The sequence below is a fragment of the Equus asinus genome, chromosome 11, assembly GCF_041296235.1.
Source record: "Equus asinus isolate D_3611 breed Donkey chromosome 11, EquAss-T2T_v2, whole genome shotgun sequence".
Classification (NCBI taxonomy): Eukaryota; Metazoa; Chordata; class Mammalia; order Perissodactyla; family Equidae; genus Equus; species Equus asinus.
The window spans coordinates 23,991,973-24,136,151 of NC_091800.1; the positions used below are offsets into that span (position 1 = coordinate 23,991,973).

Below are 144,179 nucleotides of genomic sequence, written 5' to 3' on the forward strand. Positions count from 1 at the left end.
GCAGGATAACTTGCCCAGGTTTCACACAGCAAGTGGGGGAGTGTGGTCAGAATTGGAACCAGGTCCATTGATGCCAAAGTCTGAGGCTCCACAGGTAACTGGGGCAGAGGTTAATTCCATTAGGAGGATTATAAAATCTACAGGTAAACGGTAACTAGTACTGATGGCAGTAGGAGGTTAGTTCCGTGATGGAGCGATGATGTCTGTCCCATTCAATCCTGGGTGCCCAGGACCTAGCCCCCTGCCTGACACATAGTGGGCCTCAGTAAATGCTTGTTGAATGAATAAGCAAGTCCACTCAGAGTAATGAAGAAAGAGGTGCAGGGATCCAAATTCCTACCAATTTCCAGGAGTCTCAGGGAGGGGATTTATAACTCATCTGGAAGGGCTTTAAGGTGCCAGATGCCTCTTTTAACCAGGGAGGTCAGAGAATTGGAGTTGACTGAAACCACAGAGCATGGATGAGGGTGGGAAGGGGGCTCCAGTAGAGATGGACTCTATCCACACAGGCTAGAACCATGGGTAGGAGCCTCCAGTTTCCCAGGGGGATGTCAGCCTCACTACCTGCCCTCCACTTGCCCAACTACAGATTTGGCCTCAGGAGACTGGAGGAAGCCAGGCTCCAGACTTTCTGCCGAGGGCCAAATTTCTCTCTCCCCATGGTGCCGCTGGAGATGTCTGGGGAGGCTCGTCCAAAGCTTAGGCTGTGCTTCCTCCTCCAGGTCTTGTAAATTCCATCCTCCAATCAAGAAAGCTATCAATTTGGACCAAATTAGTAACACTACAGAGAAAATCCCTGATGAAAATTCCCTTCTGAGAAAGTAATTTTAGAAATCTGTGCTGAGAAAAACTTGGTTTCTGTTGAAGAATGACATTTGAGGCAACGTAAATCACAATGATATGAGACAGTGTTGCCAGATTCTCTGACCATAAACGAGAACTCCTAAGCTACTCATGTTTTCCTTTTTGCTTTGGCTTCTAGGAAATTCACCCCCAGCAGTTATATTTTTCTTTAGGTTGGCATATTCATAGACTCTTTTTTTCTTAGCCCTGATTTTCTATTTGCATCGTCTTATGTGGTTTTAATTTCAGTTGCTTCAATATCTTGTAGAAGTAAAATAAATAAATGCAGAAGAATAAAAGTTAAGTGAGTGGCTTCCTCCTGTTCATCCCTGTGGAGTCTTCTTCAATGAAAAGGGCAGTCGCTGACCCTCCTGGGCAAGGCAGCCACCTGGTGGCACCAAAGCTTTCCCACAGTTGTCTTTAGAGAGGTGATTTGGCCTGAAAGTTTCTGTCCTGCTGGCCATTTCTTGGACTGTGCCACACACATTGCTCCTGTCCAAAATGCTATGGGTTTAGTTCTAGCGACTGGGCAGAGCTGACCTAAGGGAGCCTGGCTGGCTTCTTTCAGATGCTCAACTTAAAAGATCAATGTTTCAAAAGGGGTGGAGCAACTCCCAACCAGACCAGGCCAGTTGGGGCCTGTGCCTCGTCTATGGAGGCAGCTGCATTTTCCTACTCCATCCAAGGCAACTGGAGGCGGGACCCTCATCACAAATGCAGAGTTTAGGGAGCATGTCGTAGGGCCACGGGGAAGAGGCCTCTTCAGCTTCATCAAATGTTCTGGTGACTTCCATGTGAAATGAATATATTGCTCCTGATATTGGGCACATCACTGGACAATGGTCATCATACCTCTAAAATAGAAACCGAGTATTAAAAAGACCCAAGAATGCCAATGTTATCATTCACCTTTGCCTCCATTATGCATTTAGAGAAATTATGTCATTTAAAGCCATTTTGCATCTAGACCTCTATGTCTGAGATTAGGAAAAAGCCATCAGTAGAAGTTGGAAGAATGTAATTATATAAAATCTTTAAATTCACGCTCTTGACCCCTCATGGATCCATTTGTTATAATAATTAAGCGTGACAGATGTTTCCTTTGAGAATCCATTTTTAGTCACGTCAATTTCTCATGCTATTTTCTCAAGCCTCTGCAGCATCCGATCACCCGTATTTCCAGAGAAGAAAAGAGAAGTGGAATCCTACAAATCATAAGGGGTATTTATGTCCAGACCAGGTGACTATTCAGCTATTCGGACTTGGGATCACTGGCCAGAACTGGTCATTGACATCGTTCTGAGGGTATGAGGACAGAGATGCTCGCCACAGTTAGCTTCATTTGCCCTTAAACATCTCTTCCAGGAATTCTATGTGTCTCCTCAGGTGCCTCTTACCTGTGGATTGGAGACTTCGCTCATCTGTAGAAACCCAAGGAGGGGGATGAGAAGATCCCTGCATTTCTCCTGACTTCCTTGGGGCTGAAGACATCAGCCACGGGCTCAAGGGTCTTCCTGATAAAGGTAAACATTTGGTCTCCTTGGGACGCACTAAACAGTGCAGTCTGACAGACTTCCATGTGACAGTTCCTCCTGCCTCCAGGCTTCAGGGCTCAAGAAGCACCCTGCACTACAGTCCATTTTGTCCAACAACACAGTAGCCTTCCCACCATCACAAAAGTCTCTTCAGTGGCTCACCACCCCACATCCACAGGTGACCCAACTGAGGTGACCCAAAATGATTTCTGTAGGGCTCAGCAAGTCAGTTAGGGATGGACTGAGAAACATTTGATCTTTAAAGCAGATACTAGGTGGTATTTAGGGTAGGCCACAGTGGGACTATGAATGGTAATCTGGGGAGTCTTATTTGGAAAAGAGGCAAAGAAGGGATGGGCTGTGAACTAGACCAGGCCACTTACCAACAGGTCAGTGCCAGGGGGAAGTGCAAGGTCAAGGAGACAAGAGGCTGGGTTTCATTAAATGACAAAAAACTAGGGCTAAAATCTAGATTTCCTACATCACAGAGCTGAATCCAGGAGGGAAATAATTTATGAGACAACCTCAGTGTTTTTTAGTTGGACAAATTTATTGAGCACCTGTAGTATGTCAGCATCTATCACAACAATAATAATCCAAAAGAGTTGAGATTCACCAGTGGGTATCAGGAGCCCTCTTGGATGAGGAAAATGCTAGGGTATGGCCAGAAACGGAAGCTAGTGCTTTATCAGTAGTGTCTCTGTGACTCCTTCTCCACAGAGTGACTGCCATTTCTGACCATAGCTTGAGAGCGGAGGGGAGGATCTGAATGTGGTCTGTAGTGGGCTTCCCTTCCCTTCTCCTCTTGTGTTATGGGAGCTTCTTGCATTTTCTGCTCTTGAATGGTGTTGCTGACATCCTTGGGTTCAATCAGTTTGGTAGACTGGACTGTGCCAAGGTGGGCTGCTGAGAAAGAGTGGGACCAGAGAGCATTAGAGTTGAGCTCTAAAGCAATCCTGGGGGTGCATGCAAGTACACTAAACTAAGGGTACTGATTAAGGGTGAAGGCAGGAGGAGCCATCACTTGGCAGTTGGTCCACTTGTTTGTGCCTCATTGGCTTTCGCTGCTCATGAGCTTGCCCATTCCTTGGAGGCTGCATCATCACCTCTGAATTTTCTCCTTTTCCCTAATGTTAGCACGCTGCTTTTCATCATCAGCTGTTGACTGCGTGTCACATTTCCAGACAGGAGGTGGACACCTAGTGGCTTTCTAGGAGTCATCCCTGCAGAAAGAAGCCTCTCACTGTTCTAAGCCCTGTAGTTCTGGAGTCATTGGTGTGACCTCAGCAGCCCACTTTTTGGTCTCTTGCACCACAGCAATCGAGAGCTGCAGACTTAGATTCTCTATTGTTGACTGTGACTGAGATCTTGAATCCACCTCAGTCTAGCAGAAGGACTGGCAAACTATGACCTTGGGCCAAATCTGGCCCTCCACCTGTTCTTGAAAATAAAGTTTTATTGGAATTCAGCCACTCCCATTCATTCACATATTGCCCATGCTGCTCTCATGCTATAACAGCAGAGCTGAGTAGTTGCAACAGAAACCAAATGGCTGGCAAAGCCTAAAATATTTATTATCTAGCCTTTTTCAGAAAAAGTTTGCTCAATCCTGGTCTAGAATTATAAGAGACCATATTTTTATTTACTTAATTTAGAGCAGAAGATTATAATTCAGAGTCCTGGAATATCCAGGATACTTGGGGCAGGATCTAAGGCTTTCATTACAGGGATGGGAAAGACTTGAGGCTTCAGCTCAAGTCTGATGATTGGTAACGGCTGCCTAGCGGGCTGTTGAAAAGGATTCTGAGGCTGTGTCTGGGCTGGTGTGGGCTCTTCTAGCGAGGGGAAAACAGAGCCATGAGAAATTCAGGCAAGGAGCACCAGACTGGGAAATGAGCAAGACAAATCCACTCTCTTCTTTCCCAAACATAAATAACATCCAGGGACAGCTCGGCACTGCCCCCGATGCCAGCACTTGGCATTGCTGAGGTTGGCATTGTAAACATACACTTACTGGAGTGCGAGAGAGGTGAGACTCAAATACTGTTCACACTGTGACAGAGGCAGACAAGAGGCAGGAAAAGCCACGGTGGGGGCTAGAGCTCCAGCTTTAATTAAGGCTCTTGTGCACTCACAGAAGGCTGGCAATGCAACAGTGTTCAGGACAGCATCCCGTGTAAAGCTTTCCATTTGGAGAAGAGGTGGCATTTATTAATCTGTGCAATGGAAATGCCAGTTAAAATGTTACAAATTATTTAAAAATGAAAAAGACAGAGTGTACATGATGCACATTTACTAGAGAAAACAGTAAAAAATGTGACACACACACACAGTCCTTAGGTTGTGGTTTTTAAAATGGAAGGATCTTAAGACTACCCACTATGTCTACTATTCTGTCACTCTGTAACTCCAACGAATGATTCCACCTCAGTAATCCAAATAAATCCAGGTAGTGGCGTGGTCTCCTGCAGACCCTCACTTGTTACAGTAGGTGGGTTGTTGAAAGGTGTATGCAAATCTAGTTTTTGGAACTCAAATCACATTTTAAATGCACCAACAGTCTGTTACTCATACTAAATCCCTATAAAGCATATCAGCCACTTTTGTGAAAATCCAGATTTTCAGAGGTTGCATGGCTTCCAAGGGTGGTATTACTGTAGTCTGATATATGTTTACTGTCTTATCACGCTGATTTTTACTGTAAGCAGTACTTGGAAATTCTTAGGGCCACTGTTCCCTGGAAATGTAAATAGATAGGGAGAATCCGTAAGGGGCACATTATGCTATTGTGCACTAGTCTCTGGCTCAGGTCATTTAGTATCTTTCCGACATTCAACATTTTGGCCTTAATTGTTTCTCCTTCACAGCATGAAAAATTGCCAAATCAGCTCCAGCTGACTAGGTTTTCTTTTCACTTCAAATAATCATATGAAGCATTTAAATTGTATAAGCACAGTAAACCATATCTCAAATGGAATCGAGTATTCAAAAAAAATATATTTTACAACTTAAGTTTGCTGAAAATTTATTTGCATAAAAACGCCAGTATTTTCCCACCAAGTCCCTAGAAAATACCACCTCTCAGTAAGAATCGGAGGAATGGCAACTGTGCTAACGATCCCCGTGAAACGGGTAATTAGATCCCAGACAGACCTGGGGGAGCAGGGCTGAGAACCTGGGTGGCATTCAGACTCCAGAAGGACAGTGGGGCCTGAGCCTGTGTGTCTGAGCTTACTTGAAAAACAAGAGTAGAGGGTGCTCAGATGTAGAATTCCTCCGTGTCATTGTCCCCGGGTCCAGGCAATGCTGGAGGTGGTGGGTCGTCTCTGCCAGTCTGCTTGGCGTTGGGAGCCTCACAAGGGAGCTCTGGGGATGACTCTGTGAGTGAGGAGGTGCCGGAAGCTGGGGGAGCAGCAACAGCTGTTGCCGAGGAGCTGGGAGGCCCTTTGGTGAAGAAAGGGAGGGAAGCCCAGGAGGTCTCTGTGGCCACCCCACTCCCAGTGGGCAGTGGTCCTTCTCTGGAACCTTTGTGCTTTGACCAGCGGCTGCTGCATCTTTCGGAGGTGAGGGATGTTTCCACAGTGTCGCAGAACCTGCTAGGTGCAGAATACGCAGAGACCACAGAAAGGTCTGAGGAGGACAGCCGTAGGCCCGTGTCCACGTCTGTCTCCTGGGCCCCCTCTAAGTCATCGATGGAGAAGAGCTGGCCGTGCCTCCACTCCGATGCCCTGTGCCCTGGGGCACCTGTGTTTGAAAACCACTGTGGTACAGCTGAGGAGGCTGGGGAGGGGTCTCCTGTAGGCAAACAAAACAAGGACTTGCTTCTCTGAAAAGACCATGGGAGGCTGGGAGGGACGCTGGCTCGTCTGGCAAATTCCTGCTGGTGCCTAGTAGGCAGGCCCGTCTGGCTGAGCCCTGGGTGTGAACTGTCCAGGAGCGGCTGCTGGCTGCTGCCAGGTGTACAGCTTAGTGCAGTGGCGCTCGGGGAAGGCATGGAATCAGGTTTCTGCTCTGAGTGGTGAGCTCTGCTGGGTTTGGGAAACTTCTTGTGTACCTTTTGTGCCTGTAGGGGAAAGAGGACATATCACGTTAGTGCAGGACTGGGGGGGTCACCCGGGGCACAGGGATTCATTGTTAAACACATCATGAAACAAACTTTAATAACTGGAAACTTCCAGCAACGTTGTGGCAATAAAGCATTAGCAGAACTTTCATTCTCCAAACTATAAAGCAGGCACAGAGTTAGCAGAGCTTGGGGGAACATGGACCAGACTTCTCAGTCTGAGACATCTCTGAACCTAGGAGGGGAAGCAGCCCCTTGTCACAAAAGGAATGACACTTCAGGTGCACACGCAAGGGTGCTCAACAGATTAGCCGCAAGAATGAGGGCTGGCTGAGCATGACAGAGGAGATAGGAATTACCATGAAAGGTAAGAAGAATGCTTGAAGGGTTTGTTCCCCTCCAAGCAAAGCACCACTGTTTGGAAACGTTATTGACAAGAGGATGGAAGTGATCAGGCTGGGGCATGCAGACTATCTCAGATCAAATCAACAAGGGACTTGATTCCAGGACACGTGTGATGGCCAGGACATCCTAGGGGTGACCCATGGTTTAGGGAAGTAAATCTTCAATGAGTGAGGGGCTATCAGGAGATTAGCACTTATTTATTTGCTATTAGGAACCGGACTCCTCTCTACATTGTGCCCTTCAGAAACTGTGCAGGAAAGGGAGCTGGTGACTACTGACTAAGCCCTTGGATGCTCCAGGGGCAGGGACAAGGAGTTTCCCCTTTCACATTTCACCCCTGTCTTCCTGTTCTCCCCCATCCTTACTACAGCTCCCCAGGAACCTGATTCTGTTGCACAAAACTGGGGGCCTCTCTTCCAATGCACATTTCCCACCTGGGTCTGCTTCTCTCAGATTGTCCCTCTGGTCTGGCTCCGTGCCCAAGCCTGCAGGCCAACCTTTCTAGACAAAGTTTCAATTAAATAATGGACTTGGGGACAGTGGGTCTGGCTCTATTTAGTATAGGATCACCTGATTTATGAATCCCTGAAATAAGAAAAGGATTCTGAGTGTGGTTTGCTATAAGGGCTATTTCCTGGCACCCAGCCGGCTATGAGAGACACTTGCCCTTCCTAGATAACAAACACCCCTGCCTCCCTGTTAAACAGGAAGCTGGTTTCCGACAGCCACTTGGAAAGCTTGGTTCAATGTACTACACATTTATTGTGTACCTATTACAGGTAAAGGAGGGGAAACCACAATGCGAAGGACTCAGAGGGACATGAAACTTACATTTCATCCAAAGGATAGAAAACAAAAAGAAAAAACCCCAACAAGAGAATGTGATGACAGGCACAATAATAGAGCTAGGAGGGAGAGACCGCGCCTGTCCTGTGGGAGCAGAGGAGAAGTCAATGGAGGTGGCTCCATTGGGTGAGCCTTTGAGAAGGGCAGCTGTCCTCCTAGTGGATGGCACGGCTGGAGAGGAGGCTGTGTAGGAGAGAGAGGCCAACACAAACACAGGCTGACTGTTGGCAGGTAAGCAAGGGACTTACGGGGGTCAGTGGGCAGTTTGGCTTGATTAGAGTCCACGTACATGAAAAGCAGTGATGGAAGGTCAAGTTAGGAATGGAGTCTAATGCCATCTTGGTCAAGGAGGCCTTGACCACGTGGGTAAGAAATCCCCACACTTATCCTTCTGCTGGGGTCATAGATAATCTTAATTATGTTTTTCCTATATGACCATTCCTTTCATTGACTTCTAAGATCTTTGTTTGCCTAATTCCAGATATCTCTTAATCTTATAAACAGACTGACTCATTCTTTCAACCAACATTAACTGAGGGTCTTTTATGCAGAACTTCCCAACTGGTGTATTTCAGCCTTGAATGGATTATTAAAGGTGTGGGTCAATTCTGGTGGTAGGAAGACCATTTAGAAGATACTGCAGTAGTCTTTCACTTTTTAAAATTTGGGACAAATGGGTCACATTTTCAGTTGCACGCATGAGTTTCTTCTCAATCACTGATTCAGATATTCAGCATTCTCTGTCCAAGCTTCCTGATCTTCTCCTTAATCCTCAGTCTTTACATTCTGTCGGTGGGAGGTGTGTGTGCGTTTGTCCCCATGATGTACTGATCCTATTCCTGCCCTTCAGGCTCTGTACAGCACATTGAAACTCCCAAGTCGTTCTGCCAAGGGTGGCTTAAGGAGCTAAAAGCGAAGAGCAGCAATTAAAGAGATTTATGATGGTCTGAATTATACGTCCTTAAAGAATATGATGCAAAATGTTCGTACAGGTTGTAACTGGGTAAGATATGATTCTTCTAAAGACCATGCTCCACAAGGCCATTCTCATCAAGACACATCTGTCCAGAGCAGCCTCAGATTTGATGTGCATGGGGGACCTAGCGGAATATGCTGAGGAAGGTTCTGAGGTGAGCTGGTTCCTCCTGGCGAAGGATCCACTCACCAGGGCCTTCTGCTCTGTGCTCCACCATCCCCCAGACCCCCAACCCTACCCTTCTGACTCCCAGTACTGCTCTGGCAAATGATCTATGATCTCTGCAAGGCTCTGTGCTCCACGAGGGAGATCCTGCTCAGCACATGTCCTGCCCAGTGCCTGACATAGTAGAGGAGCTTAAGCATGAATGAAGAGTCACCCCTTCGGGACGGGGTAAGGAGCAGCCTCAGAAGGCCCAGGTATGCCTGAGAGGTGTCACAGCCGGATGGCTGTTGAAGAGACAAACTAACTTTCTCAATTGTTTGAGTTTGGCTAAGTAAGAGAAAATAACTTCTGAAGCTCTTTAAAGAAGGAAATCCTTGGGTATGGAGGCTGCTTCCAGGAGGAGACAATGTTGATTAATTAAAATGTCTATCTTATTGTTCCCAAGGGCCAATTCCCCTGGGGACCCCAATGTCATTTTCTTCCTTGATAAGTATGCACCACCCTGTACCTGCCATCTTTGACGTCTTACTCGAGGAGCATGCTCTTGGTGAGCATGACTGCAGTCTGCATCTGCCTGAAGCCTCTGTGAGCACTGCTTCATGAGAAGCAGAAGGCCAAGCTTCCCATGCAAGGAACCGCTAGGGGACAAGTGGATCTTTCCACTGTCAGGGACAGAGCAGTGTTAAATTTGACTTAAAATCAAGAACTGGTCAAGGACGAATACTTGGTTGTTTTGCAGAGATTTTCATCACTGTGCTTGTTTAACGGAAACACACCCGTGCTCCATCTTATTTTTACTGCATCATGAAGGCAGGAGTCTAGATACATCCTAAACTCTGCTGCTTTGAAGAGAGATGACACCCAGTGTTTCTCACCAGAGGGGTGTCCATGTGCACCATGGAGGTGCCTGCTGGGCAGGTGGGATTCCAGCTGGCACAGCGCTGGCTGGCAACAGTGCAGGACTCTGGGTGGGGAGTTGGAGGAGGGTGGCTGCAGAGCCTCCGCATCCCCAGCTCTCGAGTTGGGCCCTGGGCTGATGTGCATGGGCATGTGCCCGCAGTAGATTTGCTGGTATTCTCCAGCTCTGTCCAGAGGCAGAAAAGGCAGCTTCCAAAAGCGGGGTCTTGTCTGTCCTAGAGACAACTTGCACATGCAAAGGATGGAGATTCTTTCTGCCCCCTTGCCCTGGCGGGGGCTGTTTCTGGCCTCTCTTGTCTGCTTGTCTGACTTTCCTGGGAAGACTAGAGGCTGAGAATGAATCACTGTCGGAGTTTCAGGACACTCTTGCCCCGTGGACTCTTCCAGAGTGAAACAACACCGCATGCCCTCCTCCCACGGAAGCCTCCTCCCACCCTGGCTTTCAGCTCTCAGGCTGCCCTCTGGAGCCTCTCCCAGTGACAGCAGCAGTGTGCTTCAGCGTCGGCTTCCCTTCTCTTTGAAGCAGTGCAGGGTAGCTGACTCACTGGAATCCAGTAGTTCCCCTCTTGGCTATTTATGGCACTTTCTCTAAGGAACAGAATAGCGTTACATAAGTGAATCTGTTTAAGGCAACAGCCAGGGAGATCTGGTTACGTCTCTGAAATCACCAAAAAATAGAAACGCAGTAATTGACTCATGAGCTTCTCGTGCAGCTTCACGCGCAGGCAGTCTGCAGTTGGGGACGTAAAGAGGTCTGAGCCGCAGCGTCTTTCTCCAGGATCTGGGCGTCAGTAGGATCACTCCCTGGCACATGGATAGACTCCCGAGGAAAGGTGATTCAGCCCCTGGCCCGGTAACCCTGGGCGCCGTCTCATGGGCGATTCATGGCCCTCACCCTCACACCTCCTCTTTCCTACAAAGGTCATTTCCTCTTGTTCTGTCCTTGGCAGAATCACAACTAGTGTGGCCTTGTCTGCTGTGTAATGAGCCAGCAATGGACCTTTTAACCCAGGGACTACTAAAAATTAGGGGCAGTCTCAAGGAAATTGGGCAGTGGGTTCATATGAGAAATCAGATTTTTGTTCTAAAGAAAAACATCACATTTTTCTTCTCCTGTCACTGTCCTTTGGGTAGTTTTCATATACCCACTAAGAATACTGCCCACAGGCAAAGCCAATGTTGTCTTTTAAAAAAATTAAAAAATTTTTTTCATTAAAAAAATTAAGGAATTATATTGAGATATAATTGACATATTAGTTTCAAGTACAACAATGATTTACTATTTGTATATATTTTGAAATGATCATCACAATAAGTCTAGTTAATCCATCATGATAATTTTTTTCTTATAATGAGAACTTTTAATCTATTCTCTTAGCAACTTTCAATATACAAAACAGTATTATTAACGCTAGTCACCATGTTGTACATTACGTCCCCAGGACTTATTCATTTTATAATTGGAAGTTTGTACCTTTTGATTGCCTTCACCCTTTCACCCTCCACCCCCACCTTGGGCAACCACCAATCTGTTCTCTGTATCTGTGAGTTGGCTCTTTTTTTTTAATGTCACATATAAGTGAGATCATACCATATTTGCTTTTCTCTGTCTGACTTATTTCACTTAGCATAAAGCCCTCAAGGTCCATTCATGTGGTCGCAGACGGCAGGATTTCCTTCTTTTTCATGGCTGAATAATATTCTGTTTTATATATACCACATCTTCTTTATTCATCCACTGATGGACACTCAGGTTGCTTCTGTGTATTGGCTATTGTAAATAATGCTGCAGTGAACATGGGGTGTGGTGCAAATATCTTTTCAAGTTAGGCTTTTTGTTTCTTTCAGATAAATCGGAATTGCTGGATCATATGTAGTTCTAATTTTATTTTTAAAGGAACCTCCATACTGTTGTCTATTGGCTACTCCAATTTACATTCTCACCAACAGTGTAAAAGGGTTCCCTTTTCTCCACATCCTCGCCAACACGTTATTTCTTGTCTGTTTGATAATAACCATTCTAACAGGGATGAGGAGGTATCACTTTGTGATTTAGATTTGCATTTCGCTGATGATTAGTGATGTCGAGCATCATTTCATGTATCTGTTGGCCATCTGAATGTCTTCTGTGGAAAAACGTCTATTCCAATTCTCTGCCTGCTTTTTTTTTCTTTTTAAATTTTAGTTTACTTTTTACTTTTCATCTTGAAATAATTTCAGACTTAGAAAACAGGTGCAAAAATAATACAAATGTTTATATCTTACATAACCACAGTACAATGATCAAAACAAGAAAACTAACACTGATAGAATATTATTAACTAGTCCAAGAGCCTTAGTAAGATTTCAGCATTTGTCCCACTGATGTTCTTCTATTTCAGGGTCCAACCCAGGGTGCCACGTTGCTTTCAGTTGTCATGTCTCTTTACTGTCCTTTAAACTGGAACAGTTCCTCAGTCTTGTCTTTCATGGCCGTGACATTTTTGAAGAGTTATTCTGCAGATCAGTGCTGTTCAATATAACTTTTTTTTTAAACTATCCAGTAGAACTTTCTGGGAAGATAGAAAATTATGAAATCTATATCTGTGCTGTGCAATATGATAGCCACATGAAAATCACATTTGGAATGTGGCTAGTATGGCTGAGGAACTGAATTTTACATTTTATTTCATTTTAATTAAAATAGCTACATGTGGCAAGTGGCTACTGTATTGGACAGGACAGCTGTTGAATGTCCCTCATTGGGGGTTTGTTTGATGTTTCTTCATGATTCACTTCAGATTATGAGTTTTACCAAGAATGGCATAGACGTGATGCTGTATCCTCCTTTGGTTCCCTGAAAAAGGTGGCAGGAAACCACCGAGGCTAGGATTTTTTATTGTGTCTGCCCACTTTTTAACTGGGTTGTTTGGTTTTTTGCTATGGAGTTGTATGAGTTCTTTATATATTTTGGATATTAGCCCTTAGCAGATATATGATTTGCAAATATTTTCTCCCATTTGGTACGTTGTCTTTTCATTTTGCTGATTATTTCCTTTGCTGTGCAGAAGCTGTTTAGTTTGATGTAGCCCCGTTTGTTTATTTTTGCTTTTGTTGCCTTTGCTTTTGGTGTCAAATCCAAAAAATCATCCCCAAAACCAACCTTAAAGAGCTTACTGCCTGTTTTCTTCCAGGAGTTTTATGGTTTCAGGTCTTATGTTCAAGTCTTTAATCCACTTTAACTTTTGTGAATGGTGTTAGATAGTGGTCCAGTTTCATTCGTTTGGATGTGGCTGTCCAATTCTCCCAACATAATTTATTGAACAGACTATCCTTTCCTTATTGTATAACTTTGTCTCATCTGTCATTAATTGACCGTATATGCACAGGTTTATTTTTGGTCTCTCTATTCTCTTCCATTGATCTATGTGTTTGTTTTTATGTCAATACCATAAAAACAAGCTGTTCTGATTACTATAAAATTTATAATATAGTTTGAAATCAGGAAGCATGATGCCTTCAGCTTTGTTCTTCTTTCTTAAGATTGCTTTGGCTATCTGGGGTATTTTGTGGTTCCATACAAATTTGAGGATTGTTCCATTTTTGTGAAAAATACCGTTGGGATTTTGAAAGGGATTGCATTGAATCTGTAGAGTGCTTTGGGTTGTATGGACATTTTTATAATATTGACTCTTTCAATCCACGTGTATGGAATGTCTTTCCATTTATTTCTTTCATCAGTGTCTTACAGTTTTCAATGTGCAGGTCTTTCATCTTGGTGAAATTTATTCCCAGGTATTTTATTCTTTTGCTGCAATTGCAAATGGAGACTGTTTTCTCAAGTTCCCTTTCTGACAGTTCATTATTAGTGTATACAAATGCAACAGATTTTTATGTATTTATTTGGTATCCTACAACTTTACCGAATTCATTTATTAGTTCTAACAGTTTTTTGGCATAGGCTTCAGTGTTTTCATTATATAATATCACGTCGTCTTCAAGTAGTGACAGTTTCACTTCTTCCTTTCCAATTTGGATGACTTTTCTTTTTCTTGCCTATTGCTCTGACAAGGACTTGCAATACTATGTTAAATAAAAGTGGTGAGAGTGGGAATCCTTGTCTTGTTTCTGATCTTAGAAACAAGACAGCTCTGAAAGCTTTCATCATTGAGTATGATGTTAGCTGTGGGCTTGTCATATATGGTCTTTATTATGTTGAGATATATTTCCTCTATACTCAGTTTGAGTTTTTATCATAAATGAATGTTGAATTTTGTCAAATGCTTTTTCTGAATCTATTGAGATGATAGTATGATTTTTATCCTTCATTTTGATTTTCTGGTGTATAACATTGATTGATGCACAGATGTTGAACCATCCTTGAAGCCCAGGGATAAATCCCACTTGATCATGGTGTATGATCCTTTTAATGAATTGCTGAAATTCACTTTGCTAATACTTTATTGAGGATTTTTGCATCTATGTTCATTAGGGATATTGACCTGTAATTTTCTTGTAGCATCTTTGTATGGTTTTGGTATCAGGATAATGCTGGCCTCATAAAATGAGTTTGGAAGTTTTCTCTCCTCTTCTATTTTTAAATTTTATTTTATTGAGGTCATAATGGTATATAACATTATGAAATTTCAGTTGTACATTATTATATATGTGCCCCTTTACCCTTTATGCTCACCCCACAACTCCCTTCCCCTCTGGTAACCACTACTCTGTTCTCTTTGTCCACATGTTTATCTTCCATGTATGAGTGAAACCATACAGTGTTTGTCTTTCTCTGTCTGGCTTATTTCACTTAACAATAATACCCTCAAGGTCCATCTATCTTGTTGCAAATGGGACGATTTTGTGTTTTTTTTATGGCTGGGTAGTATTCCATTGTGTATGTATATATATATATATCCACCATGTAGATATATATATACCATGTAGATATATATACACCATGTTCTTTATCCATTCATCAATCAATGGGCACTTGGGTTGCTTCCTTGTCTTGGCTGTTGTGAATAACGTTGCAATGAACATAGGGGTGCATAAGTTGCTTTGAATTGTTTATTTCAAGTTTTTTGGATAGATACCCAGTAGTGTGATACCTGGGTCATATGGTATTTCTATTTTTAATTTTTTGAGAAATCTCCATACTGTTTTCCATAGTGGCTGCGCCAGTTTGCATTCCCACCAGCAGTGTATGGGGGTTCCCTTTTTTCCAGATCCTCTCCAACATTTGTTGTTTTTTGTCTTGGTAATTATAGCCATTCTAACAGGTGTAAGGTGATATCTCATTGTAGTTTTGATTTGCATTTCCCTAATGATTAGTGATGTTGAACATCTTTTCATGTGCCTATTGGCTATTTATATATCTTCTTTGTATCTGTAGATTGCTTTAGGTATTATGGACATTTTAACTATGTTTATTTTTCCAGTCCATGTGCATGGAATATCTTTCCATTTCTTTATGTCATCATTGATTTCTTTCAATAGCATCTTACAGTTTTCATTGTGTAGGTCTTTCACCTCCTTGGTTAAATTTATTCCTAGATATTTTATTCTTTTTGTTGCGATTCTAAGTGGGATCCTATTCTTGAGTTCTCTGTTAGTTCATTATTAGAGTATATAAACGCAACTGATTTTTATAAGTTGATTTTGTACCCTGCAACTTTGCTTTAGGTGTTATTTCTAATAGTTTTCCGATGGGTTATTTAGGGTTTTCTACATATAAAATGATGTCATTTGCAAACAGCAAGAGTTTCATTTCTTCCTTGCCAATTTGGATATCTTTTATTTCTTTTTCTTGCCTAATTTCTCTGGCTAAAACCTCCAGTACTATGTTGAATAAGAATGGTGAGAGTGGGCACCCTTGTCTTGTTCCTGTTCTCAGAGGGATCGCTTTCAGTTTTTCCCTGTTGAGTATGATGTTGGCTGTACGTTTGTCATATATGGCCCTTTTTATGTTGAGGTACTTTCCTTCTATACCCATTTTATTGAGAGTTTTTAACATAAATAGATGTTAGATCTTGTCAAATGCTTTCTATGCATCTATTGAGATGATCGTTTGATTTTTATTCCTCATTTTGTTCATGTGGTATATCACCTTGCTGGATTTGTGGATGTTGAGCCATCCCTGTGTCCCTGGTATAAATCCCACTTGATCACAGTGTATGCTCCTTTTGATGTATTGCTGTATTTGGTTTACCAATATTTTGATGAGGATTTTTGCATCTATGTTCCTCAGCAATATTGGCGTGTAATTTTCCTTCTTTGTGTTGTCCTTGACTGCCTTGTCTTTGTGTTGTGATCAAGGTGATGTTGGCCTTGTGAAATGTGTTAGGAAATGTTCCACCTTCTTCTTCATCATCTTCTGCAATCTTTTGGAATAGTTTGGGAAGAATAGGTATTAAATCTTTGAATGTTTAGTAGAATTTCCAGAGAAGCCATCTGGTCCTGGACTTTCATTTTGGGGGAGGTTTTTGATTACTGTTTCAATCTCTTTACTTGTGATTGGTCTATTCAGATTCTCTATTTCTTCTTGATTCAGTTTTGGGAGGTTGTATGAGTCTAAGAATTTATCCATTTCTTCTAGATTGTCCAATTTTTTGGCATATAGTTTTTCATAGTATTCTGTTATAATCCTTTGTATTTCTGTGGCATCCATTGTAATTGCTCCTCTTTCATTTCTAGTTTTATTTATTTGAGCCTTCTCTCTTTTTTTCTTAGTGAATCTGCCTAAGGACCTGTCAGTTTTGTTCATCTTCTCAAAGAACCAGCTCTTAGTTTCATTGATCCTTTCTATTGTTTTTTTTTTTTTGGTTTCGATTTCATTTATTTCTACTCTAATTTTTATTATTTCCTGGCTTCTACTGACTTTGGGCTTTGTTTGTTCTTCTTTTTCTAGTTCTTTTAGGTGTAACTTAAGATTGCTCATTTGAGATTTTTCTTGTTTGTTAAGGTGGGCCTGTATTGCTATGAATTTCCCTCTTAGGACTGCTTTTGCTGTAGCCCATATGAGTTGGTATGGTGTATTTTCATTTGCATTTGTCTCTAGATATTTTTTGATTTTTCCTTTAATTTCTTCAATTGGTTGTTCAGTAGTATGTTGTTTAGTCTCCACTTATTTGTCACTTCCCAGGTTTCTATCTTCACTTTTTTTTATTCTTTTCTCTTTTTGCTGCTCTGATTGGATGAACACCAGTGCCTTGCCTCTGAGTTCACTGTTCCTTTCTTCTGCTTCATCTACTCTGTTGTTGAATCCCTCTAGTATATTTTTCAGTTTGGTTATTGAATTCTTCAGCTCTATGACTTCTCTTCAGTACTTTCTATCTTTTTGTTGAAGCTCTCACTTTGTTCATGCATTGTTCCGCCGAGCTCAGTGAGCATTTTTATGGTTGTTATTTTGAATTCTTTATCAGGTAAATCACTTATCTCTGTTTCATTAAGGTCTTTTTCTGAGATTTTATCTTGTTCTTTCATTTGCAAAATATTCCTGCGTTTCTTCATTTTCTTTGACTATCTGTGATGGTTTCTATGCACTAAAGAAAATAGCCACCTCTCTAAATCTGAAGAAGTGGCCTTACATAGGAGATGAAATTAGCGTTCAACCCTGCCCTACCTCTTAGTTGGCTCTTAGACCTTTGTGTTTATCTAAGTAGCCTACTTTATTCTTAGTGGCTCCAGGAAGTTGAGAGTGTGCCAAGACCTGTCAGTGTCCCAAAGGGGAGGATCTCAGTCAGCACCTAGATTCAGGCTGATTGGAAGCCAGACCCTCAGGCAGCAGCTTTTAAAGTGTGTAAATAGACCTTTTCCAGGTAAAGACTGGGAGATGGGTGTTTCTGTTTGCTCCCTCTGCACTGAATCCTGGGATGATAGCCAGTTAAGAACTATCTGTTTGCTATCATCCTGCTGAACCTGTGAACACAAGCTCTGCTGGCCACCAGAGCCAGGCTATCAAGGGATCAGTATGTCCTCAGGGAAGTAGCTACAAAAGCTGGGACGCCATATGTGTACACAAGCTTCTTTCTCAGAATACTGGTGGCCTAGAGCTGGGAAGAGGGAAAGCATGGAGAGAGAGAGAGAGTATTAACATGGCACCTGTCAGCTTCCCTGGTCTCTGGAGAGGATTTTAGTCAGCCCCTATATGTGTGTTTAATTAGAAGCCTGTCCTGCAGGCCACAGCTATGAAGATAAGCTAATAGGCTTCTTTTACAGAAAAACTGGGCTTTTCAGTCTGTTGCCTCTCTGCTGTGCCCTGGGGTGTAGCCAGTTAAGAGCTCTTTCTCCATTTGTTATAGTCCTGTGGGACCTGCAAGTGTAAGTTCCACTGCCCACCAGAGCCAGGCGATCAAGGGCTGTCCCTTGGGTGGCAGCTGCAAAAGTCAGGGCACAAGTGCACAAGCTCCTTTCCAGGAGATACTGGCAACCTGCAAGGAGGCAGAGAGAGAGTGCAAATATGGTACTCACCCACCTCTGTTTTGAAGAGAATTTTAGTGGGTCCTCGGAGGTATGTTAAATTTGATGCCTGTCCTTTAGGCTGAAGCTTTAGGATAACCAAATAGGCCTCGTTCACAGAAAGACTGGATGCTTTTCAGTGGCTGCCTCTGTACTGGGCTCTGGGGTGGGTGATTCTACGCAAGCCCTTTAAGACAATTTCTCAGATGACTATAGCCTCGTGGGTCTCATGGGCATAAGCCCCACTGGCTTTCAAGGTGAGATCTTTTGGTAACTTTTCTCTCAAGTGCAGGTCTTAGCAGTTGGGTGCCAGATGTGGGGTTCAAACACTTTGCTCCTCAAGGAGAGGCTTGGAGTTGTGAGATCTCTCCCAATCGTGGGTTGCTGTGCTGGGGCTGGGGTTCATGGCAAGACTGGGTCTCAGCCTTTCACATCTGCTTCAATGTGGGTTTTTTTTTTCTTGTTTACTCAACTTCTAGAAATTGCTCAGCTAGTTTTTGGGTTTTCTTCAGAAGAAATTGTTCCATATGTAGCTGCAGATTTGGTATCCATGGGAGGAGGTGAGTTCAGTATCCTCCTATGTCGTCATCCTGAACTAGAACCCTATGTTGTCTTTTTTGAATGGTCAGTAAAAAGAGAGGAGGAGGAGTTAGAGAAAAAGGCAAGATGCACTCTAAAAGTAAACATAACCTGTGCACATTTTGTCAAATCAGTGACATTTCTAGGTAGGAAGTTTGAAAACCATCAAAGATTCTAGGACATACAGGATGGTGGTTTAGGCAAATCTTTGCTAGATGATCATTTGTCAATTCCTTTCCCCTTTGTCATTATGGAATTGTAAGACTTTCTGAAGAATCATTAGATAGAGGAACATACTAATTCCATTCCTTATAGAATGACAGGTAGGATAATGCAGAATATAAGAAAAGTACTTATTCTCCAGAATTGGCAAAATGGCAGCAAAGTGATAACCATCTACCCTGACTGGCTCCCTGTCAAAAGTTACATAGCCTTCCTGGCTTCACCCTCTTACATATCTGAGTGATCTTTTTAAATACAAACCTGGTCAAATCCCTTGGCAGAACACCCCCCTTCAGCTTTGCATCTTTCTGGAATTGTAACCTGTGTGCTCAGCCATTTGGAACTACCATTGTTCCCAAACACACGAGGTTGGCTTATATCTCCACGACTTAATGCTGTCCCAATGCTTGTCTGTCTGCTTAGGGAACACCTGCCAATCTTAAGAGACCAAGCTCAAGGTGATGCTGTGAAGCCTTATCTAGACACTTCCCCTCTTTTGTGAACAATATGCACTCATTTCACTTGAGCATATAACTAGAAGCGTGATTGCTGGGGTAAAAGGTGAGCATATTTTTAGCTTCAGTAGTTGCTGCCAAATGAATTTCCAAACTAGTTGCATCAATGTGTAATTCTACCAGGAATTGATAAGTATTCCAGTTCTTTCACATCCTCACCATCATTTGGTGTTATCTTTCTTTTTAATTTTAGCCATTCTGGGAGGTAATGTTATTTCATCATGGTATTAACTGGCATTTTCCAGATGACTGATGATATCAGTCTGAGGAGCATCTTTTTACAGGTTTCTTGGCCAGTTGGACATCCTTGGTAGTGATGGGCCTGCTCTTTTTATATATTCTGGATTCACTTCTCTTCAAAGATGCATGCATTGTAAATATCATCATCTAGTCAGTGGCTTGCAATTTTACTCTCTTATTAGTGTCTTTTGATGAACTGAAGTTCTTATTTTTAATAAAGTCATTTATTGTTTTTCCTTTAAGGCTGGTACTTATTGTATAGCACAACATTCAGTTATTCTGAACCAGAGTGTGTAGGACAGAACAGAAAGGAGCTTGGATCCCTGAGGACCGTGGGCTGCCATGTATTGGAGAAAGAAATAAGCAACTATTTTTATTAAGCCATAATTTTTTTAAGCCACTATTTTTTAAGTCTCTGTCCTTTTCAGTTGAACCTGAGCTTACAAATCACTACAGCAAACAAACAACTGATATTTTGCAGAAATGTATATTTATGTATTTAGAGGAACTGGGTTAACTGTAAAATGTTTACTTGGAATTGTAAGGTTTTTAGGAGCTGAGTTAATTGACCTCTAACACCTGCACTTATGTGTTTAAATAAATATTCATATTTGCCCATAATAGGCACTCAATAAATTCCTAATGAATGAGTAAAGGAATACATGAATACATGTGAGATAAAAATACATATCTTCTAAAATTGCTTATTATCAAGGGGGTTTTAAGATGCTCATATATATGTATAAGTATACATATATATCAAACCTCATAAATACCAACAGTTATTATTTGGTTTAGATAGGAAAAAGATCATGAGGACTTTGGTATTATGAGAAAGTGGTAGCAACATCTAATGATAGAGAGAAATTTTTCAAATCAAAAAATATCTGAGGGGGTGCCTCACGGACTAGTTTTGTTCAATATCAGTAGCAGCTCTTGGAAAAATGTGGCAAGTATCACAGAAGATACGAATTAGAAAGGGACTGTGAGCACCTGGAGCTGCTAGAGAACAAGCAGGCTATTGATCTGATATACATTAAAAAGTAGCCATTTAAGGAGGAACAACAGAGAAAATCAAGGTGATATATCTGAGGACTGGGAGCTGAGGGTGACAGATCTAATGATAGAATCTGTAAAACTGAAAAAGAAGACTCATGAAAGGAGCATATCATGCTCAGATGCAAAGCTTTCTCTCTGTATAAGTTCTGCATTTTTCCCTGAATATTTATTTTTCAGTATGATTCATGAATTACTATGCTATTGGCTGTAAAACACAGGGGTAGACTAAATTGATTTTTATATTAACAAAGGATCACCAGGATTTAAGTATTACTAATTTAAGGAGTTTCAAAAGAGAAATATTCTTTGCTATAGTTCAATGAACAGATCTTAGAAGTAGCTGACTGAAATGATTATCAACAACTTAGGAAAGAAACTAATTTTTGAAATTAGAATGAAAAAGAGTGAAGAAAGCCTACTTGAACTGTGGGACATGATAAAAAGAAAAAATATCTTCATTTTGGAAGTCTCAGAAGGAGAAGAGAAGGTGAAAGAGACAGAAATTTTATTTAAAGAAATAATGGCTGAAAACTTTCTAAATCTGGGAAGACATATGGCCATCCAGATACAGAAAGCTCAAAGATCCCTGAACAGATTTAAACCAAAGAGATCTTAACCAAGACATTATAATCAACCTCTCCAAAATCAAAGACAAAGAGAGGATCTTGAAAGCAGCAAAAGTAAAAAGAATCATCATATACAAAGGAATCCTGAAAAGGCTTTCAGCAGATTTCTCAGCAGAAAACTTGCAGGCTAGGAGAGAGTGGGATGATAGACTCAAAGTGCTCAAAGGAAAAAACTCATCCAAGAACTTTACCCAGCAAAGCTGTCATTCAGAAATGAAGGAGAGAGAAAGACTTTCCCAGACAAACAAAAGCTGGGGGAATTTACCACCACTAGACTTGCCCTACAAGAAATGCTAAAAGGAATTCTTCAACCTGATATAAAAGGATGCTAATTAGTAACATGAAAACATATAAAGTTCACTGGTAAAGGTGAATATATAGTCAAATTAAAAATACTGTAATACTGCAATGTGATGTGTAAATCACTTTGAAATCTAACATACTGGTTAAAGTGTTGAAAATAACTATAGCTACAATATTATGTTAATAGACTCAATACAGAAATATGTAAATTGGGACATCGATATAAATTGTGGGGGGGCAGGTAAATGGGTAGAATTTTCTTGTACAGTTGAAGTTGTCATCAGCTTAAAATAGATGGCTATAACTATAAGATGTATTATGAAAGCCTCGTGGTAACTACAGAGCAAAAACCTATAATAGATACACAAACGATAAAGGAAAAGAATCAAAGTACCACAACAAAAAATCATCAAATCACAAAGAAAGACAGCAAGAGAGAAAGAAAGGAATTACAAAACAATCAGAAAGCAATTAATAAAATGGCAATAGTAAGTCCTTAGCTATAAATAATTACTTTAAAAGTAAATAGGCTAAATTATCCAATTAAAAGACACAGACTGGCTAAATGAATAAAAAAGCAACACCTATATGCTGCCTGTGAGAAACTCAAGTGTTATGAACACTCACAGGCTGGATGTGAAGGGGTGGAAAAAGATATTTCAAAAATATTAAACAATTATTAACAGATCTGAAGGGAGAAATAGACAGCAATGCACTACTAGTAGGGAACTTCAATACACCACTTTCAACAATGAATAGATGATCCAGACAGAAAATCAATAGGAAAATAATGGATTTGAATGACACTTTAGACCAAAGGGACCTAACAGACATATATAGAACATTCTATCCAACAGCAGCAGAAAACATATTCTTCTCAAGCCCACATGAAACATTCTTTAGGATTGATCAGATGATAGGTCACAAAACATGACTTAGCAAATTTAAGGAAACTGAAATTATACCAAGTATCTTTTCCAAATGCAATGGTATAGAGCTAGAAATCAGTAACAGGAGGAAAGCTGGAAAATACACAAATATGTGGAGATTAAATAGCACACTCGTGAAAAACCAATGGGTCAAAGAAGAAATCAAAAGGGAAATAAAAAATATCTTAAAACAAATGAAAATGGAAACACAACATATGAAAACCCAAGGGATGCTTGAAAAGCAGCTCTAGACGGAAGTTTATATAGTGATAAGCATCTCAAATAAACGACCCCACTTTATATCTCAAGGAACTAGAAAAAGAAGAACAAACTAAGCCCAAATTTAGTGGAAGGAAGGAAATAACAAAGATTAGAGTGAAATAAATGAAAGAGAGCCCAGAAAAACAACAGAAAAGATCAATGAAACTAAGAGCTGGTTCTTTGAAAAGCTAAACAAAATTGACAAATCTTTAGCCAGATGAACTAAGAGGACAGAGGACTCAAATAAATAAAATCAGAAATGAGGAGGAGACATTACAATTTATACCACAGAAATCTAAAGGATTATGAGCAACTACATGCCAACAAATTGGATAACGTAGAAGAAATGGATAAATTCCTAGAAACATGACCTACCAAGAGGAAATCATGAAGAAACAGAAAATTAAGTAAGGAGATTGAATCAGTAATCAAAAACTACCTAACGCAAAAAAGCCTAGGACCAATTGGTTTTACTGGTAAATTCTACCAAACATTTAAAAACGAATTAATGCCAATCCTTCTCAAACTCTTCCAAAAAATTAAAGAGGAGGGAACACTCCTAAGCTCATTTTACAAGGCCAGCATTTCCCTGATACCAAAGCCATTTAAAGATACTACAAGAAAATTACAGACCAACATCCCTGATGAATATAGATGCCAAAATTCTCAACAAAATATTAGCAAACCAAATTCAACAGGCCACTAAAAAATCATTCACTATGATCCAGTGGGATTTATCCTTGGGATGCAAGGATGATTCAACATACACAAATCAATAAATCTATACTATTTTAATAGAATGAGAGATAAAAATCATATGATCATCTCAATAAATGTAGAAAAAGCATTTGACAAAAAACATTCTTTCGTGATAAAGATGCTCAACAAATTGAGTATACAAGTAATGTTCTTCAGTATAATAAAGGCCACATATGACAAGTCCATAGCTGACATCATACTCAATGATGAAAAGTTAAAATCCTTTCCTCTAGGATCAGGAAAAAGACACATTTCCTGTTCCTTTCACTATTTCCATTCAACATAGTACTGGAAGTCCTAGCCAAAGCAGTTAGGCAATAAAAAGAAATAAAAGGCATCCATATCAGAAAGGAAGAAGTAAGTTATCTGTTTGAAGATGACATGATCTTATATAGAAAACCCTATCTCAAATGAACATGGAACATTCTCCAGGATTGATCATATGTTAGGTAACAAAGTCAATAAATTTAATGAGGTTGACATCATATCAACCATCTTTTCTGACCACAATGGTATGAAACTAGGTATCAAATACAAGAAGAAAACTGGAAAAATCACAAATAGGTGGAGATTAAACAACATGCTACTGAACAACTGTTAATGATTCAAAAGGAAATGAAAAGAGAAATTAAAAAAAACCTTGAGACAAATGAAAATTGAAACACAGCGTAAAAAAACCTACAGGATGCTGCAAAAGCAGTTCCAAGAGGGAAGTTTATAGCAATAAATATCTACATTGAGAGACAAGAAAGATCTCAAATAACCTAACTTAGACTTCAAGGAACTGCAAAAACAAGAACAAACTAACACCAAAGTTAGCAGAAAGAAAAAAATAACAAAGATCAGAGCAGAAATAAACAAAATAAAGACCGAAAAGATAATAGAGAAGATAAATAAGACTAAGAGCTGGTTTTTTGAAAGATAAACAAAACCGACAAAGCTTTAGCTAGACTCACCAAGAAAAAAGGATAAAAGGCTCAGATAAAGTCAGAAATGAGAGGAGATGTTAAAATGAATACCACAGAAATACAAAGGATCATAAGAAACAACTATGGACAATTATACGCCAACAAATTGGACAACCTAGAAGAAATGGATAAATTCGTAGAAACATAAAACCTACCAAGACCGAATCATGAAGAAATAGAAAATCTGAACAGAATGATTACTGATAAGCAGAGTGAATCGGTAATCAAAACACATCCAAACAAACAAAAGTCCAGGACCAGATGGTTTCATTGGTGAATTCCATCAAACATTTTTTCTTAAACTCTTCCAAAAAATAGAAGAGGAGGGAACAATTCCAAACTCTTTTATAAGGTCAGCATTAACCTGATACCAAAATGCGACAAGAGCTCCAGTAGAAAAGAAAATTACAGGCCAATATCCCTGATGAATTTAGCTGGAAAATTCCTCAACAAAATATTAGAAACCGAATACAAGAAAACATTAAAAGGATCATATACCATGATCAAATGGAATTTATTCCGGGCATGCAAGGAGGGTTCAATATTTGCAAATCTATCAATGTGATATGTCACATTAACAAAATGAGGCTAAAAATCATATGATCATCTCAATAGATGCAGAAAAAGCAGTTGACAAACTGCAACATCCATCCGTGATGATAACTCTCAACAAGGTGGGTATAGAGGGAACATAATATAATAAAGGACATATATGACAAGACTACAGCTAATCATCTTACTCAATGATGAAAAGCTGAAAGCTTTTCCTCTAAGACCAGAAACAAGACAAGGATGTCTACTCCCACCACTTTTATTCAACATAGTATTGGAAGTTCTAGCCAGAGCAATTAGGCAAGAAAAAGAAAAAAACGCATACAAATCAAAAAAGAAGAAGTAAAACTGTCACTATTTGCAGATGGCACATCATATAATGAAAACCCCAAAGCCTATGATAAAAAACTGTTAGACCTAATAAATGAATTCAGTAAAGTTGCAGGATACAAAATTAATATATAAAACTCTGTTGTATTTCTATACACTAATAATAAACTATCAGAAAGAGAAATTAAGAGAACAATCCCATTTACGATTACATCAAAAAGAATAAAATACCTAGGAATAAATTTAACTAAGGAGGTGAAAGACCTGTACACTGAAAACTCTAAGACATTGATGAAAGAAATTGAAGACAAAAATAAATGGAAAGATATTCTATGCTCATGGATTAGAAGAATTAATACGGTTAAAATGTCCATACCATCCAAAGCAACTTACAGATTCAATGCAATCCCTATCAAAACTCCAATGGCATTTTTCACAGAAATAAAACAATCCTAAAATTTGCATGAAACCACCAAAGACCCCAGTTAGCCAAAGCAATCTTGAGAAAAAAAAATAAAGTTGGAAGCATCACGCCTCCTGATTTCAAACTATATTACAAAGCTATAGTAGTCGAAACAGTACAGTACTGGCATAAAAACAGACAAACAGATCAATGGAATGGAATAGAGAGCTCAGAAATAAACCCACACATTTATGGTCCATTAATTTAAAATAAAGGAGCCAAGAATATACAATGGGGAAAGGACAGTCTCTTCAATAAATGGTGTTGGGAGGCTAGACAGCCACATACAAAAGAATGAAGGTGGGCCATAACCTTACACCATACACAAAAATGAACTCAAAATGCATTAAAGACTTGAATGTAAAATTTGAAATCATAAAATTCCTAGAAGAAAACACAGGTGGTAAGCTCCTTGAGATCAGTCTTAGTGATGATATTTTGGATTTGACACCAAAAGCAAAGGCAAACAAAGCGAAAATAAACAAGACAGACTATATCAAACTAAAAATCTTCTACACAGCAAAGGAAATTATCAATAAAATGAAAAGGCAACCTACCAAATGAGAGAAAATATTTGCAAATCATATATCTGATAAGGGGTTAATATCCAAAATATATAAAGAACACATACAAGTCAATAAGTAAAAACCAAACAATCCAATTAAAACATGGGCAGAGGATCTGAATAGACATTTTTCTAAAGAAGCCATACAGATGGCCGACAGGTACATGAAAAGGTGCTCAATATCACTAATCTCAGGGAAATGCAAATCAAAACCATGGGCTATCACTTCATACCTTTTAGAATGGCTATTATCAAACAGACAAAAAATAACAAGTGTTGATGAGGACACGGAAAAAAGGGAACCCTTATGCACTGTTGGTGGGAATGTAAATTGGTACAGCTACTATGGAAATATGGAGGTTCTTCAAAAAATTAAAAATAGAACTACCATATGGCCCAGCAATTCCTTCTGGGTGTTTATCCAAAGGAAATGAAACCTCTAATTTGAAAAGATATCTTCACACACATGTTCACTGCAGCATTATTTACAATAGCCAAGACATGGAAGCAACCTAAATGTCCATCAAAGGATAAATGGATAAAGAAAAGCGGGTATATGTACATGATGGAATATCACTCACTCATAAAAAAGAAGGAGATCTTGCCATTTGTGACAACATGGATGGACCTTGAGGGCATTATGCTAAGTGAAACAAGTCAGACAGAGAGAGACAAATACCAAATGATCTCACTTAAATGTAGAACAAACAAACAAAAAAACAAAATGAAAAAAACCAAAACTGAGCTCATGGATACACAGAACAGACTGGTAGTTTCCAGGGGTGGGTGTGAGGGTTTGGTGAAATGGGTATAGGGGCCCAGAGGTACAAAATTCTAGTTATAAAATAAATAAGTCATGGAGATATAATGTACAGCATGGTGACTATAGTTAATAATACTGTATTCCATATTTGAAAGTTGCTAAGAGAGTAGATCTTAAAAGTTCTCATCAGAAGAAAAACATTGTAACCATGTTTGGTGATGGATATTAACCAGACTCATTTGTGATCATTTTGCAATATACACAAATATCAAATCATCATATTGTATACCTGAAACTAATATAATGTAACATGTCAATTATATTTTAATTTTTTTTGTTTGTTTTTTGAGGAAGATTAGCCCTGAGCTAACATCTGCTGCCAATCCTCCTCTTTTTGCTGAGGAAGACTGGCCCTCAGCTCACATCCATGCCCATCTTCCTTTACTTTATACGTGGGATGCCTACCACAGTATGGCTTGCCAAGCAGTGCCACGTCCACACCTGGGATCCGAACCAGTGAACCCCAGGCCGCCAAAGCAGAACATGTGCACTTAACTGCTGCGCTACCGGGCTGGCCCCCTATATCTTAATTTTTAAAAAAAAGTAACCCTGAGCACTCGACTGAAAAATTGTTAGAATAAATGAATACAGTAAAGTTTCAGGATACAAAATCAACCTACAGAAATCCCTTGCATTTTGAATTATCTGAAAGAGATTATCTGAAAAACATTGATGGACCCTGAGGGTATTATGCTAAGCAAGATAAGTCAGATAGAGAAAGATAAATATCTCCTATATGTGAAATCTAAAAATACTTACTTGTAAAAACAGGGAGTAGAATGGTGGTTACCAGAGGGTGGGGGAAGTGAGGAGATGTTATTTACTGGTACAAACTTGTAACTAGGGGATAACTTCTGAAGATCTAAGGTATAACATAGTGATTACAGTCAACGATACTGTATTATAAACTTCAAGGTTGCTAATAGACTAGATCTTAACTGTTCTCAACACAAAAAAGAAATGATGATTTTGTGATATGATAAAGGCGTTAGTCAACATTACTGTAGTAATCATATTCACTACATAAATGTTATCAAAGCAACATGTTGTGTGCCTGAAACTTACACTGTTATATATCAATTATATCTCAATAAAAAATAATTTTTAAAAATCCCATTTTTACTTATTTGAGTAACAGTCAAGACAAAAGATATTCTTGATTTGAATTCTCCACATAATTGCTTCAATTCTTCCTTTTGGTTTTCTAGCACACTGAGGGTGTAACGCTAGCCTGTGGAACTGAACTTTAGCCAATTACTACATTTCAGGCCACAGGATTATTCATTTAAGTAAAAAAAAAAAAAAAATACACACACACATATATTTGAGAGCCTCACTAGAATCTTAGAGATTTAGTATAAGTCAAGGTTTCTCTATCTCAGCACAATTGACATTTTGGGCCAGATAGTTCTTTGCTGTGGGGGCTGTCCTATGCATTGCAGGATGCTGTTTAGCAGCATCCCTACCCTCTGCCCACCAGATGCCAGAAGAACCCCTCTCCTCCCACCGACATTGTGACAACCAAAAATGTCTACAGACTTTGCCGAAAGTTCCCAGGCACGGGAAGGGCACGAAAACTAACCCACTACTAACCTCTTGTATTATGGAAACATAATGCCCTTACATAAACTCAGGGGTCAAAATTCTATGGGAATGCCTCCCCATGATTTTTTTAATTAAATTTTTATTTTTATAAAGTGATAAGTGGATAGAGCTTTGTAGTTCTACAAAGCTTATAATGGAAAAAAAAGGTTCTAATCTTACCCCTGAGTCTTATTTCTTAGAGCAGGGCCGTTCAATAGAACTTTCTGCAATGATGGAAATGTTCTATACTTGCACTGTCTGGTACAGTACCCACCAGCCTGCCAGTCCTCCCCAGTCTCCCTCAGTCTCCTGCCTGGCCAGGTGTAGAACCGTGGCAGCCTGTGTTCTTGAAGCCAGTGGGCGAGAGTGTTGGGCTGGTGGATTGCTGTCAAGGATACAGAACTACACTTCTTTCTCCTGGGTTCAGTATAGCAACCCCAACCCTCAACTGTGCTTGGTATCCTCAGGTCTAGGTCTGCTGGTAACCTTTTCAGAGAAGAAACTTCAGTCTTCTGATGTAACGAGGAAGAGGTGTTTGATTTGGGATTCAACTGCTGTGTGTGTATTCCAATAAAACTTTATTTACAAATGTAGGTGGCAGGCCAGATTTGGCTTATGGTCTTTGGTTTGTTGACTCCTGTCAACTGCTTTTTTTGGGGGTAGGGGGAGATTAGCCCTGAGCTAACATTTGTCATCAATCCTTCTCTTTTTGCTGAGGAAGATTGGCCCTGAGCTAACATCTGTGCCCATTTTCCTCTATTTTATATGTGGGATACCTGCCACAGTATGGCTTGATAAGCAGTGGGTAGGTCCGTGCCTGGGATCCGAACTGGTAAGCCCCGGGCCGCCAAAGCAGAGCCCGCGAACTTAACCACTATGCCACTGGGCTGGCCCCATCAACTGCTTTTTATACAAAGTTTTAAGCCAGTTTTCCAATATTACCACCTCTTCATCTAGGCACAAACAATGCGGATGCACTCTGCCCCATCTCCCTTTTAGCTTGGCCGTCTCTTTTGCACCCCCTCCTCAGGACCCTGGCAACACCTGGCCTGGGGAATCAAGTGTTGGTGATTCAGTGGCTAGAATGATAAAGACAAGAGACAATCACTAGTCCCCTAGTTCATGAGGCCAGGAAGGGAGCATAGTTTGGGGACCTTCGATCTTGTAGGGACCAGAGGTGATGTGTTCTCCCAAAGATAAACTATTAATCTGACATGCCCCCAGCCCTCTTATCTGGAGGTAGGGGTGGAAGGAGTTCCAGTTTTGCTATATTGGGCCACCCAGCATGCCTTGAAGAGGGAAATGGCTGGTCTCACAGTTGGAGCTTCTCTGAACTTCAAGTGTAGGCTACTTACTCCTTCTTTGTCTTTTGGCCTCGACGCCAACCATTAATTCAGGGATAACTGGCACCCATGACTGTGGTCTGACATAAATAAATAAAAATGGATTATCAAAACTCAAAGGCAGAGCTATTGCAAGGCTAAGGTAGCTGCCCATATACCAGAAATGGAACCACACCTAAAATGGGGCATCGACAATGAGTCAGGTCTACCATACATCTTCAAAACCTTTCAGTGGACTTGGCCAAGGTTACATTTACCACCAGACTACTGCCAGTCATCCTGGCCCCCTCCTGTCCGCCCTCAACTTCAGCCCCCAACACCATCATCAGGATCAGTGAATACACATATTTGCCAGAACAGACTCTGGTAAAGAGTCCTCAAAACCAAGGCTGCCATGAAATCATGCCAGGAGGAGCAGAAATGAGAACAGAATTTATTGTATTAGGTAGGCCAGTTATTTGCAATCCTGACTGCACATAGGAATCACCTGGGAAGTTTTAAAAACTATCCGACTCCAGAGCAATGGAAACAGAATCTCTGGGGTGGGACCCAGGCATCAGCTGAAAAGCTTCCCAGGTGATTTTAATGTGCAGCCAGAACAGGGACAACTGTTTTAGGCCAACTTTCTGATTTTCCCTTACACCTGTCTTTCTTTCTCTTGTGTCTGGGGCCAGTACCTATTTTTATGGCTACTGAAAGTGATATTCTGAATGACTAGATAGTATATATTTTCAAGACTTCAAAAAAACCCTGCTTCTTATTCTGTGAAGTAAACTCTTGCAAACTTCCAGCTCCAAAACTCTGTGTTTATGAAAAAGCTGTGAAAACAGAGACCTAGAAAATTGTGCCTTGTACAATTTTCCCTGGGAAAGCTGGTGGGAGAGGCAGAGCCAGCACACAGGAATGTTCTTTTCTCTTTGTCTTACCCCCTACTATGTTAATTAGATTAGAGTTCACTTTTTCCTCATTTTATATAATTATTTTGGCTAAAGTACACTGAACTTGTCCTCTCCATTAACCTTTGCCTGGAAAATGATATGGATAATGGGAATTCCGAAGAATGAGTTTCCACTGCCATGTTCCCCTCTCAATAATTTTTTACTTTGTTCTTATCTGCAAATCTGTTTTAATAACAAAACTTGCTTTTCAGCCTTGAATTCTCATCAGTTCCAGCCATTGCTATGGCTTACGTAAGTTTCCTCTTGCAGTATTATCTGTTAACTCACTTAAAACAGAGAAAAAAACTGTTGAATATATTTGTAGTCCAGAAATACAGGGCTGCCTACATCAGAAGAGATCGACTAACCGCCCCACAGAACAAAGACCCAGGCTAAACAAACGCGCCGTCCAGCCTTTCTCAGAACACACGGACGTCATTGTCATTGTAGTGTCTAAAGAGCAAAGATGAATCTAATCTTCTCCATAAATCTGCCTCACTGGGGAAAAATGTTGAATGCTGAGATTAGTCTTGTAATAACAATGCCTCTACTCAGCAAACAGAATTTAGGACAGCACCTCAAAGCTTCGTGGGTTAATGAGAAGTATGCCAGGAATACGTCAAGAACTCGTTGTCACTGTTATTCTCAAAGCTGCAGTACTCAGTGTGTCCTCAGGTGCTCTCCTGGCCAGAACTGAGTGTGGGCTTTCTTGGGCAGTGAAAAGCAAGTAAAAATACTAAATTAAAAAAAAATGCTGTCTTTGAGGTACTTGCTATTCAAGACACAGAGGCAGAAACAGAAGGACCTAGAGATGGGACAAGTTGATAGATGTGCAATGAATAGGTCAGTTAAACAAGCATTTTCCCTGAAGATGAGACGGAATGCAAGTATCTTCATATGTTGTAAAGGATGAGTCATTTCAGGATTGCATTTTCAGATATGGTGACAACCTGACATGTAGTCAGTTGGCCATTTGCCTGAAGAAGTACCAGCCACTTTAACCTGCTGGGATATCAGGGCTGGAGGATGAATATGGGTCTGGGGTCACTGCTTCAGGTTGGGTCCACCCTGAAGTTGCAGAGGATGGTTGAGGGGATTGCCCAGATCACCATTTCCACAGGATCCGGGTGGGCCCTGTGTAAACAGGACCTCTCCTGGAACACCATGAGTGAGAGTGGGTCCCCAGAACTGTCTCACTGGTCCGAACTCGCCCTGTTCACTAGCTGGGTCCTTGGATTTTCTCCATTCTTGGGGACTAGGCTTGGCTGTACTTGGACTAGTTCTGGCTAGGATTAAACTAACCTTCTATTAGTTACTCAGTTAAAATTCTGGAGTATCAATGTAGGTTTTCTGATCTGCTTTTGTGCATAGAAAAATATCCGGAATCCATTTTTGAAAAATTAATATCCAAGCAATTATCCAATTTCAAGCTCTTTTTTCTTAAACTTACTGATTTGAGTTCAACTCCCAAATCTTATTACTCTACTAATAAATCTAGCAAAAAACAATTAACACACTTTCAAAAGGGCTCTTGCAGCTTAATTAACTAATTTCCTTTAACATCTTAAACTGCATTTATACATTTAATGTATTGATTTTCTTTTGAAGTAGTTCAGTGGTCTCATTGTTAAACAAAACCTTTTAAGTACTTAAATAACTCTTGTAAATGTAATCAATTAAGCATATAAATATGGCAAATATTAAATCCTCTTAAATATTTCAATGTTACAAATTTACTGAAACTTTACCCTTATATTTCTCAACATAAAGCTGCAAATATAAATCAATTCTAAATTACATTTCAAATTGGAATCACAAGTTTGATCTCTTGTTCTAATAGACCAAATTCTCTAAAATACAACAAATTCTTAAAATACCAAACATGAACAAATTATTTCTGACCCTAACATAAAAATGTTAATATTATAGGCTTTGTTTACTTATTTCTATATTTAATGATAAATTTTTCTGGGATTAAAACATAAATATCCACTAAGGCGATAACCATGTCATTCCAAACAATTTGGGGTTGCTTTCCCAGCTGACTGAGGTTGCACATGGACAGCTATTTTGGCCAGGAGGTGTCCCAACAAAGGGACAAGTAGGCCCCTCTTTTATGGCTGCTTTAACAGGAATTCCAGAACTTAAAGGGGTTGTTCACCTGGCCCATCTCCCTGGACGTAAGTCAAATCATTACCTAATTGCTTTCTACTAACAGATGCTGCAATCTCCTCTCCGATTGTGGTTCTAACTTCCATCACTGCTTCACCAGCTCTGCACGTCGTTGTTTCTCTTCATGTTACTCATCAGATTCTCCATCTCTCAGGGCTTTGCTGCTTTTGCAGTCCTCTGATCACCAGGTGTTCCTGAGTTCATGGAAGGGAGGAGCCAGTTGAGCCTGGAAGGCCCAGCTAAATTCACATGGGACATGTCAAATAATGTTACAGGAGTGACCCCAAAGCAGCTAGGCAACTGAAGAGAGAGGTAGGTTTAGGAGAAAAAGGTGCTAAACTGCTCATAACTCAACTATCAACATCATTAGACTTAAGGGAATCTTGGAAAGCAATTTCATGTCCTGGCTTCCAACATGGCATGCTCTTGTGGCCATTCATGGGCCCACAGGCCTCTAGAGTCTCTGCCTTCTGCCGAGGTCGCAGTTGGGCCTGTTAATGCCACATGATCCTGCTCCCGCCAGCTAAGTGACTGAACCAAGAGTGGATACCTCATCTAAGAGAAAGCAAGAAAAACACTGGGCTGAGCAACTGGATTCTCTCCTGAACAAAGACACACAGCCAAGGGTGGTCAAACCAGTGGCACAGCACAAGTTTGGAGTTATGTCTAACAGGAAAAGCATTAGTTCTGACCTAACTCCATTACCTCTGATGAAAAGAAGATTAAAGACCTTCTTTGAATAGCATTAGGACATGCATATAAAATTGTTTCTTTATTCAATAATGCCAAAGCCCAGGATTGGCCCAGTGGTATAGTGGTTAAGTTTGGGCACTCCGCTTTAGTGGCCCAGGGTTCGTGGGTTCAGATTCTGGGCCTGGACCTATCACTGCTCATCAAGCCACGTTGTGGTAGCATCCCACATGAAACAGAGGAAGACTGGCACAGATGTTAGCTCAGCAACAATCTTCCTCAAGCAAAAAGAGGAAGATTGGCAACAGATGTTAGCTCAGGGCCAAGCTTCCTCACACACACACACAAAAAAGCCAAAGCCCTGGAAGTTTCCTCCTTGATCCTGTTTACTATTTCCTCAACTGTTTACACTGATCCTTTATAGAGTCCTTTAAAAGATGATGATCAAAATTGAATTTTGTCTTTTAAGATTGAATGTATTACTCTTTTGGTTGTCAAGGACAGAAACTCATCTCACACTATTAAAAAGGGAGATTTAATGTAAGAATACTAGGGAGACACCCACGAATGCAGAAGTGCAGCGTGCCACAGGAATAGGTGGAGCTAAGATTTCATACACAATAAGGCCCATTCTTTCTCTTCTCTGGCCTTTTTTGATAGGTCAGAACCATTCTCCTCTCTCAGGGCAGGGTGGCTTTGTCTGTGTGGTGGTAACACAGCTGCTGACCACTCCAAAGCTTTACATATTAAAGCTTCAGCCATCTGGAGAGAGACTAACTTTTCTTTCCCAATCAATACCATTTCCCTAACGCCAAAATGACATCAGTGTACAGATACAGTCATGCGTAGCTTAACGATGGGGATACATTCTGAGAAATGTGTAGTTAGGTGATTTGGTTGTTGTGTGAACATTATGGAGTGTACTTACACAGACCTAGATGATACAGCCTACTACACACCTAGGCTATATAGTACTAATCTTATGGGACCACCATCATATACATGGTCCATCACTGACCGAAATGTCTTTATGTGGTACATGACTGTAGTCTAGATACATCAACTACAGCTGGGAGGCAGGAGTGGGTTATTCTAGCCTGGCATTTCAGCTGTATCTATGTGAATGGTGGGGGAGGCTCTCAACAAAGGAGTACTGGGAAGGGAACATCTTATTTGGCCACAATAGGAAGATGACAAGTGCTGAACATTAACAGAAGGCCTCTTAGCCCTTACACTTCAGATCATTACTTGGATGATTCAACAGCAGGCTTTCTCTTAACTAAATTACATTTCTCATTTATATCATTTGAATATCTTTTGGATCAGAAAAAGAGGACATTTTAAAAAATTTTATTTATATGAAAGCTAGGTGAAGAAACTTAGGTGAAGAAAGCTACGATAGTGAAACCTAATTTCCTGAAAATTGGTAGGAAATGAACAGGTGGCCTATAATAACTTAATGATTTAGGTGTGATTTCAGCCTTGCAGTTTTAGGTATTTTATTTGCTTCTCAGTTTTGGAAAGATATCTTTCTCTTTCGAGGTCCCAGGGAGGAAAATCTAGTTGAAATTTCTGACAACAAGTAGTTCAGATAATACATTGGGATAGACTAAAATAACACACATTTTGGAATTTTCAACATCATGTACATAAATTGTTAAGTGCACAAGAAACATTCTCTGGGATAGATCATATAGGATATATAGGGATAGATCTGGGACAGATCCGGGATAGGCCATAAAAAAGCCTTAATAAATTTAAGAAGATTGAAATCATATCAACTATCTTTTTTAACCACAATGATAAGAAACTAGAAATTAATTACCAGAAGAAAACTGGAAAGTTCATAAATATGTGGAGATTAAACAACATGGTACTGAACAACCAATGGGTCAAAAAAGGAGTCAGAAGAGAAATAAAAATTACCTTGAAACAATTGAAACTGGAAATGCAACAAAGCAAAACTTATGAGATGCAGCAAAAGCAGTTTTAAGAAGGAAGTTTATAGAGATAAATGCCTATATCAAGAAACAAGAAAGATCTCAAATAAAAAACTTCACTTTACACCTCAAGGAAGTAGAAAAAGAAGAACAAATGAAGCCTAAAGTTAGTAGAAGGAAGAAAATAACAAAGACTAGAGCAGAAATAAAGATAAAAAGACAATAGAAAAGATCAATGAAACTAAAAGGTGGTATTCTGAAAGATAAACAAAATTGACAACCTTTAGCTAGACCCATCAAGAAAAAAACAGAGGCTCAACCAAGTAAAATCAGAAATGAAAGAGGAGCTGTTACAACTGATATTACAGAAATACAAAGGATCATAATAGGCTACTACGAACAATTATATGCAAACAAATGGGACAACCTAGAAGAAATGTAATGAATTCCTAGAAACATACACCCTACCAAGGCTGAATCATGAGGAATAGACCAACTATAAGGAGATTGAAACAGTAACCAAAAATTCCCAACAAACAAAAGCCCAGGACCAAATGGCTTCACTGGTGAATTCTACCTAACATTTAAAGAAGAATTCATGCCAATTCTTCTCAAACTTTTCCAAAAACAGAAGAGGAAGGAATATTTCCAAACTCATTTTATAAGGCCAGGATTACCCTGATACCAAAACCAGATAACAATGACACAGGAAAAGAAAATTACAGGCCAACATCCCTGATGAACATAGATGCAAAAATCCTCAACAAAATATTAGTGAACTGAACTCAATGATACATTAAGAGGATCATACACCATGTTCAGGTGGGATTTATTCCAAGAGTGCAAGGATGGTTCAACATCAATCAATGTCATACACACATTAAAAAAATGAAAGATAAAAAGCATATGATCATCTCAATAGATGCATAAAAAGCATTTAACAAAATACAACATCCATTTATGATCAAAACTCTCAGCATACTGGGCATAGAGGGAACATACCTAAGCAAAATAAAGGCTGTATATGAGAAGCCAACCACTAACACCATATACAGTAGTGAAAAGCTGAAAGCTCTTCCTCTAAAATCAGGAACAAGACAAGGATGCCTACTCCTTTTTTTTTTTTTTTTTTTTGAGGAAGATGAGCCCTGAGCTAACACCTGCTGCTAATCCTCCTCTCTTTGCTGAGGAAGACTGGCCCTGAGCTAACATCTGTGCCCATCTTCCTCTACTTTATATGTGGGACACCTGCCACAGCATGCTTGACAAGCAGTACGTAGGTCCACACCCAGGATCCGAACCGGCGAACCCTGGGGCGCTGAAGCAGAACATGTGAACTTAATCGCTGTGCCACTGAGTCAGCCCCCTACTCTCCTTACTTTTATTTAACACAGTATTGGAAGTCCCAGGTAGAGTAATTAGGCAAGAAAAACAAATAAAAGGCATCCAAATCAGAAAAGAAGTAAAACTGTCAATACTTGTCAATAATATCAATGATATGATATCATATATAGAAAACCATAAAGACGCCACCAGAAAATGGTTAGAATAAACAAATTCAATAAAGTTGCAGGATACAAAATAAATATGCAAAAATCTGTTGTGTTTATACACACTAATAACAAACTATCACAAAGAGAAATAAAAAAATGATCCTATTTACAATTGCATCAAAAAGAATAAAATACCTAGGAATAAATTTAACCAAGGAGGTGAAGGACCTGTACACTGACATCTGGAAAACACTGATGAAGGAAATAGAAGACACAAGTAAAGGGAAAAGCATTCCTGCTCATGGACTGGAAGAATTCATATTATAAAATGTCCAAAGAAATATACAGATTCAATGAGATCTCTATCAAAATTTCAATGGGAGTTTTCATAGAAATAGAACAAACAATCCTAAAATTTGTATGGAACCACAAAAGACCCCAAATAGTCAAAGCAATCTTGAGAAAAAACAACAAAGCAATCTTGAGAAAAAACATCACACTTCCTGATTTCAAACTATATTACAAAGCTGTAGTAATCAAAACAGTATGGTATTGGGATAAAAACAAGTTCATAGATCAATGGAAGAAAATACAGAGCCCAGAAATAAATTCATGCATATATGCTCAATTAATTTATGATAAGGAGCCAAGAATATACAACGGGGAAAGGACAGTTTCTTCAATAAATGGTGCTGGGAAAACTGGACAGACACATGTGAAAGAATGAGACTGCCACTGTTTTACATTATACACAAAAATGAACTCAAAATGGATTAAAGACTTGAACGTAAGACCTGAAGCCATAAAACTTCTAGAAGAAAACATATCGATAAGCTCTTGACATTGGCCCTGGTGGTGATTTTTTTCATCTGATACCAAAAACAAAGGGAACTAAAGCAAAAATAAACAAGCAGGACTGCATCAAACTAAAAAGCTTCTGCACAGCAAAGGAAACCATCAACAAAATGAAAAGGCAACATACTGAATGGGAGAAAATATTTGCAAATTATATATCTGATAAGGGGCTAATATCCAAAATACATAAAGAACTTACACAACTCAGTGAAAAAAACCCAATCTGATTAAAAAATGGGCAGAGGATCTGAATAGACATTTCTCCACAGAAGACATACAGATGGCCAACAGGTACATGAAAAGGTGCACAGCATCACTAATAATTTTGATTGCAAATCAAAACCACAACGACATACCACCTTACACTTGTTAGAATGGCTATTATCAAACAGACAAGAAATAGCAAGTGTTGGTGAGGATGTGAAGAAAACCCTTGTGCATTGTTTGTGGGAATGTAAATTGGTGCAGCCACTATGGAAAACAGGATGGAGGTTCCTCAAAAAATTAAAAGTAGAACTACCATATGATCCAGCAATTCCACTTCTGGGTATGTATCCAAGGGAAATGAAAACACTAACTCGAAAAGATATATACACCCCTATGTTCACTGCAGCATTATTTACAATAGCCAAGACATGGAAGCAACCTAAGTGCCCATCGATGGATGAATGGATAAAGAAAAGTGGTATATAAATAAAAGTGGAATATTATTTAGCCATAAAAAAGAAGGAAATCTTGCCATTTGCAAAAATTGGATGGATCTCGGGGGCATTACGCTAAGTGAAGTAAGTCAGACAGAGAAAGATAAATACTGTATGATCTCACTTATATGTGGAACTTAAAATAACAAAAAACTGAACTCATAGATGCAGACAACAAATTGGTGGCTGCCAGAGGTGAAGGCTTGGGGGTGGGCAAAATGGGTGAAGGTGGTAAAAAAGTACAAACTTCCAGTTATAAAATAAATAAGTCATGGGGATGTCATGTACAGCATGGTGACTATAGTTAATACTTTACGGCACATTACAAAGTTAAGAGAGTAGATCTTAAAAGTTCTTATCACAGCCAAAAAATTTATAACTGTGTAGTGATGGATGTTAACTAGACTTATTGTGGTGATCATTTTGCAATATACACAAATATTGAATTATTATACTGTACACCTGAAATTAATATAATGTTTTTCTTGTCAAAAATATCTCAATTAAAAAAAAAAACAACAAGGAAACAAACCAACATCCAATCTCCTAAAGTACAGAATAGAATAAAACCCCTTGGTGCAGATTCACTGGCCTCATCCAAAAGAATATGAGTCAGTATGTCTGGGGGCACCTGCATTTTTATCAAACACTCTAGGTGACTTTGAAGGAGGTGGTTCAGAAAAAAATATCCTCTACATATTTTGTATAATATGTATTACACAAAAGCAGAAAAGTGCATTTGAAAAGTATTCGATCATTTCTTCCAAAGAAGGTTTCTCTACACGTTTCTACAAGTTTTTGGCCTGTATTACAGTGAATCTTAGCATGTATGAGGACAAGTAATGCTTGACTAAAGTAACTAAAAATTCTCAGGCTTTGAAAGTTTGATACACAGTGTTTTGATAAACACAATAAGCCTTGTATTATAAGTTTTACAAAGCAGGTTGAATCCATTTCCCGCCATGGCACCTCCTAACAAACTATATAATTCTTGGTACATTTATTTATCTGTCTCCTCCTGCTAGAATATAAATTTCATGAGGCCAGGGATTCCTGTCTCTATTGTTTACTGCTGTATTCTGAGCTGACAGTGCCTGTGCAGAGCAGACACTCTATAAACTGGCTGAATGAACAACTTGTTTAAATTTAGGCATGATATAAATTCCCCAGGACCTAAAGATTACAGGTCTGTGTTGATGTCAACAACTGCCATAAAGATTCATTACGGTAGCAGATGCCGTTGCAGTGCCAGTCTGAGGGCAGGAGCACACGATGGAAGCCAGAGGGCCCTGTGTGAGCAGAGGCCATGGCACTGACTGCACAGGAGGCAGACCACACTTTTCCAAATAGGTGGCCTTGTCTTTTAGTGGGATAATGCTCGTTTCTGCCCTTGCTACTTCCATTCCTACTGACAGACATTTTTACAATGGCTATAAACTTACAGGATTGTAAATCATTAATCCATGTCACCCATAATGGGCCTCCTCGCGTTCTTCAAAGTTTAGTTGCCAAGTTCTGCCATAAAGAAACAATTGCATATGCATCCTGAGAGTGACACTGGGCCCCACTAGCTCAACTGGCTTTGGGGTCAGACAGGAGGATTCCTGGCACATTAAAATGCAGCTTTAGATACCAATTTAGGAGTAGAGAAGCTTATATTTGTTTTATATTTTGTCTAGTATATTTATTTATATACTCTACATAAAAAGCTGGCAATGTCTATGCAGTGGGCTTCATGGAGGAAGGGCCCCAAAAATATCCCCTAAAAATAGCTGAAAATACATGTCCTTTTCTCCAATGTTAATTATGAAACTTTTCAAATATACAAAAAATGTTGAAAGAATAGTACAAGGAATGTTATAGATACAATTGTTATTTTGTCTTATCTCCTTTATCTATATATGTATAGATATATTTTATATGTGTATTATATTTTATCATTTATCTGTATGCATATATATATGGATGAGAATATATATATGTAGTACAACCTATATACAGCTTTTTGCTGAACCACTTGAAAGCAATTTGTGGCTTTCATAACATTTTACTCCTAAATATTTCAGCCTGCATCTCTGAAAAATAATTTAAGTAAATCCCATGTAAGTGGCTGAGATGGGCACATGTTCACATGTGCCAATCAAGCATCTTGAATTTTTGTCTCAGGCAGGAACGTGCTTTGTTGTGGTCTGGAGAGAGGCCTCTAAAGTTGGAAGGACCTGGGCAGCCACCAAATTCAGCTAATGGCAGTGCCACTTCTGTGCATCTAAATCCTGACTGCACCACTTACCAGCTCTGTGGCCTGGGGCAAGTGGCTTACCAGTTCTGATGATGATGGCAGTGATGATAATGATAATAACAATAATAACAACAGCAGCAAATACTTAATAGAACTTGCGTACCAGGATTTATTATTCAAGATCCTATCCCTATGAGTTACGTCCCCAAAATGGCGACTTAGGTCATTCCTATCTTCACTCTCCCTCACAAGAAGGACAACTAACAATTATTCATAGACAAGATACCACTGAGAAAATCCTGAAACACAGGGATGAGGCTGACATACTCCTCGGCACCACAGAGACCAAGACACACTGCATTAGAAGGGCAAGAGAAGCGGCTATATGCTGACAGCATTGCCTCTCCTCCGGGCCAGCACACCACCACAAGGAGAGGTCTCCCCTGAGCCTCTGGTTCCTCCAGCAGGAAAAGAGAGCCCAGGGTGAACATCCAGCTCCCCTAGCATTGTGGATCACTTCTTGGGAGCCCCTATTCCAGTCTTGCCTCATGAGGATCACAGGAGAATCTGTGGGGCCTGACCACTGGGTATCTGTGACAGAGAAGGTGGGAGGGGCTTGCAACAACAAGTCCTTGGATCTTGGCGGACATAGTTCCTACCTACAGCACCCAAGTAGTAGTTCCAACCAGCAGCTCTGCTCATCTGCAGAGCCAAGATGGTGGTGCAGTCTGACCAGAGAACTTGGCAAGGTACAGGTCTGCCTGATTCAGGACCTCAAACGAAGAGCCTTCACAGCTCTGGAGCCTGGTCTGTCCTCTGGTTCAGGAAGGGAAATTGAGTCATAGCCCCATCCACTGCTGAGTATAGCTCCTAGCCCTGCGCAACCATAAAGACAGGCCAGAACACCTGGAAGCTGCATAGCCCAGCAATGCTTGAGAATAGTCTCCAGTAGGCAGAGCTGATTATCTGCAGGGCAAAATCAGTGTCACCGTTTGGCCAGGGAATTTGGGTTGTGGGTCAGCTTGAGTCAAGATCACAAACAAAGAGCCTTGCTGAGCTTGGAGCCAGTTCTTTGCTCTACCCAGGCAGCGGAGTTAATTCATAGCCCTGCTCACTGCTGAGTGGAGCTCCGGGCCCCACCCTACCAAAAAGTCTTCCAGAACACCTGGGAAGTTGTTTGGAGTCAGCTCTCCAATTCTGTCCAGGAAGGGGAGCAAATTCCTAGCTCTGCCCACTGCTGAGGGTAGCTTCGGGCCCTGCTCAACCCTGAAGCCTGAGCTGAGCTCCTGGGAAATGGCTCGGTCCAGCAGCACTTGAGCAGAAAGCCCAGCTAGCAGCTCTGCCTGTCTGCAGAGACAAGTTGGGAACCCCATTTGGCAGAAAGTTTGGTGCACGGGTCTGCCTGATTAGCTCCCAAAGAAGAGTTGTGTCAGCCTTGGGGCATGCTCTGCATGCCCATCACTCCATCCCCCACCCCGTGGGCAGGGAAGCTAACCTGTAGCCCTGCCCCGTGCTGAAACAGCCTCCAACTCTGCTAACCAGGAAACCCAACCAGAGCTCCTGGGAATCTCAGAAGCCCACCCTGCAGCCCTGATCACAGTGGCACTTGAGAGGAGAACCTGATCAGTGGCCCTGCATCTGCTGAGCCAAGACGGTGGCCTCATCTGTCCAGGATGCTTTGTGTGTAGGTCTGTCTAATTTGATTCCCAAACAACGAGCCTTGCCAGCCCTGGGGCCTGTTTTGCAGTGCCAACCATGCAGGGAAAGTAATAGCCCACCTAAAGCTGAAGACAGCCACTAGTCCGACCCAACCTGGAAACCTAACCAGAGCTCCTAGAAATTTGTGTAGCCCATCTTGCAACCCTGATATAGCAGCACTGAGTGGATAACTGGCCAGCATCCACCCATCTGCAGAGCTAGGGTGGTGGCCCATCAGGCCAGGAAATGTGATGGATAGTTCTGCCTAATTTGACCCCCAAACAAGAGCCTTGGGGTGCCCTGCTTGGGCAGGAAAACTAATTTGTTGCCCTACCTACTGCTGAATACAGTATTCAGTCTGTCTGACCAGGGGACCTAAATAGAGGATATGAAAAGCTGTGTAGCCCATCCTACAGTCCTGCTTACAGAGGCATGGCACAGCGCTTTCCTGTCTGCAGAGCAAAACTGGTAACCCCATCTGACCAGGATATTTAGTGCACAGTCTAGCTTGATTTGGGTCCCCAAACAATGAGCAATGTAGGCCTTGGGGCCTGTTCTGCTGCCCTGCCAGAGCAAGGAAGCTAATTCATAGCCCTGCCTACTGCAGAGTATAATACCCAGTCCTGACCATTTAGAAAGCCTGACAAGAGAACCCAGACAACTGTGGAGCCCATCCTCTGGCCTTGCTTGGTCAGGGAACCAAGCCAACAGTCCTAACCAATGTTCTCAGCCAGTGGCAGCCCTCCTGTGACCTCAGAGGCTGGGCAGTGGCCTTGTCCAAAGATAGACCCTGATAGCAAGCCCCACTGGCACAAGTAGGTTACCAGCTGACATGTCCAACAAGGTGAGCAGACTGATGAAGAGTTGTCTCTGCCAAAATGAACCTGCAAAGTCTGGAAAAGAGACTGCTTACTTGAATGCACAGATACCAATGTAAGGAATCAAGGATCACAAAAAATCAGGTAAACGTGACATTACCAAAGGAAACTAATACAGTCATATGCTGCATAATGACATTTCAGTCAACAACAAACTGCATATATGATGGTGGTCCCATAAGATTAGTAACATACAGTTTAAGTGTGTAGTAGGCTATACCATCTAGGTTTGTGTAAGTACATCTATGATGTTCTCACAACAATGAAATTCCTAATGATGCATTTCTCAGAATGTATCCCCATCGTTAAGGAACACATGACTGTAAAGCTCCAATAACTGACCCTAAAGAAATGGAGATCTATGAACTGTCAAAGTATTCAGAATAATCCTCTTTAAAAAGTTTAATGAACTACAAGAATACATAGACAGACAACTAAAAAAAATTAGAAAAATAATGCATAAACAAAATAAGAAGTTCCACAAAGAAATAGAAATCATCAGAAACAAAAACAGCCCAGAAACCTTGAGCTGAGAAACACGAGTGAACTGAAGAATTCAATAGACAGCTTCAAAAGCAGACTTGACCATGCAGAAAAAAGAATCAATGATCTAGCAGACAGAACATTTGAAATTACTCAGTCAGGGAAGCAAAAAAAAGAATGAAAAATAGTGAAGAAAGTCTAAGAGACTTACAGAACACAATCAAAAGAAACAATATCCACATTATGGGAATTCCAGAAAGAGATGAGAAAGAGAAAGGGACAGAAAATATATTTAAAGCAATAATGGTTGAAAACTTCCCAAACCTGTGGAGAGAAATGGACACCCAGATCCATGAAGCCCAAAAGACCTGAGATAGGTTGAACCTGAGCAGGGCTACACCAAGACACATTATAATGAAAATGTCAAAAGTCAAAGATAAAGAATTCTGAAAATAGCAAGAAAGAAGAGACAAGTTACATACAAGGTAACTGCCATAAGATTACCAGCAGGTTTCTCAACAGAAACTTTTCAGGCTAGGAGAGAATAGGATGATATATACAAAATACTGAAAGAAAGAAACTGTCAACCAAGAATTCTATATCCAGCAAAGCTGTCCTTCAGAAATGAAGAAGAGATAAAGACTTTCCCAAAGAAACAAAAACTGAGGGGATTTATTAGCACTAGACTTGCCTTACAAGAAATGCTAAAGAGAGTTATTTGAGTGGAAGTAAAAGGAAGATATTTAATATCATAAAAACATAAGAGAGTGTGAAATTTAGTAGTAATGGTAAATACATAGTCCGTTAGATTTTGTAATATGGCAATGGTGCATAATTCACTTATGACTCTAGTTTAAAAGTTAAAAAGCAAATGTAGTAAAAATAACCACAGGGCTGGCCTGGCAGCATAGTCATTCAGTTCATGCACTCTGCTTTGGCAGCCCAGGGTTTGTGGGTTTGGATGCCTGGTGTGGACCTACACACTGTTCATTAGGCCAGGCTGTGGCAGCATCCCACATATAAAAAAAAGAGGAAGAATGGCACAGATGTTAGCTCAGAGACAATCTTCCTCAAGCAAAAAGAGGAAGATTGGCAGCAGATGTTAGCTTAGGGCCAATCCTCCTCACCAAAAACACCCCCAAAATACCCCATAACTACAGTAATATGTTAATGTGGTACACAATATAAAAAATATGCAAAGTGTAACATCAAAAATCGAAAGTGTGAGGGGGAGAAGTAAAAGTATAAAGCTTAGGAATGCTATTGAAGTGAAGCTGTTATCAGTTTAAAATAGAGTGTGTCATAATTTTAAGATATTTTACGTGAGCCTCATGGTAACCACAAGGAAAAACCTTGTGGTAATTACACAAAAAGAAGACAATAAAGAAGTCAAGGCATTCTGATACCAAAAGACATCAAAACACAAAAAACGACAGCAGGAAAAGAAGTAAGGAACAATGGGATCTACAAAACAGCCAGAAAAGATTAACAAAAATGGCAAGATTAAGTCCTTACCTCTCAGTAATGACTTTAAATGTAAATGAGTTATATTCTCCCATCAAAAGACATAGAATGGCTGAAAGGAAAAAAAAAAAAACAAACAAAAAAACAAGACCCAATGTTTTGGATCTACAAGAAACCAACTTTAGCCTTACAAGAAACTGACTTTAGCTTTAAAGATACACATAGACTGAGAGTAAAATGATGGAAAGAAAATATTTCAAACAAATGGTAACCAAAAAGAGCAGAGATTGCTATACTTGGATCAGACAAAATAGACTTTAAATTAAAAATGGTAGGATGATACAAAGAAGGTGATTATATAATGATAAAGGAGTCAATCATTCAATAAGATATAACAACTTTAAATATTTATGTTCTCAACATTGGAGCATCTAAATATATAAAGCAAAAGCTAACAGAGCTAAAAGGAGAAATAAATACCAATAAATAATAGTTGGGGTCTTTAGTAAAACACTCTCAGCAATGGATTGATCATCCAGAGAATCAGTCAGGAAACAGTGGATTTGAACAATACTATAGGCCAAATGGACCCAACAGACATACACAGAACATTTTATCTGACAACAGCAGAACACATGTTCTTCTCAAGCACACATGGAGCATATCCTAGGATAGACCATATGTTAGGCCACAAAACAAGTCTCAGCAAATTCAAGACTGAAATCATACCACATATCTTCTATGACCACACAGTATGAAACTAGAAATCAAAACAGGAGGGAAACTGGAAAACACACAAATACATGAAAATTAAACAACAGTTTCCTGAACAACCAAAGGATCAAAGAAGAAATTAAAGGAGAAATCAAAAAGTACCTTTGACAAAAGAAAATGGAAACACAGCATCCCAAAACTGATGGAATTCAGCAAAAACATTTCTAAGACAGAAGTTCATAACAATAAGCACCTACATAAACAACAAGAAAGAGATCAAAAAAAAAAAAAAAAAGATCAAATAAATGACCTAAATCTTTGCCTCAAGGAACCAGAAAAAGAACAAACTAAGCCCAAATTTAGCTAAGGGAAAGAAAGAATAAAGATTAGAGCAGAAATAAATGAAATACAAAACAGGCAAACATTAGAAAAGATTAACAAAACTAAGAGTTGATTCCTTAAAAATATAAACAAAATTGAAAAATCTTTAGCTAAACAAACCAAGGATAAAAGAGAGAGGACTCAGATAAACAAAATTATTAATGAAAGAGGAGACATTACATCTGATGTTACAGAAATACAAAGGATAAACAGCTACTACAACTATACACCAACAAACTGGACAATGTAGAAGAAATGGAAAAATTCTTAGAAACATACAACTTACCAAGCCCGAATCACAAAGAAATAGAAAATCTGAGCAGACTAATTACTAGAAAGGAGATCACACCAGTAATCCAAAATCTCCCAACAAAGAAAACCCCAGGAGCAGGTGGCTTCATTGGTAAATTTTACCAAAGTTTTCAAGAAGAATTAATGCCAATCCTTCTCAAACTCTTCCAAAAAATTAAAGAGGAGGGAACACTTCCAAACTCATTTTACAAGCCCAGGATTACCCTGATACCAAAGCCAGAAAAGGACACTACAAGAAAAGAAAACCACAGGCCAATATCCCTGATGAATAGAGATGCAAAAATTCTGAATAAAATAGTAGCAAAATGAATTCAGCAGCACATTAAAAGGATCATTCACCATGATCAAGTGAGATTTACTCCTGGGATGCAAGGATGGTTCAACATAGGCAAATTAATAAATGTGATATATCACATTAATAGAATGAAAGAAAAAATCATACGATCATCTCAAAAGATGCAGAAAATCATTTGACAAAATGATACAAATTCTCAACAAATTAGGTTAGAGGGAAAGTACCTCAACATAATAAAGGCTATAAATGACAAGTCCACAGCTAACATCACACTCAATGGTGAAAGGTTGAAAGCTTTTCTTCTAAGATCAAGAACAAGTCCGTGGTGCCCACTCTCACCACTCCTATTCAACAGAGTACTGGAAGTTCTAGCCAGAGCAATCAGGCAGTAAAAAGATAAAGTAATCAGCATTGGAAAGGAAGAAGCAAAATGGTCTGTATTTGCAGATGACATGATTTTATATATAGAAAATCCTAAAAATGCCACCAAAAAACTGTTAGATCTAATCAATAAATTCAGTAAAGTTGCAGGATACAAAATTAACATACAAAAATCAATAGCATTTCTATATACTAAAAACAAATTATCTGAAAAAGAAATAAAGAAAACAATCCCACTTACAATAGCACGAAAAACAATAAAAACACTTAGGAATAAATTTAACCAAGGAGGTGAATGTTCTCTACACTAAAAACTACAAGACATTGATGAAAGCAATTGAAGACACAAATAGATGGAAAGGCACCCCAGGTTAACAAATTGGAAGAATATTGTTAAAATGTCCATACTATCCAAAGATATCTATAGATTCAATGTAATCCCTATTAAGATTGCAATGGCATTTTTCACAGAAGTAGAAAGAACAGTCCTAAAATCTATATGGAACCACAAAAGACCTCGAATATCCAAAGCAATCTTGAGAAAGAAGAACAAAGCTGGAGGCATCACATTTCTTGATTTCAAGCTATATCATAAAGCTATAGTAATCAAAACCATATGGTACTGGCATAAAAACACACACATAGATCAATGGGACACACTTGAGAGTCCAGAAATAAACTCATGCATATACAGTCAACTAATATTTGACAAGGGAGTCAAGAATACTCACTGGAGAAAGTCTCTTCAATAAATGGTGCTTAGAAAATTGGATAGTCACAAGTAAAAGAATGAAACTAGACCCCTATCTTATACCACTCAGAGAAGTACCTTGAAATGGATTAAAGACTTAAATGTAAGAGTGGAAACCATAAAACTTCTAGAAGAAAACATAGGAAAAAAGCTCCTTGACATGGATCTTGGTAATGATTTTTTGGATAAGACACCTAAAGCACAAGCCACAAAATAAAAAATCAACAAGTGGAACTACATCAAGCTGAAGAGTTTCTCCACAGCTAAATAAGTGTTCAAGAAAATGCGATGACAACCTAAGAAATGGGAGAAAATATTTGTAAACCATATGTCTGATAAGAGGTTCATATCCAAAATATATAAATAACTCATACAACTCAATAGCAAAGTAGCAAATAACCCAACTTAAAAATGGGCAAAGGAACTGAATAGACATTTTTCCGAAGAAGATATATGAATGGCCAACAGATATATGTAAAGGTGCTCCACATCACTAGTCATTGGGAAATGCAAATCAAAACCACAGTGAGATATGACCTCACGCCTGTTAAAATGGCTATCAGCAAAAAGACAAGAGGATGTGGATGAAAAAGAGGTGAGGATGTGGACAAAAGGGAACCTTCATGCACTGTTGGTGGGAATGTAAATTGATGCAGCCACCATGGAAAACAGTGTGGAAATTCCTAAAAAAATTAAAAATAGCACTACCCTATGATCCAGCAATTTCACTTCTGGTACTTATCTGAAGGAAACAAAATCACTGTGTTGATGAGATGTCTGCATGATCACAGCTACATTGTTTACAACAGCCAAGACATGGAAACAACCTAAGTGTCCATCAATGGATAAAGAAGTTGTGGTATACACACACACACACACACACACACACACAAAGAGGAATACTATTTAGCCACTAAAAGGAAAGAAATTCTGCCATTTGCAACAACATGTATGGACCTCAAGGGCATTATGCTAAATGAAATGTTAGACAGAGAAAGATAAATAATGTATCATCTCACTTATACGTGGAATCCAAAAACCAAACAAAATAAACTCATAGATACAGAGAACAGATTGATGGTTACCAGAGGTGGGGGCTGGGGGTGTGTGTGGGAATTGGATGAAATTGGTCAAAAGGTACAAACTTCCGGTTATAAGATAAATACATACTAAGGACGTAATGTACCACATGATGACTATAGTTGACACTGCTATATGGTATATTTGAATGTTGTTAAGAAAGCAAATCCAAAGAGTTCTCTTCATAAGGAAAAAAAATTCCTTTTTTTTTTGGTAAATACATGAGATGACGGATGTTAACTAAACTTATTATAGTAATCATTTCACAATTTATGTAAGTCAAGTCATTATGCTGTACAACTTATACAGTGTTGTATGTCAATTATATCTCAATAAAACTGGAAAAAATAAAAAATAAATAAATCTTTTCCCTATATTTTAATCACTTCATCCCATAACCAACTTGGCTTTACATTGCGTCAACTTAGCTACACGGGAACTATGTTTCCCGGATTCCCTTCCCCATATGATTCTGTTAAAGGTTAGTCACAAGAGAAATGAGCTTGGGATGTGAGGTGGAAATGAAGCAGCAGCCATTTTTCATGCTCTGAAGTTTGGAGCAGGGTGCCAGGCACTGTGGCGGCTTGCACACGCTGTCCCACCTTGTGGGCACGATGCTGCCTCAGGCCTGCAGCTCCTCCAGCTCCCACTAGAGTTCAATTTTCAGCTTCTCCTGGCCCTGAGCATGTGCATTCTAGGTCCATGACAAAGGGTGACAGCTTCTCTTCAGGTCACCACACCTCATGAAGTTGCAGTGGTGACAGACCTGGGTTCCAGTTTGTCCTCATGGGTTCCAGAATGTCCTTGATCTCCTTGACTTCCCATCAGCTTTTTCTCCAGACTGTTGGTCTAGCTGACCTGGGAGATCTTAGGTCCAACACCAGGGCCACAACCTTCTCTGCGAGCTCCCAATTCTGTGTGTGGTCCTTATGCTAGATCACTCATAGGCCTCTCTGAGGGATCCCTGGCTGATACAGCAGTCCTCCAAGGTACTTTTATTATCCTCATTTGACAGATAAAGAAACTGAGGCACAGAGATGGAAAGTAACTTGCCCAGGGTCATAGAGCTAGTATCTGGAAGAGACGGCATACAAACGCAAACCTTGGCTCAGAGGCCAAACTTGTGATCATCATTTTTCTAACATGCAAATAGTAAAAATGATTCTTACCTTTTGAGGTTTAAAGATAATATATATATAACTTGTCTGGACTACGAGAGATGTAGATATATATATGCTTAATAAGTGGAAGCCATTGCTATGGAAGATAATACAGTGTATACAATTTTAAAGCTCTATCCAGTATCAGTTAAGAGACATCTTAAAGCACGGGCCACTGAACCCATTGACACAGGCAGACTGACATGCTGGGGGAGGGAGTTCAGGTCGTGAGGATTGAGCCCCTGAGGATGCAGGAAAAGGAGTTGGCTTGGGTTCTGAGGGACCCTATGAGAACAGGAAGATGCACAATTGGCAGGGAAAGAGGGCACCTCATGGGTCCCAGAGTGGTTGCTCCCATCCTGTCACTATAAGGTTTTATTTATGCCATTTCTAATTTATTTCCTCTTCCGAACTCTTTGATAAATAGCAATCATAGGCATTACAACATTGTTTCAGAGCAAAGAGGACAGCAGCTCTGGCCTAAAGACATCAATAGTTATGTAATGGTTACATCAATGGTTAAAGTCATCAGTCACCCTTGACCTTATCCATGGATACACGAAAAACATTTCTGCATCTTCCAAAAGTCATGGTGGAAAACCATCCATGTTATCTTGAATGATTCTTGTAAAAGGAACCTACTGAGATTTAGCACCCAGAAAAGTTTGTGTTTTCAGAGCTGGATTTTTTTTTTTGATCAAACAATCAAAACTGTGATTCTCTTTCTGTTTTGGCTTCCAGGAAATTCACACTTAATCCCCAATTCCTTTCTCTCTGCCCTTTTCTCTATGCTTTCTGATCTCTTAATCAGGACAACTATCCTGCAACATATATGTTGACTTAAAATATTTTTAGAAGGTAATATATAATTTATAAATGTCAAATACAGACATTAAAAAGTATTGAAGAAGTAAAATAATAAAACTAAACAGCATTATACAATATTCTCAGTAAGTAGAAGTGAAATGAGGGATATGAGGGATACTGCTGACTTGCTTCCTTCCCAAAGAGGATTGGAGATACCTGCATGCCCAGGTGGAATACTATGCTTTTCTAACCAGGTTCCCCCCTACTTATAAGTCACTGAGTCTGAAACCCATTTAGAAAAGGGTCACTTGGCTAAGTGAGAGTCCCACCATAAGACATCATGGAGATGTTGCTTCATCGCTTGTTAATCATGGTCACTCGTCAGCCAGGGGATACACGATGCCCTTGTATTTGGCAGGGCAAGAACTAGTGAAGAGGCATCTAGGGGGCAGGGAGGTGGGCAAAGATGCAGTGAGGTCTAGGAGGCAGGGAGGTGGGCAAAGAGGCTGAGAGCATTTAGGTCTTCTTGGGGCAGAGCAGGACTGTCAAACCCGGCTGCTTCCTCCTGTGCTGCAAAATGCACACAGAGAAAGTGCTCTCTGCCTGATCTGGAGTCACATTTGGTCTCCTGGGAGCAGGGTTGGCATTGTGGACACAGGCCAACTTCAGCTTTCAGCAGCAAATGGACGGAGCACCCTGCGGTCCAAGCCTGGAGGTTGTCCAGGCTCTGCCTCCTGCTGCTTCTTGCCCTCTCCATGACCAAGGCCCTTCACTCCCTCCTGCCTCCCTTGACGGCCCACCGTTTACCCTCCCCACCCTTGGTCCACACAGCAAAGGGAGAGGTCACAGCCAGAGGCCACTCAGTGGGAAACGTTAGGGCTCGTGCCTGAGGGCCTGCAGACTTCCTGGCTCCCGCCCCCTACAGCAGGGGCTAGAGTGGGTCCAGGAGCCTTCGCCCTTCCCCGTGGCCTGGGTGGATGGTTCTAAACTTCTGAGGCTGGTTGGTGTGTGCAGTGTGGGGCTATTTTTTTTAAAGCAGGCGTTTACTGAGAGCCTGCTGTCAGCAGGCACTGTGACAGTGACATTGGTACATATTAAGTGGATCCTCACACATGTCCCCTTCTAAACCACCTCAGGAAGAAAGCGGCTCTTTTGAGGTGACAAAAATCCAAACTAGTGAGACCCAGACTTTGGATGGCAAAGCTGTATCTGAGTACGGAGAGGGAGACACAGACTCCCTTTGCACAAAGTTCCAGAGGCCCAGGGGCTTGTTCTCTCAGCATGAAGCCAAGAATCGGGGGAAGTTCCTTTAAGTCAAAGTGCTGTCCAATCTTCCATTTGGGTGGCTGTGGGGTGGTAGCGGGAAAGAGAAAACTAACCAAAAGGTCTGAAGCCCTTTAGCAAAAGGCACTTCTCTTACATTGTTTGGAACAAGTGAGAAAGAAAAAGTGAAAAAAAAATTTTTTTAAAAAAAGCTGATACATATAGCTTATATGCCAAAAAAACCCCAAAAAACAAAACAAAACAAAAAACCCAGAAGAAAATGTCCCAAAATGCTCTGTTACAGTAGTAGTAATAGAGTGATAATTTTAAAAAGTCTCTAATTTCCAAAACATTTTGGGCAATTTGGTTTTATTACTTTCTAATAAAAATATAATAAAAATAAAAATATGAAAACATCATAGGATGGCTAATTGGAAGGTAACAAAAAATATATTAACATGGGAAGAAAATTCCCTGGAAATTAAAGTACGTTTTTTGGCCTGGTGTTTTAAGGTTGGGCCAACCTGACAGCTGTCAGGCCCCCAGTAGAATAGGATTCAGTCTAGATCTGTGGGATGAAGAGCCCAAACTTCCAACTGCTGGCTCCCAGAAGACACCTGCTATGCTCTTCTTGTTTTCCCCGGCCCTGGAGGGAGGCGCCCCTCCGGAGCACCCAGTGCACCCCATTTTGCTGTACCACGGGTGGCACAGGTCATACTCCATGGAATGGTCTGGAACCGCTGTGAACTTGGAGCTTAGGGACGTTCTTGTTTATCTTTGTCCATCTCCAGTACCATGTCTGGCTGAGAGGAGATATTCAAAGCGTTTGCTGACTCGAACAGCTCCCCAAAGCGCTGGACTGTCCATTTCTGCTGCCACTGACTCACAGGCCTGCAAGGGACCGGCCCTGCCTGCTGGGAGCCGCCTGCCACACGCAGAAACTGCAGAACTTTCTTCCAGATCAACCACCAAACCTGACTCCTTCAGAAGCAGAGCCATGGACAGACCAAACTAAATAAGCTACGTGAGACAGGCTGGCCAAGGGGGAAAGAAAACATGCTTAAAATTCCTCCTTTCCTTCCTCTGCCTCGAAGCTCTCCCTCCAAGTCCTGCCAAGGCCTATAATCATAGTTCACTTCTTCTTCTTTTTTTCCTCCAAAAGAAAATCACTGTTCCCTCCAGGCCTGAAGAGCTATGATGTCACTTATACATCTGTAGGAATATCAAACCCAGACGATGCTCTGGGAAATTATTTTCTAGGGGTGACTTTCAACCACCCTAAATAATCTTCACAGGTAAAATAGCCCAGTGCAGGCAATGTGGTTGACTGGAAACAGCGATTTTCCTCAGAGTCTGGACAAGGAGCCACAATCCCTGGGCAAGTGTAGCCAGCTGGTATGCCCAGTGGCCTCCTGTTCATGTGGTGTCTTCCTGCCTCCACATGTGGATGCCCTGCCCCGTGGGTCACTGCACCGCTGCCCCGAGAATATCAGAGACCAGGGGAGGAGGGACGAGCTCACGTCTGCTGAGCAGCTGCTGTGCATCGGACATCAGGCTTAGGGCTGGGAACAGGATAAAAACAGTTTTAGGAAGCTCTGCTCACCCTCCAGACTCCTCTTGCACCTTGTATTCTTTTTTTCTTTTAATTGAGATATAATTGACATATAACATTATATTAGTTTCAGGTATTCCACATGATTCAATGTATGTACCTGTTGCAAAATGATCACCACAATACAGCGACTTGTACTCTTGATGTTGCATCCCGAGCCTGCTACTACTAAGTACAATTATAATATACTTTAAAAAGTGACTGTGCCCCAGGCGGTGGTAACCAGATATGGGGAGACCTGCCTTAGAACATCCTATGCCTGGGAAGCGGGCACAGAGGGTGCTACCGGCAGCAGCACCTGGGAGCCGGTTAGAAATGCAGCATCTCAGGCCCCACCCCGGACCTCCTGGATCAGAGGGTCTGGCGCAGGCCCCAGGAATCTGTGATCTTCATGCCTGCTGAAGTCCGAGAAGCACTAGTACAGAGAACGCGCAGGCCCCTACTGGGATGCTTGGGAAAGGATGGGGAGCGGCACAGGCACCGTGGGTTCATGCGTCAAATGCACCTAAGTCCGCTCCCAGTCCCATCTGCTGTTGGTAGACAAGGAGTGGCAGCTGCCTGGCCTCAGTCTCAGGGTGTGTATCTGCAGGGAGGTTATGAAGGGTCCCCAGCTGGCAGAAGTGCTCAGACGGCTAAGTAAGGTATTAGAGGACGCTTAGCCCAGACTGCGGCACCTACTAAGCAAGCTATGAAGATGCATTGTCACATCATTATTATTTCTTGGGTCAATTCTTCCCCGCAGAAGCTTATACCAAGGCAAGAAGCTGACAACTAGAGACGGTCTGTCCCTGTTTCTGAAGGAGAGACGCCAAGCCTGGAGGGTGGACCATTGTCGTGTGTGTCTTCTGGCCTCCTCAGAGACACTGGCTGAGCCTCCCCTTACTCTTGGAGCCTCCCCTGGGAGAAGGAGGGCCTCTCCCATGGCCAGATGGAGGGGAGAAGGGCTCCCATCAGCATGGCCACTGTTCCCTGCATGGAAGAGAAGCTGGCCCACGGGGCCTCCAGCCTGGTTCAGGCAGGGAGAGGCCATGGGAGGCCACTAACACCTCCTTTTTGCCCTATTCCCTGAAGTCCTGCTTAGTCAGTAAGAAGACACCATGGCCCAAGGAGTCCTCCCTCCAGGTACCTCCTGTCCCCGTCTCCTCCTCTGGGCTCTTGTCACTCTATGTCCCCTGTCACCAACCACCCCCTAACCACCATGCCGAGCCTTTCCACTGCTCACTCTGCCTCTAGTGGGCATGCTCACAATAGTCCAAAGTCTCCCACCTCTCTCCCCTCCTGCCTACCTTTCCTTCTTTCCTTCCTTTATTCATTCAAACACTGAGTCTAACATGCTGACACTCTCAGAGGCACTAGGGACACAGCAGTGGGCAAAACAGATGAAGTCCCCGCCTTGAGGTGCCTGTGTTCCAGTGGGGGAGACAGACGAACCTATGATTCAGTTCACACACAGCACATTCAAAAGTGACGGTGCTCCGGAGAAAGAGAAAGCTGGGCAGAGAGGACAGCTGCTAGCGTGTCCATGTGAGAGAACCGGAGAGGGAGAGTGTTTCTCCCAGGGTGGCCAGGGCAGTCCCTGCTAATGAGGGGACCCTAGCAGACACCTGAGGGAGGCGAGGGAGCGAGCCATGTGGCCAGCTGCGGGGTGTCCCAGGCAGAGGGGCGCTCCAGGCAGAGGGGCAGAGCGGGCCCAGGGATCTGATTCTGAAGGATCAACAACGAGGCCAGGGTGGCTGGGGCCGCTTGAGGGGAGCAGAGGCGAGCAGAAGAACAGAACAGCGAGTCACACGGGGCCCTGCTGGCCACTGTGGGGTGGGATGGACAGCCCTGGGGGTTCTGAGCAGAGGAGTCACATAGTGTGACATGTTTTAAATGTTAGGGGGAACTAACTGTAAAGAGGTGAGGGCAGAAATAAGGTGACTGGTTGGGAGGCTGGTCAAGAGGAAACGCCAGTGGCTCCAAGCCCATGGTGGCAGCGGCAGTGATGAGAAGGAGTTCGATTCTGCCTGTATTTTGGAGGTGGAGTACACAGGGTCTCCTGAAAGAGGAGGCCTCAGAATGATGCTGGCATTTTTGGCCTAAGCAACTGAAGAACTGCTTGCCCTTTCCTGAGTTGGTTTCTCACCAAACACCTCTCTACCCTCAGGATGGCAGCTCGGAGCCCTGGCCACTGGCTGGCCTGGCAGCCCTGCCCACGTCTTTGTGCCTGTTGCTGCCCTGGGCCTCCCCAGGACCCCCTGGACCCACACTCACCCTCAGCTCAGCTCAGCTCTGCTCAGGCATCTGTTTTTCCAAGAAGCCTTTCATGACCATCTGCCCCCTGCCGGCCAGCATCAACCAATCCACTCTGTGTAATAGCAGCTACTGTTTACTGAGTCCTGTCCGGGGGCACTTCAAAGACATTCTTTCTAAATGTCTGAGTAACTCTGCAGGTAAGAATTAGTCTCCTAAATTTTCAGATTGGGAAATGAAGTTTCAGCAAGTCAAATACTGTATGATTCCACTTATATGAGGTCCCTAAAGGAGTCAAACTCATAGAGACAGAAAGCAGGATGGTGGCTGCCAGGGGCTGGGGGAGGGGAGAACGAGGAGTCAGTGTTTAATGGGGACCGAGTTTCAGTTTTGCAAGATGAAAAGAGTTCCAGAGATGGATGGTGGCGATGGTTGCACAACAATATGAATGTACTTAATGCCACTGAACTGCATACTTAAAAATGGTTAAGATGGTAAATTTTATTAGGTGCATTTTATCACAATTAAATCACACTTAAATCACAATTTTTTTAAAGTCTCTGGAGCCCACTCAGTCTCACAATTACATCCTTATCAGCATCCGTCTTCCTGTGCCCACAGCGCCAACGTCTCCGGTATTGTACGATTGATTGTCTAGTCAATCTCCTTGCTGTATGAAGACAAATAAACTAGCTGATCTGAATGAAATCTTAAAAGCTCTCCAGTGAAGACAATCCCAGAGACTGAGCCTGGCAACTCTTACAATCGGTCACAATTCTTCGTGTCAGGAGTTCTTGTCTTTTATCTCTTACTTAAAACCTTTTGTTTAAGCTAATTTCCTCTTCGGCCCTATGAGGACGCAAAGAACAGCTGGTGACCATCCTCCATGGAAGAGGTCTTCCAAAGGCTTAGACACCACTGCTAAAGTGCCTCACTACTTTGAAGACATGGAGCAACCTGCTTTCAAAATTTTCCAGCCTAAAATTGCAGCCACATTCTGTTTGTGGAATTGAGCTTTGGGTCCTCAACTATGCCTTTGTCTGTGTGTTTGGCTGGATCCCAAATCACTTTTTTTTTTTTGAGGAAGATTTGCCCTGAGCTAACATCTACCGCCAATCCTCTTCTTTTTTCTGAGGAAGACTGTCCCTGAGCTAACATCTGTGCTCATCTTCCCCCACTTTCTATGTGGGACTCCTGCCACAGCATGGCTTGACAAGCGGTGCGTAGGTCCACAACTGGGATCCGAACCGGCGAACCCCAGGCAGCTGAAGCGGAATCTGTAAACTTAATTGCTGCACCACCGGCCCGGCCCCCAAATCACTTCTTAAAGAGAGTTTTGGCTCTGCCCATGGCACTGCCATGGCAGGCCTCCAAAGGAGGCAGGTGACCTTCCGCCAGGCCTGTGCCCTTGTCAGCTCCCTAAGAAGACGCCAACACATAACCCAGCTGAGTCACAGTGTTTCTGACTCTGTCCTTTACCAGCTACATGCAATAGGTGTACTCCAGGCACTTGGCTTAAATAAAAAAGCCAAGCTCGGGGCCAGCCCAGTGGTGTAGCAGTTAAGTTCATGCGTTCTGCTTCAGCGGCCTGGGGTTCGCAGGTTCAGGTCCGAGGCATGGACCTACACACGGCTTATCAAGCCATGCTATGGCAGGCATCCCACATACAAAAAGTAGAGGAATATGGGCACAGATGTTAGCTCAGGGCCAATCTTCCTCAGCAGAAAGAGGAGGATTGGCAGTGGATGTTAGCTCAGGGCTAATCTTTCTCAAAAAAAAAAAAAAAGAAAAAAATCAAGCTCACTGTCACTCACTATCAAAAGCTTGGCTGAGAGAAACAAATTTTGGGAGCTATCTAAAAGTGTATCCCTCCCTCTGGGATTAAGCCAAGGCCCCAGGAGCTGCAGGTGGGGACTACCCTGTTTTGCCCAGCCTCCCTCCGGTCTAATATAGCCATATTCCGAACTTGCTTGACTAGGTACTTCTTCCCCTCTTTTGTGCAATACAGAGGAATTGATATGTCCATTTAAGGGAAGGGGTCCCAGGAGCTGAGGAGGAGAGGTCTTCTCTTCTGCTTCTGTCTCTGTTCTGTTTCTTCATCTGTGTGCAGCTTACACAAATGCTCAATCTGTGAAAATGCATTCAGCTGTATATTTATGACCTGTGCACTTTTCTGTATGTATACTATTCTTCAATAAAAAGTAAAGACAAACACACAGAGAGAACCTTTCATCTTCAAAGTACAATGTTATGTTAGTTCTAGGGGATGTGGAAAGATTCATAAACACAGGCCTTGACTCCAGAAAGCTATAGGTTAGTACCATCAAGCATTAATGCCAATTTCTAGGGTGCATTTTCCAGAGGCATCTTGGGCAACTTCTGATGCTAGCAACTCCCCATCCACGTGCCTTCCTGCCTTTCCCCTTGAAGCAGGCAATGCCAAGAAAGAAGAGGGATGAGTTTCACGAGGAGGAGGTCTTTCTTTCCATCTTATCAGATCTTAGGAAAAACCATTTCCAAATTCTTATTAAGAGGCTCGGTAGCTCCCAGAAAAAACCCCTCAGTGTTTTTCCTCCAGAGGAATTAAATGGGAGGAGGAAGTTTCTGAAATACGGAATGTTAAGTCAATGGGGCAGGATGAGAAAATAAAATGCAATCTATATGTTAAGAAAGCAACTGAAAACTACCCAACCAAGATATCCTTCAGTGTATAATGCCACTCACCTGAACAAAACCACTTATATGAAAAATTACAGTTGGAAATGGAACTTGGGAAACACATTGCTAAATAAAAAGGTGCAGATAAAAAGGCGTTCTCTCAATCACGCCCCTCCCCCCATGACCTACCTATCCTAATTGTGCTAAAGACTGAAACTGAAAAGTGACTTAAAGAGATGGGCAGGTCCATCTCACACTAGAGTGCAAGGCGGCTTTCTGCAGTGATGCAGCAACAGCAGCCTGTTCAGATAGCCATAATCAAGGACTACGAGGGGGCCGTTAGTCATTTCTACCCATATTCACTTAACTCCTCAGCATATTACTATTTGGAACAAAGGCTTCATTCCTGAGACGCAAGACACAAATCTTTCTTCTTACTCTTTTCACACTTTGATGCTCTAACTTCAAAAGCCTGCACCTGTACAGATTTTATAACCATTTAAACATGTGGATCTTCTTTGAAATATTCTTTCAATGGTTCCTTTGAGCAGAGCCCAGGCCGAGCTTTCATACTTTATTCTTTCATTTACGTTATTATAGTGATCAAGCGAAAAAAATATTCTAATTACTGCAAAAAGGAAGCAGTCCTTTTGGAAACAATCACATTCATTTTAGTCTTTTAGGATAAACAAAATCCTTTCATTAACTTTTACTTATGCAACTGCATCACGTTTTGCATAAAGAATTGGCAGTCTTCAAACAGAAAAAATTTTTCTCACATTTCAAAAGGGATTAAAGAGAAAATGCTAGCTAGCATTCAGTTCACTGAATAATAAAGCAATATTATTTAGTTTCTAATCTGCACAGTTCTAAGGGAAATCTGAAAATTATCTATGTCCTATAAATAGTAAGTATCTTAAGGTGACCTTTCTGACTTGAGCGATGTGGCTTGGCTGTAGTTTTAACCAGTTATCTGACATGTGCCAAATCCTCACTTCATTTTGTGGTATGTGGATTACAGTTCTGATGTTTAATGCCCAAACCAACAAAACTATGAAACTTTACCTGCGATTCAAGTAGCTACAATCACCACCTTTCAAGATAATGTCCCCTAATTTGCTATCAACTTTCTCCTTTCAGGTAGCCATACATGAAATGCCAGAGATGCCAGAGATGCCAGAGGCAGAGGCTTTTCAGAAAAACAAGGTCCTGTATGGTTGGAACTGGATTACCTGTCAATCCCAGAAAGCCAGGGGTGGAAAGCAGTCATCAGGTAGGGCCAGGTGTAGGATGTTTTAAACCTAGGTGCTCAATTTTGAATTCTAGAGTCTAATTAATAATCTCTAAAGAGTTTTGGACAATCACTGGAAGGAATGGAGGAGAAAGGGCTCTGGTAATTGAGGGAAGGCATTAACCAAGGGAAAGGACAGGGCAGTTCGCTGCATCCATTTCCTCAAATGAATTCACTCACACCTTCCCACACTTAATGAGACCAGAGCTCCAAAGGCATTGCTTACTCCTTAAAATGTTTAGGACAGTCATTTTTCAAGTGACTACTGAATTTTAACAACTTACTGCCCAGCAGTAGAAGAGGGGATGGGTAGAAGATGAGGTGGCATCCGAGGGAAGAAGAGAACAGATACCTTCTCTACTGAATGTCAACATATTTCACAATTTTCATAGATGGGTTTTCCTGCAGTTCCTCTGCGGGAGTCAAGAATACATTGGTAAAACCTCCCTAAGCGTGAGGGAGCAGATTCAGGAATCTTTAATATCAAGTTCCCCGGGATATAAGCTCATCTGAAATCCCCAGGAGCCCTGAGCATTTAGTGGATGCTCACCCACAGGTGGGTGAAGAGACACCCAGGGGAACCGGCAGTTGCTTGCCTGAGCTCAGCACATGGCCGTAACAGTAGAGTGAAAAGAACCAACGGAAAGAGCCTGTCATGCTTCTCTTGCGTTTAGTAGAGTATGGATGCCCTGACTTAGTCTAAGAGCCAGAGGGTCACTGATCTCTCCTTTGTCTTAATTTATTGCTCTGTCACAGGTATTAATTTAGGGTTTCTGGCAGAGCCAACTAACTTGTTTCTCTGTTGCCCCAAACAGATAGACACACACAGACTTCCCCCAAGGTACCTGCAGAAGGATCTTGTTCCCGTCGTGGTCCTCTGTCTGCCAGCGCCCCTCACTGATGGGGCTGCAGGGGTTGGGCAGGAGAGGCACCAGCTGACCGATGTCCTTGACTCGGAACTCCAGCACGGAGGAGTCGGTGGGGACTGGGGTCTGGTCACTGGGCAGTCTTTTCAGAGAGAACTGGATGTCCACATCCAGATTGGAGAAAATGGGGAAGATGCAGAAGTCCGTTTTCCTCTGACTGGGGCTCCGCCTGAGGATCAGCTCGTAGAACTTGAGGATGTCGGCGTAGTTGTCGTGGCGACAGTAGATGGTGAAGCGCACGATTTCCCTGCCGTAGTGCACGGGCCGGATGGCCCACAGCGGGGTCCCGGGGGCCAGCGTGAAGAAGTCCTGGCTGCAGGGCAGGTAGGGCAGGAACCTGCCGGGCACGCGCTCCGTGTGGTGGTGGCGCCAGGGCGGCCGCTGCAGCGTGCGGTGCAGCTGCAGGATCTGCTCCTCGCCGTACTCCTCCTGCAGGAAGAGAACCACCGCCAGCGCCGGCTGTGCCACCTTGGGGAGCTTCCTGCGCCGCCGGGATGCCCTCCTTTCAGAGACCCTGAACAGCTGCAGATCTGGGTGGATCCAAGCCAAGACCTTGTCGATGGCTTCCTGCAGGGGCTGGGACTCCCCTGGGTCTGCGATTATGTGGATGCTAACCAGGAAAGGGTCCTGTGCCTCCTCCACAGAAAGCTCACCTGGGAACACACACACAGACAGAAACCGTGGCTATTTCATTAAGGTGTCCTGTGATGACATGCAAGGCCTGGGCAGGAAGACATGCTAAATTCTAACTGAACTGACTTCATGATCGTTATGATTTTATGATCTCAAGTTCACATGCAGAAACTACCATTGCAGCACCACAGCAACAAAAAACTAAAGAACTATTGCTACGAATGGTTCCCAAGGTGGGCAGCGTTAGGAAAACCATGGTGCTGTACTTTATCAGGTTGAGTGTACTTTCTATTAGACTCCAGAAAGCCAAGCCTCCATTGATCTGGAAGGGATAACAGGCCCATCAGAGAAGATGCTGTAGCATCAAGTGTACACTATTTATAATTTCCTGAAGCCTCACACCATGAATGTGCCCTGTCCCACTGCACTCCCCTGGTTTGCTTATTTCATTGGTTTTTTCTGTTCATTCATTTAACAAACATTTATGAAATCCTTTCTTCATGCCCTGTGCTAGGCACGTCCTGTAACTGACAGCTCAAGCTCTGGCTGGAGGCCAACAGTGTCCTTATGGTGGGACGCCTGGTCCTGATCATCTCGTTGCTGGAAACAAAGGGAAGAACAACGCTGGGCACAGTGTTCTTGCTGTCAGGGCTTACTGGTTAGGGCTTAACTGTGGTTAGGGGTGGGGGACGTATGGGGGGACCATTACTACCCATGTAATGCTGCCTTTTGGGCCTCTCCCCAGGCCAGGTCCACTCAGAAGCCTATGCATCCTAAATGGGTCAGTTACCCTCCTTATGTCTTCTGCCAGACCATCTGGAAGCATAGAATTCCAAGTGTGAAGTTGACTGTTTAAGTTGGCAACACTTTCCCATGGGGTGAACAGTTTGCTGGCCACCCTGGCATATTTCTAATTCAGAAATATTCAGCATATTTCATCAGATAACTTCATGAAGGCTTGTTCTTTTTAAAAGATGGCTCTATTTGCATTTAGATAAGTTTTACGACTCATCCAAGGGAAATCAAGAAATCTTTAAGTCTATTGTGGCTTGGGGGACTAGATCCATCTGGAATCTAGACCTGTCTTCACACATGTACCTCACCATGACCACTAGGGTGTTAGGCATAGAGTGATCCTGAGCTCAATAACATTTGAGAAGTGTGATATGCTTTTAAGAACCATAACCTCGATCAGCTCACAGGATGAAAGGTAATTTTTTTATTGTAGGTGAACAAGACATTCCAAGTGGGCTTACAGGTACATTTCATCATATGCATCTTTAATAACATGATTTTAATTTTGTTGGATCAAAAGCTCTCTGAATTTTCACCCTCTGTTAGATATCTCACTTGGGAATAGTTAGTTCAGTTTATTGTTGTCTTCTTTCTCATTTACTCATTCATTCATATATTTTTTGGAGCAATCAGTGGATACCAGGACTGGGACAAGGAAGCGGGTACTACTGAATACTATGGGAGTCTGTTTACATAGCGTCTGGCATGAATGTTGCTCCCTTCGAGTTGTACAGTGCATGACCTGCCCAACCACAGGCAGTAGCCCTCTACAGAAACCATAAGCCACAAATGAGAACTTCATGATTTAGTTGGGAAACACAGACATGAAAAATTGAAATTCAATCTGATATATGCCTATAGGAAATACAGTAGAGTAGCATCTCAGGAAGGAGTTGGATTGTAAAGTCACCATGAGGTAAAAATTACCTGTAGATAATATTACCACTGAAAGCCCCTTAAATTTCCAGTGTAGTACTGAAGGTACTGACCTGCAACAAGACAACGTGGCCAGACAGACGTCCCTTTGGTTGAGCACCAGATGAAATAACAGGCTTGTTGCATGACTTGTGTTATGAAAGAATAGTCTTGTATCATTAAGCATGAGACCCACCCCCCACCCCCCACCAAGCAGGCTGTACCTTTTACTCTACAAGAGGTTTCTGGGAGCTCGAGAGTCTTCTGGAACCTAAGGATGACTACAGTAACAGCAAAGTCAAGTCTCAGTACCCCCATGATCATACAGCAGAGTGGTGGGTGGAATTATTTAAACTCCCTCTCTCCCTCCCTCCTTCTGGCTGAGGATGTATTCCCGAATTTGTATGAGCTAAATATGAGCATTATGCAATTCCAATTTACTACCACACGACAAAGGAAGGAGCAACTTTTTCTCTAAAGGGCTTCCGAGAAGGCTTTCCGGAGGAGGTTCCATGTGAACTGGGCCTTGAAGGTAAATGACATCTCACTTAAAATAACCTCAGATGTGGGCGAGATCACTGTAGGAAGAGGGAGCACTGTTTATGAAGGCTCAGAACTGTGCAAAAAAACAAGCACATTTGGAAGGGGGTGGTGAGTAATTCTGAAACATGGCAACAGATGCCACAGGAAAAATGGATTGGAGCCAAGTTGTACAGGGCCTCAGCTCAATTTGGTAGTGATAAGGGGCAAGGGAAAGGGTGTTTTTCTTGCTAGATTACCAATTTATTATAAAAGGGTATAACTCAGGAACATCCAGATGGAAGAGATACATAGGGCAAGGTATAGGGAAAGGGTGCAGAGCTTCCATGTTCCCTCAGAGCACAGCACTCTCCCCAAAGCTCTCCGAACCCCATCCTTTTGGGTTTTAAAAGAGGCTTCGTTACAAAAGCACAATTTTTTAAATTGAGATATAATTGACATATAACATTATATTAGTTTCAGATGTACAACATAATAATTTGATATTTGTATATATTGTGGAATGATCATCACAGCATAAGTCTAGTTAACATCTGTCACCATATATAGTCACAAAAATGTTTTTCTTGTGATGAGGACTTTTAAGATCTACTCTCTTAGCAAGTTTTAAATATGCAATACAGTATTATTAATTATAGTCATCATGCGGTACATTACATCCCCTTGACAATTATTTTATAACTGGAAGTTTGTACCTTTTGGAAAGTTTTAATAAAGGGATGTTGGGACCAAGTTAGGGGGAGGTTGATTATAGGCAAAGTAAGAAGTTGGAAGATGAGTGCAGAGTCTAGACAAGAGATAACAAGGACCTGGCAGTGTAGGAAACTCATTAGGCCCTAGGTCTTTATCCTACCCTGTCTCCTTGCTCTCTGCCATGTGACTTTGTAGTTCCTCCCACAAAATGGGTGAAGTGCCTTTCCTCACCCTTTGACTTTGGATTAGACCAGATGCCTGGCTTTGCCAATTGAAAGACACATCACTGACGTGTGTTTTTGGCTTGTCTTCTTGTTTCTCTAACATTTCCACAAGAAGAATTTGATTGGGCCAGCCCACTGGCGCCAGAAAGGAGGATGAGAGATATGTGGAGCAGAACCACCCTAGATGAGCCCCACCTACACCAGCCAACCTCAGATACCAAAAGACATGTGGCAAGAGCCACCCAGGTGAGCCTGGTCTAGGTCAGCTGACCCAAGACACATGGGAAATAATAAATGACTGTTGTTTTAAGTCATGGTTTGGGGGTGGTTGTTACACAGCAATGCTTACAGATGCAGGCAGAGTCAGTAGGTATACAGAAGAGCCATAGATTCACAGCCTATTCAGGAGGCACATGTGACAGACTTGGAGTGCGTAGGCCTTGGTGTAGGGAGCAGGAAAGGAGTGTACCTTGATGTTTCTAGCTTGAACAACTGGCCTGATGCTGATGCTTAACTGAGACAGGAAATACAGGAAGAAGGGTAGGTTTGTGGGGAAAGACAAGGAGTTCCACTTTGGCCATGTTGCCTTGAGATGACCAAATGACTTCAGGAGGGGTGTCCTGTTGGCAATTGGACCTGTGCGTTGCTAAGGTGATGGGCTGAATTTAAGAATGGGCCAGTTACCTTTAGACCATATTCTTGCTTTTATGCAGTTACTCATAAGTGTGTGCCCCATATTGATTTGAATCTGTGAAAATTCATGATGATGGCTTAAAAAACAATCAGAATTCATGGATTATTCTGTCCTTTGCTTGCTCTTTCTGCTCACCTGGCTACTTTCTGATTCATTGAACATTAGCACCACTATCAGCAGAAGTGCAGTTGAAACAAAAGTAGTGAAAATGCAAACCAACGAAATTTTCTGCCAGTCAGGAACTCCAGTAAAGGGAGGAGAAGATGCCACAATCACCTAAAACGAATATTTCACTTTTCCATGGTGCCTGGACCTCCCAACAGTAGAGACATGTGACTTTGCTAAATGTTAATGAGTGCTTAATACAAACGGAAAGGGGCAGAAAGGCTTTGAACAATTTGGGGATAAAGAAACTTACTTGAGAAAATTACAGATGATTTCTATGAGGGAAAAAAGGACACATGGAGCAGAAAGAGTATTTGGGAAAAGGAGTTGTCAGAGCAGTCAGGCAGTCCCATTAAGATGCTGACCCCACTCTCAGGGTATACATGTGGCCATGTACGTGGGGTGACAATGTTAGCTAACACATGTCTGCCTTACATTCACTGTGGGCTGGCACTTTCTTGGCATTCTTCATGTATGAATTCTTTAATCTTCATTAAGAAGGATGGAAGGGTTGTTATTATTGTCCCCATTATAGAGAGCAGAAAATCAAGGCATAAAGAGGTAAAGTATCCTGCCATGGCCACATCAGAGCATCTGAGCTCTCCGTGTACAGTCACCCCGCGGCTCTGAGGAGAAGTGTGCTCACCCTCTCTGTATGTGCTTCACAGCAGAATGAGCAGCTGTCACTCTCCAGCCATTTTTGGTCACGCTGCTACTACCTCACCTCCCCTGACTGCTCTCTCTCCTCCCTCCTTCTGATGGGCTGGCTTCTCAGCCACCAGCCAATAGCTTCCTATTGCGGACACACATTTACATCTCTTTCTTCTGGCCCTGGGTCTCTGAGGAAGAATAATCCAGAAACTACCTCCCTGAAGGCACATGCCCAGGTCTTTACATCTGAGCACTGCCCTAAAGGGCAACTGAAACAGGCCAGCACTACAGGTGGGTGCAGCAGGGAGAGAAAAGCAGAAAAGTGACACAGAGAAAGCCTGTGGACAGGCATGAGAGGCCAGGGCGGGGACAGGCCTGGGGTAAGGTAGCTTCTGAGTCTCCCAGACAGAGTTGTCAGGGTGCTCAGCATCAAGCTACCTCAATCTGCCACACAAAGGTTTCCCAGAGAGCAGTAACAAAGGCCAAGCTGAAGCCTGCATGGATGAATGAATGTTTACAGCTTTGCAAAAGGGCAAGATGCCCAGCCTTGGAGCAGGGGGTGGGTCTGAAAGGCACTTGACCAAGCACCAGCTCACCTGGGGAGCTCAGGATGCAGCCAAGAGCAAGCAAGACAGGAAGATGCAGACCTGACCCCAGAGCTCCCATGCACTGCCTGAGCCAGAGAGACGTAAGTGGCTATACTCCTGGCCCAAGACAAGTAAGGAGAACAAGTGGTGGCATTAGCATGCTCTGGCCATTGCCAGCCTGTGCCCACTGCACGTGACCCTGGAATAAACAGGCTCAAAGAGCCACAGAATACAGCTGCAAACTGTCATCGGGTGCTAGGGTTACACACGCCCAGAGAAAATCTGCTTCTGTGGAGCCAGGGAGGAAACCAAGTGTTTGAGGGGAAGGACAGAAAAGGTGAATAATTGATTGTCATGAAAAGCATCTCTGGCTCCCTGGAGAAGCAGACACCGCGACTGTGGGAAATGCTCTGCCTTTATCATATCTATTACATGTCTTCTCAAAGGAGTTCAGAGAGCACCTGCTCAGGGAAGGCACAAACCAAAACGAACTGGGCAACAGACAGCCTTCCCCAGGGCTGGCTGGAGGATGGGAACTGTTCACACAACATTAACAAAGCCTCCAAATTAGTCTGTGCTTCCCAAGAGGAGAAGCAAGATTCTTTTTCCTCTGATTATATACAATTAGAGTTTCCTCTGATAACATAAAATAAAAACAACTTTAAGAACAGCACTGCACGAGTTCAGTCTTTCTATGAAGCAGAAAGTATACTACTAACCTGAGTGTGTGTTACATTTTTTTCCCAGTCGTATCCCTCTTTTTGGTCTCTTAAGCTTAACAGAAAACAATGTAGATGATAACAACCATGCGTTAAGCTCTTATTATTTGCCAGACACTGTCCTAAAAGCTTTATATATATTATCTCACTTAATCTTTAAAACAACACCATCATAAAAGTGTATTCTCCCCCATTTTGCAGGTGAAATGTTAACTGACTTGCCAAAGGCCCTTCATGTAGAGAAGACAGAGGTTGCTCTGCTCCTCACCAGCACGCTTTCTCGCTTCTCAAGTCTGCCATCCTTATAATCATCCTGTTGGTTTCCTGCCCCAAACCTCAGCCTGCTTGGGCTGGGCTCTCAAACTGTGCCTTAGCTCCTTTGGGCAACGTGGGTGGGAGATTCTGCTGTGAATGGACTGACCATCACACCTGGGCAGTTTCTGGCCATCCCTGACCTACACGGACAGCCTAAGTTTGAGCCTGGTGGAGGAGAGGGAGGGAAGTGAGGTCCTCCTGCCTGCTGACAGACATCCTGATGCTGGGTCTCTCCTTGGGCTCCCGCAGGGCTGCCTGCACCGGGACCCCTCACTGCCATTCTCTGTACTCTGGGGCCTCCCACCAGCTTTGCCTGCACTGTCTGGTACCTCTAGACTGGCCCTCCTTCCACAGCTGGCAAACTGGGGTGTCCCCAAAGCACCTCCTTCCCAGCAGCGGGTCTGTCCAGTTGAAGGTCCAGATCTCTCATTCCAAAGGGAATGCTTGGCTCAGTCTCAGGACATAACAAGCTCAGATACCTCTTTCTAGAATTTTTGGGAATGATTGGTGTCTCTGTCATTTTATCCACAATTTACCAACAACCACTGGCAATTCAGTTGCAATCATGTATTTAATCACAGATTGTTTATTGAGTACCTACTCTGTGCTGGGCACTGTAGGAAACAGTGGGAAATAAAAGAATCTCTGCCTTCCTGGAACTTATAATCTAGTGGGGTAGACAGACAAGAAACACACATATATAAGATGCAGTCAGGTAGCTAAGCGCAAAGCCACTTCAGTGAACTAACCCACGTTCAATGTGGGTATAGCAACAGGTTTCCAAGGCAGCAGCTGTAACCATTTACCATCAACTGAATAAATTGCTACGCACCATCCCAGTGCCAATAGTACTGCCAGCACCTCAGTGCCCCAGAGCCCCCAGGAGGCTAACAGAGTCTGAACAAGGGCACCTCCAGCTGTGGCAGGCTGCTTGGTTTAGGCAACTTGGCCCCGGAGCTTGGCTTGAGACCCTCTAATCTCCTATGCATGAGGTTGAATAAACTCCTTCTTTGCATTTCTAAAGCCCCTCTCTGGGGCACTGATCAGTGCAGGGGCTGAGATACCTGCTCTGTCAACCAGCCCCACATGATCAAGTGGCAGCAAACCCAGGTGAGGTGGTGGCTCAGGTAGGCAACAAAGACAAGCCCAGGGCACAGGGTGACTCTGTGAAGAAGGATTAGGTCAGAAAGAGAGACGGAAGGAGGCTCCAGAAGGACAATGAACACAAAACCCACCGTGTTGTGAAGTGCCACAAGAGGGCCAGCCTCCCCTCATTAAGCTGCACGGTCTCCCCGGAATGCCTGAAATAAATGCTCTCAGAAAGGGGCTTCCAAATTCCTTACCGGGAGGGTCTATTCATCCTGAATGTAATGAATAACCTGCCTTCATCTCTTTTTTTCTTTTTTTTTTTTTTTTTAAGTAAAGCCAGTTCCTTATACCTCTGAACTAGAGAAAAAAATTGAAGCAATCCCCTTTGGCCCTGCCAACACTTAAGATAAAATCACAGACTTTCTTAATCCTTAGTAATTTTATGATTTTGACAAGGCCTTTGGTTGACTTGCAAGTTTGGACTGTGAAAATTGCAAGGCTGGCCCCGGTGCCAGTCCCAAATTGAAGTCAAAATTAGATGCAGAGCTGGAAATAGTGGGAATCTGGTGGCAATGAGGTGACACGCAGAGTTTTAACATAGGGGATCCAATTTGCATTCATAAGCTTAGATAATAAGGTTCTATCTCAGCCCGAATTGATAGAATTTTCCTGTAACCGAAGAATTGAATATAGGCTGAACGGTTAAGCCAAAACCTATATTTTCATTTGACTGAGGAGAACAATAAGGAATCTTTCTGGTCCTTAGGCCCTCACAAGCTTTTGCAAGAAGTATGGCTTTGCTGTAAGTGTAGTATTTGACTGCTCTCTCCATTTTCATCCTCTGTTGCAGATACAATGTCAGGCATGTGGATGTGTGCTTTGTATTCCTGAGCTTATTCTGAAACCAGGACATGATTAAGAAAGAAATAATATGGAAAGTGAAGCAGATACTGTAGATATCCTGAATTTTCTCCACTTGGAAGTGGGACATCTATTTTACTTTAAATGTATTTCTTTTTTTTTTTTTTGAGGAAGATTAACCCTGAGCTAACATCTGCTGCCAATCCTCCCCTTTTTGCTGAGGAAGACTGGCCCTGAGCTAACATCCCTGCCCATCTTTACTTTATATGTGGGATGCCTACCACAGCATGGCTTGCCAAAAAGTGCCATGTCCGCACCCGGGATCCGAACTGGTAAACCCCGGGCCACCAAAGTGAAACATGCACACTTAACCGCTGTGCCACCAGGCTGGCCCCCTTTAAATGTATTTCTAAGCATTCTGAAACAAATTTCCGGATGAGAAGAGGAGGGAGAGGCAAAGGCCAGACACTACCCAGAGAGGAACGACAAAGACACTTTAAACTCCAACGCTGCTTGACATAAATGCTGGAAGAGGATCAGAAGGTTGATAAGAAACTAGTCTTAGAAGGTACAAAGGCAGCTAGAAACACGTGTACCATAGTTATCTAAGTCCTTAGGACTATAATGATTTTGAATGGTTATGAGAAGTAAGATAGGTCTGATGCACACCAGCGTCCAATGCTTCCTACTGTATTAAGACCCCTTGTGTAGAACAGTTAAAGAGTTCAGAAGGACTGAAGAGACTCTAGTATTTTACACAGAACCCTTTTTTCTACACAGTAATTTCAGTTCTTTCTAAACCACATTATGTCTTGTCATTTTCATCCGTAGCAAAGTCATCCTGAGAGAGCTAGGACTTCAATAAAACTCTGTAGATTTGGAGACGAGGCAGCAGGGCTTGCAAACAACAAGATTACAATGTTCATCTTGTTTTAAGAAGTAAAATACATCTATCAAAACAAAACAGACAAAAGAGGAGGATGTTAACCAAAACCTATCCCAAGAATTTGCTCATCAAGGAACTCCAGACCTCCCCATCTTACACTAGAGCTGGCAGCAGGAATCCTCACAATTACACTAATGAAGATTTATTTTACAAAGGGATTTATTCTGGCAGGATGTTGAGAAATCAGATGAGCAATGAATAGCTATTACAACACTTCTAGGAAAAAATACTACATATGTGCTTATAAAATATATCCTGAGCTGTAGTAGAAAAATTGCTGACTAAATCTGGCTCTGGCTCTGCTCATCATCAAACTAGCAGCATAGGGAATGGCCTAAAATTCAATGAAATATTCAAATGTTTTGCTAATGTGAATATGACACTGACATGTCCCTGGTCCTTGTTTCCTTAGATAACATGTACCATGAAGCCTGTTTGAAGAACAAGCTTACTGAACGTGACAAGAAAATTAAAGGTGGATGAGCCATGTAGTCCAGCCCCTCATTTTACAGATGACATCAGGCGACTTGCCCTAGTCGACCAGTCAGGCAGCGGCAGGTCTAGAAAGAGGACAAACATCTCCCAACTCCCAATTTGGGGTTATCCCCTTTGTATTGCAGCTTTCCCCGGCTCTGAAGTGTCTACTCCTGCTAATAGCAGCCAGGACTGCAAAGCAGGAGACACGGTCCCTTCAGGAGCTCACAACCTAACTGGGGAGGCAAGATGTTCACACAGGAGAAATACAAGAAAAACATAAAATGGGAAATAAGTTCTAAAGGATGCAGTGAATGAATTTCAGAGATCATAACCAAGGTTTTCCTTTCCCACAATTTTCTTATTGCCTTGTAGCCTCTACCTACAGAGTCTGGGCTATTCATTGCTTCAGGGAGGGTGAGGCCAGATAGACCCATTAATTAAGTTTTTGAATGTATATATTTTTTCAGATCACAGCAGAGGAAATGGTCTTGAAGGGCAAGGCTCTCTTTTGCAAGGGCAGGGGTTTTGGAGACAGAAAAGCTTTTCTGAGTCAAGAAAGGGTAAAAGCCTAGAGCAGCATTCACACCATGAATTGGAGTGCAGAAGAATGTGTGATGTTGCAAGGGTGGCTTTTACACCTCAGAGGATGTCAAGTTTGGGCTTCTGGTGGGAAGAAGACTGCAAGGGACCCGACCAATGTCTGAATGCCAGAAGGTTTCCGAGAAAGGATCATGTACTGAACTGGGCTGAGCCCTGGAGGGGTGGGGATCTCAGAACAGAACTGTGCCAGAGGGCGAGGGCAGCAGCTCATGAGTGAAGTTCAGCTGGATTAGAGAGAAATACAGCAGTTCTCTTTTTATACCTGAGCTTGTGACTGTGAAAATTCATACACACTATAACAGAAGGTTCTTAAAGAGTTCTTGACAGATAGTGGAAGTGTTATAACCCAACTGATGGGGACCCCTTAAGCACGCCATCTCATAGAAGGACCTCCAACTTGAGTCTAGGTTATCTGTGACCCCCGCACATTTTAGACTCGCTATGCTCATCTTAGCCTGAGGCAATGAAATAGTAAGCACAGATTCACAGAGGAAGCCTAATTCTCCCTATAATAGACAAAGGAAAGACTTCCCACCACTATTCTTGTTACAAAGAAGGAAAAATAGGTCTTTCAAGCACAGATTGAATAGCTCAGCTTCACTACCTTTTTGAACCAATAATAATGTCAGAAGATGTCAGGCTAAGATAAAAATAAAAGGGGGAGTGAGACTAGATGGAATACTCCTCCCCTTACATAACCAGAGTGCTGTACAATATAGAAGTTTAATAAATGTGGAGGAAGGAGAGAAGGTTACAAAGAAGGGAGCCTCTTTGCTTTCCTGGCCAATTCTGAATATCGTAAACTTTAGTGGATACGACTCAGCTTTTTGCACAATGTTCCCCAAATATTTCTAACATGCTATCCCCTCAGAGGTTAACGGCAACAACACTGATGACGAATAAAGATAGAAATTGTCGCCTGGAGTGGGAAACACTTTCCATAAAGCCTGTGCAGAGCACTAATGGCTTTGCTGTGGCTGTTATCGCTGCCCGAGGTCAGAGCAGGAGTGTAATCAGTACCATACTCTCAATGAGAGCCACAGAAAAGACTTCAACTTGCACGTCTCCAAAACTTGAGAATCTCTCTTTTTATAATTTACATGTTTTCTGTGTGTGTGTGAGGAAGATTTGCCCTGAGCTAACATCCATTGCCAGTCTTCCTCTTTTTGCTTGAGGAAGATTGTCCCTGAGCTAACATCTGTGCCAATCTTCCTCCATCTCGTATGTGGGACGCTGCCACAGCATGGCTTGATGAGTGGTGTGTAAGTCTGTGCCCGGGATCCCAACCTGTGAATGCTGGGTCACTGAAGCGGAGCGCACAAACTTAACCACTACACCACTGGGCTAGCCCCTCTTCAGAGCACTTTTGTTCATTGTTATTCTCTGTGTGTGTGTGTCCATCCCTATCCTTTTTTGTTCATAAAAAAATCACAGTTTTTATGAGACCCTGGCACTCTCATCCATGCCAGTGGGAGAGTGAAATGGTGCCCTTGGAGAATGATTCAGCAATAGGGATCAGAAGCTTTAAAAAGTAAATACGCTTTTTAAGTTAGCAATTCCACTGCAGGAATTTATTTTACGGAAATAATGAAGACTATGCACAAAGTCTTAGCACAAAAATATTCCTGGCAATGCTGCTTTACAATAGTGAAAAAGTGAGTATAACCTCTAGGACCAAGAGAGCACTGGTGAATCAAGCACAGTGCAGAAATACAATGGACAACCGTATAGCTAAGCAAACTATTGTAGAAGTAAGTTTACTAATATATAAAGATGTTCACAATATACTTAGTGAGAACATTAGACTATAAAACTATACAATACATTTTTTGGTAATAATACATATCTATAGGAATATAATGATGCTCAGAAAAAAAAATCTATAAAGGCAGACACCAAATTATAACTCCTAGTCGTTTCTAGATGGTAGGATTCTAAGTTTTCCTCTTTTTGCTAATCTGTATTTTTTTGTTTTTCTACAATGAATATGAATTATTTGGGTAATAATTATTTTAAAATTGAGAAAAGCACCAGGCACGTCAGGGGAATGTACAGTAGCAGCTACTCGCTTTTGTTCCCTCCCTTGGGGTGGGGTGTCCTGACAACCCTGGTAGACCAGATGTCCCTGAAGTGTCACTTCAGCATCTCAGGGAAAATCTGGTCATGAGGAGTCTGCCTCCATTTTTCTGTCATATCCTGGGTAGAAGTCGGCACTCTCTATGTGGTTGAAGTCACACAATTAAAACTTATCTTTGAAGCTAGAGAGACTACATCATATTTTTTTGGAAACGAATGGCAGTAGAGCAGAGCATCAAAGTTGTTGTCTCTGTGGTACATTGTCCTCATCCTTTGATTTCCTGATGCGTATCTTTGGTTATTGCTTTTTTCTTATCAAGTGTCAAATGGTAATATTGCCTAGCCTTTCAGGTCCCCGTTCAGAGGATTTTGAATATATAGAGTGCACACCATCAAACAACAGTCTAAGTGCACCACGCTTCCAGCATCAGGGGTTTCATTCATCTCAGAGGTGTCACTTGCTACTTCCATGATCCTACAGATCAGGCTGCCACCTGCTTTTCAAAAAACACCCACACAAACAAACGAATACCTCTAGCTTGCCTGAAAAAGGACACATCCGATGTTTTAAAATAAACCACTCAGTGGAGGAATACAACATTCTTCTTTTAAATATCAATAAAATCATTCAAATATTAATCAAGTGAAAATTTCTCTCATCTAGACATAACACAAATCCTAAAGCCTATATACCATTAAAAATGAGAATCTAAAGGTAAAAAATTTGGAAAAAACACATCTATCAGGGACGATTTAATAGTGATCTTGCTTAATGGGGAGATGGGCCAGATCAGGGCTCCTCAAAATTTCAGTACAAACACTCACCTGACCCAGGAGCTCTGAGGGGACCTGGGTTCTGCATTTCTAACAAGCCTCAGGTTGACGCTGATGCTGTGGTCCAGAGACCACACTCTGAGAAGCAAGCTTTCAGGTTTGGTGATTTTCTGTGCTCTGCCAGGCTGAGAATATCTTCCCTGGGCAGCTGACAAACTGGGAGTGAGTAGATACCCCAACCTGCACCAGCTGGCATTCTGTGCTCTCAGGCTGCGGCTAAGCCCCTGCTTGAGTGGCTGCGAGACCAGGACCTGCCAAAAATGACACACCCAGGACTGTGGTCTTTTTATTAGTGTTAGCTACAAGCTACACACTAAATGGCTCCAGCCTTAAGAGGAAGGTCCAGGAACATAATGAGCATCTCAAATCTGAAGCCATACTTGCCACAGAAAGCCTCAATGCTTGGGGGCACGGGAAGAGCCACCAGCAGTGGGGCCCTCTCTCCACAGTTAGTGCAAGCTGGAGTGAGGCCAATGCATCCCAAGGAGGAGGGAAGAAGCCTTAGGGGCTCTTTCTTACACAGTTACAGGAGCAGTAGCTGCAGGGGTACCAGAGGCCCCATACCAGGGAATGCAAAAGGTACTTCCGAGTAAAAGCTTTCATCTTACAGTCACTTTGGAAGGCAGGGCCACAAAGGAGGATAGACTGCACAAGGAAATCATACTGATCTGTCCACGTGCACAACATCTTAATGGCTGCTGATTGATCTCTAGCAGCCATTTCAGACATTGAGAAGGACTGTGCCATCAGTGACGCCATTGTCCAGCACAGGGCCACTCACAGAGAGCCCTTCTAGGAGGCTGCAGAGTCATTCCAGCCGTGCAGCAGCTCACCCTGAATCTCCCGTGAGAACAGTTCTACAAGTGAACATGACTGTTGTGCAAGATTAGGGTCTGAAACACAATAAAAATGGAAATAGGTCTTATGCAGTTTCATTTGTTGGAAGCTGCACACTCAAGTGCTCCTGGCTGTATGGCGTGGAGAGTAGAAATCCAAACCCCTGATTTTCCTCCGTTTGGAAATACGTATACCATTTCCCCGAGGCTCTGATTTGTTTTATGTCAACTATGAGGTTTACAACAGTATGTTAAACAACATCATTAGTTATTACTAATGAGCCCTTTGGAAACTGCGGAAATAGAAAATGAACGAAAGTGATGATGGACCCGAACTGAGATACTTCAGGTACTTGTCAGGTTGGTCCCTAAAGACCATGTTACCGTCCATAACTACCTTTGTCTAAAAGGCTGTATTCTGATTTAGAGGAAATCAGGGACTTTTTTTGTTTTGATGCTTTTACTGCAATAGGAGTGTGAAGCTGGGGATGGACTAGGAGGATTTTTTTTAGTTTTTTTGCAAACTTATGTACCTTGCCAGTTCCAGGCTGATCACAAAATTAAGCAAGTTCAGTGGCTAAAAGTGTTCTTCTTAAGGATTAATGAATAGATTTGAGTTTTACCTAGATCTTATGGAATAAGATGCTGAAAGAACATTTGTTCTGAAAATTACAATGAGGAAAGTATTGCACACAGAAGAAAAGATGAAAATGATGAAATTTACAAATGGATCAAAGTTAAATTGGCTATTACCACCTCTTCCAAAATGATGATCCTCCCTTTTTGGAGACGTGATAAAAACTGGCTCTAAAATGAACAAAGTCTGTCCATGAGTTATCATCTCCTCTAACAAAAACAGAAAGAAAATAATGATTATTTTATTATCCCAAGTCTGAATTTAGCTCTTGGATATGGAGACACAGATCACATATATTTAAATATTCCCCACGAGTGATGAGTTCTATAGTACGCAATCATATCTTTTCAACGTGTTGCCTTTAATGCTCCTTATATTTGTTTATTAATTAAATCACAATGAGTTTATCTTTCCCTCCATGCTGAAGGGAGGCACAGATGTGGCCAAAGACCAAGTCAAAACGTATTATGTTTCAGTATCCTGAAACTGCAAGGAAATGATGCAACTGCTGAGAAATGAAAGGGAGAAGACAGCATTTATGTGGAAAGAAGTGTCTGTGAGAAAAGGCAGCCTCAGGAAGGATGAAATGTCCTCCTCGACAGAGCAGTGAGGCAGAATTGACAAGCCCCGTTGGTGGCTCGAGACCAGCTACAGTGTCTTGCAATTAACCAAGACACCCCAACTCTCCTATTTGAAAAACACCTGCCATCCACCTGATTCTTTCTTCTCAAGATAAGGGTGTGTCCAGGGTCCCGCAGTACCAGTGGCCCTAATCAGGGCTGCCTTCAAGAGCAGGTCACCAACATTGCAGCCCCAGGAAAGCTGAGGGGACAGAACTCCATCCAACCTACAGCCTGTGGACGCTCGGGGCCAGCAGGGAGAATGTAGGCAGGAAGCGGGGAAGCTACCTGAGTCACTGGAAGGACAGAACAGGAAGCTAGGAAAAGAAAGCTAGGGGAAACAACAGGAGGGCAGGAACCTGAGGCCTGGGTGGGCTGTGAAACAGAGTCAGGGACTCCCGCGCACCCATGTCGTGTGCCTTTTTGCATAGCTTTGTTTGTGCTCCTGGGCTCATATCAGGAGAACACACTGTTGATGGCCATTTCTCCACAATTTCAAACACAGAGAATTCCTCAGGGCTTTGCCAAGGGTCATCTGCATCATTAAACTGATCTTTTACCATTTGTGCTTTGAAAAGTACGATGGCGTTCCTGCTGTCACTGGCAGGTCATAAGGGCCAGGGAAAGAGTTAATGACTATACCTGAGTTTTGAGAAGGAACAGTTTTAGGGCCCAAATTAAGAAAGCAAATAGAGGAGAGGCTCTTGGAGAACAGCCTCAAATAGAGAGAACTAGTTAATTCTTTGACCAGCCCCTCCTGGCATGTCCTGGGGCTGCAGCTCCTCCAGAAATGTTATACTGTCCTAAGAATATCATTTGTAAGCCCCAGCATCTTCTAAGAGCAACTCTCAAGTATGATTATAATCTATATTTGAATGGATATATTCAATCACACCTGATGGGAGTTTCATTAGCATTACATGGCACAGTTGATTTTTTTTCACCTGGTATAATTATTGTTTTTCTTTTATCCTGTTTATAACATTTCCCCTTTTTATTTAAAGCACTTAAGAATGCAAATTATACATAGTGGCTTGATGATCTCCTAACCAGGTTTCTGGAAACACAACCTGAAATTCTGAGAGTATAAATTACATTCATCTTCCTTAGGAAGCATTATGATTTACTGAGATCTCCTGAGCGCTAACAGTGTGTTTAGCTTTGTGGAAAGCAGCAAGGAAAAGCCAGTCTGCCCTGTCAATCTGAAAAAGGCAAATGGACCAGTCACAACTAGAAAAAAATTCACCCACTCAAAACCAAACCATCCGTTAAAGAAGCACCCTCAGCCACTCCCCCCAGAGTTGAAAGTGACCTTGGACACAGTCAGCAGAAATGCAATTTCATGACGCATGAGGTTGAGGAAAAACAGGATGCCCAGCAATCCATATGCCATCTCCTGCCCCATATCTTGTCCCTTTCTTGGAGGGGAAGGGGATAAAAAGCAGCCGCTGCCCCTCACCACAATGTCTCCGCCGCCACCAACTTATTTATAGGCAGCTCACAGTACCAAAGCTCAGATCGATTCTGAACAGCCCTCCCTTCAGGTTTAATGCTACAGGGCACCAGAGAGGATGCCCTTTCTCCAGACTCTCATTCTGGGACAAAGAAAAAAGGTACAGAATCCTCGATTCTTCACTCCTTCCTTTCTCTCTTCCTTCTTTCTTCCCTCCCTTCTTCTCTCTTTTTAGAGGAATTTCTAAGACATTCACCTCTTAACACCCCAGAGCTTCTGGAAAGGTGCTCAGAGACCATCCAGCCCAACCACCTCATTCTACAGAGGAGGAAACTGAGGCCCAGAGAAGGTAAGTGACTTGCCTGAGAGCACACACTGATAATTCATGCTGGAAGCAGGACTAGGCCCTATGACACCCAAATTCCACACCACTGCTCTTGTGCTTTCTCTTGGTGACGACCTTTCTGCCATCAGGGGCATGCGGCAGGAGGAGGCAGCCCCTGCATTCAAAGGGAAGAGATGATGACTAAATAGGGTGACTAGTGTTCTTGGAGGAAGTTTCCCTAACAATTCCAGCCACGATGAAAACAACTTGCACAAACAGATGAAACCCTAGCTCGCCCCAAGGAAGCCTTTATGGCCCTGTGAACTCAGGAACGAACACGTAAAGGAGCGTTATGTGACCGTTGGGTAAGAAGCACTTGCAGACATAGAAACATCCATTTCCTAACAGTGAATGGTCAGAACTCATCCTCAAATCCCAATCAGGAATCAGGAATCATTCAGAAACAAGCCATTCTGTGTAGAGAGGCTGAGAAAGGCAGTGGAAGGACAATGAGAGGCAGGAGCTGCTCCCAGGACCGACAAGTGGAAACCAGGACTTGTCAGTCCTCTGGGTCCTGCTGGTCACACAGGAGGTGCTGGCACCAAGTTGGCTGTGACAGGGAGAGTGACCCTGAAACTGAAGCATTCAGGATTGATAGTAAACTTATTAACTTCTCTAAACTCAGTCCTTGGAATGTGGTTATCTAATTTGCGGGGAAGCTCCATTTTTAATAATGACTTGGAAAGTACTTTTTATTATTGCAGCACTGTCAAAACTATGTTTTAAAGGATAGATTTAAGGCTCTAGACTTAAAAAATTTTGTTTCTTTTCAGAAAGGGTCCACCCTGTTACCTTTCACTGTCTGCTTAAGGGGCCTTCTCCTGAGTATGGGTGTGGCCAGGATTTATGCTCCTGGCTGGGAGGAAAGGCAGGCCAGGCAATATACTAGGCAAAGACAGCCAGGGGCCCATTAGTATCCACTCACTGCTTCTTCCTGCCGAGAACAAGGATGTGATGGCTATGGCAGAGGTAGCTACTTTGTAACCCTGAGGCAACCCTGAGGATGGAAGCCAAAAGCTGAGGATGGTGTAACAGAATGATTGAAGGAGCTTCCTCACCAGACCTGCACTGCCCCCTCTGAACTTTTTATTTTTTTTTAATGTTAGAGGAAAAAGAAGAAACCCTACTTCTTTAAGTCATTATTTTTTCTTTATTATTTGTAGCCAAATGCATTTCCTAACCGAAATATGAGACACATACACATCCTCACTCTCCAAGAGGCCCCAACAATTAAGAGTGAGGCAGGAATCACAAAATATTTAAAGAGAAAAGGAAGAGCAATAAAAGGCCATTGATCCCAGTTGCACTGAGAGAAATTCCAACTCAGATAGTGCAATTAAAATAATGGAGAGGAAAACATCCCAAAACAAATTATCAGTCTCTCTGACAAGAGAGGTGCTTTGTTGTGACCCAGAGGACTGATCTGAGGGCTACAAATTGAGCAAAGGCTTCGGGCAAGTATTTTATAAAAATCATTCTTAAACAAATGCAGCCTCTGGGCAAAACTGAGTGGAATGAAAACGGCGGCACTGAGAGAGAGTTCAAGAGAGCAGCCTCTGATTTTAGGAATGCAAAAGCTTCAGGGAGTGCACGCAGACCACTGGAGCATTCTTCTCATTATTACTAATGGTTCTTAATAACTAAGGGGCAATATTGGGTCTCCAGTTGGCTGAAATGATCAGAAATAGCCCAGTGCAGTTATACTAATCACTAAATATAATTTGACACTAAATTACAATTCCAGATATACAGCTTTCTGCACAGTCTCTTATTGCAGAGGAAAACTAAGCCGGAACATCAATAAATAGAATAATCTAATTAACTGTCTTTCCGTTTGGGAACTATTTAGAATTGAGAGTTTAACAGGATAGAGAGGACAAAGCAATTTAGTACTTACTGATTCAAAAAATCTGGGCGTTTACTGTAAGACCATTTTTTGTTATTTTACAGTGTTTAATCAATCTGGATGGCTTTAGTCATTTATGTAGTGATCTCAATGACTATAAATTGTTCCTAGATATAAGGCCTAATTTCCCATGAATAGATTTACTTGTGATTTAATATTTAATACAGGTACCTTTTTCTATGCTTAGAGTATGCTTATAAACATATTCCCAATCATTTTTTTAGCATATGTAATAATCGTCTATGACAGCTGCCTGCAGATACAGAAATACAAGGGAGGAAATTTGCCCAACAGATTGGGGCCACCATGGATACGATGAATGTGCTCTGAGCTGTTAGCCTGTGGGCGCAGCTATTTAATAAATGTTTGTTGAATGAATGAGCTATATCAGATTCTTCAGAGGAGGTGTTTTAGGAGCATGCGTGCTAATAAAGCACGGGCTAGTTCCTTCAAGCTGAGTTTCCATAGGGAAAGTAATGGCATATCTAGTCCTGAGATCAACGTACAATCAAATTCTCAAGGAAAAGCTTCTACTTCCAGAGTTAGAGGATCCTGTATCCCTTTCTTTGGCAAGGATACCTTTGTTGATTCGTACTATTAGAGCAGGGGTTACGTAGATGGCTTTCTCTATGTACATACATGGGGCTGACCCCTAGGGGACTGCGAAGACAGTGCTGAAGGACATTTAAACCATACTTACTGCTGGTGGAGGACATGTGGCTGTAGTCAGACCTGAAACATAAAACCTTAGTATTAGTAGGATTAGACATTATTTTTTTTTTATCCAAATGATTTTTTTCAAGCTAGCGTTTTAAACGGCCAGTGGTAAGTAGCTTTTAACTGGTAAAGAAATGCCACAAATTAAAAACTGTAGCGCTCAGGATTGTTTCGTGCAAAATAAAGTTGCGCCTGAATTTGAAAGCAAAACTTCAAAGGCCCTTTAGAAATCAAGGGTCCTTCACAAGGGTTCTGTGAATCTCCGAGATGGGAGACCAGGTGGAGACCAGCTGGATCCTGAACCACCTAAATTTGCTGGCAAACTTTTGAATGAAGCTTTTTTTCCTGGGGAGAAGGCTCAAAGTTTTCAACAGATCCTCAGAGGGGTTCATGATGCTCCAAAAGGTGAAAGCACTGCAAATGAGTACCTTCAAAGGTTAGCACCATGCCATGGGGAAATGTTTCTCTGCTGACACAAGCAGAGGACTGGTGGACCCTGGCAAGAGTGAGCAGGAACCCTGGCTGTGAGGGTTTCCGTGGTCAAGGTCTGGCTGACCATCAGGAAACACAAAGGCACAATGATGTCTGACGGATTTCAGTTCCCTCGGAGAAGAAATCTTGCTGGGTATTAGAGTAACAGGATGTGGGCTGTGATGGGGAAAGGGAAGAGGCAAGGTTAGGGGCAGGGTGAAATTACCCATTAGTTTCTATGCTGAAAAATCAGCTGCTGGCACTGGGCCTCTGTGAGGATGGGAATCCGGCCAAGGCTCTGCCTGCTGAATCTCTGCGAAGTTTCTGCTCTACTTGTGTGGCTGGTAAGCCTCCCCTCTCTGGCAATGTATTCGGCATAGAAGCTACTGGTTTTCTCCTCACCAGTGTCCCAAAGTCATTCTCTGTAGGAAATTACTCTCTCAGGCATGTAGGGATCTATTCTGCCAAGGTGGTAGTTAGGGGACATAGTTATGCAAATGAAGTGGTTAATCACGTTTAATTTTACAGATATACACTCCTTTTATTTACTTAGTCTCATGTTGCCTTTCTTGAATCATCCAATTTTCACTCTATTGAGTTTCTTACCACATTAAAAAAGTGTATACAAAACCTTAAAAGAAAATCCTAAAGAGCACACCTCTTATCAGCTAAAATAACCTACATTTCTCACACAAAGTGATGCACTGATTTACTGGTAGAGGAGCAAAATGGAAGAAAAACAGCATGTGGTTTTCTCTCTTCAAATGAAATACTTTAGTAGTCATAGAATCAATGAATTTTAAAACTGGAAAAAATAACAACTACTCACATTTGCATATCCCTTTATATATGACAAACTGCATCCGCTTAGATCTAATCCAATTTTTTTTATATTATTGATTAGGAAGCTAAAGTGATACGATTTGTAAGGAGACCAGGAGGTGAGGAATGACAAGGGCTTGACCTAGGTGTGCAGGGCAGTGGCAAGGACGGAGCTGGGAGGTAGAATGGACTGTTTACGGCATGGTGACATGCTGGCTAAGGGAAATGGAAGAGAGGAGAGTGAAGGGTCAGTAACACTCTGAAACTCAGGATTTTTAGCCCCATCATCGGTGCATTAAATTTTTTCTGGAACCAGGCAGGATTTAAATAAAGTTTAGGACAATACTTAGAAATATAACTATATATAAATGCAATGAATGCTCAACAAACATCCACTGTGGTAAATGCAGTGGCAAAACAATTCCATTACAATATGACCACCTTAAGATGGCCAGACTCTAAAGAAATTTCACAACAATTCAGATAAAACATTCAATAAGAATGTGCAACAGTACTGTTTATTTTATTATTAAAAATTTGTCAGTATTTTCAACTATGATTTTCCAAATACTCCCAAGGCAGATGGGTTTCACATATGCATACATTTTAAAGATCTGCATACAGATGGATATGTATGTAGAATGAAATTTACATTTGAAACATATTGCAAGAATCTTAAAATGCAACAGTAGTATTTAAGGACAGGTGCTAGCATAACTAATGGCCCTGCCATGAATCCCTCTATATTTATCACGACTAAAGGCACTGCCCAGGTCAGGTCACTCTCCTGATTGTCACCCTTGCCCTGATCCAATTCCTTCCCCTTACAGCAGCCAATCTTTGCAAAGCACAAATCTGATCAGGTCGCTCTCTGGATGAAGTGCAAGCTTGACAGCGTACAACATAAACCCCTCTCTCCATGACTGATGGCCTCTGCCCAGCTCTGCAGTCTCATCCATCACCCCAACTTCCATCCCTGTCTACCATCAAAACAGAAAGAAAACAGAAAGAAAAGTCACCTAAAACCTCACATTGCTCTCCAGCCCCTGATCGTGTTTATGTAATTTGTATACAGTTGCCATAATGACAGAGATACAATTTTAAACTGCTCTTTTCACTAAACACCATCCATAAAATGTTACTACATAGTTCCTGTAATTATAATTTCAGATGAAGTAATATACTATAATTTATTCAACCACGTCCCTTTTGTTGGCTACATTATTGTTCCTAATTGTTCACTTTTGCAAAGCACATGGCAATGAGATATTTACAAATACAGCTTAATATTTACTCCTCCTCAGAAAAATTATCATGGGGGGACTAGGGACTGAGTTGACGTATGAACACTTTTATAGCTCTTAAAATACATTCCAAATAACCTCAAAAGATTATTTACTGGAAATACTGCCAGTGAAAGCCAAATTGTAAAGCTTAAGACAATTTTGTGCATAAATAGGTTCAAACAACTTCAGATATTGAACTACAATTCTCTGGAGGGGTACATAGTCCCCAGCTTTTTTATGGTAGGAGGGAACCACAGTGTGGTATCTGTCTTGGGAATCCTGTTTATTGGTCTCACACCCTAAGAATTTACCCAGCTGGCTCTGCATAAGACATTCATCTCTGCCAGAATGAACCGTGAAAGGTGAATCCATGAATTTTAGGATGAAAAACTTATGGACACACGATACGGATGAGAATAATGCAAGGATTATATATTTTCACACACCTGACACATATCATAGACACATTTTCAAATAGTACGTTGATTTAGTATCTGTGCCAATAAGAAACATAAAGTTAGATGCAGTCCCTTGATTGTATTTTAATTACAACTATACATATAGGGATTATATATAAAGGGGTCTGCACATAAAATAGTTTAGACTGTCAGCAGCCTACTTGTCAATTTATATATATATAACAGATACCTTCCTAAATTCTCTTTTCCAGGAAAATCTTGGCATAAGAATTGATCCTGGCATTTCAGTAATATTGATCTTGACAATTCTGTACAACATCAGCTCAATGCATCATGGACCCCATCTGTTAACTCTCAGTCCATTGAATTATATGCCATGGTAATTTAGAGCTAACTAGCTCCACCTGAACACAAAGATAATAAAGTACCTGATAGATCATCTTGTCTTCTATGCAAGATTTCCCGTTAACTCTTCTTTAAACTTGTCCCATTTTAAAATTTATTCTACCTGTTCTTTCGCATCCACCTGTTTATAAATGCTAGATACATGAATTTTTTTTTGTTTTCTCTTACATCACAGTAAAGTATCAGTTGGAGGTCACCCAAAGATAAAGGATATGGTACGACCTTATGTTTTCAAAAGATCAGTGACAGCTGACATAGAAGTGGAGGTCCATTAATGCCAGTCAAACCTTTTTTTTTTTTTGAGGAAGATTAGCCCTGAGCTAACATCTGCAGCTAATCCTCCTCTTTTTTCTGAGGCAGACTGGCCCTGAGCTAACATCCATGCCCATCTTCCTCTACTTTATATGTGGGACTCCTGCCGCAGCATGGCTTGACGAGCGTTGTGTAGGTCCACACCCAGGATCCGAACCTGTGAACCCCAGGCCACTGAAGTGGAACATGCGAACTTAACCACTGCGCCACCGGGCTGGGCCCAATGCCAGTCAAACTTTTTAATGAAAATAATCCATCAAGTATGGTTGTATTTGAAAGAGTGGCTTAGAAGTCAATCTGGGAGACATCCCTAATGAAAACCCCTTAAAGAGCGTTTGTCTTACTTATTCTTTTATTTGGGTATTTGTAAACAATACTGCCCTTCTCTCTGTTAAGCGATTCTGTTTCTTAAGATAATTTACTATGGTCAATAGCTGACTTGCCAGTTTTTTCTAAAACTACACAGAAGCACAAGTTTGCTTTCAAGTGGATTTGGAGAATGGGAGTTTCAAAGTGACATCAGTCGTCACAGAAGAATACTAATTTGCTTTTAGTCTTGGCTTGTATTAGGTGGGTCAGACAGCAAAGGTAGCATTTCAAGCAAAAGAAAATATCTGAGCAGAAAACAAGAATTATAGATCAAACGGCTCCTTAAGAGGCAACTTCACTATGTGAGAAGTGTGCTGGAGACCCAGGCTTCAATTTAGGCCACTAACTAGTGTCCTCTGACTCTACGTTTCCTCATCTGTAAAATTATAATACTGAAGCATGGCCTATCGTCTCTCAGATGTTCTGAATGATGATCAAATTGCTTAAGGCATTTAAAAGCATCAGAGCATCTAGTGTGACAAGTATGAAGAACACATGGTTTTGAGTGCACCTGACAATATACATTTTTATTATATAAAACTCTAAGTTTATCATTTGGAGTGTTCTTCATAACAATATTAATAGTATGTTGAGAAATAATCATGTACTGAGGGGTTACTTATGCCAGCCACCGTTCTAGGGGCTTTAAAAGTGTAGACTAATTTAAATCTCACAACTACCCTATGAGGTGGGTAATATTATCGTCATCCCCGTTTTACAGAGGAGAAAACTGTGGGCACAGAGTTGAGCCCCAGCCACTTGGCTCTTTTGATTGTAACTTTCAAAGCGATCAGCACAGTCTGCCCACTGGCAGTGGGATCCACAAGGTTCTTGGAACCATCTCTTTGATGATGTTGCTGAAAGGATGGATAATCAGCTCAAACAGTACCTCCAAATCTGTTCCTCCTATGTCTTGTTCACACCAGCTTAGCAACCATCCCTCTCCCCCAAACCTTGATGATCCCAACCACTATGTCTCTTTGCCCGCCCCTGGGTAGTTGAGCACTGCTGCAGGAAAACAAATAGCAAGGTCGACGGGTACCTTCAGGTACACGTCATCACTAAACTCAATGGGGTTCTCACTCAACGTCCCAAAAAACTATTCCAAATCTCCATTCTCCTCAGGGAGAGGGGCTTCATTTGCATGGAAGGGGAACCCAATTCCCTTCTCTGCTTTTAGTTGTAAAAAGAGAGATGTCATTCCTCTTATCCAAAGCCAGTCTATCCACATGTGGTCTGATGTCCCTCTACCTCCACCTTTTCAGAAAGCTGACATTATAGATCATCAGTTTTTCTCCTATATCTTTATCCTTTCCCTTTTTATAGAATCCTTCCTATGAGCATTTATTGCCCAATTCTTGTCTATGTTTAGGAAACTCTTCCCTCACTCACTCTCCCCTCCAGCTACTGCCTCTCCTCACCCCTCCCTTTTCCAGACAAAGGGCTCTAGCTATCTCCTCTTCCTCACCTTCCACTCCCTCCTGGAGCCACGCTGATCTGGCTTCTGCCTCTACCGCTCCACTGTCAAATATTACTTTATCTTCGCTTCATCATCTCCATTTAAAAAGAAGACACATCACATTCCTCATCTCAGTTTCTCAGTAGCACAGTTGAATTCTTTTTCCTTTCTTCCCTTGGCTTCCAGGATATCACATTCTTCCTTTTTTAATTCCATGCCTACTTTTTATGAGGCTTCTTTATCTGCTCATCTTCCTTTACCTGACTTTTAAATGTTGTAGTTTCTCAAGGCTGGTCTTAAGTAGTACCTGCTTCACAGAGTTGTTGAAGGATTAAATGAGTTAATGAAACACGTGAAGGCTTAGACAGTACCTGGCATAGAGTAAATGCTAGGTAGGCGTTTGTTATTGCCTTTAGTTGATTTAATCTGCTCCTAGGGCTTCAACTGCCATTTTTAGGCTGACAGTTCCCAAATGCGATGTCACCATGCAGACCTCCTCTCTGACCTCCTCTCTAGATAAACATACTTAACTGCTGGCTCACCATCTTTACTTGGATGTCTCCCAACACCTCAAACACAACATGTTGAATATGAAACTTCTCACACCCTGCCCAAACTTGGTTTGGAGGGGCTCAGCGGCTACTTTGAGAATCTGATGAAAAACAAGTCTCTCTCATAAAAATTCACAAAGCACATCATTTTTCATACAACTTGAAGCAATTCGTTGACCCCAGATTAAGGATCCCTGCCTTAGCAGATGTGTCACTTGAGCTGAGTCTTAAAAGAAGAGTAGAGTTTCACCTGGTGACCAGGCATGCCAGGTGGAGAAAAGCATAGCTGGCCGAGAGGGCAGCTTGACAAAGGCGAGGAATCAGAAACACCCTGTGGCTATGGCTGGATGCAGAGTGCAAGGGTGGACCTGCCAAGAAACAAGGTCAGAGAGAGAGGGGGACCCCGTAACATCGGGGCTTGTAGGCCACGCTAAACTCTTTGCACTTTATAGATGACAGAGCCACTAAAAGTTTGGAAGGGAGAGAGACATGATCAGATTTGCGTTTAAAAAACAAATAGCAAACATGTAGTGATGCTTTGTATGCAATCTCGACAGGTAGCTCTATGAAAGCTGGAGAGGGTAACAGGAGGCGAGGCCTGGGGAAGCAGGGAAATTATGAACAGCTTTTTGCTAACTAGACTAAACTTCAAGAGATATGTGACTATGTGGCAAATACAGGACTAATAAGCATACATTGAAACTATTTTATTTAATGCACGCCATTTTACCTTTATCTTTAGCTTAACAATGCTACTGGGGCAATAAGAAGTCTTTAGACAGTTCTGTCCTGTTGCAACTATACACTTTAGTGACAGAAGCAGAGAACAGAAGCCCTGGTGTCAGTATATTCAGCAAGCCCCTCCCAGGAGCCCTCGCAGCTGTCATGCTGTTCATTGGGATCCTGGGTGATATTCCTGGGTTAGGGCTTCCTCTCTACTTCTCCAGAGAGAGCCCTTGGAAAAAATATCTGTTTTAGGTGAGCTCTGCAAACTGAAAACGAATGGCTCAGTTGATGATTTTTTAACCCAGCTGAAAATGAGCTGTTAATTTTGCTTTGTTTCTTCTATTCATAGTCCAGCTAACTAGAGGCAGGCAAAAGAAAAAAAAAAAAGGCCAAGGATGTTCAATTAAAGTTGATAAATGCCCCATATACAGAGTGTGGGAAAAAGCAGGGGAGTTCAGTATTTGGAGTCAGGTTACTCCAGGGGAATGTGACTGGGTTCTGCAGTGAGCCAGAACGCATCACAAGTTTAGGTGATCCCAAATAGGGAAAGCCCATTGCAGAGCAAATGCTTTAGGGTGTGAAGTCCCAGATTTCGGCTGGGAGTGGGTGGAGGTGGCAAGGAAGGGTGGGGTTGGACAGGCAGAACCAGCGGCATAGGGAGCCACTCCGGCGTCAGGTCAGATCCCTGGGTCCATTCTGGCCCTGGACTCTCCTCCTGCCGTCCCAGGGTTGCCAAACCCTGAGATTAGTCTAAACCTCGTCAATCTTCCAGGAGTGAGCCTCCGTTGTCCGGGCAGCTCCAGCCCTCCCCCAGGGTTACTCCTGTTAGGAAAAGACACCCTTTCCTCCTGGGTCGGTGCCGCATCCTGGATGTGGCGCTGACTCTGCACAGGGAAATTCTCGAGATAGGGGCTGGGTGGAAGCCTTGACAAGGACATTCATCTCCTAAAAGACATTCCGGAAAATGGTGTTGTTGGAAGAGGGCTAATTGGTCTCCAAAGGTTTGGGCTAATTGTTTGAGTCCGTTGAAGCAAAAAGGACGTTTCTTTAAATAAGCGGAGCTAGGTCATAGCACCATCTTCATCCCGCCCGTACCCAAGGCAGGTGGTTCCGCCTGGCACAGGTGCGCAGAGGTGAGGAAGTTCGGTGGGGGACTGGAGGAGTGAGGAGATCTCGGCAAGCACAATAAAGCCATAAAATGAAAAATGTCATCCTCTTAGACGACTTCTGAAAGACTTTTAGGCGCCGGTGTCCTACCCCCTTTTCCTCTTCTGCTCATCCCCAAACCCCCATCCCGGACTCCAGGGGGCTCCGAAGCTGCAGGAAGAAAGTCCTCGCGGAAGGTCGAAGCAAGTGCAAGAGCATCTCTCGTCTCTAACGATGGTCTCAGGGGGACACTGCATTCGCCTGGTACTACACATCGTCTCAGTGATAACGGAGGGCAAGAGGGAGTGGGGTGGGTTGTGGGGGGGGGGTCTACTCTGAACCTTAAGTCCCTCCACTTTCCTTCCTCCCGGGGTGGGGCCCGCCCTGCCCAGGGCAGCCACGAACCACGCGGCTCTGCCCTCAGGGCCGGCCCAGGAGGGAGCGGGCACGCCACAGCCCCTCCAGCTCTCCCGGGGGACCGGCAAGAGGGGCAGCCCCTACGGCTCCGTCCCATCGCGGCGGCGCCGGCTCCGCCGAGGCGGTCCACAAACGTCCCGGACTGGGGAGAAGCCGCCGCGCAACTTGGGGAGCGCTCCCCGCCCACGGCCTGGCCCGGCGCGACTCACCCTCCGGTCTCGGCGCCCGAGTCCACACAGTCATCCTCCTCGCCGCCGCCCGCCTTGGGGTCCATGGCGCCCTCCCCGCCGCGCGCCACTCTCGGGCGCGGGCGTAACCCCGGGCGCGCTCCCTCCGGGCCGCCCAGCCCAGCCGAGCCGAGCCGACCCGAGCCGGAGCTGGCAGGGCTCCCTCCGAGCGTCTCGCCGCCCGGGCTCGGGCGAACAACTCCGGCGCCAGCCGCCGTCCCCGCGCCGCGCCCTCTCCTGGCCGCACCCTGCCGGGCACCGGCGGCCGCTCCCGCCCCGCCCCTCGCCGCCGCTCGGCCGTGTGAGCGTGTGCGCGCGGGTGTGTGCAAGGGCACGAGGGTGTGTGCGTGCGTAAAAGTGTGTGTGCGCGGGTTATGAACGTGTGCGTGCGGATGTGTGCATGTGCATGAGAGAATGTGCTTGCGTAAAAGGGTGTGTGCACCGGGTGTGAGCGTGTGCGCGCGAGTGTGCACATGAACGTGAGCTCTCCTGTGCGCCTGTGCGTGGTGTGCGTGCATGAGTGGACGAGGTGTGTGAGGTGGCGTGCGCCTGGGTGTTTGTGGTGCGAAGTGGGTGGGTGGGTGAGGTATGTATTTGTGGCTGCTCTCTTCTGTGTCTGTGCTGAGCGCGTGTGCCCGTCTGTGCTTTGTGACCGCATGCGGTATGTGAGTGAGTGTATGTGTGAGTGTGTGCGCGTGGGAGCCGCCCCCCTCCCCTGGGCCCACAGTCCCGGAATTCGGAGTCCAGGAATTGCCCCGAAATTCCTGAGCCGGGTTCTGAGCGCCCAGTAATACGCCATCGCACCGTGAAGGCGAGGAAGGATCTGTGTCACTCCTGAGATCAGTTGGAACACCTAGGTGTTTTCTTATAGTTTCCTCAGAATTGCCAACACTGAATTCATTATCGCCTTTCTCAGCACAGATCTGAGTGGCTTCTCACCACCCAACTTGACAGTTTACAATCGGTGTCATGCATTCTTTTGCTATTTTTATAAAAATAATTTAAACATGATCGGATGTATCTACATTCAGGGGATGTTGCAGTAAGGGATAAAGGATGTTTGCGAAGTACCCTTCTCTGCCTCAGGGTCATTGAGTTAATGAGCACTCTTGGAGGAGCTCACGTCTCCTAGTAGGGTGAGATGGATCGGAACAATCTGGGTTTTATTCTGACAGCCCTGTACAAGTCATTGGAAGGCACTCATTTCTACTTTCTTCTCTTTTAAGGCAAGTTATTTAACCTCTTTGAGAGTTAATTTATCCATCTGTAAGTGGGGCTAGTGATATCTACCCTGTAGCATTGCAGTGAATTAAATGAGAGCGTCTATGTAAATACTTAGCATGGGTTCTGATCCACACCCACCACAGGTCACAGGCAGCTGTCATTACATTTAGAGCATGAGTTAGCCATGTGCCAAGTCTCGACTTGCAAAGCAGTGTCATTCTGGGCAACAAGTGATCTCATGAAAAGGAATATATTTTCTTTTCTCTCTCACTCTCCTCTCCCTCCTGTTCTTCCTTCCTACTTCCCTACCTAAATATCACTACTTTTTGATTCACCTTAAATTACACAAAAGAGGGATCCAAGTAACAAAAGAAGAACTGAAGTGCAATCTTATCATCAAGAAAAAACAGAGGTAAACACGCAATGCCAAATCTTAACTGAATTGTCCTTCTGAGTGTAAAATTCCTTGCACACAAAACAGAAATGGATATATTATACTCAACTGGTGCTCATTAGCTGAAAGAAAGGAGCATGCCGGCTCTTCAAGGGAGACTCCCCGGTATGTACTGATTTCTAAAAGAAAATTCTCACATGAGGCAAAAGGAACATTGGGAGTGATTTACTGCACGATGCCACTGATGACCATTGTAAATGCATCCATTCATCCAATAACTACATATCAGACAGGAGAGTGAATTCTGGATATACAAGTCAGGGAAAACAGCAACAGATATGATGCCTGCCTTCATAGAGTTTATAATCCAGAGGGGGAGACTAATTAAACAAGTAAGTTATATATTCAAATATATATAAAGCATAAATGGAGATAAACACTATGAAGAATAGTGCACCGTGAGAAAGAAAGAAGATAATTTAAATTGGACTGTCAGGGAAAGCTCTCTTAGGCAGAGAGATTTTAGCCCTCCTCTGCCTCAGGGCCTTTGTACTTGCTGTTCCTTCTCCCTGGAATACTTTCTCCCAGATTCTCTGCAGCCTCCTGCTACATGTCCTTCAGGACTCTGTTCAAATGGCCCTTCATCAGAGAGCCCTTCCCAACTAAACCTACATCACAGAATCCCCTTACCGTGCTCTGCTCTTTCTTGTAACTCTACCAACACTCAACATATAATAGATGCATCTACTAACAACCTGCTCTTCCTTCCCCAACCCTACTCTGCGAATGTTACCTCCGTGAGAGCAGGGACCAGGTTTTGATCACTGCTTCATCCCCAACACCTGGAAGAGTCCCCAGAACAATAAACATGTGTTGAGTGACTGTAAGGGGAGCAGCCCCAGCATGGGGGTGGAGGTGAGGAGAGCAGTTGAGTGGAGACCCCAGCAGTTGTGAGGCAGGGGAGGGCACCAAGCGTTCGATCAGAGGTGGATGAAGGAAAGCTGGGTGACTGGCAGAACGCAGCACGGCAAGGACAATAGTGAGGCATTTCTGCATAAACATGACGTCTCCAGGAAATCGATAGACCATTATAGCTATTTGGAAAGTAGAAGGACAAATGCAGTGTCAATGAAACCAGATTAAAGGGAGTGATAAAACTGGCCAGAGAAGTAAGTATAATGATCTTGTTATTCTTACAGTCATAAGGGAACCTGTCCTTATCTATTCTGTGTAGAGACAATTCATATTTGTCACCTCATTTGGTCCTCGACAAAGATCTGGGAAGTGGGTTTATTTTTCCATTTTACAATCGAGGAAACCAAACCCCAGCGACTTAAGTGTCTTGTTCTAGGCCAGCCAGTGAGTGAGTGGAGGAGCCAGGTGACCCATTCAGTGTGGATGGAGCCCATGTCATCTACCTGGAGGGCTAAAGGGTGGGCCAGTCACATCCTCAGGAAGATGGCACTAAGAAAAAGCCCAGAGAAGACAGGGTGAAAGCAGCACGGCCGTTAGAAGGAAGGCCGCAGGAAATGAGATGCTACTTAAATTGTTTCAGTCTTTCTCAAATATCCAGAGAAAGGTCAGACCAGATGAAAAACCGGGGCTACCTCTCAAAATGATGCATTGATTCAGGTCCCCCCGGCCACAGGGGACACAAATTTTGTCATTTGTCATCAGTATAGTGTCTGATAGCAAAGCAGTGATGCCTTTATTATCGGGAAAAGAAGTCTGAAGAGCAATCACTTTCCCTCTGAGCAGGCATAGTCTAGTTATACGTGGGCTCCCACTTCAGTCCTCAGGCCCCGGGAGCGTCACGGTTGGTAAAAGAGCTGTCAGCAGTTAATCGGCATGAGGACTTTGTAGTGATCATGGTGGGTGTCTGGTCCATCACCTTTACATGGTTCCTGGGCTCGATTTCCAGCTAGTTAGCATTGGTCACTTTCATCACGGGGGTACAATGCCCTTCTCCCTCACCCCTGTAAGGAGGGGGCAGAGGAGCATCACCAGTCTGCTTAGGGTGCCCTGCCTGCTGCCCTAAAGATGTTCCCATCACAGTCGGAGGACAGAGTGGGAGGAACACTGAGGTATGGCAGGAAGTGTAACAGGCCAGGAATCCTGACTTCTAGGTTCAAATCCATCATGTCACTAGAGGAAAAGCATAGATGATCAATTGTTTTAAAATCTCCCACGACACGTCAGGCATTGTGGTAGGGGCTTTACCTACGTGATCTCTTTAATCCTCATGAAAACCAGGCGAGACTTCTGTCCTCCTTAGATTGGGGCTGTTGATATGAATCTCACAGGAGCCTCAAAGCGCTCCGGAAACAATGAAGCACATAAATACAAGAAGTCACTGATTTCTTCATCCTTTTCCTCAGACAGGTCTGAACAGCACTGTCATATTGTATTTCATCTACAATACTCGTTTGAGTCTTTGTTCATATTGTTGCATGTGTTGGTGTGTTAGAAAACAAGGCCATTCATCCATTTATTTATTGAGCACTCACTGTGGGCCAGGCGGTGGATGGGTTCCAGGGACACGTGGAACAAACCAGAAGCAGTGGCTGGCCTAATGGCACTTTCAAGGTCAGGAGAGAGCACTTTATCCTGCTCCAGGCCCCATGGACAGGACTGGCCTTCCCACCAAGCCTCACCTTCCTCAGAGGGCCCTGTGACACCCCATCAGACACCTGACAGGTGCTTGGTCCCATCAGCCATTAGGGTGGGCCTGGAATATCAAAGCTCTTTGCCGGAGAAAAAAAATCCCAAAATAATCTGATGATAAACAAGTGTATCAATTTTGCTGTTGAAAGAAAGAGATTGGCTATCAAGAAGGTCAAAAATAATTCGGAGGGGGCCAGGGGTTTTGAACCACAGAAGATAAGTAGCTTTAAGATAAGAACTTTAAGGGCTAGAGATTGAAAACAGATAGAAATAAAAATCTCCAGGGAGTGGGATTTGAGTTTGCCTGGTTTGATTTTCAAGTTAGAGGGAAGCTGGGCCATTTCTGCTGCGTGAGGCTAAACTTTCTGGACCACTGGCTCTAAGTCCAGCCTGATCTAATATAGTTCTTTAAGTGGAATATGAATTTAGGGTATCCAACAGCAAACAACTGGAATACATGTTGGTTTAGGAAGTTTTGTTCATTCATTTTTATTTAATTGTTTTTTTTAAAAAGATTTTCCAGAAACAAAAATTTCAGGTTAAAGAGAGACGTGATACACGCACAAAATCTTTCTTCCAAGTCTCCAGAAGAGTCTGTCTGATGTGAAAAATAAATATTGTGATCATGACAAGAAAAATTATAAACTATTGACAAATCTACTTAGACAAAGAAAGCCACTAGCCTTACACGCAGGCATAAGGGGAGCAGATGGCTATGGGATAACTGAAACTAAAGCTAAACTGTTGAGTTGGAAAATAATCTCAGTAAAATATAAATGACTCCGCTTTGATAAGGGAGAGCGGAGATAGCTGCCCTGCCTTGGAGCCTTCCCAGGAACTCTCAGCCTGCGGTTGAGGGATGCGACCTGGAGTCCAAGGCCAGACATCCTACAACATGCCCACGACTCCCCTCCAGCTGCTGGGGTGAGAAATGAGACGGAATGTGCAAAAACCTCTGGAAAAGTGCTGCAGAAATTTAAGAAGACGATGAAACCCTAGACTCAGGACAGTGCCCTCTGAGCCCCTGTGAAGGTAGACATGTCTTCTGGGAATTGTGGCCAGGTCACCATAAATAGGATCACCATCATACTAATGATCTAGACTTGGAAAGGTTGGCCCTCCGTCCTCCTCTCATTCTCAGACTTTACTTCAGTGATCTAATCTTCCCAGCTCCAACTGCCTATATTAGTTTCCTAGGGCGGCCGTAACAAAGCATACCACAGCCTGGGTGGCTCAAACAACAGGAATTTAGCTTTTTACAGTTCCGGAGGCTAGAAGTCCAAGATCAAGGTGTTAGTAGGGTGGATTTCTCCTGAGGTCTCTCTCTTTGGCTTGCAGATGGCTATCTTCTCCTTGTGTCCTCACGTGGTCTTTCCTGTGTGTGCACACGTCCCTGGCACACGTCCTTCCTGGATGTCTCAAAGGTACTGCCAATTAAAGTTATACAAACTGAACTCACGATCACCACCCCCACCCTCTCCACCCTCCCACCCTCACCCCTGCCATGATTCTCTTCCCTGTTCTCATAACAATGAATGGTACCACCATCTGTCCGAGTGGGCAAGCCAGAGATTAGATACCATCCTTGAAAACTCTCTCTCCTTTAACCATTTGTCAGTTCCTCACCAGGCGCTGGCATTTCTGTTTGCTAGAAGTGCCCTGAAATCTTTCTTTCATCTCCAGCTCCACTGCCGTCATCTTAGTCTGTTCTTCCCTCCTCTCTAGGCTAGCTTATTTCACTAGTCTTTCAAATGGCTTCCCATATCCATTCCTGCCTCTCTCACCCAGTCGCCATACTGTAGCCAGAGAGCTCTTCCTCTGAGGCAAATCTGGCTGTGTCATCCCCTCCACAGCCTAAAGGATGGCAATAGCTTCCTGCTGCTCTTAGAACGGAGACCAGAATTGTACCAACCATGTGTCACCACTGCCCCCACCCCCACTTGTTTCTCTCTGCGTTCTCTGTGCTTCTAATACACTGGCCATCATTAGTCCCTCAAACGACCAACTGTGCTCCCTCTCCAGGCACAGAACCTTTACCTATGCTAGTTCCTCTCTCTGAAATACTCTTGCTGGCCCATCTTCACCTGGATGACTGCTGCTTGGTCATCAGACCACCTCTTAATCATCATTGCCTCCCCTACTAGATGGATTCCCCTATTTATGCATTCAGAGGACCCTAAAGTGGCCATTTTATATTTGTTTGTGTGGGTCTTTGATCATTTCCTCTTTGCACCTCTAAATTATAAACTCTGTGAAGACCAGATGATTCCACTCACCATTGTGCCTTCACGGTCTAATAGTGCTTGACATATGGTGAGTGTCATTACAACAGACGCATCTATGCCTAGCATTTAACACTGAGCCTAGCGCACAGTAGGTATTCTGCAAATGTTGCTGAAAGAGTGATAGGCACATGGGCTATGAACGTTCTGATGCCTTTTATAATCCCTTGGGGGAAATTGAAAAATTCTCAAAGATGTTCACTTTCTTTTTAAAAAAGACTTACAGTTTTATTAAAGCATTCATCATGGGCAAGGCAGAATATGTAACAGAGCAGACACGGTTCAAATAATTAAGTTTTATCCCACTGGGAGATTTACTTACTAGAACAAGCATGAATAAAGGGTACACTGAGTGACAGTGGTTAATTCCCACAACCCCTCAAGAATTGACCCAAGTGACCCCTGGACTCTTCCTGGCTGAGTAATCTAATGAGGAAACATTAGATTGAGAACTGGCTGTGCTATGATGCTTTTTTTCCATAATATTTTCCAGAATTCAAAGTATTATATCTGAATCATCTCTAGGTGAATTAGGTCATATTCTTCCCAGTCTATCTTTGACAAGCAATCTCCTACTGTGATGGTTGTTGATGCCGTTTCACCCCAGGATTCTCCCAAGGTAGAGGTTGCTAAGCACTGAGAATTGTTTGTTGGTGGTCATAGAATCTTCTCTTCTGGAGGGGAAAGGAGCTGCCTTTTAAATATGAGGATTATTTGGTTCCTCCGGGCTGCGTTAACTGTTGCTCTGCTGAAGGCGAGTGGATGGATTCGGTGAGTTCCCTAGGTCTCCCTCTGCATCGTGATTCCGTGATCCTATTAATGTTTGCCAGAAGGGCAAGTCTAAATGTGCAATTCCGTATAACCCCCGAGTTTTCTCCCGGGGATGAAACTGAATAGAAAATGGAATGTATCAGAGTGTTGGGAATCTGGCTGTGTGCTTTGGAATAGTAACTAGCTGCACAGCTTCGTCACCTAGGAAACAAGGAAAGCCCAATATGAGGATCTCAGAGGGCTTATGCTACTGAGTCAAAATTTATCTGGATTTGGTTTCATGGTGGGAGGGAAGGCATGTGATATTTTATCTGTGAGTCTGGGAACACTGACAAATGGTGTTGTAAGTGATTTAAGAAATCAACAGTGCGTAAACCAAAAAGATCAAGGTGCAACTACTGGCTTTAAGTTAAAAAGATGGGAATGTAGGTCAGTGAGCTGTGGAAAGTTTTAGTTTTGCACATGATGCTAAATGATTCATGAAAAAAAAAAGACTGCCAAACATCTGCCCATTTGGTTTACATGATGCCAAACATTGAGATATTTGAAAACATTTAAATGTCTGACATTGCAATAACAACCTTTCTAAATGAACAATTTTTTTTCAATTCCTTATTTTGGTGCTGCATAAATCATTTTTGAAAAGTTTCTTTATTGTATGTAACTAAGATATACATTGTGCTTCAGAACATAATCTATGGCTAGCCAGAGAGTTGTTTTTTTAAAATAAACAGTTTCCAATTCTATCATGGAATTTTTCCCAAGAGAAAGATTGTAGACACTTCAACTTGACCTCTCAGCATCAGCCCACACAGGCGGCCACGCCCTTCCTCCTAGAGCACTCCCTTCTCTTGACATCACCCCTGCTGGTTTTCCTCCCATGCTCTGGATGCTGCTTCTCAGATTTCTTTGCCAGATCTCGCAGATCAGTTTGACTTTTAGTATTGGAGTTTCTCTGCTCTAGCTCCTCTCTCTCTCTCTCTCTCTCTCTTCTCCCTCTGTACTCATTTCCTTGGTGATCCTATGCATGCTCATGAATACAAGTACTATCAATATGTTGACAACTTCTAAATTTGTATCTTTGACCCATTTCTCCAACCCTAAGTTCAATTCCTTACAAGCTATTTTCACTTGCAAGTCTCCGAGATGTGTCAAATTCGATGCGTCCAAAACAGAAGTTGTGATCTTCCTCCCCAAACCTGCTGCTTTGCCTCCATGTGTTTTAGTAAATGATCCCACCACCCATCAGAAACCAGGGAGTCCTCTTTGATACCTCCATCTGTCCCACCTTTCACATCCAATCATCATAAACATACCTTGCAAATATTTCTCAAATTGTCCCTTCTCTCCGTCTCCAATGTCACCTCCTCAGTGCTGGCCAACATCGTTGCTGACCTAGATGACTGCGTTAGCCTTCTAACTGGCACCCCTGGATCCACTCCTGCCCTCTGACAATCTATTCTCTGCACCAGGTAGAGAACTCTTATAGAAATGCATACCAGATCGTGTTACTACTCTGCTTAAAGCCCTTCTATGGTTTCCCGACAGTTGTAGGAGCAGCAGGAAGAATGGACTTGCAGGGCAAGACTATGAATTACATCTTGGAAAGGTTGAGCTTGAAATGTCTGTGGGACATTTAAGTTAGGAGCCATTGGGCAGATGCAGAGAGAGATCAAAGCAGGAGATGTCACTGTGATCGTTGCTGCTGTAACTAAGAACCAAATGGAGACGCTATAAAGGTAAACTAGGAGGTCTTCCGGTCGGGACTCACAAAATGGCAATCACATCTGAGTGTGGCCACAGCATTCTAGAAGCTTTAGAGGATAGGGAACTCTAATTTGCTCATGTCCCCAGAACTAGCCAGTGTTTTAGGAGCTGTTTTGTATGCACCTAACTCACAAGAGATTGATGTACAATCAACGTGTCAATTTGTTAATTTAGAGTGAGAAATATAACTACTAAATTCTCCCGAAGACTTAAGTTCACCACTCAATACATTCTCTGCCTGAAGACAAATTATTGTAAGACAAGCTGTAGTCAGAAGGCTGCTTGGTGAGCATAAAATCCAAGCCAGGGAAGTGAGATGAATGATTCTTATTGAATTGTTGGTCCAGAATATTCATGTACATGTTTCCAGATACTGTTGAAGCTGTGTCTTAAAGTTCTGTTTGTGTATAACTAAACTTGAGGTTGGGATAAGAATAATGAAGGATTCATTTATATATGAGAATTATTTTCCAAAAATGGTTTCTCTCCCTTATAAAAACAAAACAGCAAACAAATAAACAAAGGAAAACACAAGCCTATGGAAATGTTCAGCATTTCGACAGGAATACTTAGCTCAAAATAGATCATAATTCAGAAGGTAACTTTGTGCTTTCCACAGGAACCAGCTGGAAGAACGTTCTAATTTATTAAACTTTTTGCCCTCAGAAAGATAAATCAGTTTAGCAAATATTCATTTGATTCCTCTCTTCTGCGTGGGTCTTAGAAAAAAATAACCAGAGAGAGATAAGCGCCATGCTTCTGCTGTAATTGCCTTGGGGGAAAAGAATCAGTGAGAAGCAAGCTCTGGTCTAATGAGCAGAAATTGGGAGAGGCACAAGGAATGTTCTGAGCTCAGAACTGCTGACATTTGTGGTCTTGCTCCTGCTCCTCCCTGCCCATTAGAATGATACTGAGAATTTAACTCTGAGCCAGGCGCTGGTCCACACCCTTCAAATATGTTAACTCATTGAATGCTTAAAACCATGTGAGTTAGATGCTCTATTTATCCCCAGTTGCGGACAAAAAAGTGGAAGTACGGTGAGGCAGGTCACTTGCTAAAGACACATGACCGATAAGTGGCCGAGCTGGGACTTGAACTCAGGTGGTTTGATTCCCGGATTCCTAGTCTCAAGATCCCAACCTCTTCCTTTTGCTCTCCCTAGAAGTGAGAGAGGAAGTCCCAAGCTGATGAACCATGGTCCTGGAAGAGCCAATAACGTCACGTCCGCAGTAAGCCACAATCAGCTTGAGAAGACATACGCCTGCGCCCACGGAGAATTTCCACCTGAGGACCAGGGTCGGGGAAGGGGCTGAGGTGGGGGCTGGAATGTTGGTGGCTTTTCAACTTTTTCTTTCTTGCCCACATACCAAAAGGTGGGATTCTTTTCTTAAGTACCTTGGCTGTGGACTGCTTACTTCAGGCAAACTGTGGGGCTGGGGGTGGGGGTGGATGTGAGAACAGAGTGTGAACCGTGGAGAGGAGCTCTCAGGTGAGGCTACACCGATTTCTTCTCCTCTGGTCTGTGTGTTGAGCACGTAGACAGAGCTGCACTGTCTTGTTACTCTTTCTCTAGGCCACCTACTCACCACGTCCTTCTAGTAGAGCCTTTCCTTGGGAAGAGCAAACTATGATTGTTCGGATTTCAGCTTTCTTAGTTAAAAATCCCACTCCAGTTGTGCTTCTTGCAGATGAAGGTATTCCCAAGCCAGCTTGACTTGACTTGGACAGACACAAATAGCTTCGGTTTTGTATTTCCCCAGAATCTCTTTGTTTTTTTCTAGATGTGGTTAGCATTATCTACCGTGTTATTGGCTTTTCAGTTTAATGCTCAGCAGATGATGTTATTTGTAAGTTACAATTGCAGTGGAGGTGGGGAAGGGGCGGAAATTGCCTCACTTCTCCCTGTGGATTAATATAGGCAGAGTGTTATGAGCGTTTAAGTGAAAGCCAGTGTCAGGGGGAAAGAGAAAAGAGTTAAAGCAGACCCTGGGAACATGGCTGTTTAAGGGAGGAGCACAGGAAGGAGGAGACTAGGAAAGATCCTAGATTAGTGAGAAACTATGTTATGGAAGCCAAAGTAGGTGAGAGTTTTGGGAAGGGGCTTGGTCGGCAAGAGTGTCAACTATGTGGAGGTCAAGTAGGATGCGATCCGCGAGGAAGTAGGTGAGAATCAGAAAGCCTGGACAGAAAGTGAAACCAGGTGCAATTGCAATGAGGAGAAGCTCTGCCTCACAGTCAGTGTTGGAGAAGCAGGTGTTGGACAGGTTTGTTGATTCCAGTCCAGCCAGTTGCAAACCCAAATCAGGCTTGAGAATTAGGCAATATGAACCTGAGTCCAGGAAAATGAGCTAAGAGATTACTCTATTAGGTGGGTGTGGACTGGGTGTCCTTATTGGGATAATGTCCATAAAAAGGGGGCTCACATCTTATGGCTCAGGGTCATTTGCAAAATTGCCCTGCATATCTGCAACTTGTGAACAAGCAACTTTGGTTCTCAGACGAATCACCCAGGGTTTCTTGGGAGAGTCACCCCTGTTCTCTTGGGCTCCTAACATCAGCTCCAGTCCCCTTACAACAGTAATCTCCTTTTGCTTGAGATAATAAAATTCTCTACTAGGTTAGTGTCTTTAGCCATGGGGATTAAAGAAATGATGCCGTAGATCAAATCTATTATATTCCTAGTCATGTGTTAAGTTCAGGAATGATTTGTGTGTATTTGAAGTGCAAAGTTTAAAAGAAATTCAGCAGGTTGCTTGATCCACACACTTCCACCTCAGGGCCTTTGCACTTGCGACTCTTCTGCCTGGAAATCTCTTACTCCCAATAGCCTCATGCCTTGCTTTACTAAATCCTTTAAGTCTTTACTCAAATATCAACCTATCAATAAAACTTTTCCTGATCATCTTTTTAAAAATTATACTTCACCCTTCCCTGACGCTGCTTCATTTTCTTCACAGCACTAGCCACCATCTGATATGCTATATATTTTAATTATTTATTTGCCCCTACTGTGCACCAGGTACTGTTCTAGGTGCTGGGGATAAAGTGATAAACAAAACAGACTTAGCTTTTTTGGAAAAATGGCTCTATGAGCTGCTTGGGGTCGAAGTGAATCTACAAGGGCGTGTTGAATAGCTAAAGTTGAGAACTGAAAGATCTCAGGCAGAGTAAAAATGAAGATAATAAAATTGTCTAAGTGGATTTCAGGCAAACTAAGTTATTTTATTAGGTCATATTAAGTTATTATTATTGAGTTAGTGATGTGACTTAAAAGTATATGCTTCTGGTAAAAAATTTCAAATAGAACAAAACCATACACAATGAAAAGTGAGACTCTTTTCCATTCCAAACTTTTTGTCCTTTTATCCTAACTCCCTCCAGCAGTTTTTCCTGCTTCCCTTCAGACATTTTCCGTGCACGTGCTCACATGTATGAATGTATTATTTCTAGCCAATTTGAAATCTTACATACAGATTTCATTGCCTTGATTTTTTTCACTTAATGTGTTTCAAAGATGTTCATATATGAATACATACTGGCCTGCGTCCTTTTAAAAAAGTCTTTCTTTTAAAATTTCATTGCACAGATTGCCACATTTTAAACTAGTAACCTGTTGATGAACCAAACAATACCTCAATAAACATCCTTATAATACCTCTTTGTTAATTTGTCCACGTGTAAATGTATCTGTAGGATAAGTTGTTAGAAGCAGAATTGCTGATATGAGGATGTGAGCGTGTATGACACAAGAGTTTAAAATATTTCTTCCTCAAACTCTAGTCTGAATGAATGCAAAACTTGGTTTTACTTCTAGCATTCTCACTTCGTTAATCAAACATGGGCTTAATACTTCATCCCTTGCTGCTCAATTTCCTATCCTAATAACGAAGATATTTAATAGCTATGCAAATAATACACTGGAGATGTAATTTATTCAAGTGGCACCAGAAAGTACCACTTACGCACTGGGAGAATTGACTTTAATGCAATTCCACAAGCCTTTATTAAAGGCTCAATGCATGGGCCTGATTCATCCTTTTGTGCATGTCTCAGTCACATGTGTGGTCCTCAGCCACTACAGAGAGGAGTATGGAGGACGCCTGCCATGCCTTACCATCAGAAATGGCAGCAGTGCCGAGCCTGCTGGCTTTTAGCAGCCCAGCTGTGGCCAGCAGGAGAGCTTTCTATGGACACACATTAAGTGGAGGGAGGAAACCCCTTCTCTCCTAGGGAATCATGGGGCATTCAGCCCCTCCCAGAACATCTGGGCCTGCTCCACCTCTGCCTATGACTGTGTGTCAGGGTCACTGCAGGCATGGGACAGCCCACGTGGAAGTCCTTGCAGAGAGCATTAGAGCAAGAGGAGCCAACCTGCAGGTCTTAGGCTCATGAGCAGCTCTTAGAACATCACAGACAGGCTTGAAAGCAGACCTGGAGGGAAAACTGTCAATAAAGTCAAACTTTTTTTCTTTTTTTGCAATAAAGCAGAAATATTATGATCAAGAAGTAAAGCCACACATTCCCACTGGTATGCTGGTAAGCCACTTCTCTGGAATGGGGGAAAAAAACCCTGATCTGCAGTGTTTGCCAATTTCTATGGTATAAATACTTCCTTGTTGGCTGGTGGGGAAGAGATGTATGCACTGGCTTTGTGTACATCATAAGCCCGTATGGGCTGGGCCTAGCTCGGTGTGGCATGTTACCTTTATACAGAAGTGAAAGGACTGTTATTGATCCAAACAGGATTGTTGTTTGCAATTTTCACAATTATGTCAATACTGCCACCTATCCAACTGATATTGAGAGGTTAGGAGTCATTTTATAACTAACAACAAAGAATATTGGTGTTCTGGTTACTATTGCTGCTAGCAAAACCCCAAAACATAGTGGCCTCAAAAAACTATTTTATTATGCTCACAGATTTTGTGGGTCAGGAATTTGGATGGGGGAGATCTGGGGGAGCTTATCTCTGTTATGTGATAAGGACATCAACTAGGAAGACTCAAAGGCTGGGTGTACCTGATAACTGGAGGATTAGAAGCATCTAGAAGGCTTCCTCACTCACACGTCTGGTGGCTGATACTGGCTTTCATCTATTACTACAGCTGAGACTATTGGCCAGGATACCTACACATGGCCTCTCCATGTGGCTACTTGAGCATTCTCATAGTACTTGGGTTCCATGAGCAAGCATCCCAAGAGACCCAGGTGAAAGCTGTATTGCCTGTTATGATGTAGCCTTGTTTCTTATTTGTTTATTTCGTTGTTCAAGAGACCTTGTAAGACACAATGTTATTTCTGCTAATGTTGTAAGCTCTCCCAGATTCAAGAGGGAGGGAATATAGACTCTCCCTATCCAGAGGAGGAGCATCAAAATCACACTTTAAGAAGAGTATGTGAGATGGGAAGTGTTTTTATGGCCATCTTTGGAAATTACAACATGTCAGAATTGTCATTTAGGGCACTCTTCAGAGAAGTAGGTTGAGAATGACCCCTTCCAGCTCTTACCCAAACCTCCCTTGAAGCTTTGATCCTTCAGAGAGACATCTAAGAGCTTTGTTAACAATCCATTTTCTCTAGGTGTTCTAGACTCTAGGTATTCCCAACCATATCATCAGAAAACAGTGTGAGGGGACTCTATTAGATTAAGAAACCAGAAGAATCATATTCATCCATTCATCCATTCATTTCACAAAAATTTATCAGATACCTGCTTTGTGCCTGGCACAGTGCTAAGTACTTGGGAGAACAGACACCAAGAGGGCTGAGTGGAGAGAAAATTGTGGAGCCATCAGCACAAAGATGGCATTTAACACTGTGGGGAAGGAAAAGATGACCTAGGCAGAATGTAAATGGGGCAGAGATGAGATGAGCGAATGCCCAGAGGAACGCCACATTTAGAAGTCTGTAGGGGTGAAAGAACCAGACAACGATGCTGGGAAGGAAAGCAGTGATGGAAAAGGAAGTCTACAAAGCACAAGACAAATGTCATAGAAGACACTGCCTCCAGAATGCAGGAGCAGCTATCTGCTGGATTCGGCTGATAAGCTGAGGAAGATGGGGCCAGACACCGGTCCACAGGGTTGAGAGGGTGAGGGTTGTTCTTGATGTTGATAAGAATCATTTCATTGGAGTGGAGAAACTGAACACCCCACTGGAGTGGGAGATGAAGAGGTGGAGGCAACATTTGTGGTTAAATCTCTTGAACTTTTTCACTGGAAGGGAGAAAAGAGTAATGGAGCATTAGCATTTTCTACAGCAAGTTCTTCAGAACACTAGTTATATTACGTCTTAGTTCATTTGTGCTGCTGTAACAAAATACCATAGACTGCATGGCTTATAAACCAGAGGAATTGATTTCTCACAGTTCTGGAGGGTGGAAATCTGATATCAGGATGCCAGCATGGTTGGGTTCTGGCAAGAGCCCTCTTCGAGTTTGTAGACTACTGCCTTCTCATGGTATTCTCATATGGCAGAAAGAGAGCCCTCACTGGCCTCTTAAAGGCACTAACCCCATTCACAAGGGCTCCACTCTCATGACCTAATTACCTCCCAAAGACCCCATCTCCTAATACCAGCACATTGGGGGTTAGGCTTTTGCCATATGAAATTTGGGAGAAAACACACTCAGTCCATTTCTTATTAAGTATTAATTGGTTTAATGCAAATGAAAAGTTTTGAGAAACTTAGGTTTAAAAATCTCTTTATTCTCTACCTTTACAGAGCTTTGGTAAGCTAATGTGCATTATGAATTCTTCTCTGTATTTGATGCCAGAAAGCTTTTCTTTTTTTTAATTTTCAGGTTATATTTTGCAGGACTAATGAAACAAACTTTAAGAAATAATGAGTTTAATTTTTTTCCTTAAGTATTACAGAGGGAAAAAAAGTTAACTAAGTGTGCATTTCTGTATCCTTTGCAAAATGATAGTAGGCACATCATCTGTTGAGTTACTCAATGTGCCTTATATGAAAAACTCTGTGACAAATTCCCGCTACAAATCAATACCAGGAAAAATAAATTGCTTCTCTGAATGAACTGGGGCGTTTAAAAATATTGATCAGTGAATCAAGGATGAATCACAACATTGTATAACTAAAAATGATTTTAATGTAATCTAGTCAATCTCACCACTTTTATGGAGGAGAAAACAGGCCCAGGGATGTTAGAGCACCTGCAGATGCCCTGGGCTCCTTGGCAGCAAGGGCCCTCCTCCCAGCCCGGTCCTCTGGTCACTGCCGTGTGGGGAAACACTAGCTGTTCCTTTCACCACACTGAGCGGCCAGGAGTCTTGGCAGCTGATCTTGTCCTCAACTACAGTAACCAATTTATTCCAGTTGCCTGATAACAGCTACTATCTTCTCTTAAAATCATTATTACTTTTCTGGTTATTTTTAATGTATATGCTTTTCCTGGCTTTTAGTTAACAACTCCAAATATTTTTAGAAGGCACAATCATAAATCATATTAATTTTTTTGAAAATGAGTATATAGAGAAATTTATAAGGTAGTCAGGATGTCTGGAACCTGGAAAGTATCTTCCTGTGTAAACCATGTTAGACATGATAGTTTCTACCACCAAAATCCTTAATCCCTAACGTAGCTGAAATTCACTCATATGTCCCCTTTGGGTTGGCCATTTACTATTATTGCCCTGTGGGGACTTGGTACAGTAAAACTTTATTCCTGCCTATTAGAGGTGAGACTTCTGGTGGCGGCAGAGGTGAGCACAAAGGATCCCTGTATGGGTCACAGTCAAGCAGGGCAAGTTAAGATCTCTGTGCTCCTGCTGACCCTCCTTCACTTGTTTTTTTTTTTTTTTCTATAACATGAGCTTTGCAGGATGCCACGGACCTGTCCACTTCATCTCACGCTATCATATTTTCTACCAGAAACCCAAGGGCGTAGGGAAGCAAGAGTAGAGGTGGACATACGTCCCCACTTCAAAGAAGCTGGTCTTTGCAAACTCTAGTAGGAAGATGGCAGGGGAGGAGAGAGAAAGACTAAGAGACAGAGAGAAAGAGAGAGAGAAATCACTTCCCCTGGCTGTGTCAAGGCTCTTCCCCTTCTCCTCCATGCCCCCAGACAGGTGAATGGCCCCGAGGAGTAAGGCAAATGGGAAAAGGATGGTGCAGAGAACCTTTCTTGCTCCTGTGAGCTGCTCCACCCTCAGCATTTGGATGTGGAGGGGAAATTGAGAGCAACTTTATGTTGAGGTATTATGATATCCAGAATCCTCAGCTCTTATAATGCCATAGATATTGTTATATTTTTTAAAGATGATGAGAAAACTGAAGTTCAGAAAAGTGAAGTAACTTACATAATTTAAGACTTTATAAAAAGACTATTAATGATCATTTGTATAGTGAAATATAACGTACATTCAGAAAAGCGTATCAACAGAGACGTAGCAGCTCATTGTATAAGTGTAAGCACTCCCCTGGCGGAAGCAGAAGCATCAACTCCCCCCAAATCCACCATGTCCCCTAGAAGTCACCACCCTCCTGACTTTTATGAGAATCACTTGCTTGCTTTTCTTTGTAGTTTTTCCACCTAAGCATGATGTTGGTTTTGCCTATTTTTTGAATTTTAAAGAGATTAGCTCATATAGTATGTATTTTGTGTCCAGCTTATTTTTCTTAGCATTATATTTGTACAACTTCAAATCACATGAATAGATCCCAATTCTTTAAAACTATTGCATATCGAGGGTTTTGGGGATTGTCTCCATTTTCCACCTACTTCTAATAATGCTGCTGTGAAGATTCTTTCACATATCTATTGGTACACATTATATATAACATTTGGAGATATATACATATATCAATGACAACATATATACAGTGATGCGTCATTGAATGACAGGAATACCTTCTGTGAAATTCATTGTTAGGCGATTTCCTCATTATGCGAACATCATAGAGTCTATTTACACAAACCTAGATGGTATAGCCTACTACACACCTGGGCTATATGGTACTCATCTTATGAGACCACCATTGTATACGCAGTCCATCATTGCCCACAACGTTGTTATGCAGTGCATGACTGTATATATCAGGATATACACCTTTCTGGATCTTGTGGTATGGATATTTTCAACTCTTGTAGATAACCCTAACTGTTTTTGAAAGTGGCTGTTCAATTTACATTCTCACCAGCAACATCTGAAAGATTCCATTGTTTCACATCTTTGCCAACGCTTGTTATTTTCATTCTTTTATGTTTCAGCCATTCTGGTGCTTATGTAACAATATTTCAGGGTGGTTTTAATTTGCGTTTACCTGATTACTAATGAGGTTGAACACTTTTACATATATTTATTTAATATTTACATTTCCTATGTTGTGAAGTGCCTCTTCAAGTCATTTTCCCTTTTTCTATTGGATTTTTTTCTTATTGATTTGTAGGGGTTCTTTATGTAGCCTGCATACAAGCCCTATGTCAGTTATTTTTATTGAAAATTTCTTCTCCCATTCTGTGACTTGCCTTTTCACTCTCTTTATGGTGTCTTTTGATGAACTGAAGCCCTTAATTTCAATGTAGTTCAATTTATCAATTTCATTTCCTCATGTGTCAAAGATCATGAAGAAATTCCTCAAAATCATCTCCTAGAGTTATATTGTTTGCCTTTCACATTTAGCTCTACAACTGGTTTTTGAATATGGGTGAAGTAAGGGCAATTTTTCTTTTCCTATATATATCCAGCTACTCCTGGACAATTTATCAAAGAGACTATTCTTTTCCATCTATTATAGACATTTATTATACTAATATTTGTGATTGAACAAGAGTATATTTCTTTTAACTTGGATAAAACCCCCACAGTCACTGAAATACATTTATCTAAAGTTATGACTTATCTAAAATTTGGAGAATGTCAAACAAACCTAATTATTTCTACGATCCTTTCTTTTATAAGATGAAGGAGCAAATCTTTGAGTTACCTGGTGACTATCCCAAAAAACCCAAAGATAGTTTAAATATATAGACATGTTAATATTTTTATTATTCTGAATTCAAGCCTAAACTTGAAAATACAGAGGCAAATGGCAAAATAAAGAGCAAAATGCAAGGCAAAAGGCAAAAATGAAGAGTGGTCAGATATGAGTGTATGGCAAAATTATCTAAAGGCGCAATAGTTACAGACACTGTTTTTACAGGGTACATCAAGAAGAAACAATGATTATTTAAAAATTTTAAATTTTCATAAATAAAGAACTTTGTTAAAATTAGTTAAAGTGGCAAAGGCCCAAAGAATGTATACTTAGAACGGATAAAGATGTGGTGTGTATATATACATATGTATATATGTGTGTGTGTGTATTTTTTATATATATATGTATGTATATATATGTGTGTGTGTGTGTGTGTGTATGGAATATTATTAATCCGTGAGAAAGAAGGAAATCCTGCCATTTGAGACAACATGGATGGACCTGGAGGGCACTATGCTAAGTGTAATAGACAAAGAAAGACTAATACTGTATGGTGTCACTTATATGTGGAATCTGAAGAAGTTGAACTCGTAGAAACAGAGACTAGAATTGTAGTTCCCAGGAGCTGCAGGTGGAGGTGGGCAATGAGGAGATGTTGGTCAAAAAATATAAACTTCCAGTTATAAGATGAATAATTTCTGGGAATCTAATGTACAGCATGGTGACTAGAGTTAATAATAATGTATTGTATACCTGAAAGTTGCTGAGAGTGTAGAGCTTAAATGTTCTCACCACAAAAAAGAAAGGTAATTATGTGACATGATGCTATGGTGTTCATCATTTTGCAACACGTTGTACACCTTACACAATGTTATATGTCAATTGTATCTCACTAAAGCTGGAAAAAAATGTATACGTAAAGATCAGTATTTTTCTGACTTATTGAAAAAGTTTAGTTTTTGCTAGACTTTTAAAGCTAATCTTAATGCACCTTTATATGTCAATGTCTTTCAAAATACATATGCCTATAAATATATATTAAATTTAAAGCTTTCAACTTCAGTTTTAAATATAGTTAACTTTGTTGCATAAACCTGTGTTTTGTGTATATATACATGTGTGTTATATCCATATATATGGATGGCTATGTATATATATTCATTGCCTCTCAGCTCCAGATTCACCTTCGCTTGCTCTGCTTTGTGGTTCTGTTGTCAGATCCTGCAAATGTTTCTCCTTTGCCAGGTGGCGCAGTGTTAGGCTTTGTCAGTGGAGGGACAACACAGAAGCCAGGGACTTCTTTTCCTGTTTCCAGGGTGCTTTCCTCTCTTCTTGCTTCTGGCATGCAGGACACTCACTGGTGTTCACACGGCAGCAAGTTTCAGCCACACCCCTGGGGACCATTTTCCAGTGAGTTTAGCAGCACCACACAGGGGCTCCCCAACGAGTTCCACCAGTGCCCTGGCTGAGGCTCCTCTCGGTGAGTCTCCTCTCTCTCTCTCTCACTCACACACAGTGTGGGCTCACACTACACTCATGGAGTTTTATTTATTAAATGCATTATAGGTAATTATAGCCATGATTCTTTTCAATGTTCACGTTGTCTCAAGGTTTGTTCAGTGGAAGCCTCTTCAAGCCGGCCCCTGTGTCTCTTTGTGTTGCTCCTGTTAGTCTGTAAGTGCTTCCTGGCTTTCTGACTTAGCAAGATGTTCTTTTTATTTTCCTGCTTGGGATTCATAGACCTTAAATATGTGATTGGTGTCCTGCTGTTGTTCTAGAAAGTGGTTACAATTTCCTCAAGTATTGCTTCTTTCTCACTCTCTCTACTCTTTTTTTTTTTTTTAAGATTGGCACCTGAGCTAGCATCTGTTGCCAATCTTTTCCTTTTTTTTTCTTCTTCTCCCCAAAGCCCCAGAGTACACAGTTGTATATTCTAGTTGTAGGTCCTTCTACTTGTGGCATGTGGGATGCCGCCTCAGCATGGCCTGATGAGTGGTGCTAGGTCCACGCCCGGGATCTGAGCTGGTGAAACCCTGGGCCCTTGAAGCAGAGCGTGAAAATCTAACCACTCGGCCATCTGGTGGCCCCTCTCTACCCTTTTTTGAACTCTGATTTAATGTGTGTGAGACTTTCTTACTACGGACTTTTTCTGTTACCTTTTAAACTAACCTTCCTTTTTATTTTTCAGGTAATGACTATTGTCAGTTAACATAACCAGCCCACAGTATGGCATACTATATCGTAAAGATTTTGGAAGTACAAATTGAAGGAAGGTGATAACTTTACTAAGTTACAACATTTTGGCAAATTCATACAGTCTCATTAATATGATAAAACCATATTTGGTCACAATTTTCACTCCAAAAATATCATTTAAGCATCAAATCAAAACACTGTGGTTTTTAATGGTTTATAACAGAGCAGGTTATTTTTATTTTTATTTTTTTTTGAGGAAGATTAGTCCTGAGCTACCATCTGCTGCTAATCCTCCTCTTTTGGCTGAGGAAGACTGGCCCTGAGCTAACATCCGTGCCCATCTTCCTCTACTTTATGTGTGGAACGCCTACCACAGCATGGCTTGCTTAGCGGTGCCATGTCCGCACCCGAGATCCAAACTGGCGAACCCTGGACTGCCGAAGAGGAATGTGTGAACTTAACCGCTGCGCCACCGGGCCGGCCCCAGAGCAGATTATTTTATACTAATTAATACATATAATACTTAAAACTATACAATTTCTCCCTTTAAAGTGAATGCCTTCAAGCCAGCTGTTGAAGTTTACCACAGCCGGGCAATCGTATGTCCGTGAGAGGTGGCTCTGCTTGGTTCTGAGGTTGGTCCAAAGCCAGAGAGATTGCAATGTGTGAAAACCTTTAAAATCCTACCTTCAGGAGGTTAAATATGCCAATACTAATCTAAAAGTACTTTTTTCAAAAACTGTTAAATTTTCACATAGATACTGGCACCCTCAAAATTAGATGAACATTGTGAACAACATTAATTTCGGATGATCCCTTTTATGTAAAGGCCCTGCGTCTCTTTATTTGGGTCAGAAGTCACATAGCCTTTCTTCAGGTTATTAAAAAAAATTATACCCAAAATGTAGCTGTATTTTTAAAATAGCAAATATATTGCCAGCTTAGAGACACTTGGGGGACCCAATGTTGTATGCCAATTTTCATTATCATTTCTCTACAAATGCTGCCGCTGCCATAGGTGTCTTCATCTTCCTCTTGCTGAAGCCATCAACTCTTCAGTCTCGGCATTTAATTTATGTATTGCCCGTTCTGTTGCATGTCAGTCTTTATTAGCATTGGAAGATATTGTACTTGCCCCTAGTCCTTCTGCGTAACTGCTGAGACTGACTCCTTTCACAGTCGTTATGACTTCTTGAGTCAAAATAATTTTTCCTGGGTCTTGAGGATGTGGTTTGTATATGTCTCTTATATACTGAAACTGTGTTTATAAATGAATTAGTAGATTTAAGTTTCATTATTTTCTCTACAGGATCAACTACAGAATGTTCTTGAGTATGTGTTTTGGTTCTTACTGCACCAATAAGTGGAAGGAATTCCCAACGGAAGGCAGTTCCGTTCTGTGCTGAGAAATCTATGGCAGTGCAGTTTTCCAAAGGGATCTATATGTCTGTTCAATACATCAACCCAAAGCACACTTGGGTTCACAGGGTTTGGGTATGTCTGCATTGCAGCTGTTGGAATGGTTCCCCATGGGTGGTAAAAGACATGCTCTGAAGTCCAGATCTTCGTGGTGGTGGTGACCTGTGTGATGTCCGGAAAGTGCTAGAGGACAATGAGGCAAAGAGGCGGCACCCGTCCCCACCTCCACACAACTGCCAGCCATCCCAGCTGGCCACCTCTATACTATGCTTACTAACCATTTTCTTTCTCCATGCTACATTCTGTATAATTTCTTATGACTTATCCTCTAGTTCACTAATTCTCTTCAAGTGTGTCTGATCTGCTCTTGAACCCATCCATATAGTTTTAAATTTTGTTGTGTTTTTATTTTTATAAAATCCTGTTATTGTCTGCTTTGTCATTTGTTTTTCTGTTCCTGCAGAGATCCTCAAGTTTGTCTTTTTTTTATTCAAACATAGGAAGCATGATTACATTATAGACTCCTTGGTGATTCTTATATCTAAGCCTTGTGAATCTGTGTTATCTGTTGCTTCTGCCGGTTCTTTCTAGCTTCCTTGGGTGCTTAGTTATTTTTGACTGGATAATGGATGTTTTATTTGAGAAAAAAAATAGTAGGCATAATTTGAAGCCTATAACTAATTAAGGAAACTTCATCCAGATAGGATTTGTCATTGCTTCTGCTAGGCATGGGGGTGCTACCAGTGTGAGATCAACTGAAATCAAGTTCAAGCTTGAGATTCACTAGATGACCCAGGAGCAAAGCTCAGGTGTGGTTCCCTGTGAGGGCCGATCCATTCCTGGACCAGCCTTACTCTGTAGACCCTTTAAGGTCCCAACATTGTAGGGAGAGTTTCTTATTGTAACCCCATAATGTTAATAGTATTCACAAGGAAAATGTTCTGGGATAGGCATATATCATCAGGCCAAAGATATCTATTTTTTTTTTGCCTTTTTTGTTCCTGAATTATAGCTTTCTCTTCAGTTTTTGTGATTTCCTATTATTTTTTCAGCTCTTAGATTTTTAAAAAGTATTTTGTTCCAAATTTTTTGTTTTTAGGGTTGGTTTGAATAATATAGCCCATGGTACTGGAAAAATGAGTCCTCTTGGATATATTTTGAAGGTAAGCCTAACAGAACTTTCTGACTGACTGGAACTCGTGGATAAAAAAGGCCAACTGTATGTAACAGAAAGAGGAGTCAGAGATGATGGGAAGTTTTTTGACCTGAGCATTTAAGAATAAATAGGTCAATAACTGAGATGAGAAAGACTGAGGAAGGAGCAGGCTGGAGGAAGGATCAGGAATTTATTTAGGGGCATGTTAGGTTTAAGATGCCTAAGATGCATGCAGGTGGAGAAGTCAGGTAGGCAGCTGGGTGTGTAAGCCCAGAGTTCAGGGAAGAAGTTAAAGCTAGATGTAGGAAATTTGGAGCCCTCAGTGTATAGATATTTATTTATTTATTTTTAAGGTGTGCTTTTTTGTGAGACAGATTGCCCCTGAGCTAACATCAGTTGCCAATCTTTTTTTTTTTTCCCCTCCCCAAAGCCCCCCAGTACATAATTGTATATCCTAGTTGTAAGTCATTCTAGTTCTTCTATGTGGGATGCCACCTCAGCATGGCTTGATGAGCGTTGTGTAGGTCCGTGCCCAGGATCTGAACCAGTGAACCCTGGGCCCTTGAAGTGAAGCATGCAAACTTAACCACTTGGCCACGGGGCTGGCCCCAGTGTATAGATATTTAAAATTGTGAGATTGGTTGAAATCACCAAGAGGGTGAGTACAGATAGAGAAGAGGTACAAAGACCTAACAGACATTCAGGAAATATTTGTTCTCTCCTCTTCTTCTCCTGAAGGACTATATCAGTATAATGTACTGCCAGATATAAAGATAGGAAGTTTTTTCTATTTTTCACTGAAGACTAAGACAAATGAAAAAATTTAGACAGAAAGATTTTGTCACCATGTCCTGTCGCCCTACTTCCTTGCTATCATTCCAGCCTTCCCCTTTCCCCATCCCCACCGTGCTGCTTAGTGTGGGCTGTCAGCATTCCTCGGCTGTGTTACTGCACAGCCTCAGAGCTTGTCTTCCTGCTTCCAGCCAATGCCTTCTTATGTTTCCTCCACACCAGGGCCAGAGCAATCCCCGCACAACCAAGGGTGATTGTTTTTTGTTCTTTTTAAAGATTGGCACCTGAGCTAACATCTGTTGCCAATATTTCTGTTTTCTTCTTCTTCTCCCCAAAGCCCCCCATACATAGTTGTGTATTCTAGTTGTGAATACTTCTGGTTATGCTATGTGGGACACCTCCTCAGTATGGCCTGATGAGTGATGCTAGGTCTGTGCCCAGGATCCCAACTGGCAAAACTCTGGGCTGCCCAAGTGGAGCACGTGAACTTAACCACTCTGCCAGGGGCTTGCACCCCCAAGGGTGATTGTTGAAGGTCCGTTCTTGAAGTGGCAGTCATAGTTAATATTTATTAACATCATTTTTACAAATTTAGATGGACAAGACTATACTAGCAGCAAGGGTTTTGCAAACCGAGGATACAATGCAAACTTTTTTCAGGAACATATGAGTGAAAGGACAGTGTTTTTGGCAGTTGTTTCCTATTCATTGCAAATCATGCATGATAATTAGGAAACAGAACTGTAAATAAAAGACCAGGACATTTGTCAATTCTGTGCCCACTCACCATTCAGGTTTCATTCTATGCATCCATCCATTTCTAGAATATAAGGATTGGCATTTTCTAGTCAGAAGTTGATTACTCAGGGAGAATGCCAAATTTCTGCTAAAACTTCCTTTGAAAATAAAATTTACCCTTGTCTGCCAGGAATAAGTTGGTTGTGGACCTGAGTGAAGGCAGGAGGGTAAATTGGATGACCTTTCATTTTCCTTGACAATACTGATATGATTTTAGAGTCTATTTCTGCAATAATTTCCTATCTCTACCTCACTCTATGTCTTTATTTTTTTTATATTTTGGTCCACACAGAAGCTATGTCAAAATAAAAGAGAAAGTTATCAAAATAAAATGCTGTTTTTAGTGTGAGCCCTTCAGAAAAGAGTTTAGAACCAATGCTTATCTTGACTATAACTGAAAGGCATCTAGTGCTTACACTGGGCCAGGTTTTGTGCCAAGCACTATGCACAGATGGTTTCATGTAACCTGCACCACAACCCTTGGTGGCAGGTACTTTTATCATCCCCGTTGTAGAGATGAGGCACAGAGGAGTCAAGTAGCTTGCTCAGAGCTAGTAAGGAGGCAGACAAACTCCAAATTCTTTGTATCTAACCTCTATGCTGTGAGGCCTGGTGGATGGACGTCTGCCCGTAGTAATACTTCAGTTGTAGTGAGTTCATACAATTTCCATACGCTGAGGACTGGTGATGCAAAGACCCTAGGTCAACCTGAGGTATAAGGAGTGCGTATGCATCTAGATTTCAAGTGGACTTGTTCTCAAAACCTTTTCATATGAGCTCTTCCATTGTTCCATATTCTTTGCCTTCTGGTCTCATCTCTCACACGTATGTTTTCCTGTCTTGCATTTCTGAAAGTTTTCAGCATGTTAGTCACTAATAATGGTGTCAATGGATACTCTGGCTTTTAGGGAGCAGGAGCTCAGAGCCAAATAGACTTGCCCTGCACAATGGATGAGATAGCTTGAGTGAAATCTTGACTAGGAGAGGAGGCAGCGTCAGAGAGAGGAGTCTGTGGGTTAAGCACTGGGAGTGAGGAGTGTAGAGACCTCTTTGGGGAGGTCTGGACTTTGGAGAACAGTAATATTGAACCATACGTGATGCAACCTTTCCATGTGATTCCATAAAATTTTCAGTAATCACCTCAGTAAATGATGATGTTGTTAAGTAGTTTGAACCTGCTGAAAGGCCGAGTTCATGTTCTGGGTCATTTAGCCAGAATCAAGGTCAACAGGCACGAACGAGGGAATACAAGTCTGACAGATGAAAGATTTTTGATCAGACAGCGGGAAATTGGCAATCAGGGTGTCAGAGGTGGAGAACTCCCGATGATGGCCTAGCCCAGGGTCTGATCATGGAAGAGGTGACTGAAAGGGAGTGGCGGTGAAGGTCTTTGGAAATAAGGAAGTGAAGACACTGAGGCAGAATTCATTCAAAACAACCCTCACATTCTGATTATTATTGCTTACTCTTCACTGCTGTCATTATAACCAGCCAATCACTGTTTTTTGTGTTTGCGGTCTTCTGCATCAATGTAACATCAAGATATCCAGATGGAAAGGGAAAAATTGAGCATTCTCGAGAAGAAGGTTTGAGTAACACCAAACATCCAGCAACAGGAAGATGAAATGTCACAGTGATTAACAAATCACCTTTATCCAGACATTTTGAAATCAAGTAGAAACAGTTAGAAAGTGGATATTGACTGACAATTTCCCAGAAATGAAATTTAGAAATCAGAATAGGTCATTGCATCTAGGCTGAGAGCTTACCAGAAATGGGGTCTCCATGTTAGTCAAAATTTAAGCTGGTCAGAAAGATGAAAGGCAGACAAGCGCCTGGGAAGTCTGTCAAAGGAACGATTTTGAAAATTTAGGTAACAAGAAACGAATGACAATGTCACAGCTAAGATGAAACAGCCTGGGAAGTAAAATCTACATAAGAAGCAAAGGTCAAGAAATATAGGAAGATCAAGCTTGGGAACAAGGTACGGATGAAGGATAAATCAAATTTAAGTGCACTACATAATGTTCTTAATTAGGTAGAAAAAATAAGAATTTTGGATATGAGGAATAGAGAAAAGAGAGACCGGGCCTGTTGACCACGTTCTGTAGATGCTTCTTAGACACCAGTGTGCAGAGAATCACCGGGGGATCTTTGTTGCGGATTTCGATTCAGTGTGTCTGCAGTGGAGCCAGGGAGTGCAGATTTCTGCAAAGCTCCCGGGTGCTGCCCATGCCTCTTGTCCTCAGACCACACTGCAAGCGACAAGCCTGTAGAGCAGAGCTTTTCACACCTGGATTTCCCAGAAAGCTCCCCAGGGGATGTGGATACGCAGCAGGATTTTGAAACCAAAGCTATTGAAAAACTTGTTAGAAATTAATTAATGCAAGAACCAGAGGAATCAGGACTGCCATGAAGCTTCTTCAAATAAAACTTTTTTTCCCAGCAGCATGTGGGAAAAAATACTGTAAATGTTTGTATAAAACATCTAAAGCAGCCATCAGAAATTTGGGGTGGGAGTGGTATGTTTTAATAAACCATACAGTGTCTGTTTTAAAGACGTTGAAGACTTGGAGCAGATAAAAGAGGATAGATGAAATGAATAAATCTGTAGACACATTAACACTTTTTTAGCTTCTTTAATCATACTTTTAATTGTTTCAATAATAAATGTAGCCAGTCACTTGTAGGTATTTAAGGAGCAAGGAAAGAGAAAGAAAGTATGGGTGTATGTGTGAGTGTGTCTATCTGAGTGCATGTGTGTATGAGTGTATATGTGTGTGAATGCTGTATTGAAAAGCATGCAAGTGTGCATGTGTGTTTATTCAGAGAAGCCCTACTTTCGCGAGAACCCAGGGCCAAGAAATGCTGAGTCCTGAGTCCTACATCCATACCCTGTATTACATTCAGGTGGTGAAAATGTGATGCTCTTCAAGAACCTACCCTCTTCCAATTCCCTGGACTCTTCCTCTAATTGTGGTAGACTCCCTACATCTTCAGGACTCAACAGGATCCAGTCTCTGCTACATCCAAATTTGTCCCTTTTAGTAGAATGTAATTAGATGCAAATACAAATCACGACTATTGTCGGAATTCAAATGGGTTCTGATGAGAATTAATATTTTCCATTCATAGAAGTACTGATTCAGAGCACACAATAAGGCAAAAACTCAAAATTAGGCAGAAACCACTTATTTCTCAAGCAGAAATAGCTATATTATATATTCATCTTATAGAGATCAGAATTTTTCAATCCAGATATCAGAGGTTTATGGTATGAATGATTTCTTTTCCTCCCTCCCAAATCTTACCCTACATAATGACAATTGAATAAATGAATATGTGACAGAATTAATTGAATGCTATTATCTTTCTCTCAATCTCTTTCTCTATCTTCTTCTGTTTCCGTTGAGTCTTGGCCTCATTCAATCCTACAGCACCCAGTTTTTTCCACTCAAGGAAAGTGTCTCAAAGCAGCTTGATCTTATAGACTTTACGACTCAAGATTCCAGAAGAAGAGAAATAATATTTCCTCATACCCATGGCAGAAAAATCCTTGGAAAGATTGTGATTCAGCCTGGCTTACATGCCAATCTCTGAAGCAGTCATTATGGCCATAGGGCTGGAGTCCTCTATTGGCCTCACTTGGGTCACATGGCCATCTCTGGGACTATAGAGTGGTCAGTATTGTCCCCACCTTGATAACTTGAATGTAAGAAGGATGTTTCCCCGGAAGGAAGGGTGATAGGCAGATTGGTAATGCATTCCCTCCCCCCTCCCCCCATTACAGGTCTAGCTTGAATAGTAGGTAAGATGAGACTCACCGGGTGCTGCTAAGGACAGGAAGAGAAGCTTGTGGGAGGTCCTCAGGGAAGTTGAATGGACAAGACATATAAACAACCAGGGAGTCTCAAATTAACATATATGTGTGTAGTAAGATTTGTATCCATTGGTAATGGATTTCAGATGAGCTATCAAAGCTGTAGTGATGTGGAATAGAAAATAAGTTTGTCTGGCTGCAGTGGCTCTTCTTAGGAGGTTTAACAAGCATGAAAGCGTTTATTATTAAGTGCAGGAATGCTTCCTAATGATGTGTGATCTTTGATCTAAAATTAACCCCACATATCTTTAAAGCATGATTATCATGATTGTGTGTTTTGTCAGGAGCTCAGCTGAGCTCTAGAGAGCTGAGCTGTCAGGAGTCAGAGAAGTCAACTAAAGCAATGAGCCAAAATGAAAGAAACAGTGAAGTGTTTAGTCACTCGCTGGGATAGTATAAGCAAGAGCCTAAAGCCAGATAAAGTACCAAATCCCCTTGTTCCATACTCCCTGTGGAATGGCGCGGCTGGCGAGATTCAAGTGGATCAATGCAGACGTGGGGGTCGTCTCATTGTTGAGGGAGGCCTGAACAAAAGGCTCCTTCAGTTTAATGGCTCCTATAGTTTTATGGATTGTATACAAACATGATCAGACTCATGTTTAGTCTGGGGGCTGAAAGGAGGGAGAAAAGGGGGTGCTAGAAGTGGAAAAGTACTGGATACTGAGTCAGTGTGAGGAAAAATGTCTTCAAGTTTTCCCAATAAAGAGACCTCCAAATGGAGGTGCCTGGGCTTGGAATGCAGTTATGCCTAAGAGTGTGGCCAGCGAGGGGGCTAGAGTCCTTGACCGCAACTTCCTTCAGAGCCTGCAACGCACTGGCTGTGCACCAAGCATTGTGTGGGCAGGGCAGTTTCCCCCAAGACTCCTGCTAGGTAAAGCCTCTGTAATTGCTTATTCTCGGGCCTGAAAAATCACACAAAGCTTTCTAGCCAGGAGCCAAACTCCTCAAATTTGTTTCTATTACACAGTATAAAGTGTAGAGCTTTGGTAGCATTTTAAAATTCAGACAAAAAAAGATATGTTTTTTTTCTTATGGCTCACTCTTATCATGGTGAGGAAGTTAGGTAAGAATAGACAACAAGCGAGGCATTATTTCTGACTCCTGGTCCCAGGTGATCCTTGTGCTATGCAGAATGCACATTCAAAGACCCTTAGAGATAAAAGGACCTATAGATTTCATTTAGCCAAACTTTTAATGCTTATATATTAGCCATCCCCAAGTGGTCATCCCACCTGTGGCTGAATTCCAGTGACAAGAACCTTGTACTTCCTAAAGCAATTCATCACATTTCCTTAGACTTTGATGGTCAGAAAACTATGAGGCAAAATTTGTCTCCCTGTCTCTTCACCCTCTGATCGTGGGACCATTTGGAACAACTATATTCTTTCAACAGGCTGCTCTTCAAATGTCTGAAGTTAACAGACACATGTCTTTCGGTCTAGTCTTTCCAGAGCAAAGATCCTTAGTTTCTTCATTATCCCTTGTAGAATATGGTTTTGAGAACCTTCACTCTCTAGTCCAGCTCCTCGGAGCAACCTTGCCGTCAATGTCCCTGTGAAAGTATACTCGACTTTCCATTCAAACAGGGTGGAGAGCAGCCATCACCTCTCTGGTTTTAGCTTTAGCATTTTTGTTAATGAGGCCAAAGATCAGTTATCTGTCAGGAATTGTTCTATCACATGGTTAACACAACACTGAGCTTACTGTAAAAGAAAACCCCCAACTTTTTCTCATGAAAACTTTACATCTTCTTTATCTCTACTTGTTCAGTTGGTTTTGGACTCAAATTTTTAGTGTAAAAAATGCAGCCTTATTTATGTTTCAGTTTGGCATTTATCATACGGTCTCTATGTCTGTCTTAATAGCATAATGGAGGGGAAATAAAGAATAGTGGTTAAATGCATAGACTTAAAAAAAACACTTTATATTTTAAAATAAACCTGATACAAAAGATGCAAAAAAAAAAAAAGGATTGCTTAATGAGTTATAAAGTGAACAATCAGTTCAAGAAATAGCACTTTGCTGGTCACACCAGAAGCCCTTCCAGGTGGGCCATCCACGTCTCAACACCTGCCTCCTTAATAGGACACTATATTAACATGGTAATATAAACTCATCTAGTAATCAGTTATTTGTGTTTAAATATTTTTATTATCCAGACACATCACTAGGCACTAAAGTTTAGTCTTGCACATTTTAAAAAATTACAACTAGGGCCAGCCCTGGTGGCCCAGTTGTTAAGCTCAGTGCGCTCTGCTTTGTGGGCCTGGGTTTGGTTGCCAAGTGCAGACCTACACCACTCATCTGTCAGTGACCACGCTGTGGAGGTGGCTCTCATACAAAAAGAGGAAAATTGGCAACAGATGTTAGCTCAGGGCAAATCTTCCTCAGCAAAACAAAACAAAACAAAAACAAAGGTAAAAAAAACCAAACAACTAAATCTCTTTTAATCTCAAGTTTTCCCTCTATCCCTTTTTTCTCTTAAAATTTATCTGTTGCATTTGACCTGAAGAGTTATCTACAGTGTGAAATTTTTTATTGCATGATAATGGTGCAATTCAACACTTTCCTCAATCCTTTTTATTTCCTGCAAATTGGTAGTTGGATCCAAAATCTTGATCAAACTCACATTCAATCCTTTTGGCAAGACAGTAGGTGGTGCTGTGTTCTTTCCCTCCTAGCTTTATTGAGATGTAATTGACATATAACATTGTGTAAGTTCAAGAGGTACAATGTGTTGATTTGATACGCGTACATATTGCAAAATGATTACCACTGTAGCTTTTAGCTAACATCTGAATCACATCACATAATTAGGATTTCTTTTCTGAGATGAGAATATTTAAGATCTACTCTCTTAGCAACTTTTAAGTGTATAATACAGTGTTATTAACTATAATCACCATGCTGTACATTAGATCCCCATAACTTGTTCATCTTATAACTGAAAGTTTGTACACTTTGGATGGTGCTTTATTCTGTCATGAGGAGGCACGTCACGTCTGGTCACTCCTTTTTTGTGATGTTAGCAGCTGATGATGCTCAATGCCTAGATTCAGTAATTCACTGGGATTTGAACATAGTGATATTTTAGTTCTATCACTTCTTGCAATTTATTTATTGTAGAACTCTTTATAAAGAGACATTTCATTCACCTACAATTTGACTGTTGAGTGGTGTAGTTTATATAGAAAGGCAGAATGAATATTTTTTCCCTTTGTTTAATAGTTTTCAAGATGATAAATTGGTTTCCTGTCTTTCTTAGAAGAACAATTAGATTTTTAAAATCGTTATGAACTTAATGAACTTAATTGCAATTGTTCCTTTGAAACTCAGATTGTTCCTCTTTGCCTGGTGGGAGCCTCTTCGGGTTGGTTTCTGAGTATTTTTAACATGACTTTAGTAGGTTCCTTGCTGTCTGGTATACTAGGCTCATCTTGTTAATTTCTTATCCTAGACTTGGAATCAGTCATTTTCCACAATAAATTCTAGGCTTTTTTGGTGAAATGGGTATTTTAAGACCATACTCTGAGTGTTAATTGTTTCTAGGCTCTTAGGAGGCAGAGTTAATATATAGCTTTGTATACTATATGCTATATAATCTCATGAGTTCATACTGACTCATTCTTTAATACATATTTGATTTCTCTCTAATCAATTGGAAGCTCATTTTTTAGTATATTCTTCAGTAACAGCTCATGGAAACAATATTTCCTAAGTTCTTGCCATGTGAGTTTGCCTGCTGCCTTTATATTTGAAAGTCAGTTTAGCTGGTTATATACCAATTGCTTCACAGTTTTCCTTGAGTGTCTAAAATATGTTACACTACTTTCTTCTTCCATAAACATGGATTTTCAAAAGTCTAGAATATGTTATTCCGCTTTCTTCTGCCATAAACATTGATATTCAAAATTCCAATGACAGTTTACTTTTATTTCCCTTATATGTTATTTACTGGTTTTGCCTAGATGACCACAGGATTGTTCCTTTTTCTTTAAAGTCTAGTAATTTACTAGAATATGACTTTGTGATTATTCTGGGTCATTATTCTCAGGTACATGGTACGGCCCTTCAGTACGTACCTTCAAATTTTCTTTTTTTAATTTCAGGAAAGTTTTCTTGAATTATATTTTTTAGTATTTATTCTGTTCCCTTGTTTTGGATTTTTTTCTTTTATGACTCCTTTTATCTATATAAAGGGTCTTCTTTGTCCATTTTCGGTATTTGTCACATATTCTTGAGTTCTTTTTATCTCTACATTTCTTTCTAATTAAAAAAAATTCCTCTTTTCACCTTCTATTTCTTTTAACTCATTATATTGTGTTTATTTGCTTTGCATTCCTTCTAGTTTAGTCTTAATTTCAGAAATGACTTTTTTCTTTCATTTTCATTTCTTTCCTGAGTCAGATTACCTCATTTCTGAGGTGAAAGTGTGCTGTTGATCCTATCAGGTAAAAGCAAACTGTATCAAGAATGTCATTTGGAGAAGACAGGTGATTTATCTCAAAGGAAGAAAAATATTGAGAGCTACTTCTTTAGAACAAGTGAGACACATTACTTTAATTGATAAGTTTAGGTCCCTGCGTCAGTCACCCACCTCATCTTCCCCTGTACTTCTGCATTGAGTAGGAGCTCAGGAGAGAGATAAACCAATTATATGACAGAGAAGCTGTGTTTTCTTACACATCTGAGTAATCTTCTGTAAAATTTTGACTCCACTAATCCAGGGCAGTCTGTATTCTAGAAAAAAGTGAAGGAGGGATCTATACACAGTCTCCCCTGTTTCATGCCAGTCTAAACATGTGCACTGAGCGTAGAGAGAAAGTAGGATTCTGAAATAGTTAGGGTTCATGTTTCTTATACCAGCCAATCTAAATTTTTATCTGTTATTTTGGAATTATACTTCTCTTGATGTGGATAAAAAACATGTAGTGATGGGAGTGATTGTGGGTTGGAGGTAGTTTTGGGGAGATCTCTACAGTTTAAAATTATTAAAGAAAGGATCTCTCTTTCTGAATTACTCTCTAAGAAGTACAAATAGAATATTTAGCTATTACTCTTTGGGTAGTAAAAAAGAAGAAAATGGAATAAAAATTGCTTTATCTCTATGGTTTGTAAGGACTAGAACTGGAATTTCATATTTCATATGTTTTGTGTATCTGGTTAAGAATTATGACCTCTTCCTGAATAAATCATTAAAGTCTTTGAAAAAAAAAGTACAAAGGAGTCTTATTGCTGGAAGAAATGAGATGAGTTAAGGATAAGGAGCAGAGTAAGATACATAATAAAGCAAACACATTTTGTACTTAGAAATTCATTCAAAAACATTGATTATGTAGATATTCTTAAGGAGTTTATTTTCTATATAATTTCTGTGCAATTATGACAGTTTCTAATTGTTTGATTTCCATTACTGAGCATATCAAAACTGTATATCCTCTTCTTTCTACAAATATCACTTGTAATATGTGTAATTTCTGCAAAGAATATAGTCAAAAGTGTAATAGTTCAAAGCAAAAAGGTAAAAATTTAGAAATTTTATTATGTGGGATCAATCCATACAAAATTACATCAGGTTGCATCAAATGGAAATATCCCAGATTTCATTTTTGGCCTCTTCTAGGGAAAGTAAGGGACAAACGAAATCAAATGCACAACAAATAAATGTTCATGAACACTTTCAACTATAATTACTGTACTAGGTACTGTGGGATGAGCAAAGATGCGTGAGATGGCTAATTCACAAGTCAAAATGAAGACAGATTATCTAAGAGAAACTCTTTGATTAAAGTTTATACTAAATTTCCAAACTCTGGTGTGGGATTTACTGAGGGTATAAAGAATTCATTGGAAACAATACTGTATTGTTCCCCTAAAAGTTGCTAGGAGAGTAGAACTTTAATATTCTCACCATAGCAACAACAACAATAACAACAACAACAATAATAACAACAACAACAGGGTAATTATGTGAGGTAAAGGATGTGTCAACTTACCTTATTGTGGTAAACATTTCTCAATACATACATGTATCAAATCATCACATTGTACACCTTAAACTTACACAAAATTGTATGTCAATCATATGTCAGTAAAGCTGGAGAGAAAAAAGCAATGAATTAGAGATATTGATTATGAGATAAAGATGATTTCCATGTCACCAAGAAGTTACCCATCAAAAATACAATCAAATACATTGTAACAATGTTTATTATTTATTCACTCATTAGTTTAATGGGCATTTATTAGTCAACTACTCTGTGCCAGGAGCTCAAAAGAGAGTACTAAAACTGAAGCTATCTCTATGGAAGTCTTTAGCATGTCTATAGTAATTGAAGATAGGGTAGTGTTCAGAGAGTTTGTAGAGCAAGAGGAGAAGTGGAGTGAGCTTCAAGGAACCTGAACACTTACAGAACAAAAAGTGTAGGAGGAGCTGGCAAAGATGAAAAGACTTGGCCAGGGAGGAAGGAAGAAACAGGAGGGCATAGTACCATAGAAACCCAGTGGAGAGAGTTTTCCTGGCGAGTGTCAAATTCTGCTGAGAGTTCAGTCAACATGAGTATTAAAAAGTATCCATTAGATTTAGTGATAAGAAGGTCACTGGTAACTTTGGTGGGCCTGTTTTTGAATGAACATCTCTTGTGGGGGAACTCAGGCATCTGTATTTTAACACATTTCACAGATGTATGAGAGCCACTGACCTAGCCCTTTCACATGATTCTTCTTTGGACAGTCTGTGCAGCCATTTGAGTCACTGTTTCTTGGACCACTCCCTTGCGAATCCCACCCACAGCTGAGGCTCCCTATTTGAGGCGAATTCAAGTTTCCTGGATATTACATCTAAGTCAGCATTCCAAGGTCCTACTTGTTAGGGAGTGAAAACCCAATACAGGAAGAAATTAGAGATATCTTAGGATCCAGTTAGGTTGACTGAGTACATGGTGATGCCATTAACCAAGATTTGAAAATAGACTTAAATAAAAAAGAGTGACCTAACAGGAACAAAGAGAGGGCTATAGTACTCAAAGAGTTTAGAAACAGGTAAATTGGAGAGTATTTTCCAACGTTTCCAGGGTGGGGGTACCGTGATGAGTAGACAGATTTATTCTGTGGAGGCAGGTTCATCCTTGTAATGGAGAAGGGTGGTGCGTTGAAATTAGCAACAGCTTGAAAATATAACATACCTTCATAGACTACTTATTTTGCTCTTGTTCTATATTTTACTAAGTAACATTCTGATTGTTTAATTTACTTCTTTATGATTAAAGCAACATTTGCCCATATTAGAGAACTTGAAAAATAGGAAAAAGCACAAGGAAGAAAACAAAACCACACAACTCAAATAAAATGAAGGTATATTACTTTGGGCTTTCAATAATATATTTATGATATTTGGATATACAGATATAATTAATCGTTACATAATATATTTTAATGAATACAAAATGTTCTATTTTAGATATTTAGATAATTTGAATGTTTTGCTATTGTAAATGACATTGACATGACCATTCATGTCACAAATATTTGTCTGCTTTTCTGACTGTATACTTAAGATACAGTCTTAATAGCTGAATTACTTTGTCAAACGGCATTAACATTTTTTAATACATATTGCCAAATTGCCTTAAAGAAATATTGTACAATTTAATTCTTAATAGTAGTCCTTGAAAATGTCAGTTATCCAACATCCTTGCTAGGAAAAAATATTACCTGGTTTTTAAAAGTTGACAATTTTGGGAAAAATATATTATATTGTTGTTTTAATTTGCAACTTTTTGCTTACTGGGGAGCTTGAAAATTACTCATGTGTTTATTAGACATTTATAGTTTTTACTATAATTTACATGTTCATGACTTATGCTCATTTTTCTCTGTAAGTTTTAGTATCATCCATACTGACTTATTTCATAGCATTTATATATTAAAAATATTAATCCTTTGCCTGCCATATTGACTACTAATATATATTTTTTTGCTTGTTGTTTGTCTTTTAATTTGTTTGTCCTTCTTTTATATCAGGTTTTGAAATTTTTATATAGAAGAGTCTACCATGATTTTTCTTTGTATTCTAGAGTTTTAAGCTTAGAAAAACTATTTCCACTTCACAAATAAGATGCATGTTTACCTACCATTTCTTCTTCTTATGTTTACATTTTAACGTTTATCTCAGTTCATCTATAACTTATTTTAGTGAGTCTTCTAAAGTGATAATCACTATTTTTTTTCAATCACCGATTTTGTAGATCCTTTACTAAATAGATCCTTCCCACACTGTGTGGCTGTGGGATGGAATAGAATGAAATGGAATGCCACTGGGAGAGTAAAACCAAATGAACAGACAGCGTCTACTATAAAAGCCAGGTGAGGAAGTATGCACGTGCACCCCCACATATGAGTGGGTTGGCATGAATTATATAGAGTAACCAAACCTGCTTGATATCAGCAACTACAGGGAAATGAAGGGAAATCAAAGGGGTTTCTGACAAATCTGCGAGCTAAAAAGCTCAAAATTGCTAGCACATTTTCACAAGAAATTGCAACTGACTGGTCTGAGAACAGAAACCCTTGGAGAGCATTTCACAACCTTCAATTTATAGGTGAGTGCTAGAGTGGATGGATCCTGTGAGCTCTCAAAACTAACAAACTACATCTCTCTCCCTTGCAGGACAAATCTACGCACTGAGGAGAAACTGCTTGGAGTAGACTCCAAATCGAGCAGGATGGAGACAATAAGTGCAAAAGAAAAAGCATATTCTAGATTGGGTTTCCTCTGAAAACAAAGCCTGAGACGAAGACTTGTGGACAGATGGTTTATTTGGGATGGAACCCAGGGAGTAGGAGAGTGGCACTGATGAAGAAAACAAGAAAAATCCGGTATAAGGATGCTTTATCCAGCTGACCATCCTACAGGAAACCGGGTCCCAATTCCACCAGAGCTTAATGAGAAAGTTACTGTGATTTGCCACGTGGCCTATGACATGACTGATTTTCAAACATGTTTCATGTGCACTCGTCAGAGATATTTGGAGTGATAATTTGTTTCTTAAAATTCTTCTGTTAATTATTTGTAAGCATCATCAGCAACTGTCATTACAGGATTATTTGACCAGATTTATATCTTGCCACAAAGCTTAATTAAGAATATGGGACACAGGTTCTAAGGTAGATTTGTTTTGTCTGGGGGGAGTAGGGTAGGGATGGCTAAGGATGGGATGCTGGAGTTAGAGATTGCTAGACACCACATTCAATCTCTGACAATTAAAGCAAGGAACGGACAGTGATTCAAACAAGATAATTAAAAAAGATGAATATATGTGATATAGATCCATAAATCCAGTGTATTTCATGTTAAATAAAAAATTAATAAGAAATGTCCCCATTATTGGCCTTTTGAATGTATTTTAACAGATATTCAAGTTTGGAGAGAGAAACAGACACTGCCTATGAAATCACAACTGCCTAATATAATACTAATTATTAATTAGGTTGCCAAGGATGTCAGTGCTAAGACGACTTTGCCCCGGTCCCACTATGTATGCATATACATATATATACATACACACACACACACATATATATATATGGCTGCCATGTGCAATAGTGATATATATGTTTATTATGTATATATGTATATTTTATAATATGTATTATATGTATATTACATAATATGTATTATTATATGTATATATATGACTATCATATGTATATATGTGATTATTATTCTGGTTTACAGATGCACCAGGCATGAGTATGCATATTGTGGACTGCTTATCATAGACACAATCTCACAATCACCCGTGGGGCGTTAATCCTTGAATCCTGGATACCTTTTGGAAGTTCCCCTTCTTTATCGTTCCATATAGATGGCCATGCCAGGGAGCATCTGCTTGTTTGTTTTTGTTTTCATCTCTTTCTTACTTGAGTGCTCTGTTGTGGAAAGCCCAACACTTAAAGTTCTTGAGACATGATCACAAATATCATTTGAAATAGTATTGATGAATGGACATATATGGCACAGTCATAAGATTCTGTTTTGATACAAAGTGTGTGCTTTCCAAGCAATAACTTAATTTTCAACTCTTTCTGTGTAGTGTCTCCCTATGTATACTCATTTCAGCTGGATATAAGGTTGGCTTTTGTCATGAGTGGTCATGGAAATTTAACTGAGTGTCGTCCTTTTCTAATCTCTTATTCATGAAAGGTCCCTTTCAGAATCTCCCATATTTCAAGTGAATCAAAGCGAGTTGATTGGATGTGTTTTTATGGCTAACTCTTCCCCTCCCATCCTCCTCAGATCTTGAGTACTCACTCAGCTGACTGTTTTCCCTTTAGTAATCATGCCAGAGGAATTGATTGAAGAGCTGCCTTTGGGCAAGAAGATGAGCAGTTCAGTAGCAAGGACTCAGATAGATGGATTTGGCACAATCTTCTTTTGGAGGACGATTTAGGGTTTTACTCAATAATGTGAACATTACTTGGGGCTTAAAATGAAGATTATAAATGGAAATTTCGATAGGCTTCGAAGGAAGCAGGTGCTGTGTGGCAGAGACTTCATTGCCTGAGAAACAATAACAGTCTTTATTGGTTCCCTTAAAAGCAGATAGCATTGAATTATTCTGGGCTTTCAGCCCTACAAGCCTCCATGACCTCAGGCTCATAATTTCCCTGGACCACTCTCCCACCTGTGGCTGACAGCTTTCTAGGTCACTCTGAAGATTGGATGTGGTAACCAAGACATTTTTCAGAGAGGCCACAAAGATCCTTGATGAACTGAAAATAAGGAAGTGAAAACTCTTTCTTGTCCTCAAACCCGGGATTCAGCTGCTGGGTGGGCAAAATGGAAATATGGGCTTCAAGGTATGTAGTAGTCTCTCAAAGTGACCTGGTAGGTAATTCTGCTGAGAAGAAGCATTCTAGTCAGTGTTTGGGAAGGCGCCAGATAATCATAACAGCAACATCAAGGATCATAACAGTTACCATTTATTAAGCACATTCCAGATGCTAAGTGTTTTACAAAAATCACCTCTAATCCTCTCAACAAGTACATTAGTTGCCACTAATACTTTCTAGACACAGAAATAAACTCAGGAGGTTAAACAAATTTTCCAAAATCATACTATTGATGTGGCTGCTGAGCCAGGTCTGCTGGCGCAACATCTCAAGTTGTTAACTACTTCTGTATTCTGTCAGGATAAATGATACGAACCTCTGCTTATTGAATTAACATCAAGTACCAGATATCATATGTGCATTGTTGCTAATTTGGCAAAGTAGTATGACCACCATCCCCATTTTACGGACGGTGAAACAAAGCTCAGGAAGAATTAATAATTTGTTCAAACTCACAGCTAGCGATTTGGAGAATCTGGATTCAACCCCAGGGATGTGGGTTCCAAGACCCATGCTTTTCCCACCAAGCCACACTGCCTTCTGGGGCCAAGGACCTCCCTGGGTATGAAGACAAGAAGTGTGCTCAGTGAGGGCAGAGGTTCTCTGATCTTCCAGATGGAGCTGGAATTAAACGTCAACTTTATTTATCTAGGAAAATTTATACAAAAGGAAAAGAAAGAATGTAGCATATGTCTTTGGAAATGGAACGCCTTGAGTTTAATGTATCCTTTGTGAACGCAGAATTTTTCAGCCAAGACAGATGGCCGGCCTTGTGGAGGCAGAGAGTGCAAGGAATTTTGAAAGCCAAGCATCATTCAAGGCATAGGAAGTCAAGTCTAGGGGCTGAATTTCACAGCTTGTGAAGGCAACATTTGGAGGAGAGGTGGAGAAGGAAACTGGCCTTCAGAAACAACATGTAGCCATGTGATTTCAGGCCATTGGTGCATGTCCTGTATTTCTGATGCGGGTCCACTGCACTTTAATGAACCTGTAGGGTGGCCCTTGGGGTAGATCTATGCTTTGTATGTTGCCTGACCAGGTGTGGGCATCAGAAGCCTGACTTCTCCCCCAAAGACACACATTTCTACCTAGGAATAGCTTGGGGCATTCTGATTACGCCGCGGAGGAGTGGTCAAGATAAAGAGAGGATAAAATAGACCCTCTGGAGCAGAGTGAACTTTGTGAGAGGAAGACATTTTCCTAAATATATTGTCTCTTTTTCAAGAAGCAATGAAAGAGCTGCGATCCCTGTGGCTACCCTTCCACTGTTTGGTGTTCAGCAAGAGAGCAAGCAGTAGACAGGAGGAAATCGCTGTTACTCAGCTCGTCATCGGGATGTTAATTAAGAAGTCCAGGCAAGTGAGTGTTGTTTTGTGGGCGTTCTAGAGTTTTGAGAGTGCTGAGGGCAGACCCTGATCAGAGTTCAGGATAAGAGAAGAAAAGGGGTATGGACTAGTGATGGGTATAATTTTTAAATCGAATTTCTTGATTTTTTAGTATTGAGTTGCATGAATTCTTTACATATTTTAGATATTAACTGCTTATCAGATATATGATTTGCAAATATTTTCTCCCATTCCACAGGTTGCCTTTTCGCTCTCTTGATCGTTTCCTTTGATGTGCTGAAGTTTTTTAGTTTGATATTGTCCTATTTGTTCTTGTTTTTGTTGCCTCTACTTTTAGTGTCACATATGTGAAATCATTGCCAAGACCAATGACATGAAGCTTCCCCCCATGTTTTCTCCTAGGAGTTTACAGTTTCAGGTCCTACATTTAAATCTTTAATCCATTTTGAGTTGATTTTTGTGTATGGTGCAAGATATGGGTCTGATTTCATTCTGTTACATGTGGATATCCAGTTTTTCCAACACCATTTGTTGAAGAGACTATTCTTTCCCCATCGTGTATTCTTAGCACCCTTGTTGAAAATTAGTTGACCATATATGTGTAGATTTATTTCTGGGATCTCCATTGTGTTCTATAGGAATAAACTTAATTAAGAAGGTTAAAGATTTATATAGTAAAAACTACAAAACATTGATGAAAGAAATTAAACAACACAGAAACAAATGGAAAGCCATCTTGTGTTAATGGATTGAAAGAACTGGTATTGTTAAAATGTCCATACTACTCAAAGCTATCTATAAATTCAATGCAATCCATACCAAAATTCCAAAGACATTTTTTACAGAAATAGGAAAAAAATTTCTACAATTCATATAGAACCACAAAAGACCACCAATAGCCAAATCAATTCTAACAAAGGACAACAGAGCTGGAGGCATTATACTTCCTGATTGAAAAATATATTATGAAGCTACAATAATCAAAATAATATGATACTGGCATAAAGATAGACATATAGACCAATGGAAAACCATTTTCTTTTGATGGAGCAAACTTGAGGAAGCTCACACCACTTCCACTTACTTCCCATTCATCAGAACTTTGTTACGTGACTACATTGTGTTGCAAGGAAGGCTGACAAATGTAACCTTGGTTTTGGGAAACCATTTGTTCAGCTAAAATTGAGAGAGAAGGGAGAATGGTTACTAGGGGATAATGAGCAATCTCTGGCACATAAGACTACCAGACAATTGGAAACTGCTCATCCGATTTAAGGAACTGATAGTCTAAACAAATCTTATCTTTGCCTTTTACTAACTGGATCTCCCACAGGTTTTCTTGTCTGTGAAATAGAAATAACAAATGGGGATTGATGTTTATGAGGTGTCTGTTACAGCATCTGGTACACAGTAGGTGGTCAACAATGAAGGGAGCCTTTCTTCTTCCCTTTCTAGAAAGTATGAAACTCTGCAAATTCTATCAGGAAGGATGTATTGGATAGCTAGCTGAAGGCCTAGAACCCAGATTTATTCGTGGGAATTTCATCTTCTAGCTGGACACACACAATGAGAGGCAGCAGCTGGAGAGCTTAAGATAAATGATTTTGAAAGCTTCTCTCTGAGCATACAGAGCTCACAGAGATTAAAAATAAAAGCCAGAAGGCAGCAGGACGTGCAGTCCATCCAAAGCCCAGTAATCAAGTTAGAAAAGCGTGCTATCTTCCAACATACCTGGGTGGAATCAGAAACCCCTAGAGTTGATTAGTTGAGGCCCAATCGGGCATTTATGCCTATATAAAAAAGACATCCACCCAGAAGATTAAAAATAAATAAATGGAGCATTGAGACTTTTCTAACCACAAAAATGGAATTTACAGGCTCTTTATCACTTTCCTCTTATTTTGCCTCACAGACCTGCAGTCCCCATGAGCAAGCCTGTTCCTCTCTCCCGTGCAGCAAGCAGGCCCTCCTGCTGTGGCTGGAAGGAAAGACCCAGGTGTGCAGTGGCTAACTCCTTAGGCTCTGTTTCAGGAGGAATCTGGGGAATCCTGCAGTCGTGGGTTTTATAATTATTACCATTAGACAAATATCTAAACGGGACTTTTCAGCTCTGTAAGATGCCTTTGTGTACTTTCTTCTAGGATCCACTCCTTCCTCTGACTTGCTCAAAGACACGCGATGCCTGGATCACTCCCCCATCCCACCCAGAGAGATAACATGAAAGCATGTGTATGTGTAAGAGACAGAAATGTGTGTGTGTGTTTGAGTGTGTGTGTGTTTGTACTGCCTTTGAAGTTCAAATGCAGTGAACTCCTGGGTTTCTTGGACAGAGTTACTTGATATTTGAGCTTTTTATCTTCGTCCTTGACAAATATTGGGCAATGGAATGTTTCATATTTGAATATAGAATTGACACTTGTGGTGGCAATCCTGTTTATCATATAGAAAGCTTAAAGTAATGTTTATTTTTTAAACGAACTTAAAAAAACTTTTTAAATTAATTTATTAAGATTGGCACTTGAGCTAACATCTGTTGCCAATCTTCTTTATTTTTTCTTCTTCTCCCCAAAGCCCCCCCAGTACATAGTTGTATATTCTTCGTTGTGGGTCCTTCTAGTTGTGGCATGTTGGATGCTGCCTCAGCATGGCTTGATGAGCCGTGCCATGTCCACGCCCAGGATAAGAACCAGCCAAACCCTGGGCCACTGAAGCAGAGCGTACAAACTTAACCACTCGGCCACGGGGCCGGCCCCTAAACTTTTTAATTGTAAATTCATTGGTTTGCTATTTTGAGGTCAAAAAATGCGCTGGAAAGAACAGTGTTTTATTTCAATTCCAGCTCCTCTACTTGCTAGCTCTCTGAACTTGGAGAAATGATGTAGCTTAGCTGTGTCCCAGTCCCTCATCTGAACCCTAACACCAGAATGTAAGTTACGTTAAAGCAGACATGTCCTCATTCGATTACTGATGTAGTTAGAACATAGTATGTTTTTAGTAAATATCTGTTGGATGAATCCATTCAATGGGGTAATAATTCTATCTCAAGGGATTATTATGAAGATTAAACAAGACAATATACGCAAAGCACCTGGCCCTGAGGATGGCTCTTAGTGCTGGTTTGCTGGTGGCCATTATCATTATTTGGGAGTCTGTACATTTGGGTAGTGCTGTACTGAGTAAACATGGCTTAAATGTAGCTTTCTATCTAATTTTTCAGGAACTATGATTACTTATTGCCATTGGGAAGAGATTAGCAGAACTTACACTCATTTTCTATCTGTGACTGCTGTACATGGAAGCGTTCCACCAGCATCCCACTGAAATTGCTCTTGCCAGGTGATCAATGACTTCCGTGCTGCTAAACCTATAGCATGTTCTCAGTCAGTCCTCGCCTCACGTGGCTTACCAACACCACTGATGCAGTGGGTCATTCTTCCTAAAATGTTTTCTTCACTTGGTGTCCAGGATGCCCACACTTTCTTGAGTTTTCTCCCATCTCACCGGTTGCTCCTTCTTGGTCTTCTTTGCTTGTTCCTATTCTTCTCAGCCTGTTACATTGACTGTCCCGAGTCCCAGTCCTTGGGTCCCTTCCCTCTCCGTATTCTCTCCCTGCATTGGTCAGGGCCCTGACAGGAAAAATCCAGGTAATTTGAGGAGAGTTTAATAATGGGACTTTTTATGAATACAGTTCAGGAACATCAACAATCTACAATCCAGTATTCTGGAGTTAGAAACAACGGGAAACCTGAGGGGGTGAGAAGCAGGAGTGGTTACTAGAACCCAGAAAGGGTAGCTGAAGGACAAGTGGGAGGATTGTTGCAGGTCAAAAGAGACCAAAACGATATGACAAACAAATGAGTGTGTGAGCATTAATGGGATCTTGGATTTTTAAAAGTCAGCTATAAAGAACTTTTATTAGGACAATTATGGAAATTTGAATGTGGATTGCTTAACAGTAGATATTACAATGTCCCACCTAACAATGTTTCAGTCAATGACAGACCACATATCTGACAGTGGTCCCATAAGATTAGTCCATAGAGCCTGGGTGTGTGGTAGGCTACACCATCTAGGTTTGTGTAAATACACTCTATGATGTTCACATAATGACAAAATTGCCTAACGACATATTTCTTAGAATGTATCCCGTTATTAAGCAACACATGACTGTATTGAAACAATATTAAATTTTAGGGGTATGATATTATAAAAAATGTTTTGTCTCTTAAACAAAAGCCAAACTTGACTGTTGTGCTAGTCTGAGTTCTTACCACCGTCTTTGATGATCCAAGAGCAGGTACACACTTTGGTAAATAATATAATGCAGCAAACCACCAAGGATGAGAACCCTAATGTTCACGAGGCTCCTACCCTTTGTTGACCGTCTAGCCTTCCTGTTCCTGCTCATTTCAATTACATTTTCTAAGTGTCTCTGACTGGTAAGCTCAAGAAGGCAGGGCTCTTTGCCTGTTTTATTCATGGATACACGTAAGCACCTTAAACAGTGGCTCATAGAAAGTGCTAAATAAATATCTGTCGGCTAAATGAATTGTGTATAGAAAGCCCATTGATATTGGCATATTGACTTTGATACTGAACAGTGGTATGGAGCTTGCTTATTAATTCTACTTATTTATAAAGTTATCTCGAGTTTTCTTTGTGGACAATCACATCGACTGTGAAAAATGACAGTTTGTTTCTTTGTCCTCAATCCTTGCATATTTTATTTTTCTTACTCTGCTGGCAGGATCTCCAACACAATGTTGACAAGAAGTGCTGGCCACAGGCTTCCCTGCCCTGTTCTTCATTTCAGAGAGAATGCCTTTAGTGATTACTGTTAGGGACAGCACTCCCTGCGGGGTTTTAGTAGATACTCTTAAAAAAGCAGCTGAAGGAATTTCCTCTCTATTTCTAGTTTGCTAAGATGCCTTCTTTTTTTTTTTTTTAAATCATTTTTGAGTGTTCCTACTCATTTTACTCATCCCTCATTTTGAGGGATGTTCTCCTAACACCACTGAGATATTATCTACTTTCCAGTGTCTCATAGTCAAATTCACAGTTCCTCGTTAGTTTTCAATGAGGGAGGCTCATTTCCTGCCTTATCTTTTGTGCACCATAAAGAATGTCAATATGAGGAGAAAATCAAATTTTTAAAAATTGGCATTGTGTCCACCCAGCCTTGATGTCACACAGTATTATATATGAGTTTCCAGGAATGAGACATTCCATACTATATAAAATGCATAAAAATGCAAAATAACACATTGCATATTGCAAGTCAACTGACATACGGAGCTTTATGGTGAGTGAGAACCCAGTCCTTAGGATCTTTTTCTCTTTCATTGTATGTGAGAATTTCAGCTGCACTGCTAATTGCAATAACCCTGAGATCTCAGCACAACCTTGGGGTAACAATGACAGCAGCAAAGACTCAGAGAGAGAGAGATTGATTTTTTTTGAAAGTCAATAAAAATTCAACTAGAATCTATTTCCTGAAAGAGGATTCAGCAAGCCGGTCTCTCCCTGTGGCTGGGGGAAGCTTAAGGGCTCAGCAACTCAAAGAAGGGTTTCAGAATTCACCTGACCCAGCTCTCCATTTCTTGTCATTCTACACACATCTCATCCCCTTACCCTTCCAGTCCTTGTCCTGACATCTGTTTTTTTCATTGCTGTCAATGAAAACAAGTGTGGTGCTTTCTGAAATCCATAAAAAGCAGCCTTCGGGGAAGAAAACAGAAATCGTAGGTGTGTGAATCATCACCCCAAGAATTGGCATACTGTTGACTTGCCTGAGAGTCTGCATTTTCATTTAACATTGAAAATCAGCTTTTATGTGTTTGATTAATGATGGTAGTGGGAGATATATAAATGCAGTGGTTTCAGTGACTCAGAACTGGCAAAAGTCTGTGTGTGGGGAGAGAGATTGGTGGATTCCTTTTGTCATCTAATCACTCCCCAAGAACAGTAAGAAAATGGAAAGGGAGCCAGCTTGTCAAGTGTATTGACATGCAATGAAAAGCCCCTTAAATACTTCCCAGTTCCCTATGCAGAAGGAGCGGAGGAGGAAAGCCACTGTCATAGGAAAAAATTATTCGCATGAACATTCTCTTTAATGAGCAGATTCATTCATTTTCTGGAACACTATCATTTTGTCTCTATCACACTAAAAAGAACTGGCTGGTGCCATCAATTTCACAGAACGCCCTTTCAATTCAGGTGAACAACCAGTGGGGAGGAAAAAACCCAGAAATCAATAACACTTGTTTCATTGAATTGACAGGTTACTTCAAGTCATTCAGATCCATCTGTCTGCTTGTGTGTTCAGTTGCTGCCATGTCTACAAGGTGCCGTCTGGGAACTTCAGATCAAGGCAGACCCTGCTGGAAGGCATACGAAGCGCGAGGTGACGGACAGAGAATGCAGGCTCACGGTGGCCAATGGGTGCTTCTGTGGCTGGGAATGACCTTGCTGCTATGTGCAGCCATCATTGTCGTTGCGGGTTGCTTGCCTCTATTCAGCATGAACACAAATAATCTTAATAACCGTCATTTGCAGAGTGCCTTCTGGGAAAGAGGTGCCTTACAAATATTATTGCTTATCTTTTAACAAACCAGTAAGGTAAGAAGTGTCACCCTTCCCTGCTCTTTTTCTTGTTTGAGGATCTTAGAGAAGTCATTTGCTTGGTTAGCCAGTGGTAGGAGGCAGAGGCAGTATTTGAACCCACCTCTGTGCATTTCCAAAGCCAAAGTTCATTTCAGGATACCATCTGCCTCTCATCCACACATAGCGTAGTGGCCAACAACATAGGTTCCAGAATCTGACGGAGACGGGTTAACATCCTCCCACTTCTACTTACTGTGGGGACTTGGGCCGTTTATTTTGCTTCTTTGAATTTCAGTTTTCCCATCTGCAAAATGGGCATAGTACCTATTCATTGAAACAATGTATACAAAGTCCATCATATAACAACTGAGACATTAATTATAAACATGGAAAAGGTTGGGGTTTTTTTCTTAACCATTATTCTTAGTAATATCAGTAAAGGCAGTAACATGAGATTGTCTCAAGCTCGTATTATGGCTACAAGCCTTCCTCTCTCCTCGTCCCTGACAATCACAAATCCTTGGCAATGTCTTCACGAGAGGCACAACACTGGTGTCAATATTTAATTGCCTATCTCTGAATTTTAGTGAACGTTTATTAGTTTATGAAACACTGAGGTTTCCACTAAGCCTGTTTTATTCATCCAACATTTTAAAAATGCCAGTTGGCTGCTTCCTAGGCTCTCACGCTCTGCAGCTGCACAAGTTGGAGGCGGGATGCAGAAACAAGAGGGCTTTCAACCAAACTGGCCACAGTTAGCTCACTCACCTGCCTGGAGGAAGGCAAAGAGGGCCAATGAAAGTGCTGGCAGTAAAGATCTGGAAATCACATTTCTATGATGTTCAAGAACAGGCAAAACTAATCAAAGGCCATAGAAGTTGGACCAATGGCTAACTCCAGGGGATGAAAATTGATGGGGCCGAGGGAGCCTTTGGGGGTGCTGGAAATGTTCTCAACCTGTATCTAGATATACGTACATGTAACATTTGAGCCATTTGCTTAGGATTGTGCCCTTTACCGTATATGTGCTCTGTCTCCATTGACGAGAATTTGAAACTTAACCTTGCAAGAGCACCGCCCATGCGGTCACTCAGCAGGGTGTGAGGAGATAGAGTATGACTGATCAAGCTGTGCTCGCCCACCTCTGCCACCTGGTAACAATTAGATTGATTGCTCCTCACAACAGAGCTGGCCAACCTAAATGAGAGTTGGCCCAGGCAGGTAATTACCTAGAAGAAAATGGGAACACGCCCCATCAGCAGACGTGCCATTCAGATTCACTATGGCTCCCTAACAATAATAATAACCACCTTTGATCGAATACCTATTTTGAGCTAGGGATAGATACGTGCATTTTTTTCTCTGGTCTTTACAACCACCTTATAAAGCAAGTGTCTTTTGTTCCATTTTACAAGTGAATTCGTCGTTTGGAGAGATCTTACAACAAGGAAGCAGTGAAGCAAGGTTTTCACCCTGGTCTGTCCGGCTTTTTGGTTACGAGCATAGGCTCTGGAGACAGAGGAACCAGGTTCCAGACCCAGCTCTGTGTTTCCTAGCTGTGTAAACTTGGGCGAGTTCCTTGACCTCTCTGTGCCTTAATTTCCTCATCTGCAGAAATGGGGATAATAATGGCAGCTATATGTCACAGGGTTGTTGTGAGTTAATCTACGTGAAGCACTTGGTACGGAGTTGGCTCATGGTAAGACGTATAAATGGAGGAGCTGTTACTCTGTGGTATGACACAACCTCTCAAAAGTAGAAGGGCCAAATTCTGTGATTTTCTGAGATTTGGAGTAAGATTTTCAGGGCTAGCTGAACCATGGTCGCTCTCCACCTCCCCTCTTACAGGTAAAATAGCGAAGAGTCCTAAGCACCTGGCAGATTCGTGGTACTGCTTCCCTTTCTCCTGGAGTACTCTTCAGTCACAGGCCAGGGGCGGGGCTGAGGTCCCCTGTCACTTCAGCTCTTTGGTTGTGCCACCACTATCCTCAAGGTGACCTAAGAAAAAATGTTGTTCTAGGGCTGAAGGGTAGTTCCTATGTTCATGTTGAACACAAAGGAATCTGGGATCTGATGGAACTGGGATTTGCCAGTTTGTGCCGTGAGACTGTCTTCCTGGATCTCCAACCCCACTCTCACCCTGATTCTGGAATTGCCCCCTCTCGGATCCGCATGGTGACAGTGGTCCTTGCGTAAAAAGGACTCTAACTCTGAGGTCACCTGTTATTGGTCCAATCAGAGTCACTTCCCCAGACATCAAGATTTGGAAGTAACAGATGTTACTGTCAATCTGGCTGCCCTTTTTAATGGAAGAAATAGGAGTTGAAGAGTGTGGGCAGCCACTTTTCACCTTGTCTACTTGGAAATATGCTGAGAAAGGAAGTGGGCAGCGAGAGGGAGAGATAAAGCAGATACTCAGACAAGAGCAGAGACAAGGGCCAGAGACTCAGAAAGCCTCGTCCTTCCAAGATCTGAGACCACCTAGCGTCTTCGTCTGTAAATTACCCCTCTTTCTCAAGCTGGCTCCAGTGGGTTTCCAGCAATAGAAAGTCCAAACAAACTCACCGGTGCTGAATAATTAGGAGGAATACAATCCACTTCATGAATTTTTCGAGGAAGCCTTTCCTGAATCCTCTAAACTGAGTTAGGAGCCCCCCTCGCACCTGACACTTCCCTGGCATCATGGATTCAGCTTGTCTTAGCCCTAGCCACAGTCTTCTTAAAGTTCAAATCACCTGTATCAAAAATGTATTTGTCTGGGTCCAGCCCTGGTTGCCTAGTGGTTAAGTTCGGCTTGCTCTTCTTTGGTGGCCCGGGTTCCCTTCCTGGGTGTGGAACCACACCACTCACCTGTCAGTGGCCATGCTGTGGCGGCAGCTCACATACAAAAAGAGGAAGATTGGCAGCAGATCGTAGCTCAGGGAGAATCTTCCTCATCAAAAAACAACCAAAAAAGTATTTGTCTGTAAAATCCTTTAGGGGTTTCCAAAATGCAGTCACTTGATTTGCAGTTTCTAGATATTCGTCGCATCTGTGTAGTTTCTGCATTATTGTTTACATTTTAAACATTTAATTTAGATTTAGTTTATATTTATGTTTGTATGACTTCCTTTTTTTAACTGAGCCTCATTCTAAGAAATATTTAAGAACTGAAGGTTTGATGTACTAGATATATATTTTTAAACACACATTAATGTGAATATGTACCTATTTAAAATAAAAGATATTTGTGTACTGCCTGAAAAATCATCTCCGGCATCACTTTGGAAACCCCTGCCCTAGCCTATAAGCCCACTGAAGGCAGGGACTGTGACCCAGGCACAGCCAACTCCCCACCCTCAGGCCCAGGGCCCAACATTTCTCCTTCACAGAACTTGTCCTAATAAACTGTCAAATGTGCAATTGGTTCACTGTCTGCCTTGCATGTAAGACCTTTGTCTGTGTTGTTTCCTGCACTGTCCTCTGTGCCCTCAATTAGGTCTGGCACCTAGGTGACGTTCAATACATCTGTATTAAATAAATGCATGGGTTGGTAAATGAAAACCAGTTCCAGAATGTTCTGCAGCCACAGGTGTCACTACACTCTGTTCCTGACTTGTGGTGGCACTTAGGGGCAAGCACTCTTGTGCAGCACCTTGTTTTTTTCATTTGCTCCATGGGGATGGTCACATGAGCAGGTCCCGTGTTTAAAGTCTTCAGTGTTCAGTTTTGACAGCAGATTGGGAGGAGTTCTCTGATGTCAACAGTTCACGCCCTGGCTGTGTGTGCAAAGAGCAGCTACATAATATGCACAGCCCAGTTCAAAAGGAAAATCTTTGTTCAAAAAGCAGGGAACTATAGGATCCAGCAATTCCACTTCTGGACATACACCCAAAGGAATGGAAAGCAGCGTCTTGGAAGAGGTATTTGCACACTCATGTCAAAGAAGTGTTATTCGTAATAGCCCAGAGGTGGGTATAACCCAGGTGTCCATCAATGGATGGACAGGCAAACAAAGTGTGGTACATCCATATGATGGAATAGCCTTAGAAAGGAAGGAAATTCTGACATATGCGACAACATGGATGAATCTTGAGAACGTTGTACTAAGTGAAATAAGCCAGTCACAAAAGGACAAATACTGTATGACTCCATTCATATGTGGTACCCAAAGTAGTCAAATTCGGAGACAGAAAGTAGGATGGTGGTTGTCAGAGGCCATGGGAGAGGGGAGCTGGGGAGTTGTTTAATGGTTGCAAAGTTTTAGTTTCACAAGATGAAAAGCTGTTCTAGAGATGGATGGTGGTGACAGATGCACAGCAATGTGAATGTACTTAATGCTACCGAACAGTGCACTTCAAAGAGGTTAAGATGCTAAGTTTTATGCTATGTGTATTTTATCACAATTAAAAATTTAAGTAAAAAGGTAGAATAAAAGCTTCCTCCTTTCTTTTGTGGTCTCTCGCTCAGTCTGTTATGATTTTTTATTTGGTATTTATTGTTGCGTTCCCTCAGCCACAAGGATTCATGGGATGAGCGCAGACCGATGGGCGCCTGGAACCACATGCTGTGGCTCAGCATGCAGGGAGTGTGTGTCTGCCCCTGAGCCTCCCTGAGTCCACATCCAGAACCCTGTGGGGGGCAGAAGGGTGGCGGTGGCCCCTGGGGAGGGCAAAGGAGAGGGTGTCAGAGAACCCATGATGATCAGGTGGCAGGAGGGAGGACTATGTGAGCCAGGACACCAAGTCCTCAGTACCCATTCCATTATCCCGTCAGACTTCACTTACAAAACACTAATTCAAAGATGAAATCATTAAGGATTTTAAGATTGCAACCACAGAGCATTACGCCCCATCCCCTTCTGAGTGCTGGCCCCGGTGGAGTACACTGCGTGCACCCCCATGACACCGGCCTGGTTGTACTTTGGAAACAGAACAAAACTTCACTCCCCTGCAGGAAAGCCAATATCTGCATCATGCCTGCACGTGGTAAGAATGGAAAGGATCCTGGGCAGTCACAGAGAAAGAAGCCCTCATCCTGGTAACCATGGCAGAGAGACTCAGCTCTTGAACCAGGAATGACTCAGAGCATACGTGGAAGCCTCTCCCACTCTTAAAACGACCAGACAAAACTTGCAGGCTCACTCGTGGGAGAGGCCACGCTAAAACACTGGGTGCCGGAAAGTCCACAAGGAGTGAGGCCTTGGCTTATCTTTTCTTCAACTCTCCCTCCTACAGCGGGCATGTCTCCAGGGTTCGCCACAGAAAGTGATGCAGCTCCGAGTGTGTGTCAGATCCACAGCCAACAAGGGATGAGGCTCAAGCACAAGAAAGAGGCCAGAGGAACAAGGCCCTAAGCCACTGAGCTGGGGAAGG

General features: G+C 41.7%; 1 protein-coding gene, 1 long non-coding RNA gene and 1 pseudogene across 8 annotated transcripts; 1 reads left to right on the plus strand and 2 right to left on the minus strand.

Annotated features, from left to right (window-relative positions):
• Nucleotides 1–2,896: 2,896 nt before the first annotated feature.
• Nucleotides 2,897–91,140, minus strand: FAM124A (family with sequence similarity 124 member A). Of its 7 annotated transcripts, none has more exons than XR_011506887.1 (5): nucleotides 90,686–91,083; nucleotides 82,077–82,108; nucleotides 61,645–62,378; nucleotides 4,393–6,441; nucleotides 2,898–3,284 (listed from the first exon to the last, which is right to left on the minus strand). XR_011506887.1 is itself a non-coding variant. In XM_070520616.1 (5 exons), the coding sequence occupies exons 1-4, from the start codon at nucleotides 90,748–90,750 to the stop codon at nucleotides 5,638–5,640; spliced, it is 1,635 nt and encodes a 544-aa protein (XP_070376717.1). In that variant the 5' UTR covers nucleotides 90,751–91,088; the 3' UTR covers nucleotides 2,898–3,284; nucleotides 5,614–5,637. The 7 variants fall into 7 exon arrangements, 5 of the variants coding, with proteins under 5 accessions (XP_070376718.1, XP_070376717.1, XP_070376716.1 ...); XM_070520616.1 differs by having other exon boundaries at nucleotides 5,614–6,441; nucleotides 90,686–91,088; XM_070520615.1 differs by having other exon boundaries at nucleotides 2,898–4,594; nucleotides 5,614–6,441; nucleotides 90,686–91,088.
• Nucleotides 91,141–97,818: 6,678 nt separating this feature from the next.
• LOC123288706 (uncharacterized) lies at nucleotides 97,819–103,460 on the plus strand. Its single transcript, XR_006532212.2, has 2 exons — nucleotides 97,819–98,038; nucleotides 100,969–103,460. It is a non-coding gene; the product is annotated as an uncharacterized lncRNA (long non-coding RNA).
• A 9,464-nt stretch (nucleotides 103,461–112,924) lies between these two features.
• Nucleotides 112,925–117,890, minus strand: LOC106837721 (PRELI domain containing protein 3B pseudogene; annotated as a pseudogene).
• Nucleotides 117,891–144,179: the final 26,289 nt, after the last annotated feature.

Bases quoted from the DNA above. Each gene is read 5' to 3' on its own strand.
- FAM124A (XM_070520616.1), bottom strand. From the start codon at position 90,750: ATGGACCCCAAGGCGGGCGGCGGCGAGGAGGATGACTGTGTGGACTCG. The intron at 82,109-90,685 runs GTGAGTCGCGCC...TTTATGTTTCAG, and splicing joins TCGGGCGCCGAGACCGGAGG to GTCTGACTACAGCCACATGT. The intron at 62,379-82,076 runs GTAAGTATGGTT...GTGTGTTCCCAG, and splicing joins CCACATGTCCTCCACCAGCA to GTGAGCTTTCTGTGGAGGAG.